Here is a 131229-nt window from a genome sequence, read left to right as displayed (position 1 = left end):
AACCATCATCCTTCAACGGTCTGTCTTGCATCACAGGCACATGCAGACTGCTGATGGCAACAGCAAAGGAAGCTGGTTAAGTTTGCGGTTTCAGAGAGACAAAAATGTAACTGCAACTGTTTCTTTCTACCAGTTTTTGATTGCAAGTGAATGCAAGCAGCACACTAAAATGACAGACGGTGTGGAATGATAAAGTAAACGAAATAAGCCACATTGTTGAGCTGCTTGTGGACACACAGTATAATTAGATGTTTCACCATCTTCTGTCGTCTGATGTCCTGTTTAGCCAAAACAGCTTCTCTTTTCTCGAGAAATCGGTCACAGCGAAGGAATTTAACTTCTTCGTGGCTAAACCGCATTGCATTCTTCTGACAGCTATGAAAAACTACTACCTTATCTGATACCAGAAAGTATCTCCGCACTGATTTTCATATAAATCTGACAAATGCAGAGTGCACGGCATGTGGTTTATTTTTAACAGGACAGAGTGAGTCACTTGTCTATACCCGCCCCCCCTCCCCTCGCTTTTTTTTCTTCATTTTTCTACCACAGTCTGTACAATATAGAGATTTTAGTTTACCAGAGCGCAAGATAAAGTCATGATTGTTGCGATATCTGTTCTCACTGGGGAAACAATTTCAATCCCCTGTTGTCTTTTCATGCATCTGCCACCCACCTCTGTTCCTTCTGAGAGAACTGGTGTCATTGTTCACGTTCAGTGTGTTGATCTGATAAAGGTCAGCTGTCCACTAAGTCAGCTGTTCTGACACCGCTCACTTAATTTCAACAGAAACAAGTCGAACACTGAAAAACCATGTGCATAATGTTTGGATGCATTGACAGTACATGTGCGTGTGGCTTGTGAGCTCCTAGAGAGCTATAATCTCACACAGAGGAAAAGATGACAGGAAAGCATTGTGGTTTGGAACAACGACAGACACAGTGGTATTGGTGTAAATTTATATACCCTATATGCCACTTCTGTGTGAGTAACTCTCTGAAAATAGTATTATGGAATGTGAAAGGCATCGTCATGTGATTATAAGAAGGGAGAAAAAACAACTGGGAACTTTTTTAAACAGCAAACATGTATTTTGTTTGCTGTTATAGCCTAATGTATAGCAGCAATGGTGGCATATTTTAATTGCAGTTTATTCTGAACTGAAGTATGCAATAATTTATGCAAGGATAGTTTTATGAACACATATTTGTTTTGCTGACCTGATCATGACCTGAGGACATTTTTTGAGAAACCCTGAACCGATGTTGCGTTATTCATGCCAAACCACAAGGAGGCGTCAAAGAAGAGTAGACGGAAGAGTTTTTCCATGAAAATCACGCGACGAAGAGACCGCAGGAGATGTCAACAAAAACTCTCCTGAAAATGTCAACCTGAATAATAATAACGAGCTGAATTTTACAACTGTCTGCCAGTGTCGATCAATTATATCTTCCTTTCATGAGCGTTTAACTAAATTCTCACAATGGCAGAAGGAACTCTTTCCGGTGTAAATGTTGTACTTGTTATGGCCTACGGAAGCCTGGTAAGTACCAAACTGCATTGTATTTGTATAATAATAATTGTATTATTGAGCATGTAAATAACAACAACAACAGTAAAGCTGGAGCAATGTGTATCCGTCTGTTTTTTGTCTTTTCTGCATTTCCAGCCCAGATGTGTGAATAGTTTTTAATAGGGATTATAATGGAAATTTCCACTTTGGATAGTAACTGTCAAAACTTATTGAGTTGCCCATCAAGAAACTTGGGTAAAGTTGGTTTTATATTCGCACATTCGGACATCCGTATTCAATAGCCTTGTTAATCACACTACATTGGACATTCAGTGGACATTCACAAGTAAATATGCCATTAAAACAATACTTGCCTATTTTGATCGACTGTGAAAAATGTAAGTTGACAATCGCTGGTTGTCAATATCATGTCGCTGCTTAAAATTCGCAAACATTAATTTATTGGAAAGTCTGAATTTATCAGAAGTCCGAATGTGCGAATATAAAACCAATTTTACCCAAGTCATCAAGAAAGCGTCATATTATTTGGCACCTATAATGTCTAAAAATACTGTCTATATAGGCAGCTCAGTAACTTTTAAGCCTGTTTTGCCCGTATCAGAATTGTATTTGAGTGTGTAATATGTTGATTGAACCCTTCTGTCATTCTGCAGGTGTTTGTGTTGCTGTTCATCTTTGTGAAAAGGCAGATAATGCGCTTTGCTATGAAGTCTCGCAGAGGACCGCACGTCCCGCTGGGTCATAATGCACCGAAGGTACATCTCCCAAAACATAATTTATGTCTCTGTAGAGGACATTTGATTCTATGTTCATTCTATATATTCTGAGACCATAAGTAGTGTAGTAACAGCAGCTAAATATTTTGGTCACTGCTAAACAAAATGCCCCCAACAGGACAATAAATGGTAAAAGTATATGTTCCACAGTACTTTGTGCAATAAATATGTTAATTGTACCACATGTGCCATCATGGATCTTATTTGTATTGATATATAACAATATAAGTAGCTACCCTTGTGCAAAACAATACAACCTTGATTTTAAAGTCTTGTCTTTTGTTTATGTGATGTTGTTTTTCTCTTTATACCTCCTATGATGGTTTTTGTTGTGTATATACTAGTTTGTAATGCACTGAAGCAAAGCTGCATCTTTCACAGGACCTTAAAGAAGAGATTGACTCCCGTTTGTCCAAAGTGAATGACATTCGCTACGAGCCACATCTGCTCTCTAAAGATGACGATCGACTGAAGCATCAAGGCCAAATTGGTGAGAGAAACAAAGAAGCCCCTAGCAGTTCTCTTCATAACACTGTTGCAGATATGAAAACTTATGCCCATGTTTGTGTTTGTGCAGGTTGTTATAATTATCTCTTCAGAATGCAAGCATTAGATGCCATTAGAGACTCTGGTAAGACCCTCTTTTGCCTGTGTGTTGTTTAATGTTTATGCCGATGTTTTAAATTAATTCGCATGAATTTCACATGAATACAAAGATATTGCTGTGTTCAGTTTAATTTTGTTTAATGATGTCATATTTCAGAAATCAGCCTTATTATGCAGTAGTTTAGATGTTTTTATTTCTAATTTATTTATTTTAATTTATTTTTCACCCAGTTTTAGTTTTTGTCTAGTTTGTGTTCTAGTTTGTTTACTTAGTTTTATTTAATATTGCTTTAATATTGTAGGACTATTAGGTGGAATTTTTTTTTTCTAAACTTTCTAATGCTGTTAAGTTAAGTGGACATTTTCATATTAAATGCAGAACAGTTGTGAGAGTTTCAGGATTTATAATATGCCATTTATAATATGCATAATTAATTTGTGGCCATTTTTATTTTTATTTAATTTATTTTTAGAGTCATGAATTTTATTTTCTTATATTTCAACAAAAATATGTTTGTTTTAGATTTTGTTAGCATATATAAGACTGCCATAAATTTCCAAACCAAAATTTTGTAAACACTTTATATAATTACCACTATCACTATAAAGTTTATGGTTAGTACATATATATATATACAGTACAGTCCAAAAGTTTGGAACCACTAAGATTTTTAATGTTTTTAAAAGAAGTTTCATCTGCTCACCAAGGCTACATTTATTTAATTAAAAATACAGTAAAAACAGTAATATTGTGAAATATTATTACAATTTAAATCTTGCACAATTTAAATATTGCATCATTACTCCAGTCTTCAGTGTCACATGATCCTTCAGAAATCATTCTAATATGCTGATCTGCTGCTCAAGAAACATTTAATGTGTACAATTGTACAAAATATTTGTGTACAATATTTTTTTTCAGGATTATTTGATGAATAGAAAGTTCAAAAGAACAGTGTTTATCTGAAATCTAATCTTTTGTAACATTATAAATGTCTTTACTGCCACTTTTGATTGATTTAATGCATCCTTGCTGAATAAAAGTATTCATTTCTTTAATTTCTTTTCAAAAAAATAAAAATAAAAATTCTTACTGACCCCAAACTTTTGAACGGTAGTGTATAATGCTACAGAAGCTTTGTATTTCAGATAAATGCTGTTCTTTTGAACTTTCTATTCATCAAGGAATCCTGAAAAAAAAAGTACACAACTGTTTTCAACATTGAAAATAATCATAAATGTTTACTGAGCAGCAAATCAGCATATTAGAATGATTTCTGAAGGATCATGTGACACTGAAGACTGGAGTAACGCTGCTGAAAATTCAGCTTTGCATCACAGGAATAAATTACTTTTTCAAATATATTTAAATAGTACACAGTTATTTTAAATTGTAATAATATTTCACAATATTACTGTTTTTTACTGTATTTTTAATTAAATAAATGTAGCCTTGGTGAGCAGACGAAACTTCTTTTAAAAACATTAAAAATCTTAGTGGTTCCAAACTTTTGGACTGTACTGTATATATATATGAATGAAAGAAATCATTTATGCTTATCAAGGCTGTAAAACAATACAGTAAAAACAGTAATATTGTGAACTATTATTACAATTTTTAAAATAACTGAATATATTTCAAATAGAAATTTATTTCTGTGATGACAAAGCTGAATTTTCAGCATCATTACTCGTCTTTAGTGTCACATGATCCTTCAGAAATCATTCTAATATGCTGATTTGGTGCTTAAGAAACATTTATTATTATTATCAGTGTTGAAAACAGTTGTGTTGCTTAATACTTTGGTGGAAAAGTACCATTTTTGAACTCTGTCCCACCCATAGATCTCCCATTTCACGAGTTGTGTCGCAGTGCCAGTGCTCTGACCGGGCGGCGCTACAGGAAGTGGCTGCTGGACCTGCGAAACTCTCATTCTCTGTTCAAGACGAGTCATGGTGCGCTCCTAGAGCGCTTAGTGGAGGGCTACGACAGCGCTCGCCATGGGACCGGGGTCAGTCCCAGTGTGCATATGTGTGTTAATTGGTTTTGTACAGCAGGGGGCGCTGCAGAACATATTTAAGAGGCTTGTGTTCTCTTTCCCCGTAGATGTTTGGTGAGGCAGAGTTTGTGAAGTATAAGGAAGATCTGGCTGAACTGGCTGCTGTGTAAGTTTTGTTGTCTATTTTTTGCAATTCATCTCTTATAAATCACTTTTCTCACTCTTTTATTCTCTTTTTCCCACAGTGTCAAGACCTACTCCAGCAGCACCAGTCTAAACCAGCAGCACCAGTCAGCAGCTAAAGATCTGACCAGCTCTCCCGGCCCCTCGTCTGCCTCCACCATTCAGGTTACTTACCTGCCCTCCACCGGACAGCGCAGCAAGAGGCCCAAACACTTCCTGGAACTCAAAAATTTTAAAGACAACTATAATACACTAGAGAGCACACTTTAGAGAACGAAACCCTCGTAAGGAACTGTGTAGATTTAACTCAGACTGTGAAACAGAAGTGTTGCTTACTGGAAAGCCTACACAGGAAAATCTTTCATGTAGAAATGACTACAGTGGGAGATGCAGTAAAATTACCTCAAATCACATTGAGAATGTGAGAATGACACGATAGAACAAAATCTGTGGGATAAAGGTCATTGTGACTGCTTTGAGAGCAATGCAAGAATGTTACGTTTCTAATTCAATTGTTGTCCTGCCTGAGCTCACACTGTTTACTTTACTTTAAAGGTCATAGCCACTGTTTACCCTTTTCTTTTCTGAGAATACCATTTTAATATGAAGAGCACCAACAATGCGTCCCTTTAGCTAGGATGAGAACCTTTTTAACTGGAATAACTGTTCTGGCACAAACGTGGATTTAAAAACAGCTGTACGGACATTCATTCTTACACCTGTTTTATATTAAAACAACCTTAACTTGAGGTTTCCGAAAAAGATCCTCTGTCAGAGAAGACAAGGCTGGACATCATTCTAACAGAAATTGGGAGAGACAAATATTCTTTTCTGTGCTACTGATCAGCTTATTGTCCTTATTTTTTAAGTGCAATTGTAATTTTTAATTAGTTCATGTGTGTGTAAGGAGGAACAAAGTTCTTTGAGACATGACTTGATATGGTTGTTGTCATGGTAATGTAGCTTAAAGAGCTATGAGAAGCTGTCTGTGTTGACTTTCACTGTATTATAAAGTCTTATCAGATCTAATAGTGTCTGTGTTTTCTGTACCTGCACAGCTGTGCCTTTAAGGGTCTCCACTAACAAGACATCACTGGTTAAAGGTGATAGAGAGGATTTTTTCGTCGACTGAGAATCCAAAGACTGTTACTTTGTTTTTGAAATGAGCGCATGCGTAAGAACAACCCCCCTCCTTCACAGCTCATTTCAAAGGAACGCCTCCCAAAACTCGTGTACGAGTGTTTACCACCGGCATTCGCTGTGTCGTGTTAGTGGATTCATTATGTCGGACTCACCGCAGGTAACTCATAATCTGCAGTTGTTACTCCTGTCTCCTGACAAAAACATTGCATGCAGCGCCTGTGGAGTGTGGAAAGTTACTGGAGAGCGCAGCCGCGCTCGTCTCTCACAAGGAACGTCACGGCAGTGATTGACTATGAGGGGTGAATTCAACAAAATTTGACGATTGCTAAGCAAACTGAGAGGAGAACTAACGTGTATACGCACGTCAGCCGTCTGGACAAAATCCCATAGTATTCAGGCGTCAGACGTAAGATATGAGACGTTAGACGTCACGGTCACGTGTTGGAGCTGCGCTCAAAGTGCGCGGCGGCGACGTAGTTGAGAAAGTATATTTTTTTACTTTGCGTCTGGATAACGTACGTGTGGATAAACGTCTGGATAACGTACGTGTGGATAAACGTCTGGATAACGTACGTGTGGATAAACGTCTGGATAATGTATGTGTGGATAACACTAATGATATTAGCTTCATTCCTATTTTGCCCAAAGGAAGCTTTAAGGTGTAAATGTTCATAAGTTGGAGTAAGCATTACAAATCTGTCTCCCTGATTGAAGCTTGGCCATTCCTCCGGCCACCTCTGTTGAGCAAGCACCGAATTAACGGCTGACTTTTCTCCGTTCAAAGGACACACCGGCACAGGGCAATTCCAGCTGAACTAAGGCCTCCACCTCTTAATATGGAAAATAATAATAATAATAACAAGCCCAAAAATGCATATAAGTGGCCATGGTAACACTGCAAGTGCGCGCTTGGCTTGAAGCAGCTAAACAAATAAAACACAACAGAGTCGAGCTCGACGGTCAAACGTGTTTATTTTTTAATTTTTTTTAAGCGCATGTTTACTTAGAAAAATAATGGAAAAGTGCTGCAATGGCATAAACAACCTTAAGGTTAGAACAACGAAATAAACAAATATTGGTTATTGCATGGTTATACACGCTCGTTTGAGATGTGTTGCATTAATTATTATTAGAAGACTTATTTATTTGTTCTCATGTGCTTGTATTCGATTTGTCTAATAAATTGAATTACTATATTTAAGCTTTAGTTATATTTTAGGTGATGTTGCTGGGCAAGTGAATTAAGAACAGTTCTCAGTCATAAAAAAAATAATGTGTGTGAGTGTGAGGCGCCGGCGCGATCACTTATATTTTCTTATAAAAGCGGGAAAAAAATAAAATACTCAGACATTTATGGTCACCTTTATGTAACACATTTCGAATCTGTGAAGGGTTAAATAGGCCTATTATTTTTGTACACTCACAATAAAAATAAAAAATTGCCTGTAAAACAAAGAATATAAAAATAATTATATTTTGTTAATATGTTTATTAGGTAAAATAAATTTGCGCATAGGTTATTTATTCCTTTAGGTATTTAATCCTGTTTTTCTCCATTCAGAAGCGCTGCAGGTGCCTGAAGATGATGATGATGATGATGAATCCTCACATTCTGTTGTTTATTCTGCTATTTCTTCATGTAGGCTAAAACGAATTAAACCCCTGGGATTTTATTAATGGGTCACAGACACGTATCCATTGTAATTTCGTTGAATTCTAATTTTATTTTACTTTGTCGGTTAATGAAAAGATAATGATCTCGTCGGTTGAAAGTCAGAGGGGAAAAACGAAATGACATCCACAAGGCAACATTTCTAGTTTTCGTTTAGTTTAAGTTTGTTTTACTATATATATATATATATATTTTTTTTTTTTTTTTCTTATATTCAGGTTTATTTCGATTAGCATAAATGTTTTAATAGTTTTAGTTTTTGTTAGTTTATAACCCTGCCTGGGAAAAAAACATCCACAGAACTGCAGTCAATTTTCCAGCTGTTTAAGCCATGAATATTTACAAATATTCACAAACGATTTATTGCCGTCTGGGACACAATCTCAGGCCGGGAGTCTCAGACTCGTCGAAGCCAAATACAGTTATTGATGCTTGGGAAGCTAACCGCAATTTCTTAACGATCAGCATTTTATCTGAAAGAGGTTCACCTGAAAATGTTGTCCAGTAGAGGGAGCCACAGGATAAGGAATATTTTAAGCTTATATTCCTTATTTTTAAGCTTATTTGTTTCCATACTTTTGAATGTATTAAATTTCTTTAACCATGTTCTGACAATATAGTTTTACTGTACATTTAAATATGTGAAATGCTTATCCCATGAATAATTATTTTTATTTATTCTAATATGCTGCCTTAACTAATATGACAGTTTGTTCTGCATGTGTATTTATTTTTTCCAGTATTATATAGGCTATAGCTTAAATTAAAACTTCTATTAAAATATTACATGATTGAAGTGTTTGATAATAGGCCATAGCTTGCTCTCTGAATTAATCTTTTAATTTCGAATTTGGTCTTTTAATTTAACTGTCTTTAATGCTTCATGCATTTTTTTAATAAAGGATTTCTATGGGGAACAAAACTCTGAAACAACATGTTTTACTTAGATAATGCAGTAATGTCATTATCTTAGCAGTAGTGTTTATGACAGGAGAAATGTGTTGATTAGTTGTCTCTGGTTGTCATTGACATTAAGCGCAGGCATTTTCAAGTTAAGCAATAGCACATCTTTTAATGTCAGTTATTGATTGGCTAATAGTGTCGGTCATGTTTTCGTCAACATATTTAAACAAAATTAGGAATGGAGAAATATTCAGTGATTTTGAGGTGCTTAAATGTTAAATGTGTTTTTTTCTTTTTTCTCAAAACAAACCAAAAACACTAATTTACAGAACTTCAGACAATTTACAAAATAACAACTGGCAAAAGTTACTTCAGACGTCACGGCGCAGACGTCACGTAGCTTCTCACGCGGCTTCTCAGGCGAGAAAGGGGGCGACGAAAGTGTCACGTTCCTTATCACACGTCATTGGTCGCGGCTTCTGCTCACGGCAAGGTACGCGACGATCGACACGACTGATTGCTTAGTTAGCATCGTAAATAGCAAAACGACACCTTATAGTGATTGACAAGCCAGAGGGCCAATCGTTTACGCGATGATCGTTGGCTGATGTTTTTAAGGCCCTACCTCGTGCACAGATGATGTATATTAATATTATTACTTTCAGCGCACCTAATAAATAGTCTTTTATCAGTTAGTAAAGACAGTTTGAAGTAATATTGCAAAAATGTATAAAACAAAACATCCTATTTAGCACCTTTAAGGATGTAAACTATTCATTATTTTTTAGCTCTTTTGAGTCCTTTTTTATGATTTCAGGAACACAACAATTAAGAATGGGCTTCTGTGTCACTAAAGAGAGCTGTTTCAGAACTGTAATGTTATTTAAATAATTACTATACCATTCAGAAGTTTGAGCTTGGTAAGCTTTTTTGTTTTTGTTAAATCTCTTATGCTCACCAGTACTGTATTTATTTGATTAAAAAATACAGTAAAACAGTAATATTATTGCAATTTATAACAAATGTTTTCTTTTTTAATATATTTTATATCCTGTGATGACAAAGCTGAATATTCAGTATCATTACTCCAGTCTTCAGTGTCACATGATCCTTCAGAAATCCTTCAATATTACCTTGTGAGACTCACGTGTATTTCCATACAAAATAAAAACACTGCTGTGTTTGTAACAGTAGTCAGATTCCCTGGTACCATATTATAAAATGTTGATAGGATGTGTATTACATTGTTTTTAAGACACCATAAAACCAACCATATAACCATTAACCACATTACTTTGTTGTCACGAGAAAAAGCAAGACAACAACATTCATGAAACTAGTTTATTTAAATATAATACACAAAATGCCATTAATTCAAGCATTACACTCGTTTTTACTACAAAAATATTATTATTAAAAAAAAATAAAGGATGTTGCATGCTAATATGAAGCCTTTCTAATGAATTCACATTAAGGTTAAAGTTCACACAAACAGAAAATATATACACAAAACTATCTACAGCTGTGAAGGTGTGAAGGTGTGAAAGTGAAGATAAACATGGGAATGAAATGCATATTTCAACATACCCTTGTCCAGAATTAAATTAATGAAGTATAAATAAATCTCTTTTGTGATATTATTAACTGTTCACGTGGCATTACTTTAAGGTGGCCAGGTGCTCCAGCCAATCGCATCAGTTTTCTAACCAGGTGCTATAAAATGTGTTTACTGAATGTTGTAAATGGCTAACTGAGTAACTGCAGCGGTTGGCTGGACTGGATAACAGGGGTCACACTGTGTTCTACTGGCCTGAACTAGTCTGGCTCAGTGGAGGACAAGTGTTACATTCTTTCAAACTTATGAAACACTTACAAGGCGTCTTTGTTTTTCATAGAAGGCGAGTCATCGGATTCTCCCGCTGTTTCTCTTTGTAAATGAAGAATAAATATTTGTTGCCATTTTTTTGTTTCAGGATAAGCATGCCAAAACTCACTGTCTCCCCTTTAGTTCTTTCAGAACAATCAGTATTCTTTGAGGAACACTGCTGTTCCTGATCACTTTCCATGCTCTCTCTGAAATAATATATAAAAATCCTTCATCCTTCTTTACTTCATATTCCTTAAATAAAATAAAAAATAAAAAAAATGTTTTCCCCATCTGTTATCATCTCTATCATTTTTCTAACTCAGAAAAAGACCCCTTAATTCCACAAGCGTTTAGCCGAGTTAATACCGAGGGAGATTATGAGAGATAAAGAGAGCTCAATGAGGGTGTTGTCTGTCTGTCCATTAATGTTAGGTGAAAGACATCATCTTTAGAGGGCCAGCCTCAAATAAATACCAAAATATCCCCAGCATCCACCTAGAAGCCCTTCACACTTCTCACAATAATGCAAATGAGTTCTTCATTTTTGTTTTCTTCACTTGTCTTCATAAAAATGGATATGTTCACTTTAACAGTCCCTGTTGTGTCAAACCTACATTGATTATTCATAGTAAATAATTGTAGCAATAACAGTAACAGACCTCTGCATTGTTAGAAGCATTCTTGGAGAAAAGGCCTTTAGACATTAAAGCAATTGTATGTCCTTTGGTGAAAGTCTGTGGTCATTTGTGTTGCTAGTATTCTCCTGCACTGATACTGGAGAATGGTGCGGTGGTCATAGCAATGATGTGATGTTGCTGTGGTAATGTTCATGATTTAATTTCAATGACTTTGATGAAGGGCAGACTCTTGTTGGTCTGGGTGGAAGGTCTCAGAGGCTTGCTGTGGAGGAGACATAAATAGACTTTGAATGTGTGTGCTTGTATGTCCGTTATCAAGCATATGTGACAGTTTGCATAAAATAATTTGAATGTAGCTATCGGGATAATTTGCATGTCCTACCTGTAGACAATCTGCGCATTGCCGTCTGATGGCAGGTATGAATTTGACCTTTGACTCCCCAGGTAGTAATCCATCTGATCGCGCATTTGTTTGTTCTGTAAGCGAAGCACATTCACAAAGGTCAGACTTCAGGAAACACTCATGAGATCTCAGATGAAAGAGTGAATTCACTAATGACTTTTGTATGCCGTAAAAGGAATATTATTTGATTTATGAAAGAAACATTTGGGGAGCGTTTTCAGCAGTAATTCATGAAATTATCATCAGATGATTGACAGGAGAATTATACTATGGTTGAAAACCGAGAGCTGATTTTTTTAAAATATCAAAACTGAATGACTCTCATTGATTCTTTTTAGTGAATCAAAAACATACAGCACAACCAGTGTAGTCCAATTCCTGAACAAATGACTCTAAAGAGTCGATTCTTTTTAGTGAATCAATCAGACACAGCACAACCATTGTGGCCCAAATGATTCCTGAATGAATGACTCCAATGAGTCAGTTCTTTAGAGAATCAAACACAAGTACAACTGCTTTATGTGTTACAAGAAAATACTATTAGTGTTTCTACTTCAAAATTTCATGTTTATTTTACTTCTTTGTAATTATTTGTGAAATAGAAAATTGTTGCAAATTGTTTTTTTCAGTGTAGTTACAGCAAATTATTGGATTGGACTCTGTGAAAAGTCACAAGTCAATGTAAACACACCTTTTTAAAGAATTGTTTATTTTTAAAGGATTGAAAAATGCTACAGTAAAAGAATAATTTATGGAACCATTAAGGAACTAGAATCAGTCATAGGAATTGGAATCAGAACCAAAATTGTTAGTAATTGTGAATCCCACCTAGAAGTGTTTATATCTTGTAAACTGACCTCTGCCTCCAACATGGCCACCTTCTCCTCCAGCTCTCTGATCACTCTGTCTCTCTCCTGAATCACCATGCGCGAGTTCTGAAGCTAAACGACACAACGATGGGAAGCTTGTATTAGTACGTGAGCCTAACGTGACAAAAGTTCATATGAGAGTGTGTGTTTGTGTGTGCACACGTACCTGTTCAATCATTTGCCGTAGTTTTCTCTGTTGACTCTTGAGCATGTCATCCAAGTGATGAATCTTTTCTTTCAAAATCGCATTTTCCTTTTCCAGCTCTTCTAACCTGTTATATGATTAGGCAACTGTTTCAGCAACACTCAATTGATGTTTAAAGTTAAAAAAGGCAACATTACGTGACAAAACCAGTAAGATCTGTCATAGCCCCCACCTCTCCCTCCCTGCATGGCCCTCCTCCCTCAGTTCGTGCAGCTGCAGGAGTTCGGCTTCTTTGGTCATCAGCTGATCTCTGAGGGTGGAGCTTTCCTGCTCCATGCCGCCCATGAGGCGTTGGAGGTCTTCGATCTGCTTATCCTGCTGCTCCTTGCTTTGCTGAACCTTCTTCAGATACTCACTCTGCTCAGATAACTTCTGCTTATACTGACACGCCTCCGCCTACAAGGACATGAACACAGACAAAAAAGGAATTAAATCACAAATCACAAAAGACACATTTATGTTTAACTATTACACTTTCTGGAATACTCAAATCTGATTTGTCAATTCTGTGGACAAATATTGTTTTGTACAATGAGCCCTAAACTGTATATTTAATCGTTGGCCCTAACAATCTCATACTTCTTATGGGAAGTTTTCAATAAAACAGCTTGTAAACAATTTGTCACCTGATTTTACATTTACCTCAGGAAAGTTATCCAATGTCCATAAGTCATAGAGAATATAATATCACTAAAATTGTATATTTATTATTATATACAGTATATGCTGTATATTTACTTATATTTGCTATTAATGATGGGTTAATGTATGTTAGAAAAAATCTCCAAATTCTGTCAAATAATGCCTAAATATTTAATATTAATTTATTATTTAATATTATTTAATATTTACAGGCCAACAAGTTTTTGATAAAAGCAACCTATGATTTTGATTTTGGATTATTTATTTATTTAAGCAAGTTTTTGATGAAAGCACATTTAAATAATGGAAGATGTATTTATTTATTTTGTAAGCAGTTATTATAAGCAAGATTATTAGGTCACACTTTAGTTTAGGGTCCAATTCTCACTATTAAGTAACTATAAGTATTGGACAGGTCACACACATACACCGTGCTGCTCACGTGTAAACTAAACACCTAAACTAAACAAGTTAAGTGTTACTGATTATTGAAAATAAACAGGAAAAAGTAAAATTAGTTACTTCAGGATGATGCTTTGTGTCTGGGTCCTGATCACTCTGTCAGGGCTTATTTTGCAATAATGAATGGCTGACTGTTCATGATTTTTACATGTATTTAAAGGTGCCCTAGAACTTTTAAAAAAAAAAAGATGTAATATAAGTCTAAGGTGTCCCCTGAATGTGTATGTGAAGTTTCAGCTCAAAATACCCCATAGACTTTTTTTAACTGCTTATTTTGGGGCATCATTATAAATGAGCCGATTCAGGGCTACTGGCCCTTTAATTCTAGTGCTCCACGCCCACGGAGCTCGCACTTGCCTTGAACAGTGCATAAACAAAGTTTACACAGCTAATATAACCATCAAATGGATCTTTACAAAGTGTTCGTCATGCATGCGGCATGCATGCGTCGGATTATGTGAGTATTGTATACTGTTATATTGTTTACATTTGATTCTGAATGAATTTGAGGCTGTGATCCATGGCTAACGGCTAATGCTACACTGTTGGAGAGATTTATAAAGAATGAAGTTGTGTTTATGCATTATACAGACTGCAAGTGTTTAATAATGAAAATAGCGACGGCTCTTGTCTCCGTGAATACAGTAAGAAACGATTGTAACTTTAACCACATTTAACAGTACATTAGCAACATGCTAACGAAACATTTAGAAAGACAATTTACAAATATCACTAAAAATATCATGATATCATGGATCATGTCAGTTATTATTGCTCCATCTGCCATTTTTCGCTATTGTTCTTGCTTGCTTACCTAGTATGTTGATTCACCTGTGCAGATCCAGACTTTACTGGCTGCCCTTGTCTAATGCCTTTCATAATGTTGGGAACATGGGCTGGCATATGCAAATATTGGAACGTACACCGCAACTGTTACGTAACAGTCGGTGTTATGTTGAGATTCGCCTGTTCTTCGGAGGTCTTTTAAACAAATGAGATTTACATAAGAAGGAGGAAACAATGGAGTTTGAGACTCACTGTATGTCATTTCCATGTACTGAACTCTTGTTATTTGACTATGCCAAGATAAATTCAATTTTTCATTCGAGGGCACCTTTAATATAGCAGATGATTCCTTGTCAGAACAACAGAAACAGGAAGTTTCAGTTCAGATTTTTACAGTATCGTTTTGACATCAGCTACTTGCTTAACACTGAAATCCTTCACACATAAGATGCAAGCAGTAGCCGATTACGAAACAGAACATCATCATGAAAGTATGTGCGATCTCACCCCTGCACACACTGTTCTTTCCCAACCTGGATCTGAGCCAGTTGACTAGTGGAAATGTCTGCCACTGTTTTAGTATAACTGAACTCTCACCTTGTCTGAAGACAGTCTAACAAAGGTTCCTTTGGATGCTCTATGTGATCCATAACATTAGGATCCTTGGATGTCATAAAAGAAGTGAATGCTAAAAAGTGGAAGCGACTAACCAGCAGTTTTTCTCTCTCCTCCTGGTGTTTCTTCTCTGCGTCTTGGAGTTGAGCATACAGACGCTTACTGGCCTCCCTCATCTTCTCTTTTTCCTGCTCATCCACACTATCCTGGAGAGACAGAATATAGTGACAAAATGTTAATGAAAACAATCTGGAATTTGTTTGGTGTCAGATGAGTTTGTATGTGTGTTCATGTACTTGTTACATGTGTCTTGCATTAGTTACATAACATAGTGGTTTAAGCAATAGTAGCAAACGGCACTTAATTATAACCAAAATATGTCCCACAAAATATTTCCACTGAAACACGCCCACATCTCTCCCAGCAGTTATTTATAGACGTGTGTGAGCGCAAGATGACAATGTAAGTTAGAGAGAAAGAGGGAGGGATCTACTCTGTATGTGCGTCAACAGGGTGTGTGTTTAAACACTGACGTATGCTGTCATAGCTCAGCTTTTCCATCCATATTCCTGCTCTAACTACCCAGACACACACATCCCATTGGGAGGATAATCCACATTATTCATTCCTAAAAAGAATCTGCTGCCGCCACATTTAGTTTCATCAAGCAACAAAAGACAAGAATGTGAAGAATTTGAGAAACGTTAAAACCTGTTGAACAAATACCAGCGATTAGAACGAACCAAAGATAATTATTGCAGGTGGCTTAACGTGTTTCCCGAGCTATGCGTTTTTGTGTGGTTTCCTGGGTGATTAATTCCTCAATAGCTCCTGGATAACACATAAACTAATGGGTGTTTACTGCTGCGGGTTTGTTGATATGCTTTTTGCTAACAGATTGCAGAGATAAGGGTGTGAATAAGCAATTACCTAAATGATAGAAAAAAACAAAACAAAAAAAACAATTATCACCCAAAGGATACAGATTTTCTAACACAGCACATTATATAACATGACTGCTCTGAAGCATGCTGGTCATTGCAAAACAGACAAATAGTTATTTGAATGGCTATTTGAATGGCTCAAAATAGAAAATATCTTTATTTTAGTATGATAATTAGGGGTTCACAGATATTAACATTCTTGGCGATATTGAAAAGCTGATAATTATTTTCATGTTATGGCCGACAATCAATAAATGGCAGATATTAAGGTTGACAATATTTTATAAAAAAATAATTCAAGCGAATTTTGCCATCACAATATTATAAAGCAACGTATGAAAAATGTAGATATTTGCTAAAGTTTACATTTATCAGTGTTAAAAATTATTTATTTTTTAGGGTTCGATGAAGGCACAGGTAATCTCAATATAAAAATATGGTAAAATGGGCATACTATTTTGTCAAAATATATTAAAAATAAAACACTAAAAGCTAAAAACAAGAGAATTTAGGCATCACAACATTATAATGTACAGTATGAAAAAATTATATTCATTAAGATATTTGCTAAATTTTATATTTAACAGTTTTTTAAAAAAATTCCATTTTAGTGTTCAATGATGGCAAAGGTATTCTAAATATAAAAAGGAGAAATTAGCATGTGTGTGTGTGTGTGTGTGCAAAGCAACATGGCACATAATCTCTCACCTGTCTCTCAAAACCGTTTAGGGTCTGTTTAAGTGCTGAATTAGTAACTTTTCTGGTACCAGGAGCAGATAATACCAGCTGAGGGTGAGAAAAGGAGAGCTAGTTAACATTTATGCTTAATCTAGCTTAGAAGAGCAGACGTATATCTGCAGATTGCCTCACCTTATGTTCTGCTCTGTGACTTTTAGCTGCCATCTGCTCTCTGAGGTTCTTTAGACAGTATCTCACCTGCACACAGTACAACACAGTTAAAACACATGTTCTGAAAACAGCCAAACACAGAAAAGTGGGAAATGCTTCTGAGAATTTTTGCTCTGACCTCCTGTATTTGTGAAACTTCCTCTGAGAGCATCTTTAGACTCTGTTGGTGTCTGGCTTGTGCCTCTTTGCGGTCTTCCAGATATACCTGACAAGTAAATCCAAATATAAAAAAAAAAAAAAAAAAAACATAACATAAGCATTGAAATCACTGATTTCAACACGTGCCTGAATTAAATGTGTTAGAATTTTAGGCTAGTTCTGCCTAGTTTAGGCAGAGCTACAAATTAAATTACTTAGTATCAGATCTAATTATCCTTTTACATTACAGGTCATACAGGTGATGTAATAATGATCAATAATAATTAAAATCTAAAGACACACCCACCTTGATGACCTCACCCTGGTCTTCAGATGGCTTGATCGGATCAGGCTTCAGTGGCTGTCTCTCAGAGGTTGGTTGTACCAAAGCAAAAGCTCTGCCAATTGGCTGGAATGACATGAAAAATACATTTTAAATGCCAATAGTATATGCATAGTATATGTCTATTAACAGCTCTTTTATGTTTTGTGACAACATATAGAAGCTTAATCAGCAGGACTTCCACTTATTTAAATAGTAATATGATGTCTTAATTATCTAGTGTTTTCATATAGTAATTTTTTAAAAATACAAATACAAACTGATATCTCCGATAAAAGCTGATAACCTATACCAGTCTATACGTTTTTCAGAATCAACCTTTACATTTGCATGTCTTTGCAGAAAACAAGGGCCCCTTTCTAAAGTATAAATAACTCTGACACACAAAAAGTAGCAGGAAACCCCTAAAGAGCAGGAATGGACGCAGATGTGGGAAAAGGGACATGGAAAGTTATGCAGTTTCTGGAATCTGAAACAAAGAGCCTCTGGTCCTACAAGAATGTCCCCTGGAACAAAGCCACATGTTCCTTATGTTTATAGAGCTTTGGCAGACAGACAAAGAAAGAGAAATGGACCAAAGGGAATGTATGTGTGGGCATGTAATTCCACTGAAGTTAATCTGAACTGATGCCACAGAATCACTATCACAGCATAACCAGAAATAATCAGGCCGTAAACAACAGTAGAAATAATTAAGCTTAAGCATACAAAAAACAAAACAATAAAAAAAAAAATAATTATCACCCAAAGGATACAGATTTTCTAACACAACACATTATATAACATGACTGCTCTGAAGCATGCTGGTCATTGCAAACAGACAAATATCATGGCTATTTGAATGGCTCAAAATAGAAAATATCTTTATTTTAGTATGATAATTATTCATTTTTTAGGGTTCGATGAAGGCACAGGTAATCTAAATATAAAAATATGGTAAAATGGGCATACTATTTTGTCAAAATATTTTAAAAAATAAAACATTTAAAGCTAAAAACAAGATAATTTAGGCATCACAACATTATAATGTACAATATGAAAAAATTATATTCATTTAGATATTTGCTACATTTTATATTTAACAGTTTTTTTTTTAGTGTTTTTAGTGTTCAGTGATGGCAAAGGTATTCTAAATATAAAAAGGGGAAATTAGCATGCACAATTAAATATCAAATATCGACTTGATATCGACTAACTTTGGCAGACAGACAAAGAATGAGAAATGGACCAAAGAGAATTTATGCGTGGGCATGAAATTCCTCTGAAGTTAATCTGAACAGATTCCACAGAATCACTATCACAGCATAACCAGAAATATTCAGGCCATAAACAACAGTAGAAATAATTAAGCTTAAGCATACAATACACAACTACAATCCATAAAAACTGTATCTGATGTGATCTAAATCTAAATGTACATAAATATGTATAAATATAAATATTGGACAGCAAGTTAAGTCGGGCTCAGTAATACTAACTACTGTCCTGGTATTACACTGGAACATTCTGGTACAACTTCAGCTAAAGCATAAACATCAGAGATTCCATGCAGAAATGGTTTCAAACAGGCATGTATTCATTCTTATAAAACCTTCCCAGAGTCAGAAACACTGAACTCAGTCAAATATATTTTAAAATCTCATGTCACTACCAGATCATCTGCCGCTCATCTATTTTACTACATGTGAAACAGAAAGAAACAGACATTTACCTTCTCTGTGGTGGGCTGCTGCTGGTTCTGCTCGTGGAGAGTCAGTCTGAGCGTTCTGTGCCCGTTCTGAATAATGACATGAAGAGAAGCACAAATGTGAGTGAGGGATGCAACAAAGAGACCGTTATAGAAAGCGAAAGGGTGGGAGCTGTACGGATGAGGGGAACATGTGGGGAGGAGAAACTGAGTAATGCCCTCTGAGAGAGAGAGACTGACTGGAGGCCAATGGCCCATTAAAGTTTGGCATGAGGGTCTGTGGTTACTCAATGCGAAAGAAAAAAAGCGAAAGCGAAAGGCATTTACAGTCCAGTCTCTAGGATATATACAAAGTTTGATTTGATTTGTTCCCCAGCTTCTGGAAAATTCTTGAGCCTTGTAGGCTTTGCCAAAACTTTGTATTTGAATGTAAATTTAAATCGTAACAAAAATGGAGGCGGGATGCCACAAATCTAAACGGAACAATGCACACCAGCGCAGAACGGAATATCACCATGACAACCCAGACACCCATCAACAACATAAACTATGTCTGTTGGACACAGGAAGAGACAAAGCAGAGACTATAAAGCTTTGGCAACACAAACAGATCAGAGGAAACACTCTAACGATAACATTCACGTAACCAAATTAAGAGATATTGATGTTAATCTGTCAGAATAAATGTATATGGTTTTCAGGAACATAATCTGATTCAAAAATATTAAACAATGACAAGTGGACCTATTAAACCAACCACAAATCGATGGACAAATGCGTGTGTTTGTGTGTGTGTCCATGCATAAATCTAGAAGAGTCTGCTGACTCTAAAAGTTGTCTAGGTGAGTCACAGTGGGACGGGAAGTTCTAAAAAAAAGAGTGTGTGGCAGACAGCATGCACAAACTGTGACATATTTAACAAACATGTGGGAAACAGGCCTGAACTGACTGTGAAAATGTCCCTGGTCAATAATGGGGTGAAGATCAAGTGCCTAAAAATTCAGAACAAAGGTGACAAAGGACATTACACATTCACATGAGACACATTCCAGTCATACTCTATTAGATTAGTCGTAATTCTTATTTACTGTCATTAGGGCAGTTGTTATTTAAGTAATATAGAAGGCAGTAGAAAAGGGCTGAGTGTGAATGACAAGGAATATAAAAATAGGAGGAGACATGAGTGAATGGTGTATAATGGGAGATGACTGCTACAGTGCAATTGACATCATGTATATTGTAAATAGAGAAATTGCAGTGAGTTCACTATAATAGTACAAAGGTACAAGGACGATATAGTAATAGGTAATAATGAGACAGAATATGAGATACAATAAATGACATTATATGATATTAAGTATGTCATTAAGTAATCAAGTATTCTTTTATTCCTTTCCAATGAAAAGTATCTGTGGCAAGTGCAAAAACATTATTTGTTTTCATACAGTCACCTTAAAAAGGTATACAGAAGATCTAAAAAGTCATGCATTATTTTTAGTATTTAACTATTTTATTATTGTATTATTTGTATTAATATAAATTATACAATTAATATTAATATTATTTTTCTATCTTGTTTTATTGAGATCTTGACTTGAAGGGAAAGTTTGCCCAAAAATTAAAATTCTGTCATCATTTACACTCCCTCAGGTTGTTCCAAACCTGTATACATTTCTTTGGAAGATATTTGGAAGAATCGACTACCATTTGGAAGAATTGACTACCATAGTAGGAAAAAAAATACTACGGTAGTCAATGGGGGACGAGATCTGCTTGGTTACAAACATTCTTCCAAATATCTTCTTTGTGTTCAGCAGAAGAAAGAAATTTATACAGGTTTGGAACAACTTGAGGGGGAGTAAATGATGACAGAATTTTCATTTTTGGGTGAACTATCCCTTTAAAAGTGTTATTGGTTTGGAGGTAACAAAACACATTTTAAAGTGCATCACGGATGAGCGAATTCATTTTTACTTTGATCAGGGATTGACTCAAGCTGAAATAGCTCTGTCTATCAAAGCTATTTTACTTCAAAATCAGTGTCTGACACTTAAGGAAGAGGCTACAACTTTATCAAACACTATATTGACTCTGAACATGTGGTCTATTTTATGGCAACCATCTCAAGGGAACAGGACATCTGTGCGATTACAGAATGATGTTTGACAGATGCTCTTCAATTCTTTGCAGCTGACTGATTTTTTTCTATCGAGGGGAAATCATGAGAAAACATCTTTTGATCTTTTGTTTTGTCGTGATCAGGAGTGGTGGCAGAAGAAGTTTATAGTGCACAGAAACATAATACAAAATTATATTATATATATATATATATTACAGTGTATTACATGCCATCCAGAGGGATTTTAAAATTAGTCTAGTGATGCAACTTTGCAAAGGCAAGATGTCCAAGTAAAAAAAAAAAAGATCTATTATTATTGTTTCACTTAGTAAATCACTAGACAAAACACAGCCACACCTCGACCCACCTGGCCAAAACAACACATTTATCGCAATCCCATAAACGAGACAAAACAACAATTACACCACCAGGATGACGGCAGACTAGACAGAAGGCAACCGGATAGTCAGTATCGACAAAAACATGACAAAAAAATCAACAAAAGTTTGTTTAGGACTGTAAACAAACTCAAAATAATGAATTATGCATTAATATATTTACCTGAGGTACTAACGAAGGAACGTCCTGTGACTGTGTGCGAATCGGGTGTTTCCATAGAAGGCAAAGCAGCGTTTAGAGTCGAGCCAGCCAAGTTCAACACCACACCTCAACCCAAGAAAGCAACAAAGACAACACACACACCTGCAAACTGACACGCACCTAACACAAAATTATCACGCCTGTAATGGGAGAGGATTAAAAAAATGTAAAGGAGTGTAAAGGAGTTTGTGAGGATTCTGCTTGAGGCATCAGAACAACAGGCTATTCATTACAACAGCGTCACAAACAAAAACTCTCTGATAACACAACATAGCTCATTTAGATGGACACATACACACACATACATACAAATACACACACACAAAGCCTCTGGCTGAGCAAACACTGTCACACAGGAATGATCATTATTCAAAGATTATACAATAGCTCTATGAGATTTGCATATTTTATGCACCAAGGAAATAGAGAAAAACAGAGAGGTGGTGGCACTGAGGTATTAGGAAAACAAACAGATGCTTGATAACAGATGGAGAGAGAGCAATGGCGTTTGTTCAATGAAAATCAAACCAGGTCAGAGTGAAACCTGAACACAGGTGTGAGGCACAAAGGGGAGAGAGACACACAGGACATAGAGAGAGGGATGGGTGATGAAAAGAGGGAGATCATTAGAGAACCGTGAGTGGAATGTGTCATTGGATACAGGCCTCTGGACCTCTCAAAGAGACAGACAAAAGACTTGGCTAATCACACAAGCATTTTTCCTCGGTAAGATGTAAAGGTCACGCGAGAAATCTGAATAGCTCCTGAAACCTGAGACTGTAGATAGACAATGGTGACTTTACACAAACACTGAATCTGAGTGAACTGAAACATTAATAATGGCATCGTTAATCTCAATGCTAGAACAAGAAAAACTGTGATTCTTTTTAAATAAAATATTAAGTTTATGAACTTAAATATAAACTTAAAAAACTTTATAAAAAGTACTTTAAATTACCTATAGTAAATAAAAAGGTTATGAAATGCCAAACGTCATTGAATGAATTAATAAAAATTTTAAAAAATCTGCTAAAGGGGTTGTTTTAAATGAAAGTATGCACTAAAATGTTGTTCAAAATGTCTTGCTATAGCAAAAATATTTGCCTAAGTTGCCATCTCTCTCTCTCTCTCTCTCTCTCTATATATATATATATATATTTATACACTAAAATGACATTTATTTTAATTGTCTTAACTTTTGCAACCAAAAAAAAAGCACATTTCCTTCCTTTTAATGCCATTGCACACTACTCTTCTAAAAAATAAATGCATAAATACCTAAAAAGTTTACACTGGTAATAAACGAATGAATTTATTCATTCCTTAATAATCATTATTGCTTACAGTGTTGACAAGACAAAAAAGATAATTTTACCGCAATGTTCTGTGGAACTCTGTCACCTCAAGGCAACACAACCAAGCCCGCTTTTCACATGTGTACAGTACAATGTACATATTTGTTGTTACTTTACTGTATGCACTGTACTGTACTGTATATCACTCTAGGATAAGAACCATAGACTATCATGCAATCTGCTTCATAATGCGAACTTGATGAGAAAGGCACAATTTGTACTTTCACAGAAGCCACATAAAGAGTGAGAAAATACAGGTTTGAAGTTAAATATTTATTGTTTGACTCTTAACCCTCTATGTCAAAAATGAAAGAGGTATTTATGGAGGGAGGGGTAAATGAGCAAAATGGAGAAAGTAAATATACAGACACAGCTGGTTGAACAAAGGTTTTAAATTTTTTTTTTTTTTTTTTTTTTTTTAAAGTGAAACGCCTTACATAACCTAAGGTCATCCGGCTAAACTTGCAAAAACAATATAGCTTTTGTTTGCCTTTTCCTCTCCAAATCATTTTCAAAGAATAAAAGTGAAAAATGAAAGCAACTTTAAACATTTTAAAAGGTTTTCACCCTAATCCTCTGGAGAACTACATGAAATCATTAAAAGTCCTTTCAGAAGAGAATCTGTAAGCATGTGACTCTCTAAAGAATGTATCTCAAATGGTCTTTGACCTTGTAATGCTTGACGAGTCCATTAAAGAGCTTCATGTTGAGAAAGCAGTGAATGATGTTCTGTTTTCATATTTGCAAATGAAATACATGCAAAAGCTGTAGCTGCTGAAAAACATACAGTACGGTGCTTTAAGTCAGACTTGAATGGTCAAGTCAGAGTGAATGGCCATCATGTTAAAAAAAAAGGAAGGAAACAATCACAATGCCACAATCAAGCTAATACTTGAGCTCTATCTCTCTTCCTAACTTCTTGCCCAGCTTCCGTGTAGAAAGCACAGACCTTCCCATTATATAGCCTATATTCTGTGGTACAAAAAGTGGCCATAAAAAGCAAGGGCACAAGGCTCATCAATATGTCAACCTGGATGGAAAGATCAAGTTAATAATCACATAATTCGACATAACACTCTTTATATAGGCCTACAGTAGCCTACTTTATATACTGGTGAATGAACAGACACAGATACAGCTGGCGTTTGGCTTAACTATCCCCAGAAATTCCTCTCACAGGTTATTAGCGAAACCAAATATCAAGTAAGTGACATTAAACCTGATTAAGCATCTGTTGTGCACACAGACAAGGGCAAGTGGAGGCAAAGGAGGTTTAGTGCAGCTTGTCACTATAAATACTGTTAATCAATAAAGAGTCACACTTAGATAATTTGGTTCACAAACTTCATTTTGACGATATAAATGAATGAATGAAGCACTAAACCGTTGAAAAATGTGGTAGAGAAGTTCCCAATCAGGAACAAGGAGCGCATTTAATATTTTACCAGGAAGAAATGCCTCCCGGGGGATCAAAGTTCTCTTTTATGAGTATGTTGAGAAAACGACCCAGAAACCTTTGTCAAGATGTGTCATCATTTTCCCTTAAAACTTAATAGTAGTTATGTATTTATTTATGTTTGCTAAATTTCACTAGTAGCTACTTATTCATACAAGTAGGCTATGTGTAGCCTTTGTTTCAAATAGCCAACCAACTTTATTCAGACCTGTGCAAAGATATGCATACATTTAAAAACAAACAATCAAACAAAGAAACATATTTGATGTTTTATAAAGATAGGAATACAATAAATAGTGAATAAATTCGTAGCCTACATACCATTCTGTCATCCCATCTGATTTCATCAAATGTGCACATACTCCCCATTCGATTCATTTTAGCTTAATGTTTCTACACTAAAAAGACAGTAGTATTTAAGTAACTAAAGTTAATAATAGCAGAAGTTGAATATCCCCCTTGCGCGCGCGAGCTCGGTGGTGTTGTGTTTTGTTTTGTTCTGATCTGATCCGATACGCTGAATAATAAATAGCCTCAGTGCAGACCTCAGCGCGAGCTGAACGGTTTTGGCAGACACTCCCCTCCTCCTCCTTCTTTTCACGGGTTTCTCGGGTCGTTATAACGCGTCAGAGTGAAATCTGTACTGTGACCTCATTACTTCGGCATCTCTCTGCGTTTGTTTCTCCTCAGCCCGCGGGAAAGGTGTCTTGTTGGCGTGTTTCACCTGAGCGACACGATCTCATTCCACTATCCCGAGGTTACGGAAAATTAGGCACTATGATTCGACAGAATATGTCTACAAAGTTAGTCATCTTCTTCAGGGTGATAGCTGGAAAAGGACAGGCCATAAGTTATAAAAATCCTATTAAAAGCAAAAGAAAAGATGGAGGACGTCAAGAAGTGTGACTGCATAAACTACTCAAGGTCACATCAATTTTACATTGAATTTTAAATTAGGTGTAGCCTAAGCTTATTAGGTTAAATGTAAAGTTTGTCTCATAAATATAACAATAATAATAATAAGTAAAAAATAAGAATAAGAAAAAGTAAGAAAAATGTATGTATTTTTATTATCTCCATTTAAAGCTGCAATTATCCAAAATCAGTTTTTGAGCAAGTACATAACCAGCCAGTGTGTTCTCATTATCTTAGCTCGATTCACAACGGTAAGCTTGTAATAATATTTTATAATAAGAGCGATATGGTGGATTTCCGCGGGAAATTCGAGCATGCAACAGTTCGTCTGTGCGTCATTACATCACGTCCGTAAACAGAAAGAAGGAGTCCAGGCTAATCGGTTTTATCACGTGAGGACGTTGCTGGTAGCGGATCATTTATAGCCTTTTCTCACAGCAGCTGAAATAATTAAACTTATCATTTTGATGGTGGATTGTAATCCAGAAAGGTCCAAATGACAATCATCAGTGACAACTGGAGATTCACCCGTAGTCAAAAAGCAAAAGACTTTGGACTGTGGAGTGGATACAGAAATTTAAATCTACAGGTAACACTAATATACACTAAATACACATAGTCACACAATGCTGATGTTGTTAACATTAACAATTTGAGAACAAAGTATAACGGTAATAATAATTTGCACGGTTTGGCATGATCCGAGCTAAGCGATTGTTAGATTTAATCATCATTGGCAGCGCGATTTATTGTAGGCCTAATGCTTTTTTCCTCAGTTGGTCAGAACAAAAGTGGCAGAAATGTAACTTAATTGTTCAGATGATATTTTCCAGGGAAAATTCTTATATTGGTCATACTTTCAAGATGTAGAATCTTTGATTCTGAAGTACAGTATCCACACTGATGCGGTGACTGACAGCAAGCATTAGATTCATCCGCGCTGACGAGCTGTGACGAGGCACAACGCACGTACAGATAACTGTTCCGCATATGACTGCAATTGCAGGTTTCAAACAAGAGATGGCGACAAAGAGGAAAAATCACGGACTGCAGCTTTAAAGGGCACCTATTATGCCCCTTTTTACAAGATGTAATATTGGTCTTGGGTGTCCCCAGAATGTATTTGTGAAGTTTCAGCACAAAATACCCCACAGTTAATTTATTATAACCATTTGAAAATGTCATTTTTGGCACCTGTTTTAAAAAGAGCTGTTTTGGTGTATACCACCTTAAATATAAATGAGCTGCATATCCCCGCCCTGCCTTTGGATGAGGGCGTAACTTGCATACCTATGGCAATAAACAGTCGGTAGAAGCAGAATGGCTGAGAGTGAGAGACCCGCTGTTTTGTATGGCATTCAGCCGTACATGTTTGAACCGGAATCAGACCCAGATGATGAAGAGACTCCGGCAGAAGAAACACAATTGAGAATAGAGCAGGATGTCTCTGAATGGTTATTTACATTTATGTACTTATAGAGTTTTAATCGCGTCCCCTTTGCAATTATGGATGTGCAACACACACACACACACACTGTGATAACGTTCGCACAATTTTTTGAAACTACAAACACAAATACTGTGATAACGTGTGCTAAGTAAACATACACAGTTTTTAATACAATATCTTTAAAATATATATATATATATATGTGTGGATACACACTATACAAACAAGGTTTAAATTATATACACAGACATTCTACGACGACGACAACAACTTTAGACGCATTTGTTATTGAACTGGCTGACATCGACTGAAATGACTATTTGCTCAAAAAACATTAAATACACTTACTTCTTCTGGAGGTGACGTTGGATCGCGAACAGTAGGCAACGATCCACACTTGAGGATTAACTTTGAAGCAAGACCTGCTTTGAATTGACCCTCGTTCTCAAAACAGTCAGTCAAAAAATGATTCGCGCACACATAAACGTGTTTTGGAATTTTGAGTGGCGCCTTTCCTTCGTAAATAAAATCCATCCACTGCGTTTTCAGTGGCTCTGATGTCGGAAGTAAGTGAAAACTACTATGTTCATTATTACATCCCACAACAGAACACTTATGTTTCTTAGGAGACATTACCGGCTGTCGTTGAAACAATGGAGGATGGTTGACAGATCACCGAGGGCGGGGTCTATGCCAAAACCTGATTGTCAATCAAATCACGTGAGTGGGGCTTAGCGCAATTCTACGTCACAGTGAGAGCAATCTTAGAACAGGGCGTTCTGAGACAGTGCTTATGAATTATTGAGATTGTAAAAAAAACACTTGGTGGATTTTTCTCATTCTAGGGTGGTTTTGCTCACACACTGCCAACACACATTTATGGTCAAACACCATGTAAAAGTGAATTTTGCATAATAGGTGCCCTTTAAATCTCCATTGGAAAAAAATAATAATTTAGCCTACATAACATACAGCAGCCTACTCAATCAATTAGTCAACTAAATTAAATAAATATTAAATAAATATAATAAATAATTAAATATTCGTATAGTTAAAATATATAATATCGAGCAAGGAAGAGTCAAACTCAAGTGAGGTAATCAGACTCATGAGTAATAGGCCTAATAGTCAACATTCACCTCAACCCCATCTCAAAGTCCTATATAATTTGATGTGTCACTCTGTAATTATTGGATGAACACTGAAAGTACATATTTAACAAGTTTGCATCATTGTGATCCAGACCAGACACAGTATTAAACTGTAGTTTGATAAGTGGTTTTGAAGGACAGTCATAGCCCAGACATGCAACATAAGAAATAGCTTCAGTCATATGCTGGGACACCACATAATAATGAACAATTAGAAAAGTCTCCATTTGTATCCCTGTCTTTTGTCTCTGTCATTCTTTAAGTCTGTTAAATTGTGTATTGCAATGAGAAAAATATAATAAATGAGCTGATGCAGAAAAAAAAAGAAAATTCAAGAGTCATTCTACAAAATGTGTATATAAAATTGCACCACAACCCTGTTATCATGTTTTCTCCTAGCGGCAATTAATTAAATCAATAAAACTTTGTCATTTGACATTGTCATTGAAGTTTTCAAGGACACGCTTTATCACTTGTCATCACTGTTACCTTGATTTTGTATAGTAAACTGATATAAACAACTGATAACTAAAGTAGATATTATAGAAATATAATCAATAATATATAGCCTATAATATATATAATCAATTATATAAAATAATCATAATTAAATTATAGCAAGCACCTTGTAGTTGCAAAATATTTATGAGCACAAAACTTGTAATAATGAGCTTCCGCAAGAGGTTTGTTCTCACACGTCAAGCAGGTTCAAATAAGTCAGGTAAATAAATTGGTAAACGTATTTGGCGTGCTGTCCGGGGAGAGGGCTCCGAGCTCGGTAATCGGCCCGAACACAGAATACCCCCCCCCCCCTTTTTTTTTAGATTATATGAAGTAACCCAGAGGGTGTGAGGAGACGGGGTGGTGGAGGGATTCTGGAAACTGTCGAGGATCCTTGGGTGAGTTTTGACTGTGATTATATACAGGCCTGAACTCATGCCGATTGGGTAGATACGTTGATTACAGATTGTTGACAGCTGGTTGAGATGACGTAATCATTAAGATGACGTAATGATTGGGTAGCTTATTTGACTTGTTCCTCCTGAACTACGTTAATAAAACATAATTTATGTTTGCTGATCGATGTTTATATGTGAATTACAGCCTAAATTAAATGTGTTCATCACATAAAGCGATCAAGTCTCTTCAGAAAATTTTGACTAAACCACTCAATTCATATGGATTAGTTTTATGATCTCTTTATGAACATTTTGAAGCAGCAAAGTGTCAGTTGCGTAGCTGTCTATGGAGGGACAGAAATCTCTCAGATTTCATCAAAAAGTTTTTCATTCGTGTTCCGAAGATGAATGAAAATCTTATGATTATGGTAGAGTAATTAATGACCGATTTTTCATTTTTGGGTGAACTAACCCTTTAAGTCCATTTAGCAGTTCCAATTATGTGAATATTATGTCAAAATGTGGCAAGATCTTCTAGCTGTTTTTGAATATCTTCATGGTTTTGATTGTATTTAAATTGAAATTGCTTTATTTGTTAAATGAATACATAGAAAAGGGCATTTTCATAAGTCATTCATGAAAATGTGCCGGAGGCATTACACACAAACCTGACCTTTCCTTAAAAATAGTTTCAGCAATGTGTAAATAGCAAGTGTGACAGTTGATATTATGTAATAATTTCCACGTATTGGGATGGATCAGTGATACTATACGCTGAGCATGTGTGTGCGTGCTTGTGTGTAGGGTGTGGATTTGACTCCTCTTTTTAAAATACAAAAAGGTTCATAATTTAATGGAAAGCTTTTGTATGGTGTATAAAATAAGTTATAATCTGTTTATTATTATTATTATTTCTGGTAGTGTACCAAATTATGGTTTTAGTTGGTTTCACTTGAATGCGATGATGAAATCTTAATGTGCAACCTTTCCAGATTTCTCAAGAAAAATAACTAATGCAATATAACGTGACACTGATGCATAACATGGAAAACCACAATAATTTTTTCACAAGAAATGAACCCAACCCCTGTGTACTGTTAATTCTCAAATGTGTTTAATGTATCTAATGAATTTACCACTCTTTTCCACTCTTCATATTTTCAAAGAAACCTTGATAAACAGCAGCTATGATGAGACTGGAATCTGTAATGTCTATTTATGTCTTCAACTCTCTAATTCTTGCATCAGATAAGTTCAAATCATCAGTCTGTATCATGCTATGACTTTCCCTCACTTTCCCTGCAATGATTAAAAAAAAGGCTGATAGTTGTTTTGACAATCTTTAAGTTGAGTTTGAAAGAACTAAGGATTTCAAAACTCATGACAACATAATGGTTTCACATTAGAGTATTAAAAAACAATAAAATCATAATAGCATTACAGGGAGCCTTGTGAGCGTCACACAGAATTATTTGTGTATTTTCTCCTTTATTATAATTAGTGCCAAATGCCATATAATCACTAATTTAGAAATTACTCAAATTACTTTTTTTACTTCAGGTAAAAAAACAAAACAAAACATAAAAAAAAACATGAAAAACAATTCATTTCTCAATGTTCACTTCATATGTCATCTGGTTTACATGCAGAAGCTTCTTCTGTTTGTTCAGCACAAACTGTTGGGAGATAAAGTTCAAAAATTAATTTTGACACCACCTGCCATTATTGAAGAAAAATTAGTTTGAATCATGTTTACACTTGCAAATTCTCTGTAAATAGGGTTTAAACAAACTGATGTTTAATTCCATTCATTCAAAAAGGTCATGCTTTTGTGTAGCATGAAATGTAATGTAGTCCAACCCAGTTTGATGTTATCTCAGCTGATGAGTTATGCCAGCTTAACTGTTAACTTTTTTCATTTGACACTTTTTTCATATACAGTTAATTAATTATAGAAATAATACTTTGTGATAACTTACAGGTGGTCATGGTTCCTGTGCTTTGTTCCACTAAAGAATACACTGGGACATCCAATCCTATCAGAAAAAAAGAAAACAAAGAGAAAAAAAAGACTGTCATCAGATACAAAACCTTTTATATGTCTTTTAAACATTTTACAAAGAATGCAACTTACCTTCTGCAATCTGGGAATAATATACAGAAAACCGGCAGTTTAATGTTGCTACAAGAGACAAAAAGAGGTGCTTCTGATCAACTTCTACCATCATACTATAGCGTAAAATTTACAGTATTTTAGAAGGTGTTTCTTTCCAACATGAAGACAACATACAGTCAGCATTTCTCTTCTCATTGCAGCACAACCTCATGTAAACATGCTCAGAAGGGCTAAAATCGCCCAAATCCTTACACATTTAGCATTTAACTTTCACTTCCTGATATACTACTATCACATCTTACAAATGCAGAAAGAACATCTACCTTTAAAATCAATAATTTGAAGAAAAATGTTTGGGGGTTTGCAGTGTAACTGATCCTGGTTTCTGTTTGAATAACTGGTGAGTCAGTCAAGGATAAATATAAAACAGGAAGTATAATATCCACATACGAACTATGTTCTGATGACATTAACAGTCATCACATTCTTTCTCCTTTTCAATAAGCCATTGCTATGACAGTGACAATTCAACAGTGTTAAACATTTCAGGACCTCAGTTGTAGACCTACATTCCCTGTTGATTTTGCTCCTTCGCTTTTTGAAATAAAGAATCACACAGATGATAAGTGATATGAGGACACACAGAGACACTATCGTGGCAATCACTACTGTCAGATTAGTTGTCACTGCTGGACTCACGGCAATGTTGCCTTCAGTCTGGACAACAGGAATGTCAGCTGAGTTTGGCACACAAAAAAAAGCATATTAAATATGATTCAATTTAATATGGTTATTTTGATCAGACACATGTACATGCACATACACACACACATAATATATTACGTCTTACCTGTGTGACAGGTAGGACAAGTTGTGGAAAATGTATCCATTTTTTTTGTCGAATGAGAAGTGCCATAATCTATAAATAAAATTCTACGTTAAGAAATGTATCTAAAAATTAGGGTTATATTTAGCATTCCTTTTATAAACACAGCAGCTTAAAGGTGCTCTAAGTGATGTCACGCGTTTTTAGGCCAAAACATGTTTTGTCACATACAGCAAACATCTCCTCACTATCCGCTAGCTGCCTGTCCCCTGAACACACTGTAAAAAAACGCGGTCTCTGTAGTCGCCACAATCTCCGAAAACGGCAATAAAAACAAATTGGTGCAGCCTGGACCACGAATCATAATAAACATGCTCCAGCCAATAACCGACAAGAATGATTTTATGGGCCCTATTTTAACTATCTGAAACGCAAGTGTCAAAGCGCGAAGCGCAAGTAACTTTGTGGGCGGGTCTCGGCGCTGTTGCTATTTTCCCGGCGGGATAAATGGCTCTTGCGCCCGGCGCAAATCTAAAATGGGTTGGTCTGAAGTAGCTTCATTATTCATAGGTGTGGTTTGGGCGTAACGTGAAATAAACCAATCAGAGTGTCATCTCCCATTCCCTTTAAGAGCGAGATGCGCTCGCGCCATGGCGGATTGCTATTTACATGGCGTACACGCGATGAGTCAGTTAATATATGTGTGTGTGTGTGTATTGGCACGATTGTTCAATTAATTAGCCAATTTCGTTCATCATTATAAGTAGTAATAGGCTGAATTGAAAATAGGTAGCCTAATTCTAATACACGCAATGACTATTCATCATTACATTTTTATATTTATGTACACAATAATATTCTTTTACACTGTAATCCTTTTGTTTTTAATATTTGGCATGTTTGTGTGATGCGCATCCCTGTGTGTAATAAGCAAAGTCAACGCGCACTGTGGACGCGCCCAGAGGCGCAGTTTCTACCAACGCGCTCTAACAAAAAAATATTGCGCCATTGACTTTAGACCAGGTTTGAGTTGGTCTATGGCGCAGTCTATTTTCAGCTCCTTAAAATAGCAATGCGCGGGCAATGCGCCTGAACACACCTACTTTTTTGCGCTGAACCGCCCAGGGAGCGCAAGTTCATTCACTAGTTTAGCGACGTGCTTCTGTGGAGGGAAAAGCGCGCTTTGCGCGGGTGCAAAATAGGAATGACACATGCGTCGGTGTACAAAGTCAATTGCGCTGGGTGCAAGATAGGGCCCTAAATGCGCGTTCATGACTGTTTCAGGAAGCACGGAGGGGGAGGAGGAGGAGGAGGGAGGGTCTAGCTAGCCTATGTTTTGTTTGACAACACTTCGAACGTCAACAGGAAGTTACTCCACCCAGGATCACTTAGAGCACCTTTAAAAGTCATTATTTTTGGCTTTTTGGAGACTCAAACTAATGCATGTGATGCAGGCAAAAATGTGTTTTATGTTACTAACATCTTCATAAGATATTCTGACAGTAATACAATTGTTAACCCATTTACAGGTCTTATACAAATTAGAGTGTCAGTCTGTGCATTAGTACTGGGGATTTTTCAGTGACTCTCCAGTAGGTGGCGACAAGTGATTCTTTGAATCACGATCAATTCATTGCAAACTATGATTAATTCTGGAACCAAACATCACTGTTGTGCTGCTCAGAGACGCAAAAGTTCATTCTGCTTTGAACTTGCTAAGAATTATTTTCATTGGTGGAGCAAAATTATACCACCTGGCCATTTTGTGGTTACAATTTAAGTTAGTAAAATCTAAATTAACTTGTTTATTGATCTGTCATGTAAAAGCAATATCGCAGTCATGCCATTTGTATATATTAGCGTGGCGGTAATATTCAGAACAGCAGCACTCTTGCCCTTGTGATATTGATTAATTAGATTATAAAATAATAGATTAAAACACACCTTTCATCACCAGCTTCACATCATAACAGGTTGTTTCATTCACTCTGCACCGATACCATGATCCATCAGTATTTACTGCATCCCTTATTAGCAGAGATCCATTCCCTAGTATTCTCACTCTCTCATACAGAGGCCTCAGGACTCTCTCTGTGCTGTTTGAGGGCTTGTGTGGAGGACGATATTGGGTTATTTCTGTTGATTGGTGACCAGTAACTATTTTCCAAGTAACTCTATCAGTACTGTTTTGCAGTGAATGTTCAGAGCATGGCAACAACACTGAAGTATTTGCTGTTGCATGAACAGGGTTCAAAGGTTTACACTCTGAAACCAGAGAAACAGAGTAGTATTCAAATTATATATGTATATGGCTTTCCAATGAGGATTATTAGCTTGAATAAAAACTTTGCATTCTTACTTATGACACTCAGGTTAAAGTGAGTAGCTTTAAGGCAGTCCAAACCATTGTAGACCTGACAGTCATAAAGGCCATCATCAGATAAACTGATGTCTTTCAAGTAAAGTGTAACATTTCCAGCATCATTTCTCACAGACCATCTCTGATGCTCTGACGCTGGAGGGTCTGAACAGATTATGATGTCTTTAACTGGGTTGGTCTTGCGTAGTTTCACTGTTAGAGAGTCCAGCGCGTGGGGTGTGGAAAGGCAAGAAATAGACATATCGTCACCCTGAACATAGTTTACGTCAAACTGATCAACTTGCTTGCAGGGTCTCTCTGTCTGAGCTAAAGGGAAATTAAAAAGAGAAACGAGACATCCTGAGAGAACCGATACATGGAAGACAGGAAACTAGAACAGGGTTTATAATAAATGGTTCTTTTGATTGCTAGTGTATAAAAATTCATAAATCGACTTAATAACACTTTACAATACGGTTCCATTTGTTAAAATTAATTAACTATGTTAGTTAACATGAACCAACAATTTAAAAATGTCCTTCTAAAGAATTTATTAATATAAGTAAATGATCATTTAAACATTTACTAATACATTATTAAAATCAAAAGTTGTATCTGTTAATATCACTTAATGGACCTGTGCTAACAATGAACAGATGTATTTTTATCAACTTGTTAAAGATGAGTAAATACTGTAACAAATGTAAAGCTCATTGTTAATGTTATAATGCATTAACTAATGTTAACTTATGGAGCCTTATTGTAAAGTGTTACCACTGACTTTCATATCAATTTTATATACATTTAAATACATTATATACGTGTATTGTCAGGGTAAGTCTTTGCACACCAAACAATGTCGTTAAAACAAAGACTGTCCTTAATAAAACACTTTCTTGCTTTACAATTTTAGCAGGAACAGAAGCTGTTTGTTAGCACAACAAATAAGAATTGAGTTCAACAAAAGTTTCCAAATAAGTAACCATTATGTAGCCTATGAATGACACTGATCATATGCATGTTACACCCATTCTGCCTTTACACACCCAAAGCACATTGATATTATGCATATATCTTGTTTCTGTGTTGGTTAAAAGAATTTGACTTCATATAATGACACTTACCTTTGCAATCTAATAAAGCTGATATTAGAAGATAAAGAAGTTGAACATATGAAAGCTGAAAACTCCCCATTATATACAGATGCTCACTGCAGGACAGCTGAAATCTATTTGAGCAAAGGCCACATCACTTCACTTTTGCACTTTCGCAAAGTTGTTTTCAGTAGCTCTAAATTTAATGAGGAAGTAAATATGAACTAATAATGTGCTCATATAGATGCAGTGAGATTCTATCTGTGATGGGGGGTTTTCAGCCGTCATATCTGCAACCTTTAAATCTTCTAATAGCAGCTTTATTAGAAAGCTGCTATTCGAAGATTTAGAAGTTGGAAATATGAAGACTGAAAATAAAAACTCCTTCGCATTGACAGTTCACTGCAGCATGACTGAATAACAGCACAACCCACAAGAGCTTTTACATTCACACGGTTAATTTCGAAGTACCAAGGTAGGAAAGGTGATTTCAAGTCATTGAATCAATTTGCAACATTATTTGTTATTATAAGAACAATAGTGCAAATAATTCATTCAGCATACTTAAAGATATAAACTAGGGCAGAGAACTACGAAAGTACTGAATTAAAAGGTTTAGCTTACAGGAGAATACGGTCAATGAATCTTTTTGGTCATTCATTTTTTTATGTAGCCTAATATAGAAATCAGAAAATGAAACAATGGCACCTTTTTTGTTTTTCATTTTTTTCAAACAAAACGACAAACAAGAATTGACACTTCGCTGGGAGTTTGATTGACAAGCGATCTAACCAATCATAATACTGAATACCTCGGTGGACTTGAACTTGAAAAATGGTGTGTACTGATGTCTTTCTGCATTTGAAACATTTCTTCTCATGTTCATTCATGTTTATTTGATGCAATAAATTAACTAGTAGGAAGAGATGATTGGTTCATGAGCCGCTTGAGCTGAGGCGCTACAGTGATCTGTCACGACACATTAAAGAGCCACAAAACAATTTTTATTGTTCAAATTTCTTAAACTACACAGTTTGAAAGCTAGGACTTTGTTTAATATCATAAGTAACCTGCTTTGTCTTGTCTGTCGAAGTGTAGTCAATGTCCTTCTTTGCTCCACGATGTATTTTTCACTCTGTGTGGCGTGACGGCGCCACGGCTTGTCGGACAAAGCAACAGTAACTGAGGGGGGGCGGGTCTTTGGGTCAATTTGGCTTGATTTTTTCGTTTTTCATTCAGGGGTAGAACACCCCTTTCAGCTGATTGGTCAACCAAACATTAAACCGTGCCGTCATCAGTTCTTCCGCAGGTCAGCACGCAGCAGAATAACAGTCCTCCTCCGCTATGGATTCTTAATGCATTTATTGCAACTACATTTAATCTCATTCTCATCAAACAGCCAGACTAACGAATGGCTTGACACATACCATACCATGGCAGAGCTTAGACAAAGCTTTCTTCTGCGTGTCCATAAATTGGCTATGTGTGTTTATCTCAGAAATATTATTATACAAGTTTATCTCAGAAATAATTTACTTCGCGCCTGCACTAATAGCCAACACCTTTGGCACACTGCCTGTTTTATTATTGCTGACCACCTAACAAAATTTGTGTGGCAATGTTGCGCAACTCACTGGACAGCACAGATATATAGTGAAGCCCAGAACCAGTGTCAATTTAAGTCATAATACACATAAGTCATAACTTTTGTTTTAGGCAATACCGTCTATGGATCTGCCTGAAGTGTATATTGAGTAGACTCACTCTTTCAGTCAAAAACAAGGGGTCAAGGGTCTGTCCAAATAAACTTCCTTCTCCCACTTGATGAAGTCCCACTTGATCAAAATGGCCTCTAGGGAAAGTACTTTGGGAAGTTCACGAGTGTACAGTATGTCTAAAAGTGGAGTTAAATGCAGCTGTGGTGTGTACAGATAAAGTTGTAATGGATTTGGCTTTTCTGTCTGTTTGGGTTATTCATGTGTTTAGATCTTCCTGTGTTAAGAAATGGTACGAAACTTGGCAAAGGTGTTGCCACTTGCAGTGTGAACACACACACACACACACACACACACACACACACACACACACACACACACACACACACACACACACACACACACACAGAGGTTTGTTTTGCTATCAAAGTAAGGACATTCCATAGGTGTAAGAATAGGAATAAATGTCCTCATATTTCATGTTTGTCGTAATAGCAGACCAGTGTAATACTCATGTCATTATACAAATTTGTGTCCTAATAAATCACAAAAACACGCGCGCACACACACACACACACACAAATCATAGACATGAATCAAAAAGGTTAAATGGTTCATTATTCATTATGTTATACACTTGTAGATTGGTTTGTATGGTCTATTTAATCCCTATGTTTCTTTCAGTTCTTTGTCAGTTCTTTCAGTTTGGTCAGTCGCGTGTTACATGGTTTTTCTGCTCATGTTTCTAGTTTCTGAGTTCTTTTGTCAATAAAGCTTAAACTGCTGCATATATCTCCTTTATTTGCAACCTGGTGTGACATTTACCTTCTCTCATTTGTTTTCAAACTCTAAAAGTAAGAAATATGCATGGAGCGTTCTTTAGAACTTCTGCATTAATATAAGCCAGCTGGAAAACTTCCAGTGAAATGGCACTTGCTGGTGTGTTGAGCATCAGTAGTGTAATACTTAAGTTTATAATCAGAATATAGTCACTTAAATAGTCAGGCATAGCATTAATTTAGTTATTCAAACGTATGATGACATAAAAAATTAAATAACGAGGTACCTCAGTGTTCCTCCATGGCTAAATTAAACTCGACCATCAGTTTTCACACTTTCGTGAAAAAAGCATTAAATATTTATTGTGCACTTTAGTTAGATTCAATGAATAAAAGGTGTGTTTTCACAAGTGTGCTGAAATCAAGATCTTGCGCTGCACTGACTGACAGCTGCTGTGATTACAAAGGGAACGCACAGTGCTTGCTTTCTGTGTAATTCATTCACAAGAAAAGTTATTGTTTTTCATGAGATTTTGTGTGTACTTCATACTTCACACTGACAAAATGTATTTTTAAACCTAGTGATTTTATAATGCTTAATATTTAGTCCAAAACGTTGGTAATTCATGTCTTTCAGTGTTTTCTAATCAAATGTTGAGTTTCCAATATTTTGAAACGTTCAGTTTTACAAATGGGGACCATCTCAGAAGGATGAACAAATAATGTTTGTGGTCACCACATAAAAAATTTAATTTGAAATGCTGGAAAAAAATAATGCGTGTGCATGTCTAATTACAAACATAGCATTTCCTAAACGGTCCCAATAGCTTTGTCTTTATTGCAATCAATAAAACTGGTTTATTGGCAAATTAGTTAAATGTGATAACTGCATTAAAATATGAATACAACATTAAAAAGTCAACCACTGGTGGTTTTGTGTTGATGAACAGCGAGTACAGAATGAACAGCTAACAGTTCACCGGAAAGGCCCAAGCTGGCTTAACAACAACCAGGAAGTAACCGTGTGTCAATTGTGCACACATTTCAAATACATGCTACATGAGTTTGTTACAATGAATATATTATCTAATAGTGCAAATAATTTAGATGAATTACAACGCCACACCTGAAACAGTGAAAATGTCAGGTGCCTCAAAGAGACAAGCTGTTGCCACATTTTATTGACAGAAAAGAGTTAAACCCCAGACTGTAATTGGGGTTAATGTGGTGCAGCAGTTAAAGCTCAAGGGTGGAAACCAGATGATTGGAGTTTCAGTATCAATTATTTCTTTTAGAGTAGGACTGAAGTTACTCTGTGTCCAGGATTGAAGCGTCAATCCTTTACCTTGTATGCATTTAATCAACGGGCAGCTCTTATTCACACCCCATTCCACAGATAAGATTCCTCTCCTTAATTAATTATATTATTAATGTTAAAACTGACTATCTAAACTCAATAAATATTGTTTTTATTGAGGAACAAGAGAATGTAACCAAGCAATAGTCAAATACTTGATTCCGACTACACTATAGGGGCTTTGATATCCCCGGAAATAATTAAACACAGCAACACAAGTTCTATAGCTAGTGAATGAAGAACAGAGATGTGACCTTCAAGTACAACACTTATTAACAATCATTACTGAAATCTCTGAATAAGCAGTCAACTTCACAATTATAACCATCTAAAAGAGAGGATCACAATTTTAAGATGTCTAGACTTTAAGTCAAATATTAAAATCAGAACCAACAATTCTAGAATGCAAGATCAACCAAACTGCAAGCAGCGATGAAAGGGCCCTCGCACCTCGGCTCACAGCCACCCGGTGGCCTTAGGAAAAGGACCACACTTTCAGTTAGTCATAGCACCACACTTCCTGTTTCCAACAGGTGGTGCTATGACTAACTGAATATTGGCATATAGATGTCTTCAGGCCAGGACTGTTATCACACATGTGAAGTTTAAGGCAGATCGGACACTGTATGCCTGAGTTACAGCAGCTTCCTCTTCCTCGCTTCCTCAGCAAAACATCAGATTTTCTCAGGCCACCACGGACACACCCTTCTATGAAAACTCAAGATCTTTGCAATATAACATCGCTAAGGCCTTAAGATTAGACTGACCATATATGATCATATATGTTCTGGTTAAATCTCTATGAGGAATTAATCACAGTGAGAAACCAGTAATTTCCTGTTGCCCTCAGGTGGCGCTATTACTGTAACTGAATATTTCCATGTAGATGTATTCAGGCCAGGACTCTGAATAAAACGTGAAGTTTGGGGCAGATCGGACATTGTATGCCCAAGTTATAACAACTTCCTGTTTCATGGCGAAACATCGAACTTTGTCAGGCTGCCACGGACACACCTTTCAGCGAAAACTCTAGATCTTCGCAATTTCACGTCTCAAAGGCCTTTAGATTAGACTGACCAAATATAATGTTGATCTGATTAAAGCTCTAGGAGGAGTTTGTTAAAAAACAACATCTGGAAATGGCAAAGACTGCACAAATTTTGCAAAGAAAATTCAAAACATCTGACTTCCTGTTGGTTTTCTATACCAACAGGATTTTTACTCCAAGAGACTTTTTTGTAGGTATTGGGCTGTTAGATGTGTGTACTGTTAGATGTGTGTAATTTCATACCTTTTCGTGAAACGTACACTTGAAATTTTGTGGCGCTTTCGAGCCATTTTGCCACAGCTAATTCTGAAACCCATGTCAGATGTAAATTTTCACCAGTTCTGATGTATCTGCAAAGTTTCATGAGTTTTCAAGCATGTTTAGGCCTTCAAAAATGTGATTAACCCTTTCATGGCAAAACATCAGACTTTGTCAGGCCGCCACGGACACTTCAACGAAAACTCTAGTTTCTAGATTAGTTCACTTTCAAAATAAAATTTCCTGATAATTTACTCACCCCCATGTCATCCAAGATGTTCATGTCTTTCTTTCTTCAGTCGAAAAGAAATGAAGGTTTTTGATGAAAACTTTCCAGGTGTTTTCTCCATATAGTGGACTTCAATGGCCTCCAAACGGTTGAAGGTCAAAATTACAGTTTCATTGCAGCTTCAAAACGTTCTACGTGATCCCAGACAAGAAATAAGGGTCTTATCTAGAGAAACCATCACTCATTTAAAAAATTTAAAAAAATTTAAATTTTATATATTTTAACCATAAATGCTCATCTTGAACTAGCTCTTTTCTTCTTCTTCTCTATTAGAATTCCGGCAGTGTAGACACTGCTAAGTGTATTACTGCCCTCCACAGGTCAAAGTTTGAACTAATATGCTAGTGCAAGTAGATAGATAAGACCCTTATTCCTCTTTTGGGATCGTATAGAACGCTTTGACTGCAATGAAACTGTAATTTTTTAACTTCAACCGTTTGGAGGCCACTGAAGTCCATGTTTTCATCAAAAACCTTAATTTCTTTTCGACTTAAGAGTAGTCTAGTCTAACACTAGTGTTTTTAAGAGGCTTTTCAGTTATGCATATGAATGAATTTCACTATGTTGATTAATGTTTTTCATTTCACTGTTTGTAAGAGGCTTTTCAATAATTATGGCCTATACGGCCCCTCATACATACCACCCACACGCTCACACTCTTGCATCGGGGGTTTCTCTCTACAATATAAAATAGACCATGTAAAAAACAAAACGTCCTTATACAAGCTCTTACAGCACGCTCATACCTCGCACCTTCAGGGTCACAACACCGTAAGGAGACAGAAAAGATCAAACATCAGGAAGTTACGCAGCCTACCTACCTTTGCGCTATAGGGCAAAATAAATACAATATGCCCCACCCTGTACACCCAACTTATTATCCACTTGGCCACAAGAAGAATAACTTACCCCACTTCAAAAAAACATCCAAATAAAGTGCGCGTAGAACAAAACTCCAATCTGGAAAAAGATTCGAGGTTGTGGCACTGAATTTATTTATTAGGAAAATGTCACAAAGTGACCGAAATGTTTGTCAATCATTTTTCATTACAGAAGTGAATTCATTTTGCAATTGCTGGTTTTCCTTCATTGTTAGAGTGTGTAGGCTTTTTTGAATATTTTTCTTTATTGACTTTTTGAAAGTTCTGAAATCCAAAAATTAGTTGTGGTTAATTACTTTACCCATATTGACACTCCAATTTACCTATAATGATCCACAGTTTGTGTTCAATTATTGTTATTACATATTTATATTATAGTTCTGTTAATATTATAATATAGGGGTTGCTTAATAATATGTTGGACAGTGGGGGGCCTCTAATTTAAAACATTTTAGAAAATTCATGCCACAGCACAAGACAGGATGATAAAAAATACTGAAAATCCTATAAGAAAAGACCAGTTATTATCATATTTAATATATTCTCCTTTATTTAACATTTAAAAAAAGAGATTTACGTATACTTAAGAGGTTCTGTGATTTCCATTATGTGCATATGATGCGATAAACAGGGTGTGACATTGATTATTCACCCTATAGCAGGGATGAGCAGTATCTGCAAGCTGATTTGAGGAAGAATCTTTTATGAGTGTGGTTTGGAAAGCTAAAGAATTTAAGAGATTAGAGATGTGAGCACTCTAGACAAGTCAGTATTGTAAGAGACACACTGCCCTCTGCAGGCCTCAGTGAGCATTACTATATAAATACACACATTTACTGTGTCATATTCTTTCTGAACACTTTACCAAAAACATTAAGAAAAAGCACAGGAAACCAGCCATAATTGCTCCCTGTTTTAAAGTTAATTCTGTAATCCAAACATGAGCTTTTATTTAAATGGGGAAAAAAAAAAAAAAAAAAAAAAAATTAAATTCTCGACCATTATTTTCTCTCTCTTAAACAACTCTACTTGAGTTGATTCTCTAGCACAGCGACTCAGGATTGCAGCATCTCTTTCTGTTCTGGCTGCTCCTCCATGTCTCTGATGGCCTTCCTCCTAAATCCCACCAGCCACTCTGCCTCACCCTCTCCCTCATCCAACTGCCGCTTCAGTGGAACACACATGCATTAAAGGTGCTAAGTTTTTCACTGTACTAAAGCATAACAATACCATAATATGTTTGCAAATATTTATTTAACATGCTGAGTTCACATACTCGTTTCTCTGAAAACCATTGCTACAGCCAGTTATTTTACTTTGAAATTTGCGTTCCGTGCCGGAATTTCTGTTTTTGTTTCGGTCTGTCCAAGACCAGCACCTTGCCAATTTTTCCAATAGTATTTCGCCATTGGAGGAAAACACATGCATTGAATTGCAGCCATGCATGGAAGCCAGTGAAAAAACTGGGTCAGAGATCGCAGATCCTACCCGACCTAAAAAGCTTCAGCATCCATCTAAAAATCTTTATGAACGGGAGCATATTAAAACGCTATATCAATAAATCAACTAACTACCTACCTAACTAACTATCTTACGGTGTGTATGTCTCCTCGCCTTCCAATGTCAATGGACTATATGCACGGAGCATTCTTTAGAACTTCCGCATTAATTTAATCCAGCTCGAAAACTTCCGGTGAGATGTCATTTTTTTCTGGTCTGTTGAGCATCAGTAGTGTAATACTTAGCTTATAATCAGAATATTAACACTTAAATAGTCAGGCATAGCATTAATTTAGTTATTCAAACATAAGACAGCATAAAAAATAAATAAATAAAGACGTAGCCTACCTCATTATTCCTCCTCAGCTAAATTAAATTCGACCATCAGTTTTCACACTTTTATGTGAAAAAAGCTTCAAAAATAAAATATTTATTGTGCTCTTTAGTTAGAATAATTGAATAAAATGTGTTTTTACAAGTGTGCTGAAATCATTGATCTTGCGCTGCACTGACTGAGAGCTGCTGTGATTACAAAGAGAGAGCGTGGTGCTTGCTTTCTGTGTAAACAATTCACAATAAAAGTTATTGTTTTTCTTAAGATTTTGTGAGTACTTCATACTTCACATTAACAAAATGTATTTTTAAACCTAGTTATTTTGTAATGTTTAATATTTAGTCAGAAACTAAGTAAAAAATGATTAGAGGAAATGGCTGATATGCGCAAATAAATGCTAGCCTACTTTGCCTCCACCTGCTGGTTAAAGTGGTAATTATTGTCTTTTTTAATTTTTAAACGTTTTATATCAAATGTTGAATTTCCTACATTTTTAAATGTTCGGTTTTACAATGGGGACAATCTTAGAAGGATGAACAAATAATGTTTGTGGTCATTAAAAAATAACATTTGAAGTGCTAGGGGAAAAAATGCGTGTGAGTGTCTAATTACAGACACAGCGTTTTTAAACGGTCCTAATAGCTTTATTATAGTCTATAGTCTTTATTGCAATCAATAAAACTGGTTTATTGGCAAATTAGGTAAATGTGATAACTGCATTAAAATATGAATACAACATTAAAAAGTCAACCACTGATGGTTTTATGTCAATGTACAGTGAGTACAGAATGAACAGCTAACAGTTCACCGGAAATGCCCAAGCAGCCTTAATCAGGAAGTAACCGTCCATTGAGCTCGCTCCTGTTGCGTGTCTTCAAACTGGCAACCCGCGATGGCGTCGAGTCTGAGGAGGAGGGGGCGGGGCAAACAATATTTTGAAATTGGACTGCAGTACCCATTTCAAACAATAGCTGTCATTCTTACATAAAGCACATTTAAACAGAAACGCTCAACGTCTCTCTCTCTCTCTCGCTTAACGTCTGTCCCTCAACCAAATCATCACGTTGCAGAAGTAGAAACATTGCTCTGTATGTGTATATGCAACGTGTGTATAATTCACCTGGTCTTTCTGTGTGCTGCTGTTTCTCTCCTAGTAATTACTAGTAACCATGATCTTCACTTTATAATTAATTATACATTATGCATTGTTCTCATTAATTCTGAACCTGTTTATAGTAATTCTAGTAGTTTTAAGGGAGGCACTATTCACTAATAGTTAAAGTTGTATTTAAATTGTTTTATTTGTTAAAATACAGAGAAAAATTTCAACAGCTGTATATTTGCCATCGGATTCTATTCACACACCCCATGAGGTTCTAATATGTATCAAACCGGCTTAGGCTTGCACTTCCCGATAGCCTTGTGGACAGTGTGCTGACATGTGGTACTGATGTGCACTATGAATCCTGAGTTCGCGTCCAAGCTCATGGACTTTGCCAGATCCCGTCTGCCTTCTCTCACCAATTTTACTTCCTGTTAACATATTTCATACCATAATGAAATGCGGGGAGCTGTATGGCTGTATATTTGCCGTCGAATTCTGCCCAAGAGAGTTTCTAACATTTATCAAATTTGCTTAGTCTCGCACTTCCTGATGGCTTTGTGGACAGTGCGCTGACCTCTGGTGCAGTTGCGTACAAAAAAGCCTAGGTTTGAGTCCAGGCTTTTGAAATTTTCCGGATCTGTTCTGCCTTCTCTCACCAATTTTGCTCCGTGTCAACATATTTAATTTCATTATAAATGGCAAAAGGCAGAAAATGAACATTTAAACTGATGCTGGTTAAAGTCCATCCACACAGGATAGAATCAGCATCTTTTAAGCCAGTGTATCAGCAGTCACATCACCTTGTAGCCCAAGACTGGTTGCCCACTGAATCTAAGCAGGACTGAGCCTGGTTAGTACCTGGATGGGAGACCTCCTGGGAAAACTAGGTTGCTGTTGGAAGACAGGGTTAGTGAGGTCAGCAGGGGGTGCTCACCCTGAGGTCTGTGTGGGTCCAAACACCCCAGTATATTGACGGGGACACTGTACTGTACCAAGCACCTTCTTTCGGATGAGATGTTAAACCGAGGTCCTGACTCTCTGTGGTCATTAAAAATCCCATGACACTTCTCATAAAGAGTAGGGGTGAAACCCTGGTGTCCTGGCCAAATTCCCTCCATTGGACCTTACCAATCATGGCCTCCTAATAATCCCCATCCATTGAATTGGCTCTATCACTCTCTCTCCTCTCCATCTACAGCTGGTGTGTGGTGAACACACTTGCGCCGTTGTACTGTGGCTGCCGTCGCATCATCCAAGTGGATGCTGCACACTGGTGGTGGATGAGGAGAGATATTTACTGCCACCTACTGGCAGGTTTAATTTCACATTTAAAGTGTCTTTTCATTTTTAAAATGATTTCAAATAACAATATTTAATGTTTTATATTTTCAACATTTAAAAACATTATTTATGCATCTGTAACTACTCTTGAATGATTAACTTTAATAAAGATTAATCTACAGTTATATAGTTAGCTTTACATTAGATTACAATTTCTGTAGGCTACCTGAAAATCTCCTGTTTAAACCTACAAGAAAAACTGTAAAAGCACCGTTTATATCATTTATACACCACGTTCCAAATTATTATGCAAGTGACATATCAGTAACATTTCAGTACAATAAACATTCAGATTTTAGTTTTTCTAAGAAAATGTGTGTTTATTTATTTATCCATGTCTTTTTAGATAACTGGTATCAATCTCAGACAAAATAATTTGCTGAGGCCCAATCAAGTGCCTTGCCTGTGAGAAGTGTAATAATGTAGGCCACCTTATTGTTCTCAGTAGGGAAACTGCTGGGTTGAAGCTGAAAGGCCAGAGTACACTGGGTTATAAATCCTCTGCATCTCTCAGAGGTTCCATCGAACCTCTCTGGGGCTGGTAATCTGGGCTCAGAAGGAAGTGGCAGCATTGATCTGGAACCAGGAGACTGTTGGGGTTCTTGGGGTGAAGAGGTATGGGACTGGAGACTCAGGAGGTGGAGGATCTCAGACAGAGCCTGATCATGCCGCTGAATGTTTGTGACTTGCTCAGAGAGTGCAGTCAGGATGCGTTCATTTGAAGACTCTTCTGCTGGGCTTGCTTTCATGGTTCAGTCTTGATGTAAGAGGTTGCCCTTGGTGGGGATTGAACCCAGGTCTCCAGTGTTTTAAGGGTGAGTGGTTACTCACTGAGCTAACTCCCCACAGTTAAGGTCAATAGCAGGAGCCAGGAGACTTGAGTCATCAAAAAAATAAGTAATCTTTACTAGAACAACAAAAAGGTACAAAATACAAATAAACTAGGAGAGCTGAGCTTCCATAAAACAAAAACAAAACAGACACGAGGGTCCAAAAAATTAGTGATGGCCGATTTCGAAACACTGCTTCATGAAGCTCCGAAGCTTCATGAATCTTTTGTTTCGAATCAGTGATTCGGAGCGTGTATCAAACTGCCAAAGTCACGTGATTTTAGTAAACGAGGCTTCATTACGTCATCACTGTTTCGAAACATTTTCAAAACAGTTTGAAATTTCAATGGTTCACCATAGAGGGCGATGATAAAGTGAACCCATGAATCATGCAGATTCACTGAGAACTACTGAACAAGTGTCTAGGGCTTTACCCTATGGTTTTACCTGATCTCCGATCAGTTTTATACATTTGTAGATGTTTTAATTATACATTAGAATAATTAAAATTAATAATGGTAGTTATTAATCTCTTATTGGCCTGTTTAGCTTGAGCCATGGAACAGAGAAACAAGCCTTTAAAATTGATAAAAGAACACATATTATACAGACACTCTATATTTAATCTTATTAGATGATTAGTTAATTCCATTGAATTGATTTTACTTTAAATAAAAATTTTGCAATACATTTGTTAAAGGGTATTTTTAATGCATGTTTGGCCTGAGTTTTGTTGCATTTGCACTGTTCTGACCACTAGGGGTCACCGTGGAGACGGGTGTCAGATTGTTTCAAAGCCTCAAATCATTACGGCACATTTGATTCAACTGCTTCAGTGTTTCATGAAGCCTCAATCTGCCCATAACTATAAAAAATATATAACAAGAGATACACTTAACTTGAAAATAGGCAGCAGGAAACTCAGGTAGACTGGCTCAAGACTGAACACAATGGCAGGGAACAAACAGACTTATAAAGGAACAAACACAGGTGTGGGAAATCAGAGTGATGAGCAGGATAATGAAGAGAATAGGGGTAATGGCGCCCCCTTCTGGAGTGGAGAGACTAGAGTTCATGATCTAAGCGCCATCCACAGTTCTGGAGGAAGCATGACATAGAGGGCTTAAGTAGAGTGACCCCTACTGGCCGGGATGAAAATAGCACTCTGGAGACAAGACCATTACACAAACTGGTATTTGAATCTGCTGGTGTCTCTGGAGTCTCAAGAAGCTCTCCATGCAGGCTGGCAGTTGTGTGTAAAGATGCATTTCAGCCACTCCAAACCAAAGCTCACAAAGAGAAGCATTTACAGTGGGTCTAGAAATACATGAAGACTCATTTTTAAATAGTCTTATTCACTGACTAATGCTGTACTACAATGGATTATCTAAATGGATGGATTTTTGGATGGTTGGTGAATGGCCACCATGTTCCAACAAGACTGCGATGTCAGCAAGGAGCTAGTGGGGGATGATTTGGGCTGGAATATTGGAAATTGAGATGGAGGGTATTAAAATGACTTTTGCAAGATATGTGGAGTTCATAACTGGCCATTTTCAGCTATGGTATAAAAAGGAGGGTAGTGCCTTCTGAAATAAAATGCACTATGCACTATCCCATGCTGCTGCAAATAAAACAAAAAAACAAAAAAAAAAACTGGCCACTAGGGACAGGTTCCAAAAGAGAGCAGAATCTCATTGAACTTTACAGCAGAAAAAAAAAACATGTTTACAGCTGGTACAAATTGTGGTTTTGGTCTATACTGCTAATTTTGCCCTTCACAACAACTCTGAAGGGGGTGAATTTTTTTATAAATCGTCTTTTTAAATTATATTAAGCCTTAAATTTCTGCATAATTAAGGGCGTGGTCACTTGAGTGACAGGTTTGCTGCTGCTGTCTGTGAGCCGTCACTTTACCTCAGCTAATTCCAGCCGCTGACCATTATAACGTATGAAGACCCGTTTAATTTTTCATGTTGTTATTTGCACACCTGACACAAATTACATTACTGGTGCTGGAGCATCTATATCGTAAAAAAGGCCGTAGATTGACAGTAAACCTTTAGAATTTTCAAATGATAGCAATAACTTGGTATCTTTATTAATCTTTTAGATAGTATCTAGATAGATTGCCTGCTAACATGATCATGTCACGCTAGGTGGGCGTGGATTCAGCAACCAGTCACCTCAGCTCCAACCACATCCCGCCTCTTTGCCCATTTTCAGTTATCCGGGAGTGACGTGCAGTGACGCGCTGCTAAGATGGCAGCGGCCTCATTTTCGCTTCAAAACTGCCCTTCAGAAATCTACTGGTGATGTCATGGACACTATGTCCATATTTTTTTTAGTCTCTGGATTGTGAGGAGCAATCCACAAATGCACAGAAAGCAATTCACAAATGAATGTGACATGAAAACATATTTGCGAATATGTTTTTTTTATTAGCAAATCTCATTTTATTTATTTGTGAATTTAAATTTTTTTGTGAAACTCCCAACATATTTGTGGATCTCATTCTATTCATTTGTGCATACGATTATTATTATAATTATTATTTATTTATTTATTTTTTATTATTTATCTGTGGATCATATTTATTTGGGAATTTGCAACAATTCTACCCCCCATAAATGTCTGGTAAGTAATTGAGATGTTTTGTTGTTGGATGTTAGAGTGAACATAACAGTCTTCATTTACTGACATCGGAGCCGCTGAACGCAGTGGATTAGTTTTTAAGGGAATGCTCCACAGATCTAATATAGGCCAGGCCTACACATACGATTTCTGTAACGTTGTCTGCTCTTTACGTTCACAGACATAACTGATAGTGTTTATGTGAACTGTGAGTGTTTTCGACAGAACCTTGTGTGTATTTGACAGTTTGACAGTTGACAAAACAAAAAAATGTTAAAGGGAAGTTACTCACGAGACTTGATGTCTGACAGCCAGATGTCTGTGTGTGTGCGCGCTTCAGATAAGTGCGCTCGATCAGAAAACGATCCATTAGAAAAGCGTGGAAATAATAAACTTTAATGATGAAAGAAAAATGTTATCCGTGAGAGTGTTCACGATATAGATGATAATCAAAACCAAGCAGATGTCTTGTTTGTATCTGGCAGAGAATCAGATTGAGGCAGGAATTGTCATCGTAGAGACGGGCGGGGCACAGCAGCTCATTTGCATTTAAAGGTACATGCACGAAAATAGCCTGTTCTTGACTGTAGTCAGAAATGGGTGTTTACAACATGGATTTATAAATTATCTGCGAGGTATTTTAAGCTTAAACTGTCACAGACACATTCTGGGGACACCTGAGACTTAGATAGAATAACAGGACACAGGATAGATTAGAATGAGCATCTTTTAAGTCACTGCATCAACATCTCTCATCATTATGAGACACAAAACTTGGTTGAGATGTTTTATTTAAAAGTCATAAAAACAGGTATAAAATGGTTATTTACGGTAAAACAACAATATTAAAAACAATGGAAATATGCACTAGCTGTCAAAGTGGTCAATATGAAAAATAAATATTTGCTGTTTATTAATGAGTTATTGTATTCATAACTTTGAAAAACTAATTAACCATTTAAACATTCAATTAGCCAACATTTTTATCTATAGCAACTTAGAAATAAGGAATACAAACAATTCATCTTAAGAAGGCAATAAACATGAGAAGTGCTAAAAAATACAAAGATTGAAACATTGTTCAGAATAGTACAAACTAGAACAGAGAGGGATTTAATAGTGAAAGCATAGTGGGGTTTTTTTTAAGTAATTTGAATGGCTCTTAATGGCAGGATGCCATTAAGTGTTCATAAGAGATGGGCTTTCAGTTGTTTCTTGAATATTGTCAGGGATTCAGCTGTCCAGTTAGGACAGTAAGGGCCTGGATGAGAATTGTGTTGGATGCTCCGTTAGGAAGGGCCTGATCTTCCTGGTATAGTGCAGTGCAAACTTAAATGACCAAGCTGTCATGTGGTCATCAAAGATTACCACAAGATTTTTAGCGAATCAGGATGGAATCAGTTGATGAGCCTAGCTGGATGGTGAAATCATGTTGAATCGTCAGAGTGGCTGTGAAGACGAAAAGTTCTGTCTTTGCCAGATTGAGTTGCAGGTGATGTTCTTGTATCCATGCCGAGATCCACCAGACAGTCCAAGATCTGTGCAGCTACCATCAGATCATCAGCCTGTAATGAAAAGTAAAGTGTCATCAGCATAGTAATGGTAGGAGATCCATGTACCCCTATAATAGAATACAGTACGGTTAAAAGTTTGGACATGTTACTATTTTTAATGTTTTTGAAAGAAGTCTCTTATACATTTATTAAGCCTGCATTTATTTAATCAAAAACACATTTTTATTTTAATATGCTTCGAAATCATATGCATCATTACTCCAGTCTTTAGTGTCACATGATCCTTCAGAAATCATTCTAATATGCTGATTTATTATCAATGTTGGAAACAGTTGTGCTGCTTAATATGTTTTTTATAACCTGTGATAATTTTCAGGATTTTTTGATGAATAGAATGTTAAATAACAGAGTCCAATTTTTTTGTGCATATTTAGGAAAATTAGCCAAGTCTCGTACTGATTAGATTAAGGAAACTATATAAAAAAAGGGAGAACAAACCCTGGTCTTGTGACTGTATCAGGTCCTCTAGACACTAAACTGTTTTTATCTTTCTAATATATTGTGAAACTAAAATCAATGAAATTAGTTCCATGAGTCCTGAGAATGTTTTCTGAAGGTTACCAGTAGGTGACGCCAAATGACTTTTTCTGTATTATGAGTGAGTCATTCATTGAAATAGGCCATAAAAAACGTTGATTCATGCAGAACGCTGCTTAATACAGAGTTTTATTAGTCATTGCATTATACATCTAACTTATTAGTTCAATATATTTTATATTATACCATACTTACAACATGTAGGAGTCTAACAATCCATTTAAATTATTTTACAAGAATTCAAACCTATATAAAACCTTATATCACAGTAAGTGCTGCATTCACATTTGTATTTAATTTCAAATGTATTATATATTTTATTTAGCATAGCTTTTTCACAAGGTTATAAATAAAAAATAATTTGAACCAGTAAAAAAAATGTTCAACGATAAAGATTTTCAATAATGAATAGGCTACAAATTCCTCGTTGCGAACAACCCTGTTTGCATCTGTTGGCTCGACTCTGTAGGCTACCTGTTCAAAACCTATATTTGCTTCTCTTCAGAAGCCCTTTATAACCCCGTGTTGTCGTATGGATATGTTTTATGATGGATGCAGGGCCGTGCACAGACCTTTTGAGGGGCATGTGCCGAAACTAAAAAAGGGTACCCCCCCCCCCAACCCCAATAAATAACACAAAATAATAGTATCAAAAGCTTTATATTTATTCACTATTAATGACAGTTATATAGATTTATATATATATGTATGTATGTATGTGTGTGTGTGTGTGTGTGTGTGTGTATATATATATATATATATATATATATATATATATATATACACATGTGCTTGAAGACGTTTATGACTTCAATGTGATCCACTGGGATGTCCCTCTCAACACACATTAATACACAGACTACATTCTGCATGATAAAATATAAAGAAGCACAGTGACCTGATGATTCTGTAATATTTTTTAGTTACTACAACATTACTGTAGTAAAACCATGTTTTTCTATGTTTATACATGTGAAGACAAGCGGGGAGTAGTATACAATACAAGATTAAAAAAAATATCTAGCGAGCAAATACTTAACATCGTAAACATTAACCATACTGTGTGACCATATATAATATGATTAAATGTTAATGAATTAAGTGTATCAGCAGATAGCCATCATAAATCAAATAAGAAATTTCTTAGAAATATATTTTACCTAGCTGACGAGGATCACTCGCTTTGTGTCAAAGTCAAATGCAGTTATATGTGTGGAAATGTGCAATGTGCAAAAACATCATCACATTAGGCTACGTCATCATCAATAGGTTATGAGCGCTCAGTTTTTCCTGTTGTAAAATACGTTTGGCCAAAATCTCAATTTACAAAAGATGTAATACTACTGTATGCACAGGCTATTTAAGGCTATTTGTATGCTATTGGCTATGACTAACTTAGATGGCAAATGTGACCTGATCCAGCAAAATGAGTCACAGTGACCCAAATTTCAAAATTGATTTGGTATCAATGGAAAAATGAGACAATAAGCTTTAAAATGATATCCTAGTCAAAGTCATACCTTGAATGGTTTTAAAGATATACCCATTTTAATTATGGTTGTCTGCCCTCTTTTTCAAATTGAAAACCTGAGAAAATCGCTTTTAAAGTTTTTTGCCCGTTTTTTTGTTGATATCTTTCAAAATCCATTGCATTTAAAGGGATAAACTATTTATTTTACAGCTTAATTTGACCAAATACATTTTTATATATACATAAATGCTATTAAACCAGGATGAAGCTCAAATTATTTTAAAGTATTTATTTGAATTAACCCTTTAAGACCTGAAGGCTTTTTAGAGTTCTTTTTTTTTTTCTTTTTTTTTCTGAGCGACACACACAAAAGTAAAGACTCATAACTCCAAAACTGTAGCAAGGAGAGTCAAAAGGTAGGTATCATTTGATAGAAAACATTTTAAATTTTAAGAAAATATAAATTACATTACATTTGGACATTTTCTTGCGGAGAAACAGCTGATAAACACAAAAAATATATATCATTTTTTTTAAAATAATTTTTCTTTTTTTATTTGACATGGAACACAATAAGATCGCTAAAAAATTCTTTTTTGGTGATGCTCTCCTATATGTGAGCTGCATCTGGTTCAAATTTCGTGGTGATATTATAAAGAATAGTTTGAAAAATTGTTGTTCATTTTTTTCCGCAGCCAGGTGGCGCCAACGGGCGGTAAACTCCGGTTTAGAGGTGCTTCTCAGCACTCGTTAGGAGTTTTTCAAAATGGTTAGATGCATTAAAAAGATGAGATTCTAAGCTTTAAAACAATATCTATTTTGTTATTCCACGTTGGAAAACGAACATGGATGGGTCCGGGAACATTGGATACACACTGCATCCCGGAGAGATGAGAGACATGTTTTTAGCCAAGTATGTTAAATCATTTCGTGAGTAATATCTTGTGATCAACGCAATATATTATATTGATTTTGGATTCATTTTAATCTTGAGAATCTGCTTTAAATATTGATGTGCCATTTTTATGATCTGTGCATTTTTCATGAAGTTATGAGCACGTGAAATACATACTTGTATTCAGTTAGCTGCTGTGCTATTTTTGTTGTAAACGCATATTACTCAGACTCATTAGAGGGTGAAAACAACGCAACAGAAGCATGTTGGAGGCTTGATATTAAAGTTTAAAGTCTTTGGTTTTGTATGCAAAAAGAATTTTTGTGCTACCTATATGGATTCAATTTTTATTGGCTTTTAAAGAGAGACACGCAAATGGGAGTTTTATTTTATAAGGCGCGCTAGTCTGACAGGAGGATGGCTGGACCGATCGCGTGCCTGTCAGTCGAAACGGGGCTTCCCATTGTTAAAAATCAGCGTTTAGGTCAGTGTGTTTACATTTCTAAGCTTTTTGATTTGTTCTATACAACGTGTAACACCATATTTGTAGAGCAGAGATAATGACGTTTCAGGGGATACCGGGAAATGCTCATAAGTGACGAGAGGAGTTGAGAAGTTCATTTCCAGCTAATTTAGTGAAACCATGTCAAATTTAATAGCCATTTAAATGCCTTTACTCGATTATCTGGACTACGAAACTTTGGGAGATTATTTTTGAAAGTCTGTTCTTTGAAATTAGCTTAAAAAAAAAAATCGATTTTTTCATTGTTTTTCCACATTATCGGCCCATATCTTAAAATAGAACGTTGCGACTTCCGACTCATTTCGCCAGATCGGGTCACAAATGCTAGCCCCCTCTCTCTCTCTCTCTCCGCCGCCGGTCTCAGGCTTCAAATGCATAAAATATGAAACTTTATAGACATACTAGTGTTTCTTTCGTAAAGACAACGACTTGTAGCCTAATTATTCAAACAACAAGATATTTATTTACCGTTGCAAGTCGTTCAGCTGCTCTGCTGTGGAACTTCAGTTCGCGGCACTCAGGGGGCGGAGTTAAGAGGTTTGACTGACAGTTTGAGCGGAACCAAAACGATTTTGTCACAAGCTCTTTTTAATACCTTTTATTAGGCTAAATATATTTGTAAATCAGTCAGACATGCTTAAAGGGTGACCAATAGCATTGATTTATTGAAGAAAATGAATAAATAAAATAAAACACCTCCAAAAAAAGGGCACTTCGGAGTGTAAGGACAAAAAAGGCATGTGATCTGCACAGGTTGAGCCCTACCTGTGCACGTGCCTGGATGGATGGATGCACTTTTTTGGATGACCCAGGATTTTTTTTTTTTTTTTAATAACTCAGATTATGTTCGTCTGAAAGAAGATACACCATTGTATAGGGGTGAGTAGCTAAATCATGGGATAATTTTCATTTTTGGGTGAACTATCCATTTAAACTAGGCCTATATCTGAGACAGGGATTTTGTAACCAATGTTAGAGGGTTATTTCCCTTTAAAAAGTGTGTGGGAGAGTGAACGTGCAGACATCATATTAGTCATGAACACTACAGTGTGAAAACAAACAAGGGATTTCCAAGGGAGTTCCTCCTCTCTCCCTTATCAACCAGCTTGAATGGACGTAATTTGGCTCTGCAGTGAGCACCACTTGTGATAACAGACGTGATATTTTCTGCCTGTGCTTCTGTGTGAGAAGAGGGCGGGGTTGTGCAAACAAACAGCCGTGTGCGCGCCCATCAATCTTCAGTAGCATACTTATCACTCAGAGGAGTAGGTTTGAAGTTGCAGACCGTCTGACAGCAATTATGAGAGTCGTGATTTCTTTCCTGATGTTAACAAACATACTATGTGCGGGATTTCGTCTGGCTTCCCGAGAACTGAACGGTAAGACATTGCAATACAAGTTTGCAGATGTAGCGACATGCCAACATCAGCGATAATAAACTTTTATTATTATTATTAGCCTATTTAAGCGTCAAATCACTAAATTTGTTCAGTAGTTAAATTAATTGACTCTCATCTTTGTTGTTCGCGCAACAGAGGCGCGCGCCTCTAGCTGTTTAGGGACTTTTCACATTCTTGAAAGCAGCAGAACTTTAACACTCTGCCACTGTAAAGGGACTGCAAAGATTAAGATACCAGGATTGCGTTTATCCAGAGTTATGAACGAGCCTAATGTTTTGCGTTTTTCAGAATGTCTCAGAACTCATGAAGTGCAATGCGAGGACATGGTTACCTCCAAGGGATATACATACTGGGTGCCTCAAGACATGACAGTTTACCTGAGAGATCGCCATTGCGAACATGGATGGTCTCACGCGGTGGGCACGCCTTGTTTTAGGTTTATAAACAAGATGATATAAAATATAATTAAGATATCTTTTTGTAATGATTCCATTTTATTTTGTGCATAGAATGGAACGTTTATTGCTGACTCAACAATCAATGGGAAGAAGTTACGATCTGTTGTGGCTGTGACTCCTGAGAACCTGACATTGTGCACCTGTGCAAACCTTCAATGGCAAATCAACTGTGACAACATTCAGGTAGTAGCAACATGTCTATCTGTCTGTGTGTATTTACACATGATAAGATAATAAGTGCTGAATAAATAAATGCAGTGCATAGGCTCTAAAATCATGTGCTAATGATATTTTTGTTCCTTTACAGTTTTACTGTACTATCAATTATGCAGGTAAGCGCCATGAGACATCACACCATTAATGCTCTAGTCTAGAAAACATCTTAGGCCTGTTTATTAGAGGATTGGTTCACCCAAAACTGATAACTGAGACATCATTTACATATGTTGTTTCTGATGATTTTATTTCTTTAGCAGAACATGAAAGGAGATGTTAGGCAGAATGACAGCCATAAAGGGTTAGCTCACCAAAAAATGAAAATTCTGTCATTAATTACTCACCCTCATGTCATTCTACACCCGTAAGACCTTCGTTCATCTTCGGAACACAAATTAAGATATTTTTGACACAATCCGATGGCTCTGTGAGGACTGCATTGCCAACAAGACAGTTAACACTTTCAATGCCCAGAAAGGTACTATTTAAAACAGTTCATGTGACTAAAGTGGTTCAACCTTAATGTTACGAAGTGACGAGAATACTTTTTGTGTGCCAGAAAAACTAAATAACGACTTTATTCAACAATATCTAGTGATGGGCGATTTTAAAACACTGCTTCATGAAGCTTCGAAGCTTTATGAATCTTTTGTTTCGAATCAGTGGTTCAGAGCCCGTATCAAACTGCCAAAGTCACATGATTTCAGTAAAGGGGGCTTCCTTACTGATAAGTGTTTCGAAATTTCAGTGGTTTTCCACTGGGGGGGGCGTGACTTTGGCAGTTTGATATGCGCTCCAAACCACTGATTCGAAACAAAAGATTCATAAAGCTTCGAAGCTTCATGAAGCAGTATTTTGAAATCGCCCATCACTAGATATTGTTGAATAAAGTCGTTAGTTTTTTTGCCGCACAATAAGTATTCTCGTCACTTCATAACATTAAGGTTGAACCACTGTAGTCTGATGAACTGTTTTAAATACGTCTTTAGTAGCTTTCTGGGCATTGAAAGTGTTAATTATCTTGCTGTCAATTGAGGCCTCACTGAGCCATCGGATTTTATTAAAAATATCTTCATTTATGTTCTGAAGACAAACGAAGGTCTTACAGGTGTGGAAACGACATGAGGGTGAGTAATTGATGACAGAATTTCATTTTTGGGTGAACTAACCCTTTAATAACCATTCACTTCCATTATATGGAAAAGATGCATTGTGCAATGATAATGAATTTGTAACTGAGTAACATAAATCCTTTTTAAATAGTTTTTCAGCATAAATAAGGTGTGTATTTGCTTGTGTTTGTTTAAAGTAAAACTTCGAGCTACACACGACTCCCTGCCAGGAAATTACACATTTCCAGAAGACAAAGAAGGTAACCAATATAAACTTCTTAAATTAGTTATAAACTCCACCATTAATTAAGGTTGTCTTTACATATATTACAATGCACACCTCTTTCTTGTCATGTTTGTTTCAGCAAATTCTTCCAACTGGCTAATTCCTGTAATTGTGGCGAGTGTGATTGTGTCTGTTACCATCCTGTCTTTTACCATTTATTTTTTTTGGAAAAAATGTCTAAGAAAGTAAGTTCCTGTTATAAATGTTTGTGTTCAGTATTGTTGTTGTTGGTAGGGATGTACTAATGATATTACTATATCAAGATTAGAATATTGATGTGCCTCAAGTTATGTTATACACAATAAGCAACAAAAAGCATACCAGTAATATTTTGTTTTGCAGAATGTGTAATATTTGTCTTAGATCATATTATAATATTTAAATCTGTTTGTCCAATTTTTCCCTAGGCCTGTGTACACTCCTCCATGTGAAGGTGGATCTGAGACAGGATTGTGAAATATGAAAGTCCAAGTCGCAGTCATATAGGTCATCGATAGTTAGTTCTGTAAAAAAAAACTCTATATGGCATTATTTGTTTGCAGATGGTAGCTGGATCTACTATATATTAAGTGTCTTTAACTACTATGTAATAACATTTAAATGATTTGATACAGTGCACTTATTGCTTAAAGCCATGTGTTTACATTGTACTTACATGTAAACATTTCCTGCATGTAATTACCAATTCCCAAACTTGTATCCCACCCTGATAGCAGCAAAAGTTTTTTGCAATAAAACATGAACAAAATAGGTATTCAGGTACTAAATAGGTACTAAATAGGTATTAAATAGGTAATAATTTTTTTTTCGTCTTAAGTACATTAATGTAAGGACATCTAATATAAAGTGGGATCAATAAACTGTTGTACATTAGAGAGCTTTAAACTACATGTCATAACTCATGACTGGGAACAGCAACTGTGCATCTGTGACCAAAGGCTGATGTAAATACTAATGCTGCCACTGTACCTGCAACAGTGACCCCACCTAATGTGGATAGTAATGTATTAACTTATTGTACAAAAACACTCTCCTCATTTACAGTAATAGTGTTTTTTTTTTTTTTTTGTTAAGGTCATATACTTTTTAAATAAACATTTTAAATGGCTACTTGAGTCTAGTTCATGATTTTGTGTTGCCTTCGTGCCTGATGGTTGTGATGTTACAAATAATTACAAAATGTCTCTGCATGCATGAATGTAAGAGCTTCTTTGAGGAGTGCATGACTTACTCTTATGACATCAGCTGTTCTAATGATAACTTAGTGATTCACGCCTTGGGCTTTCTCTTTTGGCAGTTTTCCCAGTCGCAGCTCTTGTAGTATGACTATGTGTTTTAATTTGTTAAATTGTCTGAAACATATCCTGACCTGATCCCACTCTCACTGTGCTCTACTGTTCAACAATGTGCTTTAATACTAACACCATTGTAGTGTAAAAACTTTAAATAGTGTTTAAAATAGAGTAATGAATCGACACAAAATTGCTGATAAATCAGGCCAATTTGCTATGCAGAGCAGAGAACAGGTTTATTAACTGTACTGAAAGGGTTACAAATAAGGTGCAGGAATACATGAATAATTATAAATTGAATGCAGCTTGAACTGAATGTAGTTACATGCAGCTACAATTAATTGCACATGTTTGATAGTAGTAGTAATAATAATAATATAATAGTATAATAATAATAATACGGAATGAAGTATAGCAAAGGAGAAAAAGCTACCCTTCCAGATGTTGAAAAAAATTTATCTGAAAGGTAAAATTATTCTATGACATGTACAGGCATATGGATATTTACTTTTTTTAAATTGTGCATATTTTAATTGAAGATATGTCATAGAAACAGGATTAAATCAAATTGAATGATTTCACTCAACAAACCAGGTTGTAATGAATGCAAAGATGTCTGAAATGTATAATTCATGGAAATATTGAAACCCCATTAATTACAATAATTATTAGGGTCTAATTTTTTATGTTTTGACTTCAAAATAAAATATAAATTACAAATCCCTCATTACCACCACACACACAAAAAACAAACAAACAAACAAAACAAAAACCTTTAGTTTTCAACATAAAAGCCTACAATGTCATATTTTCCAGGTATTTTTCAGGCTGAAATTTCACAAATGTTGATGTGACAGATGAAATGTCAAAATAAATAAAAAATATGCATAAAATTGTCATAAATACGGGAAAATAATATTAGATATTGGTTGTTGTTCAGCAGTGTATTTGATCTCTTATTAAAAGCAAACTGCTCTCAAATTAAAAGCAAGAAATAAGATTAAAAAAAATAAAATCTATTAATTACACAAAGGTCAGATAAAAACTGGAATTGCACACGACATTTCTGTCCCCTCACTTCTGAAATGATTGCGCCCTGCTCGCCGCATTCGCAATGCAAACGAAGTGTGTGTGAACCTTCTTGTCGTATACTGGACGAGCGCTTGAATTTTTCTTTTCAATTAAGTAAAACAATTTTTATTGTTGAACACTTTAGTTATGGGACGTTGATAGACTATGTTTGTTTGTTAATTTCTTTCATAGTTACGCGTTATTTGCATCATGGTGAAGCATATATGTGGGCGTTTTAAATCCCGGTGAAAGAAACGCGGCGATAGCTTTTTTACTTTTATTACAAGTTTTTATTTTTATTACAAATTTGTAATCTAGCCTAGTTCATTTTTATTTAATTTTTAACTGAACAATTGTAAATTTCTGTTTCATTTTAGTTTTTCATTGTTTTATTTTTAGATTTAGCTTTTAGGCCTAGTAGCCTATTTTAACTTTGCGGAGAAAAAGACAAGAAAGAAAATTATAAAATAAGTTATTGTTCATCGTAACGTTTCTGTTACTGTGGAGCAACTATGCTGCAGGACAAAATGATAAAATGTGGTGAAGACGGGGCTGTGGGCTCTGATAATGCTGCAGGCCCAGGGGCATAGGCCAAAATCACGGGTGAAATCAGTAAATCCCCATGTCGTGTCATGTCCTGGACTGCATAGCGGAATTAAGCAGCACCACTTCAACGTCAAGGAAGGACAGACGTATTTTTTGTGTGCTCGCGTAGGACTATTCGCCTCAGTTTTATCTAGATCTGTCAAGCTACTGAGGAAACTCCACTTTCATAGGCTATAGTCCCTATAACTAAAGGCAGGGGTCACAATATGTGTGTTTGCGCGTGCGCCTATGTCATTTAAATTCATCAAATAAGAAATTAAATAAACATTGGTCTCTAAGGTTTTTAAGTAAGAATTATGAAGCACGTAAAAGATTACGTTTGAGTATAAAAAGCACGCCAAATAAAAGCAAAAATAAAAACTCGTGTTAGGCCTATGCAGTGCCAGGAGATCGGGGTAGTTTTTTCTTTTCTTTTCTTTTCTTTTCTTTTCTATACGAAATAGCCTATAACCCACAAGCCTATTTTGTTTCCGCCACGGAATAGTAGCCTAATAAAAAATGTAAAAGATAATTGCGACTTTTTTGCGATTTTATATAGGACTATCTCACAATTCGGACTTTTTTTCTCTCTCGCTATTTGACTTCTTTTCTCAGAATTGTAAAAATAATAAAAATGCATTTTGTTTTTATATAACAGGCCTAATATATTTTAAATTACATATACCACAAGACAAAATAACAGGCCTACGAATTTACTCAAAAGACCCATCCAAAAGTTTTTACGCTTGATTCTTAATGTTGCCTTAATCAAAAGCTTCTACGCATCAATGAACATTTGCGCCTTTGTAATAGCCTAGTTCTGTGAGTCCTTTGGATCTCAGCATCACTGTTGGAAAGGGTAAGTCATTTTTCTGAAAATCTGTACACAGTTTAACTGCTCCGCTCACGGCAAACAAGGGACTCGCAAAGCACTATTCTGGCCAATATCACAAAACATAAACATTGATTTTCCAGGTAACAACACACAGTATAAGTGGCCCTTTGAACTGGTTTATGTGTAAATTCAGCTATTATTTTGTCTAGTGAACTGTTATGTAAAACAACTTTTTTCAGAGCAGTAGGCAGCATGTATGATGCCTCTTTTTAAAATAAATAAATACAAATAGCTTAAACTTATGACTTCCAACTACACATATCCTAAATTAAGAAGTGCTGCACGGGGTATTAGTCCTTATCTCGGTGCTCTTTGGGTGTAAGGGATGGTTCAGCTCATATAAAAATAATGATAGCCAAAGGCACTCGAATCTTGTTGCAAAACTTATAAAAAGCCTTTATTGCATCATGGCTATAAGTTTAAAAAAAAAAACAGGTGACAAATGCACACCTACGCGTTGTCAGAGTGTAGTGCACACGTTGCCGCAACACCCTGACAAACGAAGCCGCACGCGTGCACTTGTCACACCTTGACGAAGGCTACAGGCTATTTTGTGGAAAAAAGAAAAGACAAGAAAAGAAAAAGGAAAACTACTCCAATCTCCTAAACGAGGCCACGAGTTCATGCTTTTATTTGGCGATTTTTATACTCAAAAATACTATTTTACGTGCTTCATAATTCTTAGCCTATACTTAAAAACCTTATAGGCCACACCCTGATGAAGGCAAGTTAGCCTCAATGCGCAGGTGTGCACTTGTCACTTGTTTTTAAAAATTATAGCCATGATGCAATAAAAACTATTCCATATTTCACTAGAAAAATTAGAACATAATTTTCAAAAGTTACATTTAATTTCCAAAATTTTCATGGCCTGGAAATCACAATTGTAAAATTAATTCTCTGATATGGTTTAAGACGTGTAAGGCCTATCAATGTGTCAATGATTTGAAAGCTAGATAGTCTGAGAAGTTATCAGCCTCTGAAAACTGCTCAGAAAAAAAAAAAAAAAAAATTCACAGAGAGCGGGCGACAAACAGGAATGGAATTGAAAACAACTTCGCGCAAGAGAAATAGGCTACAATGTCTCTGATTCGTGCATATAACTAAATGCATGCTAAAATATAGTGTCATTGCAGTGTTCTGCATGATGGATGACAAGAACGTTCATTTTCAGCCCCCAGCTCCTTCAGGCAGGGAGAGGAACTTTTTATGACCTCATAACAGTATTTTGTAATGGTGCTATAATTTATTATAGGTCTAATTATTATTGTTTAATTTTTTATAATACAGACCTAACTGCCCAACAGCTCTTTCATTTGCAGGTAGGCTACTGGTGTCCGGTGCTGAATCATCTCCTGGTTTTCCTCATCCTCAAGAGCTGGCTGTTTTCCTCTTCATTGGATTCCGGACCTCTATGGCAGATCCAAATGCATCGTCTTTGAGAACCTTTCCCAGGTCTGAAAATTAAATGTGAATAATTTTACTATTGAGCAAAAATTCTGTCCTTGCGTGTTTGAAAAATTTAACACACTTTTAAACCACTGAGCTTTTCAATAGGCCTATACGTCATGTTTTATAGTTAATTTAAAAAACAAACAAAAAAACAAAACAAAACATAGTGTTCTCTCCAGAATGTTGTGATATAAACTACAGCAGTGTTCATTGCAATAAATTAACCAGATTAGCCTAACGATCGATCACTGAACTCACTCATACTCTCAAAAATGACTAAAATGTCATTCGAATTTGACAAATTAACAATTTTCTTGTCCCTAATAATCAAGATAATGCACGGGAAACTATAAAATGAACTGCTAAACTGCTCACTGCATCATATACTAATTAAAAACACGAACTATCAATGTATGAATCAAACTCATTAAGACCTTTTTAGTTGGGCGGTCTAGCTTGAAAACCCCTTAGCTTTCCCAGCACTCTCCCTCCCTATATATATATGAGACATTCTACCAATCGGGTGCCATTTACACTTTGCATTTTTCAAAATTTTAATTAAGAACAAACTTTTTCTTTTTTTTTTTTTTTTTTAAACAAACCTACAACATGAAAGATATGTTAATCCTCTAAAAAAAACATTTCACACCTCAGGCACAATTTTTTTTTTTTTTAGCCTAATTAATATTATCCTTTTTATTCAGGCAAGGAAGCCATTCTTGTACCACCCCGTCACGGACAATATGTATGCCATTGGAGTAGTAAAACAAGAACACATTTTTAAAATCTAATTTTTTCCTAACAGTAAAATGTCCCTTTTTTGGAAACCATCAATAGAAAGTCTATAGCCTAATTTAATAATTTTATTCTTAGATTTTTAATCTTGAAATATGAATTTGACGTTTCAATGGCCTCATTGTTTGTACTGAAAAAATGAATTCGCTTAAAAAATACAAATAAAGTTATTTATCTGATTAGTCCACACAACAAGAACATCAGTCAACATTAATTTAATTTTCTTTCCATAAACTTTTAACAGACGGGGTGCTAACTGATGTGACGGGGTGGTATGGAAAAAGTGTTTCTCTATATGATCTGCTGGTTTTAAACTTTAAAAACTGATGGAGGGGAGACATTCAAATTGAGTAAAAAGTGAGTGAGTGAGTGAGTGAGTGAGTGAATGAGTGAATGAATGAATGAATGAATGAACCTAACAGTGTTGCAGTCTGCGGTTTTTCATGTCCGCGGGTTGAAGCGAGCCCAAATAACATATTTAGCCATTGGAATGCACATTTTAGCTACCAAGGGAACCCTGCCAAAACAAAACAAAACAAAAAAAAAACATTGGGGGACATTTTGGGGATGAAATTTACCGCCCCGTAACAATAAAACGGGGATGTGACGGGGTGGTAAATTTCATCCTAAAATATCCGCAAATCTCTGTGGTCAAGTTTCTCATCTAGCATACATGCATTCAATCTGAAATATAATTTTCTTTGTATTAATGATTTTTATTCATTTTTTTTTTACATTACTTTTCCCTATCTATTTTGCATGACGGGGTGGTTGGTTTGAGCTTGACGGGCCCTGCCTAACATCAAAAAGCAACAAATAAACAATGTAAAAAACAAAACAAAAAAAAACCTCAACAAAAAACATAGTTGCCTGCTTTTGTTTCTTGGCGGCTATAAGGCTCAAATGATGTCACTTGTGATGTCATTTAAAGGTGCATTATTTATAAAACAAGTTAGTGTGACTGGGTGGTAAGTCAAACTGAGGGACGAGCAAAAACCTAAATATTTACACCTACAAAAAATAAGGTTTATTGTGAATAAATATGTCTTATGTAAACAGCTACACACATATAATCCTGAAAATAGTATATGTCTGAAAAAAAATATATTTATTTATATATTTAAAACATAGCCTTTATACTTACTTTGTGATATTTCAGATGCAAATGTCATGTTGGTTAACACGGACATGTGAAATTGGCTATGTAATAATGAAAAATTATTAAAAATAGTATGTTAATCTTCAAAAAAAAAAAAAAAAAAAAAAAAAGCATTCTAGCATTATGTTAAAAAAGAAAAAAGAACGCTTGAATTAATAACTTTAAACTTTGGAAACACTGATCAAACGTTGCGGACCCAAACGGAACCGGTTTTGTAGAATGACTCATCTATTAGTCTGTGGGAGTAGGCCTACAGTATGTGTGTCTTGATTCGCTGCGTGTCTCTAGACGGTCCACCCCCTCAAATATAAAGCTCTGCATCACATCACTTGAGACTTGTGAGGCGCGACCGTGCAGAGCAGACGTTCACAGCAGCGATCCTGTCATGGCCGGTCTCAAGATAATGCTATTTGTAGGTCTATTTGTTATTTTTCCTGGGAAGTCTGCGGGATCTAACGGTAAGAGTTTTTCACTGTAGCCTAACAAACATTTATGTGTTCGTTCTTAACATGCGTGGTGAACTCCTTACATTGATCATGATGTATTTTTTTTCAACATCACTAATGAATCATAGAAGAATTATAAATTATAACAATTATGTCGTGTAATTAAATGGAATTGTGTATTTTCGCAGATTGCCCTGCAAACCAGGAAATACTATCATCATGCGACAGCCTGCGCTCGTCTATGGGATTCACATACACCGTGCCCTCAAGCATCACATTTGGAAATTGCGAGCAAGGATGGTACTTTCAGGTCATTTGTTGTTCTGGATTTAGTCGTTACATTTCTTATTTTAAAACAGTAAAATGTTTTGTTATTCCTCAGTTGTTTTTTTTTGTTTGTTTGTTTTTTTTTTTAGAATGGGACCTTTATTGTCGATTCAACTCCGAATGCCGATGGAAAGAGGTTACCAACTGTAGTGGATGTTACGCCTCAGAACCTGACAGTCAGTGCCTGCAAGAACCTGCAATGGCAACTTAACTGCGGCAGGGTATGAGCAATGAATGTGTGTTTCATTTACACATTAATAAATACGCAGCACACTTGTTTGTTAAAGCAGTGTGCTTCATTGTCATGCCATAAGACAGGTGAGGTGAGGTGCTAAAAATATGATCTTTCTTCTTTTACAGTGTTACTCTATCAATTTTACCGGTAAGCATAAATCCTCACACCATACATGCTCTAGAAACAAATACTTTTTAGTGTATATAAATTATGCTTTTGATTGTAGCTTATTTATCTACAGTTACAGATTTGAAACATTCACCAGCACATGACCCCCAAGAGGAACAAGACGGCAACCACAATGGCAACGGTAAAAGCAACGCTTTAGTCTGTAAAAGTTTTGATGTTAATTCACCTTGCTAGTTGATTACTCTAAATTCTGATTACACTTATCTTTTGCTATGTTTATGTATATTCAGCAGGTTTACCTCGTGGGAGATTGCTTTATTTGGGATTGTTGGTGCTGGTGCATTTATTGACATTTTGATTTGCTCTTTCAGAAAAAGAAAAAGGTGAGTGCCTTAAAGTTGGATATGTAATGTTGTCCTCTGTCTCATTAGAAGAAATAAAGACCATTACAGTTCAGTCATATAATGTATGTAGATTTTTGTCATGTTTTTCTTTCACTGAAAGATTTCTGCCTTTTTTGCTACAGGGCAAATTGCTGCAGTATCTCAAAAGATGGTGTGATATAGTGGTCAATGCTTTGTGCCTTCAAGCAAATCATCCCAGCTTTCTCCAAAGAGACTGACCCTGTAATACATGTTCTGTGAGTCACATTGTAAAAAGTGCAAAATGACCAAAATAATCACTAAGTACTATAAGTTCTTTATTTACACTCATTTATTTCTTTAATATAATGAAAATTAAAGGCAGGGTAGGTAAAAATGTATAAAAACTTTTTTTTCAAAATTTGTTTAAACTTTATTTATATATCAATACATATTTAAAATGTAAGTACTCTGAAAAAGAAAGTATAAAAACCGAGTGTCTGTAGACCTCTCACGACTGTTTTAAAGACAGCTCATTATTTCCATTCACTCCACCCCTCCCTTCTGGGCTCCTTCCAAAGCCACGCCCCCAAAACGCATGAACGTGCGACTCCGACCACTGAGCTGGAAGACGCATTATTTACCTGAGACGAGCGGAGAGGAAGGAGCACAGTGCATGTAGTGACATCATGTCAGAATCACATGTAATAAAAATAACTTTATAATTATGAAGATAAACATAATTTAATTCGCTAACGAGTTAGTTATCTATAAGGCAAAGCTAAAAACAGGTTGCATGATACACGTTTTTCCATTACCATCATTTACACTGTGATGAAGATGAATTTCATGTAAGATTCATAACATATACGTTGTTCTACAGATAAACAGAGTAACATACACTCAAATATCAACTCACAACTGCATTGCAGACACAAAATAATAACACACACATACAACAAAGTGTGTACGACACACACAGATACAAGATAAAGACATCAGTAAACATAGGTAGAGAATATAAAAACAAAACAAAGGCGAAAAAAACGTGCAGGTAAACTTACAGGTGAACATGGTAAAAGAGTTAGACAGAGGGTAAATATAGTTCTAAGCAAAGTTCCTAGATGCGGAGTAACGTTAGGCCTACTATCTGTTAAACATGTATTTAGTTACCTAAAGCAAAATTATGCACAATTCAACACTATAGCTATCATCTTGTGCTAGGCCTATAGATTATTTATCGTCTCTACTACGGCTCGCTAAGTAATGTTATGTTAGCTATATTACGCAGCTACGTGTGCTAATGACACATGCTTCATGAAAAAATAAACAAAAAAATATGTATGATCAAAATACAAAAAGAAAGATTTACCTGTCCAGCAGAAATAAAGCCATCAAGGAGTCACTTTTCAGCCCCTTGAGTTCCCTCAGTTCTCGCCATCGCTGGAGAGCCACGCCGATATTAACTCGCGTTTTATTTCTTTGTTTATCCAAAGACTTTTTGTTCATTGCCTTTTCTTGTACTGTTACTGTCTTCCTTTTTTGCCTGGTTTGCCTTCACTAACTGCATAGGCCGGTACTGTGAATTTTGCTTGCTGTTTCTCTGCCATTGTTTTGGTATTCCTAGTATCCATGCCTCTTGAATTCCCCAAATCAAACGTGCGCGCGCAAGTGGGCAGGTCATGTGTGGCAAAAGGGTGGTTGCCATGGTTGCGAGAGAGTGACAGCCGCCTAAGCCAATCCTATGTTTCGTCCCGGATGGAAATAATGAGCTGTGTTTAATACAGATTAAACGGTCTAGAGTCACTCGATTTTTATACTCTTTTTATCAGAGTTCTTACATTTTAATTATGCATGTATATATATATAGAAAGTTTAAACAAATTTGGAACAAAATTTCTTACCTACCCTGCCTTTAAGTCATCATTTACTCACCCTGCTGTTGTTCTAATGCTGTATACCCTTCTCGCACTCATCCATATAATGGCAGTGAATAGCGACCAAGGTCAAGCTTTTTAAAAAAGACAACAGTATATAAGATTTGGTATAGGATTTGGTGTAAATCAAACTAAAATATAATGTATTTTTTAACGAAAATCCTGATTTTGGCTGTTGGTCTTCCATGCTCTGCTGCACGTCCACAAAAAGTTGTGAGAAATCAAGATTATTAAAAACATGTCATGAAATACAATCAATGTACTTTCAGGATTATCATTAAATAATACATTAAATTTCATATCGCATAACCCCAGAAAAAAGAATATATGACACGTCACATAGCTGCTGACACATGGACAGCTAGGGCCAATCTATCATGCGGCATTAGAGAGGCTAAGAGACAGTACTCCAGGAGGATAGCCAATCGTTTGAGTGAAAGCAGAGACACTCGGAGCCTCTGGCAGGCGATTGAGACATTACGGACTACAAGCCCCCAGTATATTTTGTGACAGCACCATCCCCCTGCTGAACGAGCTGAACACCTTTTTCACTCGCTTTGAGGCACAAAACAGCACCACTGCACAGACAGCGTGAGGAGATCACTCAGCAGGATCAATGCACGCAAAGCCCTGGGTCCTGACAACATTCCTGGGCATGTACTGAGAGACTGTGCAGTGGAACTCACTGATGTATTCACACACATTTTCAACATCTAGCTAAGTCAGGCTGTTGTCCCCACATGCTTCAAGGCTACCACCATCATTCCAGTCCCAAAGAAGTCACCTCTATCCTCATTTAACGACTACTGTCCAGTCGCACTTACATCTATCCTCATGAAGTGCTTTGAACGACTAGTCATGCACCACAGCAAGTTTTTTTTCACCTGGGCCATCCTTTTCACTCTGCTGACCCACGAATGTACACCGTCACACAACTTCAACCTTTTCATTAAGTTTGCGGATGAAACGACTGTGGTGGGTCTTATTAGCAACAGAGATGAGACAAACTACAGGAGTGAGGTGAGCCGCCTGGTCAGGTGGTGCAGTGACAACAGTCTTTCTCTGAATGTGGAGAAGACGAAGGAGATTGTTGTTGACTTCAGGAGAGTGCACACACAGCATGCTCCTCTGTCCATCAACAACTGTGGAGAGAGTGAGCAGTACCAAGTTCCTGGGTGTGCACATCACCCTCCTGGACTAACAACACTGCAGCACTGGCCAAGAAAGCACAGCAGCTTCTCTACTTCCTCCGCAAACTGAGAAGAGCCAGAGCCCCGGCCCCCATCATGTGCACCTTCTACAGAGGCACCATCGAGAGCATTCTGACTAACTGCATCACTGTGTGGTGACTTTGATGTCGCACCATTCTGTGATACTTTAGCATCTTTTTTTAAAGCTTGATGCTGCGGTCACTATTCACTGCCATTATATGGATGAGTGCGAGCGGGACATTTATTAAAAATACTCCTTTTGAACAACAGCAGGTTGAGTAAATGATGCCTTAATTTTAATTTTAGGGTAAACTATCCCCTTAACTCTGTCTTGTGCTACAAACGCTGTACCGTAGAGGCCCTGACACTAAAATTAAGAAAAAATAGCATTATCTAAAACTAATTTTGATAATAATGTTGAAGTAGCTTTTATATAACTCTATATCATATATATATATATATATATATATATACTATATACCTAGGGCGCGCAGTCCTTATAAGCTTTGAATGCACAAGCAATTTGAGAGAATGAGTTTGTGGACTTGCTAATTTCTATTAACACTATAAATGACTATAAAATCCTTTAAGATTTGAAGTGTAACATAAAGCTTACATAATAAAATGTTGGTAATACATATGGGGGGGGGGGGGGGGGGGATAAAAAATGATCATTTATGATAAAAAATTATCATCATAAATCCAAGTTTTGGTTATCAAGCACCCATACAGACATCAAGGGGGCATAGTATGTACAGTATGTTTTTAAATTGTTTTGTATCAGTCTTGTATCACTTTTTATAAAGCTCACAAACTATGTAGCATGACACAAGTCATAATCCAAATTGTCATACAATAATAATCCATGTTCACACTGACAGTATTTTAGTCACTGAAGATTTTCTCATAGGTGGTCCTACTTTTCTGTGGTATCCATTTGTATCAGGGGGCAGACAGCTTTCTGTGTCTCCATTGTTTGGATCACACTGTTCATTTGCATAAACTTTTCACCAGAAACCACAATCAAAAAGAAAATGAATGATGTCTGTTTGTTTTGTCAGTGTAAACCTCTTAAGTCCAGGCATTGTAGGAGCAAAGTAAGGGCAAGTATTTGAACTGCCGCTGTGAAAGCAAGATGCAATGAAATGCTGTGCCAGTGAGTACACACATCTAATCAAGCTTGTCACTGGGACAGTAAACTCATTGTCTGCCCCTAAACAGAGCATATTAGTACCTGAAGGGCTATAATAATTATAAAGGTGTACTTTAGAGGCTACTGCTGTTGATTTTTTCTGAAAGTGAACTGTCATACATAGAAAATATCCAAACAGTACTGCATGTATATCAAAATGAATCAAAATGGTTGTGTTGCTGTGTGCCAAGCTATATCTGATAAAGTATACTCATTATATTGGGTACTATTGATTTGTCGGTTACACTTTATTTTACAGTATGTGCACGTGTACTTACCTAAAAAGTACTATAATATATGCTAACACCATGGGTTAAGTTTTAGGGGTGGGTTTAGGGTTATTACCTGGTTACACAGTTATTGCAATTACTATAATAAGTACATTTATGTATATGGTCAACAGGACTGTAAAATAAAGTGCTACCGATTTGTCTATACTGAATATTATAACAAAGAAAATGAAAGGAAATGTTACAACTTGTTACACAGAAATGTTACACTTTGTCATATTATGTGTAATAATATGATTGTTAAATAATTTCTTATTTCTTGGGCTTCACTTTTTGACTTTCTCTGTGTCTTGGGCTTTTTCCATTGTGCACATCATGTACCTACCTAAACAAACCAAGTAGTAGTACGCACATACATTTACTTAGTATTTCCTTGAAATGCCATACATGATAAGGTTTGATTCTAAAGTCATATGATTGGATGCTCAAGCCATCCTGGAGATTGTTGTTTGAACTATATGACCCATCTTCCTGAATAAATATGAGAATGCTTTGTGCCATACTCGCTCTGTGTCTGCTTGGTCATTCTCCCAAGATATCCTGCGCTGCTGCTGCTGCCACACACCACAGGGGTTGAGGCGCCTGTTTCTAAACTGATGACTGAGACTACAAATAATCAACCTGAGATTGAGATTTTAATCTAACAATGATATTGATCAATAATTGTAAAAGTTTAGTGTCAGCTGCCATTGTGTTGTGAGATTAAATGAAATATGTCACATTTCTGTCAACAGTTGTAAATTATATTTATCATGAATGCATATTTTTATATTAAATTACTTTTCCCCCCAAATACTTTATATTCTAGTATATCTTTAGTATCTTTAGTATATGTAATATATAATTTTGCCTTTGCTATCTAGTTGTCTTGTTAAAGGGATTTGTTTTAATAAAATCTGATAAGACCTTCCGTGCCTTGTGAAGTTACTTGCTTGGTTTTACATTTTAAAACTTTAATGTTTTCCTTTCTTTTTAAGTGCTGAGAAATGCAGAAATTCAAAATGACTTACACTACAATCTATCTTCAATCTGTCATTATTCTAAATGATTTGGTTATTCAAAATATATCTGTGAACATAACTGCTGGTGGTAAAAATCAAAATGGCTTATCCTGGGGCATGTTCTGGCTTAACCAAGAGAAACTTAGATTCTAGAGCGAATCACAAAATCAGGTGTAGTCAGCGGGGGCTGGTCTAACACAATTTTATTTCTTTGTACAAAATTGTATGTTCATATCACATGGTTTATTCAAATCATATGAATAAACCATATGTTCCAGTCTACAACCAAATGTCAATTTTACTTTACAAAATGGAACTGGAGTTATCCAACCCTACTATGTTTTTTGTTAGCTGCCATGAAGCATGATCAGATAATTCCTGCACATGAGTAGCAAAGAATTGTGGCTGAAGTCTCTTTTGCTGTATAGGTTCCCAGCAGTGTTGAAGATTTACTGTAACCTTGGTAACAGAGTCACAAACATGTAAACAAATAGGTGTGGCAAACAGCATTGGCAGACACAGTCACACGCATTTACTAGAAATAGGATGATTTATTAAAAAAAAGGCAGCAGGAGGGAATCAGCTCAAGTTGAAGGAGGAAATGTCTGAAGGCACGCAGAAGTGCACTGAGCCACATTTTGTTAAAGTTTATTTTCATTGAGTTTCACTTTCACCATTGTGTCGTTTCTAAGCTGGAAGGCAGAAAATGAGGGACATGTGAAAATGCATAACATGGCTTAATTTACTAAAACAGTGTTATTAACAAACTAAACTTATTATGCTTTATTAGTTTGGTGTTTACTATGTACAGAAAAGCAGATAAACCCAGAATATGAACGCAACACATTTAACACATAACGTACGCATTTTCCTCCCATAAAGAAAACGCTTAATGGACAGTGACTTAACATGTAATAAGACGCATTTTGTTCATATTCTGGGCTCATCTGCTTTGCTGTACATAGTTTCTATGGGAGGAAAGCGTTTAACGTGAAATTAAAAGCGTTGCATTCAAATTCTGGGCTATTAGTATGTTTACTTACATTACGCCACATTAAGCGTTTTAGAATGTCCTGAAAATTATTGGATTATTGGCTTCATTCAGAAAGGACCATACCACTGGCAGCCAAACAGCAACATTAAACATTAATAACTGCTGAGACTGTAATTTACATAACATTATAATTGTATACAATATTGTATTAAAATATTGTGAATTCTAGTTGCTGTGTTTCGGCGTGTTATTACAGGATGAACAAATTCACGACACTAGCTGACTACATTACTTAGTTCAAGTACATGCGTGCATGATTTTGTGCAAATATAAGTTGTAATTTTGTGTCTATCTTGTATAAATATATATGAATTACCCTATATGGGATGTGTTCCGTTGAGTTAATTAACTTTGTTTACGGGTTTTTATTCTCTTCAGCTTCAGCCTGCGCAGCTCAAACAGCAATGATTAAGTCATTAAAATGTTTACAGTAATATTAAAACTTTAATTTTTTTTTTTTTAAATGATGCATTATTTTTAATATTGTTCTCGTATTATATTCAGCAACACATGGTTTGATTAATAAGAATCACGAACAATAACAATACAGATTTTTTTCTCAAATCATCTCATTTTGATAGTGTTATTTGAGCTGCGCGCGCTGAATGAACATCCGTAAAATGAAGCACTTTAAGTTAATTAACAGGTAGCACACGTACATCTACAAGACGTCTGTTAAAGATCACTTCATCTGGAAAGCATCTGCTGTTTACAAACATCTAATAGACGTCTTTAAGATGTTGGTTTTACATACATTCTAAATCATAAACATCTTAAAGACATTTTCTAAACGTCTATTTGACATCTGACAGGAAACGTCCTATAGACGTATTCCAGATGAGCAAACACCCTAAATAATACGTCTTCCAGACGTAAACACACACATCAAATAGACGTCTCCGAGATGTACGTGTGCTGTGTCTTGTTACAGTAATTGGCGTGGAGATACCGCATAAAAAGACTGGGAAATGAGAGGCTGGGAGAGAGGGACAGAGTGCTGTCTGTTGGAATGTGTGCTGGGAGAACGTATGCTCTGGAGAGCCCAAGTTTGTATTGCTTGTGCACTGTGTTATATTGAGCGCTGGTAGCGCGACTTTCTGTTTGTTTACTGAAACTTGAATAAAAGCACCAGCAGCAATTAAGCCGACCCCATCCTCTTCCTTCCTATTATCTGACTTTTATTATGTAGCCATATAGGCTATATCACACACTCTTCACTCTTTAATATCGTTAACTTTAAATATTCACATGCATTACACTTTTTATGTTCATAATGATGCTGTACATTTGCAGTGAATACACTTCTATTTATTTTCTAGTTATCTGTATCTCTCTGCATTTGCTTGTTTGTACTTCTATTTGTTGTCTGACATCAGAAACTGCTAGATCTAAAAGAAATTTGAGATAGCCAATAAAAAAAAAATCTGATTCTGATTGTTATATTTGAATTAATTCAGTTAGTGTAAACAAAAGCTTGTTTCACTGCAAAACATTATAGGCTACATTATCCTTAATCTGTAATATGTGGTTAAAGTAAGAGATACTGTGATCAAAGAATGTCATCAGATAGGTGCTGTAAACCATTTTCTATCTCTCATGGTTCGCAAAGATTTCATTTCTGGATCTTAAGTGACATGTCCAATTTATGAACAGCTATAGCGAGATTAGTTGCAAGATAAATTGAAAAGGGGAATCCGCACACCAAACAAATGCAGAGGTCAAGGTCTTTCGCGCGCGCGCGCAAAAAAAAAAAAAAAAAAAAAAAAGCTTTTACTGAAGATTTACATGGAACAAAATATCAGAAGTACACTAACACAAATGTGACAGTGCACAAAATAAAAAAGGGAACAAAAAAAAAATCACTTCATCTTGGACTATCTTCAGTGCGTAAAATTTTACAAATAATTAACAGCATTTAAATGATAAAGGCACAGCTCAGAGATTATGATTAATTAGATCAGCTGCATAATTGATTGAGAATGCAGTTACAAAAAAACACCAATATTAGCTCACATGGACACTGGACAGAAAAATATATGTGACCTGTTAAACTGAGGACACTGCAGACTCAAAAATGTTTTCTTATGATAAGTAGTCTCTTTTGATTGGTCTGCGGTCTGCATTACTTTGATGTCCTACAATGCATTTATGCCATGTCATAATTGCAACATGTTCTCCAACCAATACGCCTATATAGGTAATTTGTCACTTCCCTGAAATACGAACCACAGGAACGTTTGCTAAAGTTGCGCCCCTATCGACAACAGGACACTTTCATTTTAATGCATTGTTCCCTTTTATCTGCGTCATATTTCGGGTTTCACATAGGCAGAACTTTGCAGAGCACTGCAATATATAACAACATGCAATCATGTGATCATGCGATCGTGGGATCGATCCCTGGGAATGCGTGCGCTCATAAAGTGTATATGCACTATAAATCACTAAGGGTAGGTGCAGTCGTTAAAAAAAAAGAGTTTTGCTAAATGGAAATAGGACAAATGGTATAAAAAGTCCACACATTGCATTTAAATGAACAGGCATTTTGATTGGTAATGACAGTCATGTGTACAATACAGTTAGGGAGGTATTTGATTTCAGACGTACCGTGGAATTATGCTTTTCTATGGCAGCCACAGCACTATTAACTCCTAAATGAATCTCTAGTGTTCATGTGGTACAGTGGTTAGGCTATTATGCCCCATCACTGACATGGTTTCTGTTGCCTCTAGGCCAGCATCAGAAAGTTTTTGTACAGTCGTGTTTCGAAAGCAGTGATTGGTGTACAGGATTTCAACAACTTCTGCTCACGTAGTCTATTTGAAGGCGTATTGGATCATTGAGGGTAAACATCATATGCGACTACGTATTAAGGAGAGCTTACGACCTACTAGCTACGTTCTGCCTTAAGAATATAGTAGTTTACCTCTAATGTGGACTTTATGTTCCAATTTAAGAAACAACTTACAAACAGCTGGTGCAACCCTAACCTGTTGCATTGTAGCTGTTGTCACTTGCCAGCAATGCCAAGTAACCAAAAGTAAACTAAAGTTAAATTGTTAAATTACCATACACCTTTGGTGTAGTTTTGTATTGAGATAAAAGGTAGATGGTGTCAGATATTCAGTTGTTTTGTGTTAGATTCATTTTCATCAACTTAATTTGTTTTCCTTTCAATCACGTTTCATTTCTTCTAGTTTCCTGCATGAGTTTGTTACTATGGTTACTGTCATTTCACAAGTTCATATATACCTATATATAGATAAGTAAGAGTACTCCCCCCGGTGTGGTAATGACAGATAGAACTAGAAGTAAGGAGATGGTGTGGACGAGGGATGCTGATAAATTGTCAACGAACAGTACATCTGCAGTATATATACCTCTTGTTGTTGGTTGATTAGCTGAATGCTTTCCACTTGTGCTAATTAGTCTAATTATCTGCACCTGCTCCTCCCAAATTTTGTTAATAAAACATCATTAATTATCCTTGTTTGCATGAGTATTTATCTGCCAGTGTTTTCAGTTCCCTTTGTTGGTTGTAGTTAACATTACTTCTGAGTTTGGTTGTTTTCTGTTTTGTATTAATGTATTAATCATCTTCGTCCTGCTTTCAACCCATACCACACTAGGGTACGTGACAGGTGGATTACATGACAGCCCCTACAAAAGTGCCTAAACCTTACCCTTACTTTTACTTTAGATCCACGCGCAAACAAACACATGAAGGATGCTGGTAGTAGATCATAAACTTTCTGTAATTTTTGTCCATAGTTTATTTATTGTTCAATGTGCTAGATAAAGTAGATGTCAATTTCATCAGTTTATACAAATTACACAACTAACAAGTTTTTGCAATTGACTTTTGTTGTATGTTGCCGTGTTATTTTTGGAGAGGAGCGCTTTAGAAACTCATTTCCTGTGTAAACAAGTGATGTGATTATTGCCTGCAGTAATAGTTTGATGAGGTAAGGTGTTTATGTTAAAACTGGCATGTGATTTCTGAGAAGTGGTAGTACTACTAGCATAATGCTTTTTAAAGATGTTTTTTTTTTTCTGTGCCAAAGGCATATTTTCATAGACCTTCTCAAAACCACAGTTAGAGAGAAACAGGGGGGTTTTTGATAATATCAGGAAGTGAATAATAATATGTAGGGAGAGATAGGATAAGATACCCCACCTTCAATTTTCCTCTTGACCATAGATGCCACTAAATCTCATTTCAACACATTTATTGAGTGGTTGGTCTTGGTCCGATTATGTCAAATTAAAGAAATTACTACAGTCTAATAGTTTGCACTTTTGAATTATGAACTTAAGCAAGATAAAGCTGTTTCTATTTCATGTTAAAGTCCTGCATGGGTTCTGTGTTGTGTTCCACCACATATACTGCAGCTTATGTACAGTTATGAATGGATTTAAACCATCAGCTTACACAACAAGGGCTGATATTTCCTTAACCTCTGCTGTTGGAAGTATGTTTTGTGAATCAGGGCATTCTCTTTCATTCAGGGAAATGCGTCACCCGTGTCAGAGGGAAATTCAGAGGGGACTCAAGAAGTGAGAGCTGAGTTCCCTGTTTAATCATGCTATTGACCAAGCAAAATTATTTATTTTACATAAACTTCATATTTATTTATGGAGATTTCTAATAAATATTTCATTCTATTCAAGGTTCAACAATATGTTTTGTGCCAGGTTATTACATACTTAGAATGATTTTGCAATGCATTTTAAATGCAGGTGCAGGTCATCTTACTACTACATCTTACTACTTCACTGTTTTCTCCCTTATAGTAGTTGAATTTGCATACAGACATAACAAACCTCTACAGAGCTGACTAGAAATCTTGTGTTGTCTTGTGTAAACTCTGACGGTTGAGTCGGAGGTGCTACTTCGGTTGTGCATCTTGCATCATCAGCCCAGAACTAAAGTTTGATTCAGTTCAATTAATGAACCGGCTCAACCAGTTACTTCCTGAGAACCGGCTCAAAAGAACAATTCGTTTAAGAATCGAACATCACTGTGTGTTGTGACACATTCCTCTCATAACCATTATTACAATTTTGTGTGACCTGTGCCACAGTAGACTTCCTGTTGGCTTGGACAAGACTGGATAGTTTCATTGCCACTATGCACCAATGAGCCTTGGACACCCAACACTTTGTCGATGGTTTGTGGTTAGTCCCTCCTTAGACCACTGTTGGTAAATTCTCACCACTTCTGGCCAGGAGCAACCCACAAGCCTTGCCGTTTCAGAGATACTCTGACCCAGTCGCCTTACCATAACAATTCAGCCCTTGTCAAAGATGCTCAGATCTTTATTCCTGCCCATTTCTCCTGCATCCAACATGTTGATTACGAGAACTGATTGTCTGCTTAACATCTAATCTACCCAGACCTTAATATGTGGCCTTATTAGGAGATGATCAATAATATTCGCTTCACCTGTGACTGGTCATAATGTTTTGGCTTATCAGGGTACTTCATGTCATTTAGTGTTGAAGTTTAAGCATTTCTCAAAGGTTACAGCTGTAGGTTACCAAGAATCAAACACTTCCAGGAAGGAAGCATTTATTGCTGGTGCAGCCAATCACATTCCAGTAAGATCTCATTAACCTTATTTGTCACCTCAGAGAATGAATTCACCGAAGAGTTAATATAACCTTGTGGAAGAGCATTGTCTGCTAATTCTGCTACTCGTGTGCCAAAGAAAACAAATCACATCACTTTCCTTTTTCCCCCTTATAGCTCTTTTCCAACAAGAAAGGCGTTATGAACACTCCACTTTTAGACCCCCTTCTGACAGATTAATTTATCTCTTTCTGTTTGGAATATAAAGTGCATGGAAAAGACTGTCCTTTTTGCTGAGTCATCCATCATTTCCGTATTCTTCAGTACCCTCTTCACTACAGGCACTACATTCCTTTGATTTGTGGCTTCTGAGAAGTCTTGTCAAACAATGATAAATCTCAAGACATCCAATTCCTTTGATTGGTGGGGGGGGGGGGGGGGGCTTTGTTGACTATTCCTTTTACCCTGAGAACTCAGTGCACTATTATTTTCTAGGTCTCTAGCCCAGTCATGTTGTTATGTAAACTGTTGTTTATTTGTCAAACCAAGCCACACAAAATGATCTATATCTTTATAAACTCAGCTCAAAACATATAATCATACGTCTCTCCAGAAGCGTTTAAGAACTTGCAAGTGCCTTGGTGGAAGAGTGGAGTAACGTATCATATTTATCTGCTTACCCCCAGTGCATCCAAGATGTAGGTGACTTTGTTTCTTCAGTAGAACACAAATGATGATTTTTAACTCCAGCCGTTGCGGTCTGTTAGTCGTATAATGCATGTCAATGGGAACTCCAGAGTCAAAAAAAAACACGACAGACAAATCCAAATTAAACCCTGTGCGAGAAACCGAACAGTATATAATTTTTACCTCTAAAACACCACTATGTCCAACTGCGTTCAGCATTCGGTTAGTGAGATCAAAAACACGTTCTGATGACGGAACTGATGTCTCGTGCTTTGCTTCAATGAGTGTGAGACATCACTTCCGTTGTCAGAGCGCGATCAGACCTCACTATCCGAATGTGGAGTTGGACATAGTGGTGTTTTAGAGGTAAAAAATAATATAAATACTGTTCGGTTTCTCGCACAAACCGATCGCTTCGTGTCTTAGGACATCAATATGTCGTCACGAGCGAGAGGGTTTAATTTGGATTTGTCTGTCGTGTTTTTTTGACTCTTATAGATGGAGTTCCCATTGACATGCATTATACGACTGACAGACTGCAACGGTTGGAGTTAGAAATCATCATTTGTGTTCTACTGAAGAAACAAAGTCACCTAAAGTCATCTTGGATGCCCTGGGGGTAAGCAGATAAACATCAAACTTTCCTTTTTGGGTGAACTATCCCTTTAATGCAGCTCAAATTTGAGGACTGGAACTAACTGTTGTATATGTTGACATTACATATAACATCACACAAGCATGTACACGTTTAAAAAAACATCTAGAAATATTATAACTGACCAGACGGAGCTAAGACAATAATATAATAAAGATTCCTTCCTTCCATGATTTAAAAATTACCACTCTGCTAAATAACAAATATATTAAGCACAACATTGAAATAAGTTGAGGACATTGAGAAAATGCCAGCTGCACAATAAATAAATCAAGCACATTTAAATATATATTCAAAGAAAGAATTACAACTGCTCACTGATTATGGTTTCTATATAATAATATATTATGATTTGGTCTTATGAGTCAAAGAGGAAGTCTGACAGGCATTAGAACGTCACTCTCACACATCTTTTAGAGAATGCAATAGCCTCCGCAAAGGGCACTTTCTGCTTTGCAACAGCAAAACCAAAGTTCCTCCTGACATGAACTGTAAAATATGCCATCTACTCTTTTATGTACACTATTTAAAGTCCTTGACTAATTCCTTCCAAATCATAGTAATATCAAGCAGCTCAAAACAGAGAAAATTCTTTGTTGTTGTCCTTTACAACAACGTCCAAAGAGATTGTTTTCAATTGGAATATACTATGTGTGATTATAAGATGTCCCTCCATTCTGTCATTAAAGGCAAAAGAAAATTGCATATTATGCATATTAGCCAGTTGCATTTGGCTACATTTCTAAAAAATAAAATATTGTAAGATCTGATTTTATCATAAACCAATATATTATTTAATGACATTTTACGTTTTTACCCAAATAGGCTTTTATGGGACTAATAAATATACCTTGACATAATCTGTGCATAAAAAGGGCAATGCAGATATATATACACTATCAAGTGAAATGTTTAATAAAATGCACACTGTCTTACCATGCTAGTGTCCATGTTCAGATACGCACAATCCACAGTCCTCTTTATCCGAAAAGTATAGTAATCCACAGTTCAGAAAAATAAAACGTATGTCTTCCCTGTGCGTATTTGCAGTTCTGTGCTGTGTTGTTATGCAACAAAGTTGCATAATCTGGCTGGAATGCATTCCACAGTTATGACGTTTACACGAATGCATTCCACAGTTAAGACGCTTACAGGGCCCTGGAAAAGAAAAGAAAGACAAAAGAAATCAATAAATAACATACCACTAGCCATTGAAAGATGTTTTTTTAACACAAGCTATGAATATAGCTTTGCTAAGATGAAGGAAAACTGTAGCACCATTCATAAATGTATTTTCTGATTCATTAGAAAAAGGGAATTAGAATAACTATAGCACTATAAATACTGACAAAAGTTTACCTTTTAACAAAACAAGTATAACTATCACTACTGATCACCTTATTGGCTTTCACTCTTAAATAAAAGTGCGAGGAAGAATCAAAAAGGGGTTTTCACAGCTATGCTATTATAGAACCATTTCTGGTTCCCCAAAGAATCTGTGAAAGATTCTTAAAGAACAGATTTCTTTTAGTCTGCAGTACCTTTTAATAGTCCAAAGAACCATTTTCCATTACAAAGAGCATTTTGTGCAATGGAAAGGTTCCATGAATGTTAATGGTTCTTCATGGAGCCACACATGCCACAAAAAGAACCTTTATTTTTAACTGTAGTTTTGGAATGTAAGATTCCAAGAACGATCACCTGGACAATTTGAATTTTCCATTCATTTAAAATCAAAATATTTTTGATGTTACATGCAGTTTCCCTTCAGATTTGAAGATTAATGTGTATTGAGTGTAATAATGAGTATAGTGACAGAACAATCATTTGTTTAACAACAAATTATTTCAGGCATTATTTCAGTCAGTAAATCATCAACAAAAACCATACTATTTAACTTTCAACCTAAAGGCCCACACCATCATTTTGACGTATATTAGTGGAAAATTAACATTTCTACCTATGATATTTCAACATTTAAACTAGATAATGAATTATAATTGCGTGACATGGGCAAGGTTATTACATTGAGTGTATTACTGGTTGTCTGAATGTGCAACATTAAATGAAACAGAAACATTACACTATGATGACACATCATCTTAATAAACAGTGTCAAATTTCACCAACATGTATTTGTGATATCTGTGGCCTAACATGAAAAGATCATGTTACTTATTGGATTTATAAACTGAAATCCTTCGAATCAACGTACATACTGAATACAAGCACAAAGACCTTTTTATTTCCATTACAAACCTTCACTAACAATGAGACCAACTGTGACTAATTAAAATAGATATTTAAGGTTCTGATTATATGTTTTGCCTATAGCAACAATCCTGTGTCTGATAAAAGCTGAATAAACATTCTTTCAGGATTGAGTATGCCCAGACTCCTCCTGCGGTCAGCCTGAAGGTCTGGTTACGCAACACTCTAAACCCATGAGACAAACACAAATGCTTTTTAGTAACTGACATTGCTAATGGAGTTTGGTCAGTGCTACTAGCTAGATTCTGACAGGTTTTAACAACCTACATTTTTCTTTGCAAAAACATTTGAAAAGATTTTGTTTCAACATCACTATGGGTCTAAACAGTAACATCTAGCTGCTGTGAGGATGTTAGGATTATAGAGGCCCTCAAGCACTGCATATTTTGTATGTCTTCTTTATCAGACATTAAACCATTATGCTGCCTCAGAAACCTGTCCGAAATCAGTTCAGTGAGGTAGATGTGCACAAATGCTGCTTGCAATGTCATTGCCTAATGGCAATGAGCCTAATGCCTATGACAATAACAGCCAAAGTGTGAGCTGAGAGACATTTCCTTTCTTTCTTTCTTTTTCTGCACAACAACCCCACTCGGCAGTTTATGGATGGATAAACCTCCATTATCCGTTGTTAAAAAAAGAAAAAAAAAGCCTTTCTAACCTTTCTCAAGATAGATTGTGCATTTCCTCCACATTGAAACCTCTGCAACTGATTACAACTGCTATCTGAAGATGACTCATTTTCTTCTTTGAAGTGAATGAATGCATAAGTTCTGAAGTTCCTTATTTCTTCCACTGTATTGTATATTGAAGTGGAGCTTTGTAAAAATGGCAATGGTAAAGTTTGGCATCATAATTTAAAAATACACCAATGACAAATTATCAGCATGTGCCAGATTGTTTTCACCCCTTTGTGCGATCTTGTTGATATATGGTAAAACATCAAAAGCTATCACAATGAATCACAACACCACAAACTACAAACAAAAGGTATAAGACCTTGTACTTAACGGCCTTAGTGAGGGAAAGAACTACAATCCCATGAAGTGCTGCAAACAAGCATGATCAAATAAAAAATGAAAAAGTATAAAACTACTCATTTGCAAATGCTGATATATATAAAAACAATATATTTTTAGTTTATTGCAGAATATGCATATATATCCAAACATTAAGTATTTTAAGAGCATAAAGAGATTGACTTGTGTCATTCAGTGCTTCATTGGAGTGAGTGGAGCTAAAGAGCCATTTTGCTTTGCTGTTGCATTTTTCGACTCTGATTGGTGTAATTTTCTGTACAGCATCATGGGTAATGTATTTTTCACCAGGAATTCCACTGTTAAACACGATTATTTTAAAAATAACCTGAAATAATGCAGACCGACAGCTCTAACAGAATTAAATACCATTGATTAACAACCTCGTAGCTCACAGTAGGTCTGTCTTTAAAGTTATCGTTGAAAATAAATGGAATTTTTACTTCCAGAACCGACTGTTGCGCTCTATTCAATTGCATTAATTAATTTGACTCTTTTAATAGACTCTTAAAAATAACTCCTTATTTCCTTCAAATGAACCAAATCTAGAAAGAAAGAAAAAATTATTTAGATGGAAGGTGTAGGAACATATTGATTTTTTGCAATTCTTCTCAGCACTTCACAGGAAAGGAAAACATTAAATTCTTAAATTGTAAATGGAAAGCAATGGGGACGACAATGATTAAACAAATTTTATTGACAGAAAACAAAAAGCTGATATGACGAACAATAGAAGCTTTGCAAATATCAATATATAATATATGATATGATATAAATTCATAAGTAGGCTATAATGCTTACAGCTTTTTAAAAACCTGACAAATGGGTGCCATCAGACAAACGTTTACCAACTTTTACCATTATTTTTTATCATATTACTACACATAATATGACACTTAAAATGCAATAGCATTATTATTAAATAAGTTATGATATTCAGCATAACAGGGTTTCTGCAGGTTTTATAAACTTAGATTTAAGACTTTTTAAAAACCAAGTAAAGAAAATGTAAGGAATGAAATGAAGGGAACACAAAATGTCAAAATGTTCTCTAAATGTTAATGTCTAGATATGAATTGTACTAGTAACACTACAAAGTTTCAAAGTAACTTATACTGATCTCCATTTCAAATTCATTTTAAAAAATAAGACATGAATGTTCTTGATGTTCTCAGTATTTTGTCTTGTTTTCAAGTGCAAATGTCTAAAGTGTCTTAATTCAAGGTTCATTTACTCACCTTGTTTTCTGTGAAGTTTATGATTAAAAAAAAAATAACTATCTGCCAATGGGCTCAGAAAAACCAAGTTAATTCAAAGGGAAAACAAGTTGTCGTACTCCATTGACATATTTGTTTTTGTTTTAAGTGTAAACTTAATTTTGCTTAGACTTTATTTCTTTTACATCAAGCAAATGTATCTTAATTTAAGGATGTTTAAATATTTGTATTGGAAAACAAGACAAAAATACTGAGATACTGATCATTTTTCGCTCTGCATGCAACATTTAATGCAAGAACTTGATGAATGTAGCCTAAGTTTTTCTGTTCTGATTTAAAACCTGCAAAAAACCTGATAAAAAATACCCTCCTCAAAGTAGTGACTACTTTAGATAGCATGGCACACAGCAACAACCAATTCAATCCTTACTAAAACTTTTTGAGTGTTTTATTCTTTTGAGTATTTGCTAAGGTTATGCCTTTACCATAACATCACTTTCTCTGTTAATTAAGACAGTGTTAATTAAGCATTTTATGTTGAGTGGATTAAACTATAGTAATGCATTAGATGTGTGTACTCACTGGCACAGCATTTCATTGCATTTTGCTTCCACAGCCACAATTCAAATACTTGCCCTGGCTGTACAGTTACTTTGCTCCCACATACAAAGAGTCTCAAATTACTGTAAACAAAGCCAGTATATACGTAGATACAGGTCTGGGTAATAACAGCAAAGCTAGAGAGAGACATTTACTCTCTCCCTCACACACATTTTATCCACTTTTTCAGGAACTGTGTGCCATGCTACATTTATATATAATATATTATATATTTATGCATTTTTGAGCCATATAAAAAGTCAAATATACAGTACTGTGCAAAATCTTGTTAAATTCTTTTAAAAGTATTTAAATATCCAGTAAGATTTTTGTAGGTATGGTCACATACCACAAGATATGGTCGAAACAGAGATTTGGTATCACCATTATTGAGCCAGTCTGGGACTACATGAAGAAACAGAAAAACTAAGACTATATTTAAATCTATAAGAACATCCCTTAAACGCCTGGAGATATCTACCTGCAAACTACTGTGAAACATTTTAGGCACTTGTGAGAAAATGCTGTACCATAATGACGTTTTCAATTCAATAATAGCATTAATAGATTTTATTTATCAGATATCATATATTAACTAAATCAAATCAATATTTGTTATGACCTCCCTATAAACAGCTTTTGTATACTTGCACACTGTTTTTAAGGTAGCTTTGCAGGTAGAGATAAATAACCGTCTATTGCACAGTACTGTACACACTAAACATACATGTTTCCTTATTTTTCCCCTTAATTTGCATACTAATTATGTTATGCTACAAAGTATCTCTGTGATCTCTATGGAATTTAGCATCATCATCATAATGAGTCAGAATGGGAAATTCATTTACCTATACTTTACTTTTCAAGAAAACCTGTGCTCATTTGGGGGAGGGGTACATGTAGTTAGTATATTTATGTTTTATACATATAATAGAGTTATATTAAAGCTATTCATTATTATTCTTTCCATAATTGATCATGTAACTTCATTTTTGTGTCAGTGTCCTCTTTACAGTATTTCTGCCTTTGGTGTAGCACAAGACAGAGTCACAATTACTTTTGGATTTAAAAAAGAAACACAAAGCACTAAAATCTATAAAGCTGTGAGAGGCTTAATGCTGCTAAAACAGTAAAAACTCTGACAACAGATTACTCTAAATTGTAATGCTGACATGCACTCCCTGTAAAGCTGCTTTGAAGCGATATGCATTGTGAGAAGCGCTATACAAATAAATGTAAAAAAAAAAGAAAAGAAAAAAAAAAGGCTACATATGTAACAATGGTAACCGTTTAAGATCCTCCCTTATGGCTGGCAGTCCAGATTTTTATCAGCTACACCACACTTTTTTCCAGTGTAACTTGACCTGTGGTAGGTAAATAAATAACATTGTCAATTTGTCACTTTCTGTGACACGAAAATCTTTTTGTACATGACCAAGAAAAAGATTTATCATAATCTACACATTAATTGAATGGTCCATAATGGTCCTTGAATGGCAAAAACTTCTTCCATTTAGAATGACAATACCAATCTTACATATAACCAAGCAGCGATCAATGCACCAACAATCATGATCCCAATGACAATTAAAGCAGTACCCCAGTCAGGTAAACCAGCTTAAATACATGCAAAAAAAGAAAACACAAAATGGAATTATGGAATTATAATGAATATCAAATAGAATCAAAACTGACTTTCAAAAGGCAAAACACTTTACCTTTATTGTTGTCATCTTGTTTTTCCTCAGGTTCTATAACTGTAGACAAAGACACAAACATGCACACTTTATATACACTGAAAAACAACAGAATTTAAAAAGGCCTAAAACAGCTTCCGATCATGTATCAAGTTTACCTGTATAATTGACTGTACAGTGAAACTGTAACAGAAGAAAAAGACATATTGTTAGAACCTCACATGTCCTCGTGACAATGCATGTAACAGGGGTGGGCACTCTGGCCCTCAAGAATCACTTTCTCTGCAGGAGCAGCATGCGCTATTGTGCTTTCACATATGCTGCATTTGCAGTACGCAACTGATCCGACATCACAAACACAAATCCAAAAGTTCTTTTTTTTTTGTTTTTTTTTGTTTGTTTGTTTGTTTTTTTAATCAAAAAGTTACCAAACATGGCTCATCAGGATTGCAATTCTCTTTGTATACACTCTTTCTTAGATGTCACGTTTAAACTGCATTTAAACATTGTTTTATTCAATTCATTAGGCCTACTAAACATTTATATACTTTATTATATAAAGTCTCCACAAAGAGACGAGTGCTATCCATTATGTCTCCTTGTTTAAAAGTAAGATGTCGTTTACTCGCGATCTAAAAATAACAAAAGTTGATCTCGACTTAAATTTCTTGTCATCTCGAGATAACAAATGTTGTTTTCTCGAGATCATGACTTAATTTTCTTGTCACCTAACAAAAGTTCTATTTACAATGATTGCACCCGGAGTCTATACTGTTGCTTTAGTAAAGAACAACTTTCACGCGCATCTGATCAACAGATAATCCATGCGCTCTTTAAGTTGTGGATATTTCGACTTGGATATTTCAGCAAAATGTTTACTTCGCTTAAAGGGTTAGTTCACCCAAAAATGAAAATTCTGTCATTTATTACTCACCCTCATGTCGTTCTACACCCGTAAGACTTTCATTAATCTTCGGAACACAAATTAAGATATTTCAGTTGAAATCCGATGGCTCCGTGAGGTCTCCATAGGGAGCAATGACATTTCCTCTCTCAAGATCCATAAAGGTACTAAAAACATATTTAAATCGGTTCATGTGTGTACAGTGGTTCAATATTAATATTATAAAGCGACGAGAATATTTTTGGAGCGCCAAAAAAACAAAATAACGACTTATTTAGTGATGGCCGATTTCAAAACACTGCGTCATGAAGCATCGGAGAACAAATGAATCAGTGTATCGAATCATGTTTCAGATCGCGTGTCAAACTGCCAATGGCTGAAATCACGTTACTTTGGTGCTCCGAACAGCAGATTCGACACACCGATTCATCTGTGGTCCAATGCTTCCTGAAGCATTGTTTTGAAATCGGCCATCACTAAATAAGTCGTTATTTAGTTTTTTTTTGCGCTCCAAAAATATTCTCGTCGCTTTATAATATTAATATTGAACCACTGTACTCACATGAACCGATTTAAATATGTTTTTAGTAGGCTACCTTTATGGATCTTGAGAGAGGAAGTGTACATTTCTCCTTATGGAGGCCTCACTGAGCTATCGGATTTAAACTAAAATATCTTAATTTGTGTTCCGAAAGATTAATGAAGGTCTTACGGGTGTGAAACAACATGAGGGTAAGTAGGCTAATAAATGACAGAATTTTCATTTTTGGGTGAACTAACCCTTTAATAATAAAGTCTACAATAAATAAATAAATATAATCAACCACTGTTTAATCAATGCACGCTAAACATTTTATTTGTGTAATTACCATGTTTAAATTATCAACAGAGCATTCAACACCTCAAGCTCAGGCGGAGTGCCTTCAGAAGGATGCCAGATTATTCTATAACTATTTTAAACTTTTAGAGCTGCTTGGATTCAACCCACTTTATTTTCCTCATTCGTTTGAAATAAAATTATATTACATAATTTTTTGTTTTTATTCATCATGTAGGATAGGCTGTGACTGATATCAAGTGTGTTACACTGGCTTCCTCTTTCTGCCCTTGCTCTTCCATTAAAAAGAGGTGCAACAATCCAGATAAAAAAAAATAATAAAAAAAAAATAATCCAGCCATAGTACAATCTTGGGATGCTGTTTGAGAAGAGTATTTATGTGTATGCGTGTGGTTTCCTACAAAGAAATGTAGAGAATGCAGTAGGTTACACTATCACTGAACGAAATGCTACAAATCTTTACAGGCTATAAATCAGATTTCTTATCAATATACATTGTGTGACATAGTAAGGTTAACTAACAGTTAGTGAAACTGCGATGATTAAAATGGCGTCTTAAAGATGCACAATAAGGTGCAAACAGAATACTACAGTGATATAAAAATCAGTTTTAATAAGCAATAAGATAGCATCACACCAAACGCTATTGCGGTAAAACTGAGATAAGTGAAACTGTGATGAGTCACAGCCGTCAGAACGTGACAATAACAGATCGCCTACACTTTCAAGCAAAATAATCATATTCAAGCAACATTATAGTTAATTACGTAACGCACAAATTAAAGCAATCAAGAAGTAGTAAGTTCTTCACTCTCTCTGTCCCAAACGCGTAATGGGCCAATATGAACTAACGGTAAGGTGGATATACCGCACCCCATCAGTTATATTTATATTCGGTTCTATAGTCAGCTGTTGGCACATTTGTGTTGAAGATTAAGTGGTGATAACGAGAAAACAACCTTTGTTATGTCGAGATCACAAGAAAATAAGCGTGATTTAGAGATTTTCTTATTGACGCATAAATGAAACGGACACACCTGAATGCTGTCACAGCGAAGTTCCCACTGCAGGTCCTCACAGGCGCTGACGGTCAGTGCCCGGTTGCATGAAACTCCTTAAGTGAGGGTTTCCCTGAGGGAGAAAAAATCCCTGAGGTAAGGGATTTCACTAAGAGCGTTGCAACAAACTTCTTAACTTTCACCCTTACCTAAGTGTTTACACTAAGCGTTTCACGGTAGTTTCTGACAACATACGGCAATGATCGCAGCGGTTGCTATAGTTACTACCTCTAACAGTAAACAGAACATAACGAACCACAAAGCCAAATCCTTGCTAAAACCACATTTGTATGAATATATTTGTGCTATGGAGAGTACAAACATAACAGAAATCAAAAACATAAACCAAACTGGACAGAGGACGAAAAGGCAATTCTTTTAGAAGAATTCACAAAAAGAAAAAACATTCTTCAAAGCCGCTATAACCCATCAGCAGAGGTGTAAAGTACTTGAGTAATTTTACTTGATTACTGTACTTAAGTATTATTTTTGGGGATTTTTACTTTACTTGAGTACATTTAAAAATCAATACTTTTACTTTTACTTGATTAAATTTTTTGAGAAAAAAAGAGTACTTTTTACTCCTTACAATTTTATTTACAGTCAAAAAGTACTTATTTTTTGGAGATCACTTCACTTCATTATATTTTCTTTTGCTATTACCAAACCAATTGAATTGCACTGATGACCAGTTTAATTTAAAGGTTATTTATTCAATGAGATTCATTTTCACATTCCATGAAATTGGTCAGACATGTTCATTGGTCCTTTGGAAGTGACTTCATGTCACATCAATTACTACAATGCACAGCACCTTGACCTCAAAGAATATACACTAACAAGAAGCGACACTCAACAGAATGTTCCATTGCAATACCGGCGCCCAGCAGCGGCCTTGCATTTCAGCCATTTTGGGGTGAAGGCGACTTGGCAGTCCAGTAGTTTCTATGGCAATATCAGCTGCTTTGTTTAAAAAAAAAAAAAAAAAAAGAACTTTTTCACAAAAACTTTTTGCTCTCAGTCAGTTTGGGTTAAAACTCTTTAAAAGATCTAGTATTAGTATTAGACTTATAAACACTGAATTAATACCAACATATGAAATTAAATTATGACATGCATCAGAAAAATTGGCAATGTTGGACAATAAATATATGAATATAACAGCTTGATTTTGCAGTGTTGTCTAATGTCCATTGAAGCAAAAGTGTCCAAAAGTGGGAATTATGCGATAATGGACACAGCAGATCATAAGATCATTATGTTTGTTGCATGATCCATTAAAACGTACAATATAGCTTATTTCTGTTCAGATCTAGATATTATTATTATTATTATTATTATTACTCCACTAGGTCTGAAATATATTGTTCGCTGCAAACATGATGATCTTAAATTAATTAATTATTAATTTACTATTAATAAATGTGTAAAGTTTCATAAAATGGAAATGCTCAATAAAGTAGGCTAACTACATTACCTCAGATGGATGAATGGTTGGATTCCACAACTGGTAAAATAAAACGTATAAGACAATACAACATTTACTGTAGGAGCCATACAATTTACTGGTGACTTAATTTAAAAAACTGTTCTACTGTGCTTCTGATTTGGCAGTGAAATTCACCGATTTTGGGTGCGTAAGATGTGAAGGATTCAATGGTCCAGTTAGTATTTTCACCCCATAATGGTGGCCGCGCTACCGGAGAGCCATCTAGTGACTGTTGCCTAAAAAGTATCAGAGTGTCGCCTCTTGGGTTCTATACTCTTTGTTGACCTGGAAATTACAGTGGGTACGGAAAGGATTCAGACCCCCTTAAATTTTTCACTCTTTGTTATATTGCAGCCATTTGCTAAAATTATTTAAGTTCATTTTTTTCCTCATTAATGTACACACAACACCCCATATTGACAGAAAAACACAGAATTGTTGACATTTTTGCAGATTTATTAAAAAATGAAAACTGAAATATCACATGGTCCTGAGTATTCAGACCCTTTGCTGTGATACTCATATATTTAACTCAGGTGCTGTCCATTTCTTCTGATCATCCTTGAGATGGTTCTACACCTTCTACACCTACACCATTTGAGTCCAGCTGTGTTTGATTATACTGATTGGACTTGATTAGGAAAGCCACACACCTTTTTATATAAGACCTTGCAGCTCACAGTGCATGTCAGAGCAAATGAGAATCATGAGGTCAAAGGAACTGCCTGAAGAGTTCAGAGACAGAATTGTGGCAAGGCACAGATCTGGCTAAGGTTACAAAAACATTTCTGCTGCACTTAAGGTTCCTAAGAGCACAGTGGCCTCCATAATCCTTAAATAGAAGACATTTGGGACGACCAGAACCCTTCCTAGAGCTGGCCATCCGGCCAAACTGAGCTATCGGGGGAGAAGAGCCTTGGTGAGAGAGGTAAAGAAGAACCCAAAGATCACTGTGGCTGAGCTCCAGAGATGCAGTCGGGAGATGGGAGAAAGTTGTAGAAAGTCCACCATCACTGCAGCCCTCCACCAGTCGGGGCTTTATGGCAGAGTGGCCCGACGGAAGCCTCTCCTCAGTGCAAGACACATGAAAGCCCGCATGGAGTTTGCCAAGATGGTGAGAAATAAGATTGTCTGTTCTGATGAGACCAATATAGAACTTTTTGGCCTTAATTCTAAGCGGCATGTGTGGAGAAAACCAGGCACTGCTCATCACCTGTCCAATACAGTCCCAACAGTGAAGCATGGTGGTGGCAGCATCATGCTGTGGGGGTGTTTTTCAGCTGCAGGGACAGGACGACTGGTTGCAATCGAGGGAAAGATGAATGCGGCCAAGTACAAGGATATCCTGGACGAAAACCTTCTCCAGAGTGCTCAGGTCCTCAGACTGGGCCGAAGGTTTACCTTCCAACAAGACAATGACCCTAAGCACACAGCTAAAATAATGAAGGAGTGGCTTCACAACAACTCTGTGACTGTTCTTGAATGGCCCAGCCAGAGCCCTGACTTAAACCCAATTGAGCATCTCTGGAGAGACCTAAAAATGGCTGTCCACCAACGTTTACCATCCAACCTGACAGAACTGGAGAGGATCTGCAAGGAGGAATGGCAGAGGATCCTCAAATCCACATGTGAAAAACTTGTGGCATCTTTCCCAAAAAGACGCATGGCTGTATTAGATCAAAATGCTGCTTCTACTAAATACTGAGCAAAGGGTCTGAATACTTAGGACCATGTGATATTTCAGTTTTTCTTTTTTAATAAATCTGCAAAAATGTCAACAATTCTGTGTTTTTCTGTCAATATGGGGTGCTGTGTGTACATTAATGAGGAAAAAAATGAACTTAAATAATTTTAGCAAATGGCTGCAATATAACAAAGAGTGAAAAATTTAAGGGGGTCTGAATACTTTCCATACCCACTGTATAACAGTCAGTGGAAGAAAATGGAGGAAGTCAAAAATCAGCCACAGAATCAAGAGCACCCATGGCCAACAGTTCATCTGATGATGAAGATTTTTTCGCTTCTTTGAAACAGACAACACATGAAGCCAGCAAAGAGTTGGATATCTGGCCTGTGTTTCAGACACCAGTGTTTCAGGCACTGCAGGATTGATTTTTAGCCCCAAAAGAGCTAGGCTTGACACTCACAATTTTGAAAATCAGCTTCTGCTTAAGTTAAATCTGAGGTTTTGCAACTTTGAGTAGCATGTTGCATACTGGCATTAGGTAGTAGTCTTATAGTTTGATAATTAAATACAATTAAACACAAACAGTTCTAAGGAGGATAAAACTTTGTATGTGGTTCTTTCACTTCATGTTTTTAGAGATTAAAAGCTTAAACAAGAATCTCTAGTTTTCATTCTTGTTGTTACTTTTACTTTTTTAATACTCAAGTACAATTTTAATGTAGTACTTTTTTACTTTTACTCAAGTATGATTCTGGCCAGATACTTTTACTTTTAATTGAGTAAAATTTTCACTCAGTACTTGTACTTTCACTTGAGTAACATTTTTGAGTACTTTTTACACCTCTGCCCATCAGTCACTCATTCGCACAAATCGAAAGCCTGGAACAGAAAAATTAAATTCAAGAAATCTTGCTGTCAAGCGAACAATAGAAGAAGTTATGAAAAAGTATGAAATCATAGTGGTATGCCATCGTATTTTGAGTGTCAGTTGATTTAAGGGAGCTGTTTTGGTCCCTTAAATTTATTAAGGTGAAATGGTCACTAAGGACTTTGTAGCAACGCTTAAGGAAACACTTAGATAATTAAGGGGAAAAACTTAATAACAGCCTTAAGTTCCTTAAGAAAACCCTTAGGGTTTTTTTCTTGCAACCCAAGTTTCACTAAGGGTACCCTTAACCTTATATTTAAGGGATTTCTTAGCTTAAGGAGTTTCATGCAACCGGGCACAGATTTTCAAGTGTCACTGCCACTACAAACTCCAAATTCTTCCCATTGCCATCTGAATGAGCAATGCATGTTCCATTCTACGCACAGAAGCACAAGTCATTCCAAACACATTTTACTCTTAATATTATTCTTTAACATATCCTAAATGACAAACCGTGCCCACCAGAAGGTACCAGGCATGTTCGCAGTCTCTCGAGCCGGGGATGTTCAGGAGCACCGGGTATGTGTAGCCCTCAGTCGTGCGCAGGCTCTCACATGACATTTCCTGCTTTGCAGGACATTCTGTCAAAGGCAAGATATTATTAATAACACGATATTTTGAAAAGTAGACAAAGTTGAAAGTAGCCTACTGAAGAACAATCAAGCGCGTGATGACTTCTACCAGCTTCCTCAGATAAACTAACGTTACATCTGTCCTGTCTGTTAAGTTGCGCAATTTTCATTCGTGGGATTGAAACTAAATAATGGATAATTTATAAATACATTACAAGGATTCACCACGCTTACAGGTGACGAGTAGAAAGAATAAGTTACTACTGTAATACTGTTTTTTGCATTAAGCTTCAAGCTTCGGGAATCATGGAGAAAAAAAGCTCTTACCATCCATTTTTTTAGATCCCGCAGATCTAATGAGCGAGAGTATAAAAACGGCAAATAGCATTTCTCTCATGACTCTCCTATTCCTGACCATTCCTCCACGCTGCCTTTCGCTTTTCTTTCCAGTAGCGAGTGTGTTCGAGTACGTATCGCTCTCTCCGTCTCAAAGGGTATGGGTGTCTGCAGGTTGAAGTAAGCCTAATGTGACCATTGAGGAAGCGCCTCCCTGACACCAACGTGACAGAGACTACTGTATACTATATTAATTTTGTTGTAATAAAATGATTTCCATTAAATACCATCACCCTATGTCAGCATGGCTTATATTTAAAACGTGCATTTACTGATTAAATTAAATGACATTGAAAAAAAAGCAGTAACGACAGCGAAGCTGGTAAAAATTAAACTACAATGTTTTAATACTACAAAGTTTTAATAGCGTTTTTTTTTTCTTTTAGAGTCACTTCTTTAAGTCACGTGACTAGAGCGGATACCCGGAGAGCAAAACATCCATAGAACTGCATTACAGGCCTGTCAATTTTCTATCTCAAAAGAAGAAAAACAAAAGTATGTGAACAAAATTCAAGTTTTGTTCATAACATAAACTACAGATACATAGCTACAGCCACATAAAAGCAGGAAGGATCAAAAAAAAAAAAAAAAAAAAAAAAAAAAAGTGTACACATAAATGTACAGTGGACTCTACAAATATTGGCACTCCTGGTAAATATGAGCAAAATGGACTGAAAGTTTGTTTTTGCAATTTCTCCCCTTTTATTTTTGTGAATATTTTGAATATATATAATTTATCATTGTAATTTATAAATATATACTTTATCAATATATTAAAATATAATATATAATGTATGTAGGTTTAGTCCACCATATGGGTCTCCATAGTGAATATATGGTACATAGTATTTTTTTTAGGCTACAGCAGAGGTTCAGTTCAGTTTAATAAAATTATTCCTGGCATGAAATCAATATTTATCCTATTTATTTTTTAATTCATGTTACTGCTCTTACTGTGAATGATTAATTTGTGCATATGTAATTTTTTGAGCTTGTAAACTACTAACAAAATGTCAGTGCCTACTTGATCACTATGAAGAATGCAAGGTTGCCAGTCATATTCAGATCTGAATCCATTCCGGTATACAACATTCACTTTATTTAACAGCCATTTCACATGGAAATTTGTCACAATTCATTACCAAAGTCAGTCACAACTGACTTTCAGGCCAACTTTGTCTGTAAACCCAAAGCATCTTCAGACACATGTAGCATGGAAGTTGGTTTCCATCATGGAATAAAAAGAATAAAAGATAATTGCGACTTTTAATTACTATATTATTATTATTATTGTTTTATGTGTGTGTGTGATCTAAAGTTAAAATTGTGAGTTATAAAGTCAGAACTGCGGGATATAAACTCGCAATCGTGAGAAATAAAATCAGAATTGCGAGATATAGGCTAATATTTTTTCTCACAATTCTGACATTTTTCTCGCAATTGAGTTTCTCTCACATTTCTGACTTTTCTCAGAATTATGAGATGAGATAGGCCTACAGTATAAATAAGTTATAAAGTCCAATTCTTTTCAGAATTGCATGTTTATATCACAATTCTGAGAAAAAAAAGTCAGACTTGCAAAATAAAAAGTTGCAATTACCTTTTTTATTTTTTATTCAGTGGCGGAAACAAGCTTCCATACATCCATCACTCACTGTCTGAGAGTTAAATACAGTGAAAGAGTACACAGCACCAATAGAAATAGAAACCTTGTAGCTGAATTTGGGTAAGTATTCAAATACTACACTTACCATTTCAACCATATATTCATATGGCATAAATAGTAAGAGCAGTATGCTAGAATGCTAATAAAGTCAGCCTTAATCTCAGTGTGAACAAGACATTAATGTACAGAGTCAGACATATTTGACATAATTCCAACCAGCAGCACCAGCCCAGAAGTCTCTAACGGATGCTGGCATTTGTTTGCCCCTGTATTCTGTTTGTCATTTAAATTCTACAGATTGTTTAAAGACACCCCGCCTCCCTGACCCAGGCAACATAACACAAACACATTGGGCCAATGGGGGAAAAAAAAAAACAGAACTCAGAAAAACTATTCTTCTCAACCACAACAATTCTTATAATCAACAATTCTTCCAAAATTGAATAATAAAAAATTATCATTGTTAAATATAGCACATAGCATATTTCCCATTACCTCAAACTGATTTCTAGCCCCTGCATCAGCTCTGCTCTAATACTAGATATATTTATGGAGATGAAAAATAAAAACCTGCCTTGTACAGCTATGATCAGCTGTTCAGCTGTGCTTTATACTTGCTCACGCCAGCTGTCACGATGCTGTTACGGAAAGGCCAAAGCTGATTTGTTGGTTCTTGTCACATGGCCTGCGATGTGCTTGGGGCATTCTGAAAAGTCTCGCTGCACCTGGAAAAAGCAAGCACATCTATTGTATTCACTGTTGGGCAAAGCAATAAAAAGTTACTCATGCAACACTTTTGCAAAGAGACTACGTGATTTAACTGAACTGAGTGACAACCTTTTTACTGTACGGAAACCATATTTTTATTAAAGGTGCCATAGAACGCTTTTTTACAAGATGTAATACAAGTCTAAGGTGTCCCCTGAATGTGTCTGTGAAGTTTCAGCTCAAAATACCCCATAGATTTTTTATTATTCAATTTTTTATCTGCCTATTTTGGGGCGTAATTAGAAATGTGCCGTTTCAGCTCGTGTGCCCTTTAAATGCTCGCACTCCCCACCCCCAAGCTCGCAACTCTATAATACATTGCATAAACAAAGTTTATATAAAACAGCTAATATAACCCTCAGTATGGATCTTTATAATGTGTTTGTCATGCAGCATATCATATCATGTAAGTATAGTATTTATTTGGATGTTTACATTTGATTCTGAATGAGTTTGATGGTGCTCCATGGCTAAAGCTAACATTACACACTGTTGGAGAGATTTATGAAAAATGAAGTTGTGTTTATGAATTATACAGACTGCAAGTGTTTAATAATGAAAATAATGACATGGATTAGGTCTCCGTGAATACAGTAAGAAACAATGGTAACTTTAACCACATTTAACAGTACATTAGCAACATGCTAACGAAACATTTAGAAAGACAATTTACAAACATCACTAAAAATATCATGATATCATGGATCATGTCAGTTATTATCGCTCCATCTACCATTTTTCGCTATTGTCCTTGCTTGCTTACCTGCAAAACGTCTGATGATTCAGCTGTGCACAGCTCCAGACGTTAATACTGCCTTGTCTAATGCCTTGAACATGGGCTGGCATATGCAAATATTGGGGGCGTACATATTAATGATCCCGACTGTTGCGTCACAGTCGATGTTATGTTTTCGCCTGTTCTTCAGTGGTCTTCAGGGCTCTTAACTATGTTATATAACTATGTATATATATATATATATAAACCTGGCTTTATTGAATGTTCAGATTTTTGTTCTAAACATTTTTTTCCAACTTACTGCATCTTTAATTAGATTTAATTTACCCTATTAACCTGGGGTGTCTTGCCTTAATTAAAAAAAAAAAAAAAAAAAAAAAAAAAAGGAAGTTAGTGGGTACCGATATTTAATTAACTTAATCTTTTGTGTAAGATGATATTTAGACAAAAAATAATAATAATTTGCAACAACATGATAAGTGATGAGAATTTTCATTTTTGTATGGTCTATCAATTTAAGGGCTAGATAAAGTACAAATAGTACAGTTTGGAATTATGAAAGAAACAACATCAAACTTATTTATTTTATTTTTTAATTTTATTATTATTATTATTATTATTATTATTATTATTATTATTATTATTATTATTATTATTTTCAGGTTATATGCAACCTGGCACATGGCTATGGTACTGTAACAAACACCTACAACCCCTCCCCCTCTCCCCAAACCACAGAAAGGAGTTAACATTCTGGGCATTTAAGAAAATGACTCACTGTGGTTCCTGGCAGACAGGCATGAGTTATCTGTGGTCATGAAACACACAGTGATCTTTCATATCATGGTACATTACTGTTGAACTGATTAAATGATTGTCTTTCTAAAAACCTGACAAAGTCGGGGAGGTTGAAACTTTAGATAAGTGCTCAGCAGTGCTGAAATGCACTCTGTTAATACAAAAACCATCCACGCCTTCAAACCTGAACCATCTGGGGCAAGACATTCTCATTCCTAACTCGTCACATATATGGATGCTTGGTCAGGACCCCTTAGATTCACTTTTTAATGCACAGGGTTTTTTATTACAATTAATGGCATAAGGAATGTTTGGAAATGTAAACTAATAATTCCTACTGACACACTACAGCAAAAGATAAATAACTGTCTTAAAACCATTTTTTGTGTGAAAATAGTAACGTGCCTAAGACTTTTGCACAGTACTGTATATGCATGTGTTTTTCTTGAGTATCATATTTCATCAGGCTTTCATGGCTCATATTTGCAATTCATTGCAAATCAATGATAACTGAGAGATGGACAAATAAATGTTCCCAAAGGCCTGTTGTGTCATGTTTGACATTTACATATATTTTAAAAAATGAATATTTAAGTAAACCCAAATTGCTTCAGTTATGTAAAGTCCTTTATAAAGGCCATGTTGTAGTGTAGTGTAATGTAGTGGTTTTAATATGCTTAAGACAAACCATGTGCAAATTCATAAGTCCGCAACATTTCTGAGTATTTTATGTTTGAAACTGCAGTAAACCAAAGGCAGTCAAAAACCCGCGGTTTGAAATTGGTGGTGTTTGTGACATCACAGACTACATTGTAACCAATCACAACAACGTGACGGCAGGCTTTAGCATATCATTAACTATGACTGCTCTGAAGCAGCAAAGTCTTGAGAGAAGCCAGGTTATCCCGGTATATTTTGTTGATTTGAAAAATTGTGTAGATTTATTAATATAGCGAGTCTATTACTATGTTATGATGAAATATAGCATTTCTGATGTTCTGAGTTGTTTAAAGTGTTTGGATACTGATTGTTAGAAGGCAGCTGTCTGACATGAGGAATAGGAACAGTGTGTGTAACATTAGCAACACATTATTAGCTGTTTGATAACGTAGTCAAGCAAAAGGCTAATCATATTAATTCATATTAATTAATGACAGAACTGTCGCAAGGGCTGTGTCAAGTGTGTGAGCGCATAGTGGCTCGCGCAAAAGTAAAGTGACAGCTGACTTGAAGTAAAGCCAATAAAGTTAATGTTTTTGTCCTTCGAAATATTTTAATACTATAAAACAATATAGCTAAAACAATATTGCTTTGAGTGTGTGCGTGTAACCGTGATTCCTGTGCATTTTCAGTCAGTGTGGAATCGCACGGCAAGTTCTGAGAGAGCTATTCAGTCCATAATAAATTCTGATTTTGCCTGCCTCTGGAATGGATCAAACCATAGATATTAGCCTACCTGATAAGTTCAAGTAAATACGCTGGAAATCTGCGCTCATTCCAGAATGTGTATTTATTTCAGGTACAGGCGCCTGCAGGATTTCATCGGAATGTTTTTTTTAAATCTGAACTCCAAAAAGCAACAAAGCTTTACTGAGAAATGGCTTAAGGTGATTCAGTGAGAGCAGTCCAAACAAATGTGGATTCAAAGCCGTTTTACCAATTCATAATTTTAAAGGTGCCCTAGAATTAAAAATTGAATTTATCTTGGCACAGTTGAATAACAAGAGTTCAGTACATGGAAATGACATACAGTGAGTCTCAAACTCCATTGTTTCCTCCTTCTTATATAAATCTCATTTGTTCAAAAGACCTCCGAAGAACAGGCGAATCTCAACATAACACCGACTGTTATGTAACAGTCGGGGTGTACGCCCCCAATATTTGTATATGCCAGCTCATGATCGAGGCATTAAACAAGAGCAGCCAGTATTAACGTCTGGATCTGTGCACAGCTGAATCATCAGACTAGGTAAGCAAGCAAGAACAATAGTGAAAAATGGCAGATGGACCGATAATAACTGACATGATCCATGATAACATGATATTTTTAGTGATATTTGTAATCTGTCTTTCTAAATGTTTCGTTAGCATGTTGCTAATGTACTGTTAAATGTGGTTAAAGTTACTATTGTTTCTTACTGTATTCATGGAGACAAGAGCCATCGTTATTTTCATTATTAAACACTTGCAGTCTGTATAATGCATAAACACAACTTCATTCTTTATAAATCTCTCTAACAGTGTAGCATTAGCCGTTAGCCATGGATCACAGCCTCAAAATCATTCAGAATCAAATGTAAACATCCAAATAAATACAATAGTCACATAATCCGACGCATGCATGCAGTATGCATGACGAACACTTTGTAAAGATCCATTTTGAGGCCATCCTTAAAAATATTTTGGTTTGCAGTAACAGTAAAAAAAAAAAAAAAAAAAAAAAAAAAAAAGGGTCGGTAGGTAGGTCTATATTTTTTTTTTCAAGTTTCAATGTAAAAAAAAAAAAAAAAGTACAATTTTGGTGATGGTGATTACGTAGGTATGAATTTAAACAAATTAGCATATCGTGACGTCACTGACTGGGTCTTTCGCTTTCAACCCGTGCCTTCGGGCGCAGCCGTGTTTCCACTGTCGGGCCTAAAGCGGGCGTGCTAGTGCGTGCAAGGGCCAGTCGCGTTTCCACGGTCACTTCCGGGGCTTGATCGTGCCTCATCGGGGCTTCCTCGGGGCCAACGGCCTGCCGAATACCTTGGTCCAAAGCTGGCCAGCTCGGGCTTGAGGAGGGAGTGGTTACGAACAAAGGCGGAGTTTATTTGTGTGTGGAGATGGAGGCGCCGATGATTACATGTAGGTTACCAGCTAACACCAGCATTAAAGACTTTTAAAATCATTTTAGTTCAAAACTGACTTTCAGACAGCAGCAAGTGTTTTAAATAACTTATGTTTGTGATCCGATGTGGATTCTGATCACCAAGACTATGTGCGCTATTACCATAGTAAACATGGTAAATACGACGGCTTGAAGAAATCAGACAAATATACGTAGGCTATCACAATCATGTAATTATTTTATCTGTCAGCACGTCTCGTCTCTCAACGGGTTGAGACGAAGCGAACGCACCGGCCATAGTGTGACATCCGTTAACCAATAGTGTAAACATAGATGACGGTTTTTATTTAAAAGAAAGAACGTGGCCTTCGTTTGTATGTAGGCCTAGGCTATTTATATATTTACAATACTTACTAAAATATAATTAATATTATTTTATTGCTTTTGTATTAGTTGTTTGAAGAGTAAAAAAAAAAAAAAAAAAAAGGTCGGTCTTAACGCAAATTTACAACCGGCAAGTCGGTCGGACTTAAAGCAAAAAAAAATAAAAATTTGAGTCGGTCCTAAATTGACAGGGTCGGTCGGGTTACAGCAAACAAGAATATTTAAGGATGGCCTGAGGGTTATATTAGCCGTTTAAACTTTGTTTATGCACTGTTTAAGGCAAGCGCGAGCTCCGTGGGCGGGGAGCATGAGCATTTAAAGGGGCCGCAACCTGAATCGGCGCATTTCTAATTATGCCCCAAAATAGGCAGTTAAAAAAATTAATAAAAAAAAAAATCTATGGGGTATTTTGAGCTGAAACTTCACAGACACATTCAGGGGACACTTAAGACTTATATTACATCTTGTAAAAAAACATTCAATGGCACCTTTAAACACAATTTAAGCGTCAGAAATTAAACTAAGCAATAGCAAGCTTTTTTTTTTTTTAATCCACAACTCAAACAACAAATTGCTCATTACTATAGCAACAGTAGACTCTCCAAGCTGGCGTGAGCAAGTGGAGGCAGGGCTAATTTGCATATTCATTGATCTGTGTATATTAATGAGGCAAGGGTGTAGAGTTACATTCAAGCTATTTTAAGGCATGAAGAATTTTTTTCACTTTAACTTTTTTTAAAAATATGTCATTTTGGTGATCAAAGATGAGTTTTAAGGGATAAAATAATTGACTACAGGGGGACTTTAAAGATTTCACAGCAAAAAGATTTTACTTGATAAAAACAAAGATGGCTTGACATTAACACCAGCCAACCCACCAAATGCGTGTAGATTTCAGCTGTGGCGGGTAAGACAGCCACTCCCACTTGCCACTTTGGTGGGTTGAATATAATTTCTGCCTACAGCTAAATGAAAGGAAGCCAAGCTCGTCTTAACACAAAATTACAATTCCATCACAATTCTTTATCGATTAACTTGCAGTTAGTGAAGGCAGGATCGTGTTGAATGACACACAACAGAAGCGTGCTCTCACGTGCGCGCTCTCTCTGTAATGCGCAATCAGTTCTCCTTGCGCCTGAATAGTCAAATACACGCACACATAGATGTCAAAATGCCCATTGCGCGGAGTATCTCGCGTGAATACAGTCGTTTCTGGCTTAAGTGGACGTAAACAGGTGGGTAAAAAACTGAATATGTGTCAGTATATTACGTCCATGCATTCAGCAGCCCAATTAAATACCTGCCTGTTATTAATGTTAATCAAACAACAAAAGATGTTAAATAAATGTATACATGTTAAATAAATCTATGTCTCTGAAAAAAGATTTTTAAAAATGTACTATTTGTAATTTGCTTCTTTGTTCTTTTTATATAGCCTAACAAAAATAACTGTACATACCAGCTGATATACAATGTAGTCTTGATTTGGGTGGTCAATCTGCATTTGAAAGTTTAAAAGGGTTTTAAATCGTGTAAATCAAGTAAAATGACTCAAAATCAAGTAATTCAAGCATGCCAAAGTCAACTTTAATCATATAAAATGTAATTTCCTAACAGCAAAATTGTGGCCAGTGAAAATGCTGAGTGGCTAGTAACTTTGGAAAACCACTAGCCACAGTGGCTGGTGAGCAAAAGAGTTAATGTCAAGCCCTGAAAACAAAGTATGAACTATCAATCAGATGACAGAAGGCATGAAGTAGATTGTGTTCAGGTTTTTCAGTAAATTATAGGTCGTTTATAATTTATAGGCCCTAAAAATGTGCATATTAAATATGATACAGTAGGCTAATATATTCATAAATAGGCATACTTACAGTTTAACAGAATTATACAAAGAATGTTTACTTTAAGTTATCAGAGAATAAATGTTTTAAAAATGTGGCTAAAAAGCATTCCTTTTTCAATGAATGAATGTTATATTTTGTCACAACAGTTTTCACGTTGCTTGAACCAGGAAGTAATAATTTAGCTTTCAACATTCAAGATGCATTCAAGTGCAGCTTTTCTTGGTAAGTTGATCGATTACTACTTGTTTCAAATTTCTATCTACCAGTTTCCATCTACAGTTCTGCTAGAGCCACAAAATATTTAGCAGACGGAAATGCTGTTGTGACATGCTGGGTTATAAAATGGTTTATAACCCATCATGTCACAACAGCATTTCACTTTTCAATTAAAGTTGCATTGTTTTGTGTTGTATTTGGTATATTTGACTGAGTATGATGAAGTGTGTCAAATTTGTAAATTCCCCTATTGACGGCTTCAGAGGTAGAGAAACCTGCATGTGCCAGCAGTCTTGTCCTCGGCGAAACAATAATGTTTATCAGTATTAGCTACTCATATCTGTAGCCATGCAGACACAAGACAAACTCTCGAGGGAATGCTAATGGATTTGATTTAGCTAAAGAGATCTTTGCAAGTTATATACAAATAGCCTTCTTTGACTTGAATGAAGAAGATTTTTTTCTGTATTTTTTGTCCATAATTGATGTATTTATTAACAGTGGTAATGTCACATTTTGATTACTTTGTGGAAATCAAATAACTGGCTGGTTTGTTTTACTATTTTATTGTTTTTTGGACACGGAGAAGGTTATTTCCTGTTGGGGGAGGGGGTGAGTGGCTGATGTTGATCTTAATGTGATTTCTGAGAATTTGTAGTAGCAGTTTTGGGAAGATCTTTTTGTGTGCCAAAGGCATATTTTTATAGACCTGCTTAAAACCAAAATGTGAGAGTAATACAGAGATTTCTTCTCATTATAAGGTGGCTGACAATAAATGTTACTATCATGAGAAAGTGAATATAGTAGGGGAAGATGGGGGAATATGTACCCCCACCTTTAATTTTTATCTTGACCATAGACCTTATTTAGAGTAGAGCCATGACAGGTATGAAAGCAAGGCTGAGGGATAGACTTGCCATGTTTTCAATAGCATAACAAACCATGTGCAAATTCATCAGTCAACACCATTGCTGAGTATTTTCTCTTTAAAAATGCATTGATCTAAAGACAGTTTCAAAAACGCGGTTTGAAATCTCATTAACTAAGCTCTGAAGCAGGAAAGTCTCAAGAGAAGTCAGGTTATCCCGGTATATTTTTCGGTTGATATGAAAAATCTGGTAGATTTAGCAATATAGTGGGTGTATGATGTACAGTATATTACGATCTTATAATGAACTATATGCCTTTCTCCACTGACTTAAGTTGTTTAAAGTTTGTTAATGTAAGCTTTTGTAAGGATGCTGATTTTCAAAAGGCAGCTGTCTGACTCTGAGATGGCAAATGGAAACATTGTTTGTGTAACATTAACAACACATTATTAGCTGTTTGAAAAATGTTAAGCTAAAGACTGATGTGTCCGATGTTGTAAGCAGTTCCGCATACGCATGAGTGTGTTTTTACATTGTCAACAGTGAGGAGAACTTTATTTGTTGCTGTAACTGAATTGATTTTAGAAACAGAAGAAAGGAAACAGAAACAAGGTCCCCCACTACAAATTTAGAGCACAGTAGTCTACCTTAAGAATTTTGCCATTATTTATCCTTCTTCACTGTTTTCTCCTTTTAGTAGTTGAATTTGCAATCTGTAACAAATAACCACAGAGTTGTTTAAAAAAAATCCCTGTTATGTTGCATCAGATGTTGGAAGCCATGTGAGCTATTGATAAAAAAAAAAAGTAAGGTAATGTTTCCTTCCTGTCTCTAAGATGGCTGTGGAAATCTGTGGCGAACTGAAAAGAAAACAGAAAAAAAAAATGCATACAAATTACTTTTCCAAAATGGGCGGAAATGATCAATCAGGAAGTAAAGAGGAAATGGTATAAAAGGAAGGGGAAACGGAAGGAAGACAGGTAAAAGAGAAAAAAAAAAAAAAGAGAGAGAAAGAAACGTGTTGGTTACTGAAGTAGGACACATGCTACCTGAACCGAAGGCCTGCCATTGTTGTTGCCGGATTTTCTGTGCGCTGACCGGGTGCAATCCTAAAGTGACGTCAGGAACTGAGCTCTGCACTGTTTGCCTTCCTGGTGCAACATACCTCCAGCTACCTCCCAGTTTGACTCGCCTACTACAGGTATTCGCATTGGTTGACTCCGACATCTTCTAACCTCACGGGAAATCGCCTAACCTGTTCCTTGGCAACCGGACGCGATCGCAGAGTGACGGCGGAATTGATCTCCGGAATGGTTCATCTGCCGGGTGCAACGTAACCCAAGTTTGTCTCGCCTGCCCAGGTATTCGCATTGAAATCCCCAAACTATTTCCAGGGCTCGCCGTCCAGTAGTGTGGCCGTTACGCAGCCAGCAACCATAGCAACCATAGCAACACACACACACACACACACACACACACACACACAGGGCTTGACATTAACTTTTTTGCTCACCAGCCAATGTGGCTAGTGGTTTTCTAAAGTTACTAGCCACTCAGCATTTTCACTAGCCACAATTTTGCTGTTGGGAAATTACATTTTATATGATTAAAGTTGACTTTGGCATGCTTAAATTACTTGATTTGGAGTCATTTTACTTGATTTACAAGATTTAAAACCCTTTCAAACTTACAAATGCAGATTGACCACCAAAATCAATACTATACATTGTATATATCAGCTATGTAGCCTACAGTTATTTTTGTTAGGCTATATAAAAACAAAGAAGCAAATTACAAATATTAATAATAAAAAAATATATATATATATATATATATATATATATATATATATATATATATATATATAATTTTTTTTTTTTTTTTGTTAGATACATAGGCCTATGTTTTAGCATACATGTATACATTTATTTAAAATTTTTTGATGTTTGATTAACATTAATGACAGTTTATTTGGGGGCTGCTGAATGCATGGACGTCATATACTGACACATATCCAGTTTTTACCCACCTCTTTACGTCCACTTAGCCGTAAGCCATAGCCGAGTGTATTCACGCGAGATACTCCACACAACGCATTTTGACATCTGTGTGTGCGTGTATTCAGACGCAAGGAGAACTGATCGCGCACGCGAGCGCTTCTGTTGTGTCATTCAGCGCGATTCCCTATCCCGCCTTCACTAACCGCAAGTTAATCGATAAAGAATTGTGACTGAATTGTAATTTTGTGATACGACGAGCTTGGCTACTTTTCATTTGGCTGTAGGCTGAAATTATATTCAACCCGCCAAAGTGGCTAGTGGGAGTGGCTGTCTTACCCGCCACAGCTGAAATCTACCCGCATTTGGCGGGTTAGCGGGTGTTAATGTCAAGCCCTGCACACACACACACACACACACACACACACACACACACACACACACACGCACGCAAACACGCTCGCTTCCTCACTACAAATACACTGAGCGAGATGATCGCTGGTCTGTTTTTGTTTTTTTGGCAGGCCTTCGGTTCAGGTAGCATGTGTCCTACTTCAGTAACCAACACGTTTCTTTCTCTCTCCTTTTTTTTTTTTTTTCTCTTTTACCTGTCTTCCTTCCGTTTCCCCTTCCTTTTATACCATTTCCTCTTTACTTCCTGATTGATCATTTCCGCCCATTTTGGAAAAGTAATTTGTATACATTTTTTTTTTCCCTTTAAATAACATTTATCTTGATCTGAAAGCCTTCATTCAGTGACTGTCATTTAAGCCATTTTGAATGGCGTTCTTTTTTTGTATCGGTGGTTTATGAGCTGTACCGGGAAACTAAAATTTTTTTTTTTTTTTTTTTTTGACAAGTTTTGACTTGTCTGGCGCCCGAACAATTGAAACTTTAATGCTTTAAGTTAAATCGGGGCGGCCACCGTTACAAATCCTAATATGGAGGTCATTGTTGCATCAAATGGATCCCAGCCAGAGTGATGAATCATTACAATCATACAGGGTAAGGTATTCAGCTTTGTTTTGCAGTCACTAGTTCTTGACTGGGTGTTGGTTGTGGTTTGGTGAAAGCAGGGCTTTTGTTAATTAGCCTCAGGCAGTGAAGGAGACCAGATGAAGATATGCCGTATAGGGGAAGTTATTAGAAAAGCATCACAGTTGAGATTAGATTAGAATCTCCTCACAGTTGAATTGAGATAATATTGTCTTCTAAATATAAAGTTTTGAAATTGAGTGGCCTGTTAGTTGAAATTAGTCTATAATGTTATTTCAGAAACCAAAAGCTCTGTCTAGATTACATGCCTGGTTAACAAACATTAAAAGACAAAAATGTTTCCAAGTAGCCAATTAAAATGTTAGAATTCAAACATTTCTTGATCACTCTTGATCACAGGACGAGTGCTCATTTGACAATTCATGGAGTGAAATATTAGTTTTGCTTCATCATACTTTTGTAGTAAAGTGACAGTTCAGCCAAAAAAAAATTATTTTGTCCTGATGGATGTGTTTATGTTGTGTAACTGAACTGAATTTTGACTGATTAAAAGCCAATTATATGCTATTATGTTGACATTTTCTTCTTTCCACATCCTCAGGATATCATTCAAAGATATTGTGTTAGCATGCAAATCTTTTTTTCCTCAGTCAAATTATCTCTCTGAATTATGTGGCCTACCAGCTTCAGTTAAAACTGTTAGGGTTTGTGAACACAACATTTACGCAACAGTTACTCATCTGGATTTAAACCCAAACTGTAGTTTCTTGTCTAACCAGTCTTTAATCTATCTGTCTATCATTCTTTATCATCCCCAGCGTTTTTTAGGTTATACAATCTGACACTGTAGCAGAGGAACAAGCATGCTGCTAAATGATTAATGCTGGTCTGGTTAAACCCAAGGTACAGCATTATTCAGTATTATTCAGCATGTGATTTGAGTAAAAATGGGATTAGTCATGGCTAGATATGGCTGTCTAAACCTTTATTGATTTAAGATTAAAGATGAGCCTGTTAGTGTTGTTACTTTTAAACACAGTATTTAGCAAATGCCTAAACAGTTTTAAAGTGATTAACATTAAGCCACTGTTGACAAAACTGGTCAATTGTAGCAATTTGCTCTTTACAAAAGGCATATGCTTATTGGGTAAACACCTGGGCTGTAAGCTGTAAGCTCTTAGCCTGTGTCATGTGCTGACATAAATGTGTCTCTGTTTGCCTTGTACATGTGCCCAGAAAATGTGTTTACAAAAAGATGTTTTTATTTTTTTTTGAGAAAAGTGCTATAAAAAACATCTGAATTAACTTTTAATAATTCTTACATAAATATATTTCTTTTGTTAAGTACAATGACAGCATAAATGGCAGTTATTTAATTATTCAACATTACCATTTTTCTCAAACAGTTATAAATTAATCTTAAAATATAGTCGCCTTTGTATTTTAGAAAAAGGTGTCCTTTGAAGGGGGACCATGATATTAGAAGTGGTTATTTGGCATTGAAAAAAAGTTTGAAAACCTGGGTGTTAGATTGATCTGTCCTGTGACAGATGGGTTTGACTATGCTCAGATTCAAAAGTGCATGGATATCAAATCAATTATATTCAGTCAAAAAGCACTGATGCAATTTTCTCAGTTCCTCTACTGTCATACTTTCTTTATATTTCTTTTCATTTTGCCTTTGTTGGGCAGCATAAGCTTGTGTATGATTTTTCAAAGATTTGAAATGAACCTAGTTTACTGACTGTGTTGTGCATATCCTCTTTCAGTTGTGGTCATGTGGTTGTGCATTGTACTCTCGTCAGAAGCATTTGATGTCCTGCAATGCACAGGGGAGAGGCAGAGTGACAGAAAGTTCATCTTCACTATGGTGTATGACATTAAAGAGGACATCCATGACTGTGAGACACAATGGCTTAATGATGTAAATATTTTATGTCGAAATTCTGTAATTAATTACCCTCATGTCGTTCCAAACCTATGAGGCTTTCGTTCATCTTCGAAACACAAATGAAGATCTTTTTGATGAAATTGAGAGCTTTCTGTCCCCCCATAGACAGATATGCGACTGACACTTTGACACTTCCAAAAGTCCATAAAGAGATCATAAAACTAATCCATAAGAATTGAGCAGTTTAGTCCAAATTTTCTGAAACATGATCACTTTACATGATGAACAGATTGAACTTAGGCTTTTATTCACATATAAACATTGATCAGCCTTTGGTTCTTACAGGTCAAGCAAATTTGCTTGAGCTTCCGTTTACCACAACTGATGTGCGAGTTGATGAATGTTTATATGAATAAAAGCCTAAATTCAATCTGTTCATCATATAAAGCAATTGTGTTTTTTCAAAAAAAAAAAAAAAAATGGACTAAACCACTCGATTTATATGGATTCGTTTTATGATCTCTTTATGAACTTTTTGAAGGGTCAAAATGTCAGTTTCATAGCTGTCAACAGAGGGACAGAAAGCTCTCAGATTTCATCAATATGATCTTCATTTTTGTTCCGAAGATGAACAATAGTCTTATGGGTTTGAAACAACATGAGGGTAAGTAATTAATGACAGATTTTTTTTATTTTTGGGTCAACTATCCCTTTAAGAAAACATACAGTGGCTAGTATAAGTTTGTGAACCTTTTGAAAATCTCTGGTTTTATTTTATTTATTTTTTGTTTTGTAAGTTCTTTACCCTAGCAAACTGCAACAATTTGAACATAAACATGTCATCCTTCAGGCATAATAGAGTGCAATAGTGACTGCCTGCATTTTTTTGTGACTAGGCCTATATTTTTCCCATTCATTTTCATCATAGGAATTTGTGAAAAATCTGTAAAGTTTATGAACCAATCCAACCACTGTGAATACATTTTGAATCAGACATGATTGTATAATATGTAATTTTTGACTGTATAAAAATATTTGAAGATTATTGCTAAAAATTCAAATATGTAAGTACATGGTTCCCACTCTTTTTAAGCAAATTTGAACTCATTTTTTCAGGATTTTTGCAGGACATTTTTTTTCTTATTTTACAACAGCGGGAATAAAAGACAAGGATCACGTCCTAAAGTCATATATTGCTCTCTTAAGTCTTTAAAAGGCGTACAGTTTATTGCCATGACTTATGAAATCAGTTTTTTAATATGAGCTCTTAAATCATACATTATGACTATGGAAGCTTGTTTCAATCACTGAATAAAAAAATTTAAAAAAGGTAATTGCTATTCAGACTTTTTTATCTTGCAATTGCAATTTACATAACTGTGATTCGATAATCGCAATTGCAAGATATAAAGTAAGAATTGTGTGATATAAACTTGCAATTGTATGTTATAAAGTCATAAAGACTGTTTTTCATAGGCAAGATTGACTTTTCAGGATAGGAGATGGACTAAAAATGAACTCCCACACCTTACTGCCAGATTCTGGAAGATAAATTCTTCAAACAGTGGTACAAGAGGATGTGTTGCTGGTCCTTCAAGAGTCACACTCAATCGGTCCGTCTATAAAGCCTATATATCAGTCTTGTATTTTACTACAATTCAGTATGTGATTCTAATTAAGTGGGGGTCACTTTTTCTTTAGCTAACCTAAGTCTCTGAGATCCTGACACCTTGCACAAGACTCCAGGTAGGCTGCAGTTCTGGAAAATGGTGACACTGAAGACTAAAGGGTTCCTCATGGTTTCACACTTAATTCTTCACCTTAATTCTTAATTCTTTTGCAGTTAATATGTGTCTTTTCTTCTCCACCTGTTTTTGTCGGACCCTGCTGACCCAATGAGTGTTTTGCTGTCCAATGGTCATGCCTTAACCTCAATTTCTAGTATTTTGCATGCTTCTCATGGGCATTTAATAATTTTCGACTGAGTTAGATCTCTGTTTTGGTTTATTTTATCTGTAAAAAAAAAAAACAAACAAAAAAAACTGCTTAATAGTTATGCACACCTGTAAAGGCATTTTTCACTTCCAGCCTTCATGAACAATTATACATCACATAAATGATTAAATACAAAATTAATAGTAGTTATTAAGATTGATGTGGTTTGGAATTGGTAAAATGTGCTTGGAAAAAAAGATCAGAAAGTCAACTTGAATAATAACTATGCACGCAGTGTTAGTTAGCAAGTTACTGAATTAGGTAGCTGCTTACAGTTAACATTCGCTGAATACATTTGAGCAGTTAATAACATTATCTAACTGCTGCAAGTGGCAACACAAGACTAAACATCATCATTGAAAATACAACTCCCATGTGTCAAAACTCAGTACTCCTGAACATCACACTTTCTGCAACTAATGGTAATTGGGCCAGTGATAAACTCTGTTCTCAGCTAAAGAAAAACTCAAGAACTTTTTAAAAAACAATTTTCCAGGACAACAAAAAGATTTTCCAGGACATTTTACATTTCCTCTTTTCCATGTGGTTTCCAGGACTGGAAAATTTGTCATCAATTTTCCAAGTTTTCAAGGTTTTCCAGGACAAGTGGGAACCCTGAAGTAGTTTAAGAGTGTAGAGAGACTGACATGATTAGCTTACAGTGATTCATGGGAGTGAACTGTCACCGCTGAGCCCTTTTGGCACACACACAAGTAGTTATTCATCTTAATTTACCTCTATTAAACTTTTTTCACACTAAAAATCACACTCACTTGTAGCTTCTACAGAAGCATATATCACTACTTAGCCTCAGAGATGTTATTGTTTAGAAAAAAAAAAGAAAAAAAATCTCTATATGGAGAATGAATGGGATTTTTATGTCTGGATCCTGACTGCTATACTACAGGTATTTATAGGTTGCTGTCACTTTAAGAGTAAAACCCCATGCACGCACACGTCCGATAGATACACATCCGAATTTTCACCTCTTTCAGACATAACCGAATGTGTTTACGAGAATACTTGCCGAGAGGGGTATTTTGACTGACATTATGCGTGTATGTGTTCATCCAAGTGCATTGAGGACGCGAAAGAGAAATCAGTTTGAAGTTTGCGAGCTAACGTTATCTGAAACGCACCTCTCTCTGTGTGTGTGCGCGAGCCTTGTATGTGCGTTTGTGCGCATCGATAACAGCGTGGTGTGCGATATGGAATTAAATCCTCTTTTGCCTCTTCTAGCGCTGGAATGTTTTTATATCTATTTAATGTGTAAACTAGCAAGACAAAACACGTGCAAATGATAACCTTTCACTCTATTGCGGTTAAACTTGCAATTGATCCGCGAATCACATGCGTGCCGTCCGAACCATGGGGCTTGGTCTGCACAACAAACAACAACGATCCATATCCGTTTAACCACTAATTAGCTCTATTATTCTATTTATATTTACAATGTCATGGCTTTATAGCTTGTAGGATTTTGTGTTTGCCTTTTTAATTAAATTATGATCATGACTCTAACTAACCTAAATTAAGTTACATGATGAAGTGATATTAAGTTATATATTATATTTATACATAAATACTACATGTCTTCCAATGAACACAAATTAAAACAATGTATTGAAAATATTTATTATAAATTATAAATATTTATTATAAAAATGTATATTATAATTGTGTGTCTGTTATGCAAACAGGCATATGTTCAGTATGTACAACTGTATATGCAAGTACATGTACATAAATATTTAAATTATAAAGTAATATATTTAAATTATAGTAACTAAATTCATGTAACTATATTATTCATATTGTAAATATATTTATCAATGTTCTAGTCGGTTTGTGGGAAAAGAACTAGGTTGGTTGCCTGGCACTATACACGGAGCATAAAATGTGTGTAAGCATAATAGTAACTCTACAACCTGGGCTACAACTATTTTGTAAATTGCTGCTGCAGAAGCAAAGTGAAATGAAACGCTGAGCCAGTGAGTACACATATCTAATGCAGTACTAGTTAAATCCACTCAGTCCCTACCACTGCTTCAGATCCGGGTTACAAAAATAAATAAATAAATAAATAATGTATATTAAATCTACATACTTTGAATGGGTGTGGGGGAGGGGGTTGAATGAAAAAATGGTCCCTATATGTGCTATGCTATGCTATCCACTGATAAAGTACTTTCCTCCCTGTACTGTAGCCATTGATTTACAGTGGTGTGAAAAAGTGCTTGCCCCCTTCCTGATTTTTTTTTTTTTTTTTTTTTTTGCATGTTTGTCACACTTTAATGTTTCAGATCATCAAACAAATTTAAATATGAAAACACAAATATAACACAAGTAAACACAACATGCAGTTTTTAGATGAAGGGAAAACAATCCAAACCCACATGGCCCTGTGTGAAAAAGTGCTTGCCCCCCACTGTTAAAACATAACTGTGGTTTATCACACCAGAGTTCAGTTTCTCTAGCCACACCCAGGCCTGATTACTGCCACACCTGTTCGCAATGAAGAAATCACTTAAATAGGACCTGCCTGACAAAGTGAAGTAGACCAAAAGATCCTCAAAAGCTACACATGTTGAGATCCAAAGAAATTCAGGAACAAATGAGAAAGAAAGTAATTGAGATCTATCAGTCTGGAAAAGGTTATAAAGCCATTTCTAAAGCTTTGGGACTCCAGCGAACCACAGTGAGAGCCATTATCCACAAATGGCGAAAACATGGAACAGTGGTGAACCTTCCCAGGAGTGGCCGGCTGACCAAAATTACCCCAAGAGCGCAGCGACGACTCATCCAAGAGGTCACAAAAGACCCCACAACATCATCCAAAGAACTGCAAGGTCAAGGTCAGTGTTCATGACTGGGCAAAAATGGCCTGCATGGCAGAGTTCAAAAGACGAAAACCGCTGCTGAGCAAAAAGAACATAAAGGCTCACATAAACATAAAAATCTCAGTTTTGCCAGAAAACATCTTGACGATTCTCAAGACTTTTGGGAAAATACTCTGTGGACTGACGAGACAAAAGTTGAACTTTTTGGAAGGTGTGTGTCCCATTACGTCTGGCGTAAAAGTAACACAGCATTATAGAAAAAGAACATCATACCAACAGTAAAATATGGTGGTGGTAGTGTGATGGTCTGGGGCTGTTTTGCAGCTTCAGGACCTGGAAGGTTTGTGACCTCAAGCTGAAGAGAACTTGGGTTCTGCAGCAGGACAATGATCCAAAACACACCAGTAAATCCACCTCTAATGGCTGAAGAAAAACAAAATGAAGACTTTGGAGTGGCCTAGTCAAAGTCCTGACCTCAATCCTATTGAGATGCTGTGGCATGACCTTAAAAATGTGGTTCATGCTCAAAAACCCTCCAATGTGGTTGAATTACAACAATTCTGCAACGATGTGAGGACCAAAATTCCTCCACAGCGCTGTAACAGACTCATTGCAAGTTATCGCAAACGCTTGATTGCAGTTGTTGCTTCATTTTAAAACTGCATGTTGTGTTTACTTGCGTTATCTTTGATTTATATTTAAATTTGTTTAATGATCTGAAACATTAAAGTGTGACAAACATGCAAAAAATTTTTTAAAAATCAGCACTTTTTCACACCACTGTATATTGATAGTGTCCACTATCACTTTGTGGCAAATGAAACTGGCACTGCTAGATTTGATCAGATTTGTATCAAAGCATTATATGCGTCATGATATTCAAAGATAATATTTGCTTAACTTTGAATTGCACAGCATCTTTATACTCTTTGCATTGATTTTTACCAATTAAGCATTTAAACCCTTGCTGTCTCGATGCAAAATATTTTTAGGGGAGTTTCTGTCTGTCTGTAGCTGATTTATTTCTCTACACCTCACATAATTAAAAGTAGCTTAGCAACTGAGAAGAAAAGAGCAGAACTGTGATGGTAGTATTGACTGATGATGGCCCATATTAAATGTAAGTGAGTCAAGTCTGTAACTCATTGTGTCATCTGACAGAGAGAGATGTTCTCACTAATATGCCCACGGTGGGTTTGTCTGAAACTGAAGTAGTCTTTGAGATCTCAAACTCATTCAACACCCTGTCAATACAAAAACAATCAGTTCTCCATATCTGAACACTGAATTTGAACTTTAAATACAAAATTTCAAACTGAATATTAAGAAATTACATTTACACCACCAAAAAACCCCCCCAAAAAAACACAACAATGTCTGATTAGTTTTTTACAACATGATGAGTCATGCAGGTACTTGGCTAATCTGCAGAGGTTGGCATCCCGCTCAGTCTAAAATAAACACTCACTATAGTCGTACTGTAATGATTCAGGATAAGACAAAAACACAGTTTTGAAGATAGATTTATGATGTACTCTCATTAGATAAATGTTGTAAATTTTGAACAAAAAAAGTTGCACAGTGTGCCTTTAACCACTTGAAATGAAAATATATTAGTATATGTAGGAATTAATAAATGTTGTAAAAGTGTTGTTCATTGATACCTAAAATGAAATTACACAGGATGGTGTATTCAGCACATCCAGACAGTTCGTGGCCTGATATATTTTGTACAATTAAAATGACTAAAAGCACCATTTCAAATTTGCACTGTAAAAAACCCAACTTGAAAAAAGTTCAAATAACTGGTTTTGTTGTGTTGGCTCAGCAAAAATCTATGAAAAAGTCAGTACAACTATGTTTAATACACTTACTCAACACAATCCAGGTGTTTTTCCATAAACTTAAAATGATTAGTTTTGTGAACAAAGCTTTGCAAGTTCAACCAAAAAACTTCTGCTAACTTATTTATTTGAGTTAAGTCAATCTCGTTTAGGGAACTGCCCTCCCATAAGCAAATGCAAATTTTAGAATAAAATGCAACCATTTGGTTATGGGACAGTGAAGAAAAATTGGTGTTTAGTTATTTTACTTATTTATAACTTAGTTATATCATTTAACGTAGTTAAATGAGCTTAATGTATAATTGTAAATTAATAGTAATTGAATACTATTATTGTAAAATAATGATAATAATAATTAATATTAATAATAATTATTTAAAATATTATATATAAATTATTTATGTTGTTATTATTGTTATAATTATTATAATTTAAAGTATGGATACTGTATAAATAATATTATTTTACAATGATAATAAAATTAGTATAATAATAATAATAATAATAATAATTATTATTATTATTATTATTATTATTATTATTACTACTACTACTACTACTATTAGTAGTAGTATATTGTGCTCAATTGTGAACCCTTGGAGGAAGACTTTTACTGTGAAGTTTCGTTAACAAGTGTAGTGGGCGCCAATGCTCTCATCCTCTTTTACTGTCTATGCTCTCATCTCAATAGTTTGCGAACTGAGTATGTGGACTGTTAATTTTTTATTGAATTGTTAAATTTATATCAGCAATTATCAGCATGTTTTCCGATAAACGTTATCATTTCCTCTCGCGCTAAACCACGCCCCCAGTAACGTATACTTTCTAATGCGGGAGATATGGGAGAAACATTTAGAAGAGGTTAGCAAACGGCCGAAGAAGAAGAGACAGCACGTGGGTGATAATAATCCAGAGGAATATTTATGGTGAGTGCTCTTATTTGGTTTTTGATGATTGTTGCTCTATATTCCTAAATTATTCAGTTGGATAATGTTCTATATTCCTAAATTAGTCGATGGTAAAAATAGAGACACCGCTGCTTTTTCTTTGTAAGTTATCAACATTACTGCATATTTAAATCTAGTTGTATTTTTAATCCAGTTACATTTAATAATTAAGTTTTTGTCTTTTGTTGCGATGGATTTTTCTGCACAGTTAAATTGCACGTGGAAGTCGTGCATATGACTTGAGTTGCCTCGTTGGAAAAAATGGAAAAATGGAAACTACATTCCTCTCAGGAGAAAAGAAATAGTCAATGAGCAACCATTGCTGTCATCAAAGAAAGATGGCCTGGCCTCGTTTTGGAGGAACAAGTAACAGTTAAGTTACATTTTGTCCATATATTATTTTGTCCTGATTGTATATGAAGACTTCAGATGCAAAAGCCTCTAAGTGCCATCTGAAATTTTCTTCTAAAATGAGCATTTTTATCAAACTCGTATGTTTAGGTTCAGTAATTTCACTTTAATGGCAATTAATAGGTCCTTTTCATTTCCATTAAAGTGAAATAACTGAACATAAACATACAAGCTTATTATTAAGAAAATTTCAGATGGCACTTAGAGGCTTTTGCATCTGAAGTCTTCATATAGATTTAAATGTTAACAGATTTTTTTTTCCGTTCACTTCCTCAGGTTTGCACAGAGTTCCAAAGGATCATCAAAATGTATCGAGCAAAGAGTAAAGACCTTGGAGACGAAATGAAAATGGTCCTGGACCATTTTGATGAGCAGGTATGATTCCTATACTTAAGAATCTTTTGAAATTAATGGTTATACAGTGCGTGCAGACTTATTAGGTGCGTTGATTTTCTGATCATTTATTTCCAGGCACATTTTACCAATTCCAAACCACATTAATCTTAATAACTACTATTCATTTTGTATTTAATAACTTATAAGTGATATATAATTGTGAAGGCTGGAAATAAAAAAAAAAATGCCTTATATTCAGGTGTGCATAATTATTAGACTTAGACTTTTTTGTATGTTTGTTTTTTTACATAAAAAATATATATATTAAATGTCCATGGGAAGGGTGCAATACTAATGCAATACCAGAAACTGCAGTTTAAGGCATGACCATTGGACAGTGAAATGCTCATTGGGTCAGACAGAAGCAGGTAGAGAAGAAAAGAAACCTTAACTGAAAAAGAATTAAGAATTAAAGTGAAGAATTAAGTGTGAAACCACCTGGAACAATTTGGTCTCCAGAACCACCATTTTCCAGAACTGCAACCCACCTGGAGTCTCCAGAAGTGTGTCAGGATCTCAGAGATTTAAGTTGGATGAAGAATCCATATTTTTTTATGGGCTTTATAGACAGATGTTTGAAGAATTCATCTTCCAGAATCTGGCAGACTAAAAATGAAAAATTCTGGAAGATGAAAACTTAAGTCTCTGAGATCCTGACACGGAGACTCCAGGTAGGTTGCAGTTCTGGAAAATGGTGGTGCTGGAGACTAAATTGTTCCTGATGGTTACACACTTAATTCTTCACCTTAATTCTTAATTCTTTTGCAGTTAACATTTATTTTCTTCTCTACCTGCTTCTGTCTGACCCAATGAGCATTTCACTGTCCAATGGTTAGGCCTTAACTGCAATTTCTAGTATTGCATTAGTATTGCATCCTTCTCATGGACATTTAATTTTTTATTTTTTTTTTTCAGTCTGAGTTAAATCTCTTTTTGCTAATTGTATCAGTAATAGAAAAGGGGCCTCGTAATTATGTACACTTGAATATAAGGCGTGGTTCATTTCCAGCCTTCATGAACAATTATATATCACTTATAAATGATTAAATACAAAATGAATAGTAGTTAAGATTTAATGTGGTTTGGAATTGGTAAAATGTTACTGGAAAAAAGAATATGATCAGAAAATCGAAGTGCGTGCAAAATTATTAGGCACAATCTTTATACTAATGTGACACTTTTGTGACAATTATTTACTCTTTTTGAGTAACCAAAGATATTCTATATATTTTTGGGTGCTCAAAGACAAAATAATTGCCACAAAAATCTGTCACATTAATTATAAAGATTTAAAGATATAACCACTCATTTTAAAAGATTGTGAATGTATAGATTACATTTTAGGCTTTTTGTAATCAGTTTTTGTGGATTATTTTTTGTTGTTGTTGCCCTAAGCCCCACTTCATTTCTGACCCTTTGCCCATCCCTAATACACATTCAGTGACACTCAATGATCTTTAAAGGGTTAGTTCTCCCAAAAATGAAATGATTTACTCACCCTCAAGTCATCCTAGGTGTATATGATATTCTCCTTTCAGATGAATAAAATTTGATTTGCATTCAAAAAATATCCTTGCTCTTCCAAGCTTTATGATGGCAGTGAATGGCTGTTTCTGTTTTGAAGTCCATAAAAGTGCATCTATCCATCATAAAAGTGCTCCTTTTGAAGTGAAGCAATGCTTTCGTTTGAGAGAAATATCCACATTTAAAACTTTATTAACTAAAATAACTAGCTTCAGACAGATGGCCATATGACAGAATGTCATATACACCTAGGATGACTTGAGGGTGAGTAAATCATGGGCTAATTTTAATTTTTGTCTATCCCTTTAAGTAATCATGCAGAAGTAAATCATAATTAAAATGATTTATTTCTCTCTTACAGACAACAGACATTGTATCACACAGATACTCTACGGCTCTACGGGGACTCCCCTTGTACCTCAGGGAGCGAGATGCAATATCAAAGACTTGTGTGGTAGGTTTTCAGCTTTTTGTTCATCTCATATTTTCATTGATTACTGTTATTTTATTAAATGCGTTGTTATATTTAATAAAGTTCCTGATATGGTTTGCATGTGGCTTGTTTTCATCAAGTATTTACGTCAGGTTAGCACATAATGCCATGCTTTGTTTGCAATTTTTATATTTGTATTTCACCATTTTTCATGACATTTATATAATTTCTAAGGACACTGATTTAGAGGAGACGTACACAAAAGGAGTGAAACTGGGCATTCTTGAAGTCATGGAGGACAATCTCTCGCAGGCAACAAAGAGATGTCAAAACCTCGCCATCATCCTGGAGGCAACTGTGGTTGTGGAGGACGTACCTGACTTTCCCACTGCTTTCATGGTACTCTTTGGACTTCTCTATGCGCTAAACATTGAGTATCCAAAAGGACTCAAATACACAAATTTCATTTAATTGCCTTACACATGCTTGTGAAAGTAAATTGCTGTTTGGAATAAATGCTTTGTTGTGTTAACTGGCTGTTTTCAGTTTTTGTCTTGGGCAATGCTATTTTAGTTTCCACCCATAATGTATTATTTCTTAGTACCAATTTCCAATAGCATTTTTTTGTTCACTCAACTTAAGACATTGAGTTCTTCAGACAAAAAATGTTGAGTTGGCCCAACTTAAAAAAGTTTGTTAAAGAATAGTTGGACCTCTCCAGAAAACTAACAATCTTAAGTTAACTCAACTAAACATTTTTTGTATGACTGACAACTTAATTTCAGTCAGTTTAACTGTTATTTACAAAAGTTGAGTAAACAAGAAAAAGCTAGGGGAAATTAGTACCAAGATTTTTTTTGTTGTACTGGCTTAAAATTTTTTTACAGTGTGATTGGCTAGCTGTTTCGCAACCATTAGGGATCTTCAAAGAAGTTTCTGCTGGGAAAGAGTGGATCATATCATCAGTCTGCCTGGAAACAGTTATAATTACATGTTACCAGCAGCAACAAAAGATCCAACTTATTGTAAAAGTTTACTTTGTTGATCACAGTTTTAATGAAATGGAATATTCCCATGACCCCACATGCATGCTTTATATATTGTTTATGCAAGGAATATCACAGACTGTTAATACTAATTATTCTATGCACACACCTCATATTTTGTCACAACAGTAACAAGCATTACTGACCAGTGCTTGGAATTTCCAAAGCATGTAATGTTTTTCTCAAAGGTTACAGCTGTAGTTTACCAACCTAACATCTGAATCAAACACTGTCCACTGGTGATGCAGCCAATCACATGCCAGTATAAGATCACACCATGTTTCACCTCAGCTATCGCAGAACAGGAAATGATGTAAGGAAAGGGTGAACTATAATAACCCTGTTAGTGTCTACTGTACATACTGAACAAGTATTAATTTATGGAACATGCTTAAATTCGTGATTAAACTTTCCACTGATGTTTTGTAACATTCTGAGTGAGATTCTTTTGTCACTATTCTAAATGTATCCATTTTACTCCATTATATGACGAAAGACACACACTGTTCACAGTGATACACCTCAAAACATCTGATTATTTTGTTTTGTGTGGGGGGGGTGTTGACCTAAAATTAATTAATTCCTTTTCCCTGAGCTTTTATTGCTCTCTATTCTCTATTCCCTATTCCCATTGTGTTATGAAACACAACTCTGCAATATATATATATATATATATATATATATATATATATATATATATATATATATATATAAACATATGTCATGCTCAGATGCTTCTTATGGTCAGACTGATGGCTGGGCCCATAGTCATTGTTTCTATCAGCCCGCTGTTTCTGTTTGATAGTAAGAGGATCTTTAAACTTAAAGGATTCCATCCTTTTATGTAAAAAGGAGCATTAGGAGTTTTTGGTTTTTGAGCTGCAGGAGTGTCTATAATTTATTCATTTGAAATAAGACCTTATTTCCTGTATAGTTTTCTGAGCATGTAGTCAGGAAAATTAGGGGGTTTTTGGCAAACTGATGTTGATAGCACTTGTCACTTCAGCTAATATGTAGATGTTTAGGTCGGCCTTATTCGGCCACCTGACATTGTTTGCTTGTGAGCTTCACTTTCTTTCTCTTATCCATGAGATTTGGAGGTGAAGCTCGGGCTTGTAAGAAGGCCCGTAGCTTAGCGGCTAGGCTAGAGCTAGGTTTGGTGTGTTATTTACATAACCTTATATTTACTATCCCTGATTAGGTTGTATAGTTCCTAGTTCTGGCCTCCTCCCGAGGGAGTTGTTAGGCCGTATGCCATTATCCCCTTGCTTATGTAGGCGCAACTGTGAGATTAACAGCTAGGTCGTAGACTGTTTTGACTCCCTGATGCTGTCTCTCAGGTGGTAGGCCCTTATCTTTGCGTAGATAAGTTATGCAGGTTTTTGCTAGGCCCCACTTCCTAGAACCTTCATGCTAAGGGAAATGAATTCCTCTGAGCCACTTGATATCGGTGTTTATCAAGTTTGATTAGACGATGCTAGTTTTTAGCCTTTCGTCTTCTAGGCTTAGAACAGATTTGAGGATCTGTATGGGAATGTTTTTCCTTTTAAATAACATGTATTTCAAAGTTTATGTTACTTTGAGTCCTAGATTTTTGCCATATATATATATATATATATATATATATATATATATATATATATATATATATATGTGAGCTTACGTATGCTGCCACAGGTTAGTACCTGTTCTCTTAATAGTAGGCCCCTTTTCTGCTGTAAAGCGGCCTCTATTTGAGAGGATGGTGACTACATATTCCCCAGTTAAGAGGTGTATTTGTGTCACTGAGTGCATCACCTGTTGGTTTGCATACTCAGGGTAGTTAGAACCACTTTTTGAGGAAAGTTGGTATCTATTTTAGCTCCCTGGTCATCTTGTTAGCGGTTATATTGCATATAACTCGGATTGTAGGCTTTACATATTTAGCCTCCTTCTAGTTAGCAGTTGCTTTCTACAATGCTGATTAACTGATCATGGTTTGCTCACATATGTACACTACCACAGGCCCTGCCATGTGTTTGTTTGAGTTAGTAGGCCTTATAGCCTCCCTTAGACCACGTTGGCTTTGTTTGGTTCCCTTTAGTCACATGTTTAGGGTACATTGCCTGTTGGAATGTTTTGATATTACACTGCTTCAGGCCCTGCAGCATGTTTGTTTGAGGTAGTAGGCTTAGTTAGCCTCCCTTAGACCATGTTGGTTGTATTGGTTCCCCTTAGTCACAAGAACTTAGGGTACTTTGCCTGTTTGAAAAGTGTAGCCTAGCACAGGTAGCAGTTGGCTTCCCATAGTTAGTGGGTTAGAGCTGGTTCTCTGTAAGCTTGGTTCCCTGGAAATTCACGAGCTGAAGCCATGTGTCACTGAATCGGCAGGCCACTTCAGGCCTCCTTTTTAGTTTGCACGTTGGCACAGATTGTGTTTTTCTGTGCGGCTCTGGATGAGATGTCAGTAGTGAAACCTTACTGAGGTTTGGTTTAACCTATTGTTGCCTCGGAGTCGATGATTCTAGTTGAGCTAAGAGCCACCTAGCGCTTAGGTTGGATCTTTGTGTTCCTGGAAGCGGCCACGAGACTTACGCCGTGTGTCCTGAAGGATGCTAAGCCTGCGGGCTGCCTTTTTTGGATACACTAGTGTTTGTTTAGGTGTATTTCTCTCTGAGAACTATTTCTATACACTTGCGTTGGCCAGGGGCCCAAGTTGTAGATTCAACCCCCTCTTTTGCGGGCTGTTTACCAGGCTTGGGACCTAAACACTGCCACGAGCTGATGCCACGTGTCTGTTGAGGTTATAGGCCTTTCAGGCCTTCCTTAATACGTGTTGGCGTACGCTGTACTCCTCTTGCTTAAAGAGTAAAAGGTGCTTTTACTGAGTACACTGCTCGTCGGATTGTGTTGGGTGGATTATCATAAGAGCACTGTGCAGCTTTCTATTGCTGCCATGGAAGTTGTCTGTCTGCCGCCGGCTTAGACAGATGTTCAGAATGACTTTACCAGAAACGGGCCTCTTTCTGAAGTTTACTTCTGTCTTTATGTATGTAGAACTGTTGTCATGTTGTAGCCCCTCTCGGGCCTCCATGAGTATGTGCTCTTGCTCTACCTGTTAGGTGAGCTCTGCGCTTCCCCTTGGGGTTTGTAATAGTGCTTAGCTCCCTAAGCTGATTATGATGGTTTGGCCTTGGTCAGGCCCGGTCTTTAGGGTCAGCCCCAGGCTGGTTTGTGCTCCCCTTTTTCAGGGCTTTCAGCGCACTGCCTCCTCAGTGCGTTAATTAAGCACTGGGTAGATCCTAGGTTGAGCGGATTATCTCCCCTCGATATGAGGGTTCATAGCACTCAGCTGAGTTCTGCTCTCCAGGATGCCCGTCTCTACACGTGGGTCTGAGCTGGTTTCTGCCTTTCTGCAGTCACTCTTACCTACTATCTTCCTGAAGAATGCGTTTTAGAGGCTCTGTATTCAGACAGGGTTGGCCTGAACTGAGTCTGTTCCCTGAGAAGACCAGGTCGGCCTCCCTGGTGGCAATGAGGGTGACCCTGCTCCCCTCATGAGTGACTGGCCGAGGTTCCCTTTGGTTCCTTGGCCACATTCCCTTAAAGGAACCACTTTTCTCACAAGAAAATTGGGTTCTAGATGCCTTAGCGTTTTCTCTAGGCTCTAATTGAGGCTAGGCTCTTAAAAGAGAAAGGTAGAAGCCTTTGGGAAGTTCAGCTTGGGCTGTTGGCCAAAGGGAATGCTGTCACTGACAGCCTGGTGTGACCCGAGGGGGTGTTGCTGGGCAGTTTGAGAACTGCCTTGAGGCCTTTGCCTCAGCCATATTTTTTGGCAGGCACTCCCCTCCAGCATGGCGGCGTGGGTATATCGTTCCCCAATGCGTTCTGTTCAACGCAGAGTGGAGTTCCCTTTCGAAAGGGAACATCTCAGGTTACATATGTAACCATGGTTCCCTGAGAACAGGGAACGAGACTCTGCGTTCCTTTGCCATGCTTCAGGTTGCCTGCCTTCAGAACAGTCCCTCAAGACGATAAGATAGAGACTGTCTCTCCAGGCGCTCCCTTTATACATCCGGGTTGCGCCATATGACGTCATAGGCTGTCGCCGGCCAATAGCAATTGGAGTTGTTGGATAGTGCTTTCGACACCTGGGTCACGTGACGGTTCCCCAATGCGTTCTGTTCAACGCAGAGTCTCGTTCCCTGTTCTCAGGGAACCATGGTTACATACGTAACCTGAGACGATTTTGAAAAACTTGTTTTTCTTTTTCTGTCCATACAAATGAAAGTCAATTGTAAACATATCTGTTTGGTTACCAACAAAATGTCTTCTTTTGTGTTCTGCAGAAGAAAGAAATTCATACAGGTTTGGAATGACGGGTGAGTCATGCCAGAATTCTCATTTTTAAGTGAACTATGGCCTTAAAGGAGCTGTATGTAAGAAATCTATTTCAATTAATCATAAAATGGCCCTGATGTGTCACTAGACATTAAGAAATCAAGTTCATTTCAAATACTTATATCACTGACAAAAGTAGTTTGGCCAGGATATTGTCATTTAAAAAGTGGACTTGCAGCCCTCAACTGATGTTGATGTTGTCATTTTGTGTTTTGGCCTGACGCGCCTCCCTCCACCTATCTACCAATCACGAAGTCAGTAGTGTTTCGGGATCCGTGTTGCCAGCTTTGCTGTAACCTACCCTAACTCCAGTCGGATAAAAATGTCTAATGTTACTAAATCAAAAAGACCTCGTTATAATTCAGAAATTCGACAAAGTCCGAAATAAAACCAGAATTTGTATTGGAGATGCTTTTGAAAGATGGAAACGGCTGAAAACGGAGAAGAATTTGAACACAGACGCCAACATTGCTAATTTTCTCCTGGACAGGTAAGATTCATCTATGCTTGGCTAACTTGTACTTGATGTCAATGGACATTTCATATATTCATGACAGTCGAACAAAGTTATGCATGTTTGTGCAAAGTAACATAACGTTAGCTCACATGGACGTATGCTCTGTCATTATGCTGAGACGCTGAGGAAAACAACAGTAGCACGCCCATTATGGCAATTTGAAACATAATTGAGACAGTAGCCTAATGTTACCTCAGTAAAAATGATTTGTCATTTGTTCTTCACGTATATCGTGGACTAAGTTACACATGCTGCAAGTTGACCTGTATGACCATTGCTAATGTAATTTAGTTACTCTAACAATATTTTCTGATGGAACTGAAAACAACCCTGTGATAGCCATTGGTGATATTGAATTTGTCCCGCGTTATAATTGCTGTGGCAAATGTTTTGGTTATTTGTTAGCCAACTTATGACAACTTTAGTACTTGTAAATCGATTTTTTTTTTTTTTCGTATTGAAAAATAAGGAATTTTTATTTTGTTGTTTATTTTTGTTTTGTTTTACTATTATCCTTTTATTATCCGTTAGTGATGGTTTGGAAGCACTACAGTAGGTGCAATTCCAAGGAAAAATAACTTTTTCTAATGTCCATAACACTAATGAAAAGCACAGTGTAGCCTATGATGTGAAAAATTTGGGCCATTTGGAACGTTTTGTAGCCTACTTGTTTTTCATGCAAGTTCTACAGCCAAAAATAATAGAATGTCATGTAATCTTTCACATCACATATTTTAGCGTTATGGACGTGTGCTGCAGGGTAAGTAAAAAAATACAGCTGGCCACTTTCACTTATAGCATCAGCTAAATGAATAGCTGTATCTTTGATATTGGTTAGCCTACACATAGTGACATAGGCTTGTGCTTGTACTTACATTAATGACAGATAAATAACGTTACAAGTTAGACTAACAGTTACCGTTCTGTCTGTCACGTACGAGCATAAATCTTTACGATTATACTGTCACATACGAGCATACATCTTTACGATTATACTGTCACATACGAGCATAAATCTTTACGATTATATTTAACCAATGACAATTAGTACATTTTTTAAATACATAATTACTTATCAAAATATCTCTCATGAAGCATAAACAGAATTAACAGAAAAAAAACTTACTGTGTACGTCTGTTTGTCACTTGCCATTGGAAGCTCATTGAAGCAGCCTACGTTTCTGCTGAATCCTGCAGCTCATCTGGCAACCTCGAGTCAGGGGGTAGGGGGAGGGGATACACCGCTCTACAGTATTTTTATAGTGATTGCAGTACCAGTTTAGGCCACAATCCTACATACAGCTCCTTTAAATTCTGCAGGACATACTGAGTCAAATAATAGCCAATGTTCTGTTGGCCATATTGAATTTTGTTGAAATGCATTGGTGTATCATAATAAAAACTTGGAATGTGTTGTTGGCACCATGCACTGAATGTTGCAAGATAAATATTTTCTCATGTGCACTCAATCAATGCTACTGCTTATACATGATCAATTTTGTTAATCTTACATGAGTTACATAGATTTCCTTAAATTATTTTTGTATAACCTTTAAATCATGAGAAACATGTAATTTGTTTGTTGACATATAGATATATGTAACTATTGCATGTATTGAAGATTTCCTATGCTTTATTGTTTTTAAGATCAAGATCTAAGAATGTAAGGTCACAAACCAAAGGCTTCAAGCAGGTCGCTGCGGTTATGCTGTACATGTAAGGGTTAGATTTTGATTGATGAGCATGTATTGGGTTACTTTTCTGTCATACATTTGGTAAAAAAAACTCAGATATATTGTTTTGTATGCTTTTCTATTTTTATTTGATGTTGCAAAGCTAATCTACAGTTTCTTTGAGAAGCAATCTGACAATAATGACTTGTTTGCCATCAAGGTCAGTTAGCTGAAGAAGTTTAGGGAGTTAGATAAGATGTTTCCAATTAAAAAATTATTTACACGTCAGGTGGACACAACTATTATGGGATGTTGATGAACCAGAAATTGTACTTATATAATAAAAGGAAGTATGATGGCTTTATGATAGTTTCAAATTTGATCGGATAAACAAATGAGTAAAGTCTTTGTTTGCTGAAAAATGATTATGTATGATTTGCCTGAATAAATACTCTGTTTTGTTTGGAGCTCACTTCATAGCTCTCTCAGGTATGTTTTGGTTGTAAGAGAGACTACCCTGAATTTTGATTTTCAGAAATAAATTTGATTTGATAATTTTACTATTGAGTGGCCTGACTTTAATCTCATAGGTGAATTTCCACCACAATGTACAGTACTTGAAGTATGAGGTCAGCAAAACAAAATGTAAAAAAAAAAAAAAAAAAAAAAAAATGTTTACAACGCTTGATTACTTGACATAACATCAAACAGTCTTTTTATCTACATGGTAAAAAATAAGAAATATTATGATTGATCAGTAGTGTAGGTCAAAAACGCACAAACAAAGGTCTACATTTCAGTGCCTCTCCATATTAAACTGGTTAAATGTAAATTAATTTAATTTTACCCTGCGGTACATGAACAGTGTTGATCCTGGATGTTGTCATCTGCGATTGTGACAACCATAACATGAGGCTGCTCCCGTTTGCATTGTAATTTGTAAATCCTTGCTTCCAAATTAATCTTGTTACCCACCATAATTATTTTAAAATCTTGTATATAACCCTCCATGGCATATTGAAGTCCCACGTGAATGCTCCTCGACATGAGGTTGTCCTTTTGTGTTCAAAATGTATCTAAAACATTCTGGGACAAGGTTTTCACATTGACAGCTGTCATTGTAAGACAGTTAGCAGCTCCGTTTGTTTGTCTGAGTTAACAACAGTAACTAAGGGGGGCAGGGCTTAGAGTCAACTGCATGAAATGGGACAGTGTAATTATAGATCAATACACTTTTCCCTCAGTTCAGGGAGAGAATGCATAATTTATAGTAGCTAGTGAACTTTATGGTGTGATCACAATGACAGTCTATCCAGACAGTATCATTACAGGACTCAAGGACTGATAAATAATTTATCCCAGCAAATAACCTTAATAATTCATATCATATAAAAGAAAAAAATGTCAACATCTTAACATGACTTGATAAATAGGCCTAATGAAAATATGATTACATTTGGGGCTTCAGCAACCTGTAAGAAATATATATTTTTTTTTTAGAAAAACAGAATAGACTGGTAATTTGGTCTGGTAAAACCATATGTGAAAATCAATATTAACAGTACATTGGGCCGTTTTTACGGACTTTTCTTAAGGTGCGAGGTTCGTAAATGGTGCATGACCACAAATGCTTTTCATCTGCGTGACGTGCCCCTCCTGAAAGAAGCCGCAAAAACAGAAGAGAACACCAAGTAATTTGTACAAGTGTAATATAGTTTATGTAAATATTCTTGCTTTTATGTGCTGCTGATGACTTCAGTTAGGTCATCAAATGGATAGGTATAAAATCATAATTAACATTTAATTGACCTGAAGTGCTTGTTTCCATTGTCTTGATTTGATTATACAACACTTTTCAGCTTACGGTTTACAGCAGCCTACAAGAATACATACACAGGCTTCACAGTTGGTCATTATCGTAATGCCAGTCGTAAATTTGGCCTTATTTTGTCTGATGTTGCAAATGTTGCAAGAGGAATTGTTAGTCATTCTGTGCACCCTGCTGGTGAAATAATCCTTATGTTAACGTGGGAAATTTCCACTTGTCAATACTGAATATAAAAGCTTGTAAATGAATAATGTATAACTCTTCTAATCTAAATATGTCATATAATGTGAATTAATACGATGATGAAAAGTATGGTCATGATGAAATCCATTTGGATTTATTGATCTATTGTCAGCTGAGAATGTTAAAGGGTTAGTTCACCCAAAATTGAAAATTATGTCATTAATGACTCACCCTCATGTCGTTCCAAACCTGCAAGACCTCCGTTCATCTTCAGAACACAGTTTAAGATATTTTAGATTTAGTCCGACAGCTTTTTGTCCCTCCATTGAAAGTGTATGTACGGTATACTGTCCATGTCCAGAAAGGTAATAAAAACATCATCAAAGTAGTCCATGTGACATCAGTGGGTTAGTTAGAAGTTTTTGAAGCATCGAAAATACATTTTGGTCCAAAAATAACAAAAAATACAACTTTATTCAGCATTGTCTTCTCTTCCGGGTCTGTGTATATCCACAGTGACGCTGCTGCTTCTTCTACGGCGGTTGGCATCCAGCTTATTGGTGCATTACCGCCCCCTTCTGCTCCGGACTGTGACGCGATTAGGACATCCGCGACATGCACACCTACGCACCATTTTTAAAAAATATAGCAATACCAAAATACAAACAATGTAGAATAGCTTGAATACAGCGTGCGTCTCCCTCAGACTGTAAACGAAGCTCGGGCGCACCGGATAACACGTCATCAGCGTCACTGTCCAGAGCAGAAGGGGGCGGTAATGCACCAATAAGCTGGATGCCAACCGCCGTAGAAGAAGAAGCAGCAGCGTCACTGTGGATATACACAGACCCGGAAGAGAAGACAATGCTGAATAAAGTCGTATTTTTTGTTATTTTTGGACCAAAATGTATTTTAGATGCTTCAAAAACTTCTAACTAACCCACTGATGTCACATGGACTACTT

The 131229-nt window shown here is 36.0% G+C and overlaps 4 protein-coding genes across 16 annotated transcripts; 1 reads left to right on the top strand and 3 right to left on the bottom strand.

Annotated features, from left to right (window-relative positions):
* Positions 1 to 1298: 1298 nt before the first annotated feature.
* Positions 1299 to 6129, top strand: LOC125243976 (protein C1orf43 homolog). The gene is made up of 7 exons (XM_048153865.1): positions 1299 to 1544; positions 2189 to 2290; positions 2693 to 2801; positions 2889 to 2942; positions 4763 to 4929; positions 5025 to 5083; positions 5163 to 6129. The coding sequence occupies exons 1-7, from the start codon at positions 1485 to 1487 to the stop codon at positions 5368 to 5370; spliced, it is 759 nt and encodes a 252-aa protein (XP_048009822.1). The 5' UTR covers positions 1299 to 1484; the 3' UTR covers positions 5371 to 6129.
* A 4016-nt stretch (positions 6130 to 10145) lies between these two features.
* tuft1a (tuftelin 1a) lies at positions 10146 to 25541 on the bottom strand. Of its 3 annotated transcripts, none has more exons than XM_048152971.1 (12): positions 25178 to 25541; positions 19351 to 19416; positions 17604 to 17705; positions 17277 to 17363; positions 17120 to 17185; positions 16958 to 17035; positions 15401 to 15511; positions 12973 to 13196; positions 12762 to 12867; positions 12584 to 12667; positions 11706 to 11800; positions 10146 to 11585 (listed from the first exon to the last, which is right to left on the bottom strand). In XM_048152971.1, exons 1-12 carry the CDS (start codon positions 25232 to 25234, stop codon positions 11513 to 11515), a joined length of 1149 nt encoding a protein of 382 aa, XP_048008928.1. In that variant the 5' UTR covers positions 25235 to 25541; the 3' UTR covers positions 10146 to 11512. The 3 variants fall into 3 exon arrangements, with proteins under 3 accessions (XP_048008928.1, XP_048008929.1, XP_048008926.1); XM_048152972.1 differs by lacking the exon at positions 25178 to 25541 and adding an exon at positions 22007 to 22076; XM_048152969.1 differs by lacking the exon at positions 25178 to 25541 and having other exon boundaries at positions 19351 to 19744.
* A 4822-nt stretch (positions 25542 to 30363) lies between these two features.
* Positions 30364 to 50268, bottom strand: LOC125242806. 5 transcript variants are annotated; one of them, XM_048151771.1, is made up of 8 exons: positions 50030 to 50268; positions 34573 to 34899; positions 34158 to 34478; positions 32238 to 32306; positions 31957 to 32124; positions 31406 to 31453; positions 31251 to 31307; positions 30364 to 30947 (listed from the first exon to the last, which is right to left on the bottom strand). In XM_048151771.1, exons 2-8 carry the CDS (start codon positions 34832 to 34834, stop codon positions 30895 to 30897), a joined length of 978 nt encoding a protein of 325 aa, XP_048007728.1. In that variant the 5' UTR covers positions 34835 to 34899; positions 50030 to 50268; the 3' UTR covers positions 30364 to 30894. The 5 variants fall into 5 exon arrangements, 4 of the variants coding, with proteins under 4 accessions (XP_048007728.1, XP_048007727.1, XP_048007729.1 ...); XM_048151770.1 differs by lacking the exon at positions 50030 to 50268 and adding an exon at positions 35697 to 35873; XM_048151772.1 differs by lacking the exons at positions 31957 to 32124; positions 50030 to 50268 and adding an exon at positions 35697 to 35876.
* Positions 50269 to 50445: 177 nt separating this feature from the next.
* LOC125242810 lies at positions 50446 to 106355 on the bottom strand. 7 transcript variants are annotated; one of them, XR_007178917.1, is made up of 11 exons: positions 95182 to 96608; positions 94745 to 94863; positions 94584 to 94658; positions 90158 to 90214; positions 87537 to 87561; positions 87400 to 87438; positions 87219 to 87298; positions 86969 to 87045; positions 81493 to 81714; positions 63345 to 63509; positions 50454 to 51302 (listed from the first exon to the last, which is right to left on the bottom strand). XR_007178917.1 is itself a non-coding variant. In XM_048151779.1 (8 exons), exons 1-7 carry the CDS (start codon positions 95270 to 95272, stop codon positions 81497 to 81499), a joined length of 624 nt encoding a protein of 207 aa, XP_048007736.1. In that variant the 5' UTR covers positions 95273 to 96608; the 3' UTR covers positions 50446 to 51302; positions 81493 to 81496. The 7 variants fall into 7 exon arrangements, 3 of the variants coding, with proteins under 3 accessions (XP_048007736.1, XP_048007737.1, XP_048007738.1); XR_007178919.1 differs by lacking the exon at positions 87219 to 87298; XR_007178918.1 differs by lacking the exons at positions 86969 to 87045; positions 87219 to 87298; positions 95182 to 96608 and adding exons at positions 97491 to 97641; positions 106012 to 106355 and having other exon boundaries at positions 50458 to 51302.
* Positions 106356 to 131229: the final 24874 nt, after the last annotated feature.

Source organism: Megalobrama amblycephala, linkage group LG13 (genome assembly GCF_018812025.1).
Source record: "Megalobrama amblycephala isolate DHTTF-2021 linkage group LG13, ASM1881202v1, whole genome shotgun sequence".
In the NCBI taxonomy this organism is placed as follows: Eukaryota; Metazoa; Chordata; class Actinopteri; order Cypriniformes; family Xenocyprididae; genus Megalobrama; species Megalobrama amblycephala.
Note: the sequence above shows the minus strand (reverse complement) of the source record. Positions and strands in the feature narration are given on the sequence as shown.

Bases quoted from the DNA above. Each gene is read 5' to 3' on its own strand.
- LOC125243976 (XM_048153865.1), top strand. From the start codon at position 1,485: ATGGCAGAAGGAACTCTTTCCGGTGTAAATGTTGTACTTGTTATGGCC. The intron at 2,943-4,762 runs GTAAGACCCTCT...TCCCACCCATAG, and splicing joins AGATGCCATTAGAGACTCTG to ATCTCCCATTTCACGAGTTG. The intron at 5,084-5,162 runs GTAAGTTTTGTT...TTTTTCCCACAG, and splicing joins CTGGCTGAACTGGCTGCTGT to TGTCAAGACCTACTCCAGCA.
- tuft1a (XM_048152969.1), bottom strand. From the start codon at position 19,584: ATGGGCCATTGGCCTCCAGTCAGTCTCTCTCTCTCAGAGGGCATTACT. The intron at 12,868-12,972 runs GTGGGGGCTATG...ATCATATAACAG, and splicing joins GGCCATGCAGGGAGGGAGAG to GTTAGAAGAGCTGGAAAAGG. The intron at 11,801-12,583 runs GTCAGTTTACAA...CTTCGCTTACAG, and splicing joins TGGCCATGTTGGAGGCAGAG to AACAAACAAATGCGCGATCA.
- LOC125242806 (XM_048151770.1), bottom strand. From the start codon at position 35,766: ATGGGGAGTTTTCAGCTTTCATATGTTCAACTTCTTTATCTTCTAATA. The intron at 31,308-31,405 runs GTAAGTTGCATT...TTTTTCTGATAG, and splicing joins TTATTCCCAGATTGCAGAAG to GATTGGATGTCCCAGTGTAT. The intron at 30,948-31,250 runs GTAAGTTATCAC...ATCTCCCAACAG, and splicing joins CACAGGAACCATGACCACCT to TTTGTGCTGAACAAACAGAA.
- LOC125242810 (XM_048151779.1), bottom strand. From the start codon at position 95,272: ATGGTCAGGAATAGGAGAGTCATGAGAGAAATGCTATTTGCCGTTTTT. The intron at 94,864-95,181 runs GTAAGAGCTTTT...TGCCTTTGACAG, and splicing joins GGGATCTAAAAAAATGGATG to AATGTCCTGCAAAGCAGGAA. The intron at 94,659-94,744 runs GTGGGCACGGTT...TTCTGTGCGTAG, and splicing joins AACATGCCTGGTACCTTCTG to AATGGAACATGCATTGCTCA.